This window comes from Benincasa hispida, chromosome 12, assembly GCF_027475165.1.
Source record: "Benincasa hispida cultivar pf3 chromosome 12, pf3_genome.v1.1, whole genome shotgun sequence".
NCBI lineage: Eukaryota > Viridiplantae > Streptophyta > Magnoliopsida > Cucurbitales > Cucurbitaceae > Benincasa > Benincasa hispida.
Window position 1 is genome coordinate 86,667,148 of NC_143489.1, and position 121,622 is coordinate 86,788,769.

General features: G+C 33.2%; 5 protein-coding genes and 1 pseudogene across 13 annotated transcripts; 2 read left to right on the forward strand and 4 right to left on the reverse strand.

The window, feature by feature from the left end:
- Window positions 1-6,198: 6,198 nt before the first annotated feature.
- On the reverse strand, window positions 6,199-11,396 carry SSE1 (shrunken seed protein (SSE1)). Of its 2 annotated transcripts, none has more exons than XM_039020501.2 (8): window positions 10,665-11,396; window positions 8,626-8,683; window positions 7,743-7,959; window positions 7,340-7,644; window positions 6,988-7,256; window positions 6,790-6,857; window positions 6,633-6,694; window positions 6,199-6,556 (listed from the first exon to the last, which is right to left on the reverse strand). In XM_039020501.2, exons 1-8 carry the CDS (start codon window positions 10,731-10,733, stop codon window positions 6,495-6,497), a joined length of 1,110 nt encoding a protein of 369 aa, XP_038876429.1. In that variant the 5' UTR covers window positions 10,734-11,396; the 3' UTR covers window positions 6,199-6,494. The 2 variants fall into 2 exon arrangements, with proteins under 2 accessions (XP_038876429.1, XP_038876430.1); XM_039020502.2 differs by having other exon boundaries at window positions 8,610-8,683; window positions 10,665-11,322.
- A 25,193-nt stretch (window positions 11,397-36,589) lies between these two features.
- On the forward strand, window positions 36,590-38,823 carry LOC120068855 (ubiquitin-related modifier 1 homolog 2). Its single transcript, XM_039020495.2, has 4 exons — window positions 36,590-36,746; window positions 38,084-38,159; window positions 38,280-38,362; window positions 38,543-38,823. The coding sequence occupies exons 1-4, from the start codon at window positions 36,724-36,726 to the stop codon at window positions 38,658-38,660; spliced, it is 300 nt and encodes a 99-aa protein (XP_038876423.1). The 5' UTR covers window positions 36,590-36,723; the 3' UTR covers window positions 38,661-38,823.
- Window positions 38,824-39,942: 1,119 nt separating this feature from the next.
- Window positions 39,943-46,240, reverse strand: LOC120068869 (P-loop containing nucleoside triphosphate hydrolases superfamily protein). The gene is made up of 7 exons (XM_039020515.2): window positions 45,708-46,240; window positions 45,308-45,426; window positions 44,793-44,943; window positions 44,370-44,480; window positions 41,261-41,399; window positions 41,053-41,168; window positions 39,943-40,365 (listed from the first exon to the last, which is right to left on the reverse strand). Exons 1-7 carry the CDS (start codon window positions 45,960-45,962, stop codon window positions 40,189-40,191), a joined length of 1,068 nt encoding a protein of 355 aa, XP_038876443.1. The 5' UTR covers window positions 45,963-46,240; the 3' UTR covers window positions 39,943-40,188.
- Window positions 46,241-53,489: 7,249 nt separating this feature from the next.
- On the reverse strand, window positions 53,490-62,802 carry LOC120068851 (SPX domain-containing membrane protein At4g22990-like). 8 transcript variants are annotated; one of them, XM_090308706.1, is made up of 13 exons: window positions 62,622-62,759; window positions 60,670-60,860; window positions 60,346-60,592; window positions 60,060-60,113; window positions 59,309-59,429; window positions 58,322-58,633; window positions 58,038-58,142; window positions 57,055-57,506; window positions 56,247-56,533; window positions 55,613-55,800; window positions 54,787-54,977; window positions 53,978-54,111; window positions 53,490-53,908 (listed from the first exon to the last, which is right to left on the reverse strand). In XM_090308706.1, exons 4-13 carry the CDS (start codon window positions 60,110-60,112, stop codon window positions 53,670-53,672), a joined length of 2,082 nt encoding a protein of 693 aa, XP_090164832.1. In that variant the 5' UTR covers window position 60,113; window positions 60,346-60,592; window positions 60,670-60,860; window positions 62,622-62,759; the 3' UTR covers window positions 53,490-53,669. The 8 variants fall into 8 exon arrangements, with proteins under 8 accessions (XP_090164832.1, XP_090164834.1, XP_090164833.1 ...); XM_090308708.1 differs by having other exon boundaries at window positions 58,322-58,507; window positions 59,309-59,728; XM_090308707.1 differs by having other exon boundaries at window positions 58,322-58,507; window positions 60,346-60,860.
- A 19,692-nt stretch (window positions 62,803-82,494) lies between these two features.
- LOC120068867 (putative protein-S-isoprenylcysteine O-methyltransferase pseudogene) lies at window positions 82,495-83,247 on the forward strand (annotated as a pseudogene).
- Window positions 83,248-85,310: 2,063 nt separating this feature from the next.
- Window positions 85,311-86,679, reverse strand: LOC120068866 (uncharacterized). Its single transcript, XM_039020512.2, has 3 exons — window positions 86,483-86,679; window positions 85,921-86,132; window positions 85,311-85,844 (listed from the first exon to the last, which is right to left on the reverse strand). Exons 1-3 carry the CDS (start codon window positions 86,667-86,669, stop codon window positions 85,428-85,430), a joined length of 816 nt encoding a protein of 271 aa, XP_038876440.2. The 5' UTR covers window positions 86,670-86,679; the 3' UTR covers window positions 85,311-85,427.
- Window positions 86,680-121,622: the final 34,943 nt, after the last annotated feature.

Sequence of the window (121,622 nt, forward strand, 5' to 3'; positions counted from 1 at the left end):
TAAAATATAGTTCGAGAATGAAGTAGAAGAGAATTATTAACTATTTTATTGAAAAAAAAATTATAAAAAAATATATCTTTCTATGCATTATATAGTATTCGACTCGTGAAAATCTCATACTAACTATTAGCAAGGTTCTGCTTTGCTTATACGTCTAATAATAATTTTTTGTTTTGAATATTTTTTTTCTAATGTCATTTAGTATGTAATTAGAAAGAGTTCCAATAATCTCAAAATTTATAAATTAAGAAAAAGAAATTGTAATAGACCTTATTTATTCATTGATTGATTTGAATGTTGATGTTTAGAGATAAATATAAAAGGCAATGCACATAGGTTTTCCAGATACCAAGCACACAAACTTTATAAGTAAATAATATAAAATTATTTTATACATGTGTGTGTGGTTGATTAATATATTGATTTGTTAATCGCAAAAGACACTTTGCTCCTTTTTTTTATAATATTTCTGGCCATCTTATATTGATGTTGGCATCCAATGTTAATGCTTGGTCAGTGGTCACTCTTCATCAATCACATCAAACTACATAGTTATAGTATGCATTAATTCCCAAAAATAACCTTTATCTTCTTTCCAATCCTTCTTCAGTTTCTTTAAATTCAATGGTACATCACAATTTTCATATCCATTCAAGGAGGGCTCCTGATAGGTTAAGTTTCTGTAAACTTCAGTTAATAAGTTGAATTAATTTATATCCTTTTTCATTTTATTTTTTTTTTTTTCCTTTTTTCGCCCTTAAAATTTCAAATTTGTTCTATTTTAGTATCCCTGAAATGTTTTATCAAAGGGGTATGTCTCTAGCTTATTTCTCTTAAAATGATACTTGTATTAATATGCTAATACACTTTAAACGCTATACCATTAACTTAGTAAAATTAAAATAAAAGTGAGGATCTTAGCAATGATCTTTTTTATAATTAAAATAACTAATATAGATATTTGAAAAGTTTGGGGACCAAAATAGTAGTTGAAATCTTAAAAACTAAGATCCGTTTGGTAACCATTTAGTTTTTCTTTCTTGAAAATTAATTCTATAGACACCACATCCACTTTCAAATTTCTTCCTTTGTCATCTTCTTTTTACCAATAGTGGTTTAAAAACCAAACCAAATTTTAGAAACTAAGATCCCGTTTGGTAACCATTTCGTTTTTTGGTTTTGGTTTTTGAAATTTAACCTATGTCCTCCTCATTTCTTATAATAATTTGCATCTTTCTTAAGTACAATGATTGAATTCTTAGCCAAATTCCAAAAATAAGTTTTTAAAAACTAATTTTTTTAGTTTCCAAAATTTGACTTGGTTTTTTAAACCATTGGTAAAAACTAGATAGAAAAATTTAGAGGCATAAATAATGTTTATAGGGTTAATTTTCAAAAACCAAAAATAAAAAAAACTAAATTGTTACCCAACAGAGTCTAAAATAAAAATTTTAGAAAAACTAAAGTAGAATAAGTTTAAAAATTTAGAGCCATCCAAATAGGGTTTAAATCATTATATAAACAAATTTACGTATGGAAAACTTTTTTAGAGTACATACTAACTTTTACAAATATACATCTCTATAAGCCAAAATTCCCCACAAATAACCTAAAACCAACTTTTTAGTTATATTTCATTCATATGCACCATTCAAATTTGTTACATGAAAAATCAAGATTTTTATTATTCTTGAACATCATAAAACACTGCTACACGTAAGTTAACATTTCCTACTTCCAACAAATGTTACATTTGAAATAAAAGTGTGCAAATTTGAACCTATAATTTTTCACAAACATAATTAATTATGTTGTAGTTAAAATGACTAGGTATTCAGCTTAGAAGGTAATGATCTAAGGGATCATTTCAAGAGAAATGTTTATATGGTTAAATATGGTGGTTGATGAATGAATTCAACTATAAGAGCCACAAATATCAATTTCTATTATAAGATCAACGAGAACCATGAAGGCTAATTCTTAGAATCAATCATGGAAGTGAAGGAGGTTATAGAAGTCAATTTTGTAAACTTCATGACTCATAGGGTTGACCATGAGAGAAAATTAATGTCTAAGTATGGAGGTTGACCCATAGAGACGATCGTAGAGCTTGAGAAGGCCAACCCTATGAACGAAAAGATCATGTCTTAGTGTTTACTTTTATATATATTTGGATCACCAATCAAACAAATTCAACAATTCATAAGGGATAGTAATAGTTTGATTAATGACCAGAGAAGTTAATTAGTGAAATACCATTACAAAATCTATTTCTATATAATCAAAAGGAGCTTGTGACGTTTGAGGTACGCCGAATAACCTCTTCAATTCTCTACTCTCTAGCTCTCTCTCTCTAATCGATTACTAACTTGATTGTCGAAGTGTTGGTGGTCAAGCATCACACCAGTGTAACTTTTCTCTATTGTGTAAGACAAGAATTTAATTCTTCTAAAAAAAATTATAAATTTACAATTGATACCAAACTAAAGTATCTAACAAATTATTTTCACCCATGTAAGAAAGATTATGTTCCTCATTATGCATTAGCTTTTAAGTCTAGAGTCTATAGCATAACAATTGAGTCTCTAAAAAAAAAAAAGTTTATGAGAAGAAACAGAAAAGAAAGTTGGGAAAAGAAGATGGGAAGGGAGATGGGAGGGTGGGGGGAATGGTTAAATGCATTGTAAAAGTGGACAAAATGGAGTGGGCCATTAATGTTATGCTGCACAACAAATAGGCATAGGGCATTAAGGCATTAGGGCATTAGGGCATTAGGGCACTATGGCATTAGGGCATTAGGGCATTAGGGCATGGCCCCCTTCCCTTTTCAGTTTTCCCCCACAAAACACAATCCCCTTTTTCCTATTGTCCCTCTCCCTTTAACTGCACTTTTGGCCCCCTCCCTCCCTCATTATAACTTTATATTGTTATTACGCACATCATACAACTAACATACTAATATGTCCTTGTTAATATCAATATAAAGTAGTTCGATTTTCATTTTCAAGGATTTCCACCTTTTTTTTTCTAATATGTCCTTGTTAATATCACAACCTAATTCAACTAATTATTCCTAATTTTGCATCACGTTACATTAAAGGTCAAAATAAAGTGTGGGTGAGCTATAATATTTTTATTTCAACATGCATTCAAAATTTAAAATTTGAAGATAGATCCATAATTTCCTTATACTAGCTTGTATTAGTACAAAAATAGTCCTGATTTTTTTTTTTTTTGCGGGGGGTTTAAATCCCATTTTAATTCAAACCAAGGGTAAATGGCATGTAATAGCTAAACATTTATTATAGTAATATATAAAATGAAAACTAAGAAATAAAAGAGGAAAGAAATGGAAAAGTTGAAGAACAATATTTAATTTAATTGAAAATTAATGTTAAATAGATATGAAAGGGAGGTAGGGAGGTGGCGTCAAAACGTGGATGGGCTTTTCACGTAGCCCACTAAGAATCTCGTTGGTGGGGAATGTGGGGGTGACTCTCATGTGACGCACCCTACCAAGCTTCCTGTGTACGTCACTTTGTGTTTCCGTGGGCCCCAGCAAAATTGCTGGATCTGACCGTTCAACCATATCCTCTGGGCCCATTAGATAAGGCCATCATCATCATCATCTTTTTAGTTTTAGATTCTTTATTATTATTATTATTATTCTTTCTATAATTGTTAAATTAAGTAGCCTCTAATTCGTCTTCCAACTATAAACGTGTGCAGTCAATCATTTTTTTTTTCTTAATACACTCATATAGTAAAGTTAAAACAAAAACAAGACCTACTAGACTATATAGATAGGGCCGGGGTGATATAACCTTTTGTCTGTTTCTAATGAATTTATGAAATTAATAAATCTAATATATTAGACATTCTTAAAAAATAAAATTACAACTTGTGTAAAACTCGGAATTGAAAAAATGCATGAATTTAAAAAGTCATAAAATACCACTAAAAAATAAGAAGGAAAAAAAAAAAAAAAGGAGGTGGGGGAATTCACTCACGGGTGGTGGGACCCACCAGCACTAATCAGTAATCAGAGTGATGAAAAATGGAGGGCCCCACGCGTAGGAAAATACAATGGGCAATGGGCATGGCCCCTCCTTGCAATGGGGTCCACGTGCTGCTTCAGTGTGGTCCACGTCGGTTCTTTTTACTAATGGGGACCCTGCCCAATGGCCCTACCCTACCTCTGTTATTAAATTTATTTTAACTGTATTTTTAATAATTAATTAGTGGACGTTGACTTCACTTCACAACTCATATTATAATTCAGAGTTTTTAATTCCATTTGCCTTCTTCCTCTAGTTTCATTAGCAATAAATATAATCTGTATGCCAAACCCTAACTCAGTCTCTTTGACCATTTTTTAATTCAAATCTATTTGCTTACTAAACATAAATATTCACAATACTCCATAATCCAACTAGTTAAAATATATAATTACACTAAACAAGATATTAATAATTCAAATCATTTCATCTTATTTTTGTTAATTTTTTTTTTTAAAAAAAAGTTAAATTATCAAAAATACCTTTACACTACAGGATTTGGGTCAATTATACTCTTGAACTATTAAAAAATTCATTTTCAATTCTTGAAGTTTGAAATTTATTTCGAAGCAACCTTATAGATTTTTGCCATTAAGATTCATAGACATACAATTTTGCAGTTACTTACATGAAAAACCAAAAAAAAAAAAAAAAAAAAAAAAAAAACACCTGGGACAATTGTGAATCATATTTGGTGTCCCCCAATTTTATATCAGTTCATTTGTTTTTTTTTTTTTTTCCATTAATCCTAACCCTTAAATATACTTCTAGTATGTTTTTAGACTTGTTCACTTAAGCAACACGTAAGTAAAGATAAATTTTTCCATCTATAAAGTTAAAGGGCAAAAGCCTCCAAATGTTGTTTTGACCAAAAAAAAATAATCAAACTTTAACGATTAAAATGAAACTTTTAATAGTTCAGGGATATATAATTGAAATCAACCATAGTTCAAGGGTGTTTTTGCTAATTTAACCAAGAAATGATAAGAAGAAGAATGGTTCTTCTTGTACTCTTCTATTACAAATAAATTAGAATATCACCTTAAAAATAGATATATAATGTCTTTAACACATAGAGTTACGCTCAAATTAGTAGTTCTAGTTGTGAATTTGGTTTTAAAATGTTTATGTCATTTAAAAATAATATACAATTTATTTTATTTTATTTATTATTATTACTTTAATTCAAGAACATATAGAAGGGAGGAATTCAAACCTCTAACTACCTAATTTTTTATTTTTAAAAATAAAATATGTTTTATTATAATGTAGATGTAACATTTAAACTTTTAACCAAGTACGAAAAGAAAAGGTAAGTTTCGAGGTAATAAATAATATTTTATATATTTGAAAAAATCGTTCCAAGAAATGCTATCAACTTTTGACGTTAAAAATGCTTTAGATTTGTTCTAGAATTGCTCAAACTGTTTTTTTTATTGTTATAAAGGTATGTTTAAAAAGTGCTTTTAATAAGTTCAAACACTTTTTATCAATCTTAAAAGAATTTATTTTATCCAACATTATTATTTTCTTTTAAGAACAAAACACTTGGGTGATTGACTCATTCGTATCTATTTTAAAAGATTTGTCGAACACATATTAATTATTATTAATTTTTTTTGTTTATTTATTATTATTTTTATAAATAGAGGTGTGATAACTAATTTCGTTTTTTTATATTCTGTTTTTTAGAAACCTTTTTTTTTTCTTAATTATGAGTAAGTTTCAAAAGAAATATAATCTTCAAAAACAGATCCTATGTTTTTAAAAATATTGTTTTTTTAACACTAATTTTCTTCCTCTTCGTCATCTCTCTAGAAAATTTCTTTATTTCTAACTCTTCTCTCTCTAAAAAATTTTATCTTTTTTTTTTCTGTTATATATTACTCAAATATTATTTTTTTAACACTAATTTTCTTCCTCTTCGTCATCTCTCTAGAAAATTTCTTTATTTCTAACTCTTCTCTCTCTAAAAAATTTTATCTTTTTTTTTTCTGTTATATATTACTCTTATTTCTCTCTAAAATGTCACTTCTCCACCTCCACATCTATTTTATTTTCTCCAACATTTCCCATTAATCTCTCAACTTTTCAAAACTAGAACATATATATATATATATATAAATGTAAATCACTAACATAGATAATGAACGGGTCAATTAGTGATTTAAATATAATCCAAAGTCCACTATAACTTAATTACATATTTTGAAATATAGAAAATAAATAAATAAGGCTACCACTACAAAATTTCCAAACTTAAAAGACAATTTATTTCACCAGGAATTATACATAACTATATTATAATTCAAAATAGATAGATGCAAAAAGAAACATCACCAAACACTTCTATGAAGAGTAGAAAGAAGAAATCAGGAGGGAGGACTTTGAATCTTCAAGGACCAGTAAGTATAAAACTCCAATTTCCCTCCCATCTCATGAGGCTGACATGTAAGTATATCTTGTCTGAGCTCCAACAATAAGCTCCACAATTTTTGCTGCACATCAACACAGTCAAAATCAGACATTATAAATTTACTAAAACAGTAAAACAATCTCAAATGCATTTAGAACCTGTGAGGAATCCAACGAAAGGTACAGGTTCCAAAACTTTTTCAGCCCCTTCGAGTTTTCGCCTGAAGAAAATTCAACAAAAATGATTTTAATTCAAGATTATAAGTTTGGAGACGAGAGATGCTAAAAGTTTAAATCTTGAAACATCCATATGCACCTTGTATATCTCTCAAAGAATGGGTCTCTCATGAGATAAAATGCCCAAAGCATCTTCCGTCTTCTCAGCTGAACCAAATCAAACATGCTGAAGTTAATATGGGAATGATAATTTAGAGGCTACACACCCGTCTTTTAACCCAACAAAGTTACTTTGTTTGACAGACAAATTCAAGAATAATGAATGGGAGAACCCAACCTCGTCCTTCTCAGAGTCAGAAAGGCATGATCTTCGGCCTTTTCTACTTGCTGATGCTGAGGTAGCATATGATAGAAAGCTTGTCCCAAGGAGGTCCACAGCCAGAGAAAGAAACCAAGGAGTCCACGACCGACTACCATATTTGCGGATTAGAAGAACGTAAATAAGCGGTCTTGTTATAAAAAGTACTTCTCCAGTCACGAAAAGAGCCCCATGATGACCCTGCTCAGACAAAATAGTGGAGAGTGTAGGCCTCTCAGGTATTGTAGCTGTAGAGGCACATTTAATTGTCAGTGGACATTCCCAACAAAACTCTATCAAGTTGGGATCATAATCAAACAAACTTAGGGACCTGGAGGATTCAATATTGCATGCTGGTGTTGAACTCGGTACGACCATGCTGGTGGTGAAATCATCCGAGCATTTTCCCCAAACCTGCTTAATGCAGATAATGCCCTCCCTTCTAGATTCCATTGATTATGTCCATTAAGATATCCTGAAAAACCAGAAGCATGATGCCCACCATGCTTTGTAAAAGCATTAGCTCTGTGCTGAGAGGTTGAAGTTTCCAGATGCCTTTCATTATTTGTCGTTTCACCTCCTTCTAGAAGTATCTTGTACCCACTATTCTTGAACAGAGCTAATCTAAATAGTACCCTGAAATCCAGCATCTACAAATGAAAAGGCAAATAATACACAACAAAAATGTATCTGAAGATACAAAGATGGCACTCCCACACTCAAATGTGTCTTACTTCATAGCCTCTGTAACAGCAATGAAGTTCCATCGTTTATCATCACCATAATATTGTTGTGCAGCAACTTCAATCAATGTTTCCAAGTTTTTCAGAGCAGATATGCACAATGAATAAGGAAATGAAGATGGCACGGTTGCGTTTACATGCATCTGGGTTGGAGTTGTTTCAATAATGTGTTCATTGACTGCAGTGATAATGCCTACAGCAGCAGAAACTGCAGAAATCCCTAAACTAGTTAATAATAGCTTGAAAGTTGCAAATGATCCACTTAGCGCAAGGAAAAAACTTAAAACGAAGAAGCCAGTAACCAGTGTTCATTTCACAAGAAAATGGCAGAAAACAACCAATATAGTAGTTACAAGTTTACACATTCGTTGGTACCAACTTGGAATGTAGGGAGAACGGGAGATACCTTTCAAAGTTCCTAAGCTCAAACCCCTAGGAGGCTAGGATGAAAACAGAATAACTTATTATTTATATATATATATATATATATTAAAAAAAACTTGCTGGTTATCAGAATTGGAGGGTGAAACCTCCACAAACATTAGATGAGGAAGGCTATGAGCATAATGCAAGAAGTAGGCCTGCACCCCAGTTATCAAAATATATAGATCGTTAAACAATGTTAAAGTCAAAAAGAATTGAAAGTCGGTTCTATGTTTTCATTTTTAGGGAATAAAATTGATTTTTATTATACAATTTTTTTTTTTATCAAAGTAAAAAAAAAAAGGGTTTTGATATATAGGCTACCATAAATTTATAGCTTTTGCAATTGAGAAAAAAATAAGGACGTGCATTTTCATCAACGGGGACCCAAGGACACCACAAATTCCAAGCTAAGAAGAAGCAGTCAAGTGTTACCAAAGTTTCACAAAACCTGCTTCTGGTCCAATTTCTGAATCAGAAAAGCGTTCTGGAAGAAGCCACGTCAGGCCCTGCACAGTATTAAGAACCATATAAGAGGCAGAAGTTCACACACTTATACCAGTTATTGTTACTCTCAGATCTACAAACAGTTGACTTTAATCATGGTAATATAACAGTTTTGAAAAACTACGGAGTAGCGTCCAACAAACATGAAATGACAAAATACATCATGCATCATTGTATAATGGCACTGTTTCTTTTCTAAGAAAACAACTTTCGCTTGAAGGAATGAAAGAAAAATCGGGCCTTAATCAGGCAGCATAAGATAAAAAAGCTCTTATCCATTCATCGCTCACCAAAATAGGGCACACACACATAAATATACAAGAAAACGAGTCCCTTCTAAAAAAGGAAATCTATACACCATAAAGAATAATTAATTACTCTTAACAAACTCAAATAATCAGTTAGACTTTCCTCCTCAAGTAATCAAACTTTTCCCCTCAAGTTATGAAAATAGTTCATCTGAGCTGCATTTGGAGCTTTCGTGGACATAACTCCTAGTTATTCGCCAATAGTCGCAAAGAGAAATCAAGACTTGTGTTTTCTCATAAACAAATGGTAATCAACTTTTATATGTTTGGTTTCATTTATATAAATACTAGATGCACCAGTCGAGTTGGCCCTTTTATATGGTTTTGGTTTTATGGATTGCTGGTTTTCCCATCCGTCTGTCAAAGTTGGAGTTGGTTCTCCCTCCCTTGGCTTGTCTCGCATTATTTGTCCTTATCACATGGACGTTTGTTCTCATAGTTTCAGATCCAGTGGGTATTTGGAGTTCTGTTCAAAGCCAATTTGTTCTGTTATGGGTTGTATTTGGCTGTATTTGCTTTACTTTTCTTGATTAGTTATGCTATGGTTTACATTTGGTTATATTTGCTTTATTTTGCTTACTGTATTTTGAGCATTAATCTCTTTTTATTGCATTAATGAAAAGCCTCATTTCCTGTTCAAAAATAATAATACTAAATAAATAAATGAAATAAAAACATAGATTGGAAGTAATATGAAACAACTTAACTGGCTTAGCACAATTTGCCTAGAATGAATATCTAGTAGAACCCTAGTTTAATCATAGGATTATGTATCCATACAAGAGTTAAATCCTCCAACAAGTTGAATGATCTTCCTTTAATCCTGCCCAATTAGCAAATGAAAACTCATCCAACCTTGAAATTTCCATAATCTTTGAACAGATTCCACCATCCCAGTTCTATTTTCAAATGGCTCATATGATTAACCTCTAGAGAAGATCAACATCGATTGAATATTCCATGTCCGACAAAGCAAGGTGATTCATCTTTTCAGCCATTCTATTCTATTTCTCTCATTGAAAGTTAATTTCAATAGGTTGCTTTGAACTATAACGAGGCCAAAACCAAGCAATTTGATCAATTACAGGGCATCCAAAATATAACTAAGATCCATATAAACTCAATGACGATTTGGTTTTTGTTTTAACAAGAAAGTTCGTGGGTTCGTACAGGAACATAATTATAGAAATGAAGAAATGTTAATTACAAGAAACGCACTTAGGTGCAGTTTCCCTTAAATTTTTTCAATTCAAAACTGAAATAACATCCAAAACTCATAAAATTGACCATCTTCATTAGTTCATTTACAAGGAATTAACAATTGAAGAAGACTAAAGTAATTTAATGTTCTTTATGCTCATGACTATCAGATATGTAGATAGGATACCATCTGCTGGCAATAACTCTTATTTGTCACAAAAAAAAAAAAAAAAGTCAAATCAAATCAAATCCACATCATGACATACATGCCAACATGCCATCTTGAATTTCCAGAAAAATGAAGTAGGTAATGATGATTGAAGTAAACTAGTTGCAAAACTACAATACCCTAAAACGATGGTAATAGTACTTAATAGAGAATGTCATAAAAGCTTTATGAAGAGATTAAAGAAGAAAGAAGTGAAGCAAATCAAAACCCAGATGAAATCAAAAAGAGCAAACAGAGAGTTCTCACATTTGCAAGAGACTCAAAAGAGTGAAGATAGTCTCTGTTATCCCTAACCCACTTCTTGTAAGCTTCCATGAGTTGAAAAAATCAGAACGCAGCGGCAAGAAAAGAAAGAAACACTTGAATCGTCCAAGCACCTGGAAAAGACTAAAACCCTAGGATGCAAGGAGGGAAAACTCCCTCATAGGCAGCCGAAAGAAAATTTCCGTCTTAGTTGGGAAGCTATTGAGGAGGAGATGGGAAGGAAGTTAATAAAACAATAAAGGAAGTGTTGGGGTTGGTAATGGGAGGTTCCGAGTTTGCGAAAGAGGAGTTTCGAGTGCAAAATTGGAATTTTCAGGTGGTGGCAGAGGAAAGAAGATTAGAATTCTGAGGGGAAGACGGGTTACAATTAGAACAATTCAATTTCTTTCTTCTGTGAAGGTTTGATTGAGATCGAAAAGGAGGAACCAAATTGGAATATGTAATTTGGATGAGACCCACAATCGAATCCCAATTACCGCTCCCAATCTGGAAAAATCTCCATAATCGCTCTACAAATTTGGTTTCACTTGCTCATTCTCACACAAACTAAAGTAAACGTCAATATCCTCACGAACGAACAAAAAAATTACTGCAAATATCTATAATTCTTCTACATTGGGACTTGGGACTACAAAATATAAATTTATTTGTTCTTTTTTCCTTCCTTTATATGCATCTTATTTCCATTTTTTATGAACTATTTTCGAATGCCCAAATAAAATCTGGCTGATATTTTAAAAAGTTCTTTTTTTCATTTTGCTTACACTTAAAAGGTCAAATAATCTAGATGAAAGATTGTGGCTAGTATTGCCATTGATGTCCTAAATTTCTCTTATATTTTCATAATTTGTAAACAAATTGTTACTAATAAAATAATTGTTATTTTATATGTGCATTAACTCAATCAAATAAACTAAGATCCTACGTTATTTTATGTAACTTAAACATGTATGTGGAGACATATAGGTAGATCATGTTTAAATGATAACCTGAACGGTATGTAGTAGATAGATAAAATTGAGTACCTTATCCTATTGACACTATGAATACAATCTACTTTCTAATTATGACAATTGTTGTGAAGTGTTTACAAATAATCTGATCCTGATCATTCATTTGGAAACATGTGAGCGGGATATCCTATACGAAGAGTTTGTATAAGATTAGACCACAAAATGATTAGTCTCTCTTTCTAACATCATTACTAAAAGAGACTTACATTTTACTAGAATGACCATAGTTGACTTGACATTAATCTTGAGTGAGTTGCGAACTCCTGCAAATAAAGGCGGTTCTTTGATTGTATAGATGAGAGTGGTTAGATTCGCCGACTCAATATGCCTATCATTTTGGGGTTCCATTTGAGTGGAGAGTTGTGAGTAACATCCAAACCCTCTCATGATTCCTTGAATAGAGAGAAAAAGAACTCATAATTAAAGCCTCGAAGGGGCAAAGTTTAACTACGTACCTAAACTATGCATCGGAGGGGCGAAAATTTATAAGGGTTAGGGGCATAGTGGTTTGGAGTAAAAAATTTGACTAAGTGTCCAAACTATGCTACGAGAATAAGAGTTGGATTCATGGCATATGAGAGAATGGAGAATCTTGATTAAGTTCAACTCATAGTGTAGTTAAAGAAGTGGGTCATAGCATAGTTGACCAAGTTATAGCATAGATAAGAAAGTACAATTCATAACATAGCTGAGGAAATCCTAAAGATTGGAGTGATGAGCGCATAAATGGTGGAATAGACGCATAAATGGCCATGTGGATGCATACCTTGAGGTGAAGTGAGACAAAGATGACACATGGTTATGCCTTGAGCTTGAAGGAGGAAACTATGCTTTGAGAAGAAGATAGAAACCAAAGAAGAAGGAAGCAAGGGAAGGTTGGATGCACAGGGTTAAGATCAGATGTATAGGGGACTTTGTGGATTCCATATTTGAGTCTATATCGAACAAGATGGAAGCACAAGACAACCTCTTGAGAAAGAGTTACACCAAAGAAGCCATATTTGTTGAATTTTATGTCCTAAAACTCGTGATTTATAAACAATAAACTCATTCTGTTAATCAATAAAGTTGTTATTGAATATATGAATTGCTTATTTCGTTTTAGAAATAAATCCAATAAACTAAAAAGATCCATGACTATTACATGAGTACTTTACTTTATGTGGAAACATAAGAGTGGATCAGGTTCGAGTAAATATTCAAAATAATCTATAGTATACGAATAAGGTTGGATGCCTTATTCTGGTAATACTGTTGGACGCGGCCCACTCTGTAGTTGTTACAAAAAGTTGTAAAGTGCTATAGACGAAGTGATCATGATTCATACATGTAGTGACATGAGGAGTGGGGGCATCCTGTGCAATGAGTTTGTGCAAGATCGGATCAAGAAATAAGTCACTCTTACTTTATAATGTTGTTTACTGTTTAAGACTGGCTATTTCAAAACGATGACCTAGGTAACTTGACCTTAATCCTGTGTTAACTATGAACTCTTGTTTATTTAAGATTATTCTTAGATTTGCATAGGTGAGGGTTGGCTCAACAGCGCCGACTCAATAGGTCTCCTATTTCAGGGGTAAGACTAGGTAGATAGTTGGAAACATAAGGTGCAAGATGGAATTCACTCCTATCCACTTTTAGGGATAGTAGAGAGGTTGTTCCCTTAAGTACTTATTCTTGATCTTGAACAAGGGACCACACCCTCTAATTGGCCCGAGAAGGACTCGGTTTGATGATCGGGTCACAAACCAATTGTTCATTAGAGGATCAATGGAACTTAAGGAACAAGAGGTAGTGGGACTTAAGAAACAAGAGGTAATCTTGGGGGTAAAACAGTCTTTTGACCTAGCCGTTATTACGAATAACCTGTGAAGGGTTAACTTACTAATCATGGTTATATTGAGTGGACACAATATATCTACAGTGAGGGGAGTGCAACTCTAGGCTTTAATGGAGTGACTCGGTAATTAATGAATGGGAGTTAATTCAGTGTAAAGAGTTTAATAAATTAATCTCGGATCGTTGGAGCCCATGATCTATAGGTTCATTAGGTCCCCCTACTAGCTCACAAACGGATAAGCCTTAAAATAGCATGATAAGTTGATTTGAAACGTTCAAATTCGAATTAAGGGAATTAATAATTATATGTGATATAATTATACATTTAATTTTGGAATTAAATAGAATTGGAGAATCAATTAATATTTAAATATGATTTAAATATTAATTTCATGAATAGGGATTTTTGATACTGGAATTAGTGATTAATTAATTTAATATTTGATATTAAATTAATTGAAATTAATTAAATTGTTTGATTAATAATTAATAATTAATAATTAATTTTATTAGAAAAATTAATTTTGAATTAAATTTTGTAAGATTAATAAATTTTCAGTTTTAATTATAATTTTTTTAAAAAAATCTAAAAAGGATATTTGATTTTGAAAATGTATTCAAAATTTGAAAAATTGGAAAATGGAAAAACCCAACAAACGTGGGATATCTCCACTTTCTAACCAAACACCTTATTCGCTCCTCACTACCAAAAATTGGAGTTGGAACTGGCAGAATTTAATGCAATTGAATTGCATGATATTCCAGGATATATCACATAAGCTTCAGTCGAAAGACTCCCATGCAAATTACTAAATTTTCTGAGAAATTCTAGAGGTTGAAGAAGGGAAGACATTGTTATGGTAAACCAGTGACCTTCTCTCCATTTCCCCCTAATTCAAGCTTGTTCTGAGTTCCACAACTCAATCTAAAGCTCCAAGAAAATAGTTGGGAAAACCTTGTTGTGGTTCACAACCAAAGGAAAAGGAGTTGCAGCTAAAGATCAAGATTCAAAAGGTTCTTCAAAGGTATGTGTTGAAACCCTCTTAATTCTCTATGAACATGCTTATTTTGATATCAAAATCAAGAAATTAGAATGTTTAATGATTTTGTTTTCTTCCGCTGCATGTTTCTGTTTTCAACCACTATTGCCCTAGTTGGACGCATAACCTAGCTATGAGCCAAAGAAAGAAGTTATGCTATGAGTGAGAGACAAGTTGGTAGCATACTTAAGGAACCATACATCCAAACCTAGTGAACCGTGCGTTGGAAACACTATGTGGACACATAGTAAGAGATGTTGGACACATCTAAGGAGGTTGGTGAAGCAACCATGTGCCCAACATAAGCAACCATGAATTGGAACCCTCATATAGACGCATAATAGGTGTTGTTGGACACATATAGAGTTGCTAGTGAGGCAACCATACGCCGATATAAGGTTCTATGCGTTGACTTGAGCATATTTAGGGAACAATGTCGAATTGACAGCAAAATGAGGTGTGTGGCTCAACCAAATAAAGTCTTGGTCAAGCCAAGGATGAGGTGGGTGCATGTGAAGACATGCAAAAGGTTGAAATGCCACCTCAAGGTTAGCTATGCATTGACCTATGCACGGTGAGGACACTTAAGCTTCTCATGCAAGTAGAAGGGGTTAAGGGTGTTACGTTGGGATTTGCATGGTGCAAACACATAAGTTTCTCATGCAACCAGGTGTCATGCGTTGAAGGCATAAAAAAGGTGACAAGGACATTTCTGAAGGCCTATAAATACCTTGGAAAGGTTTCATCTCATCTCACAACTCAAATTCTCTCAAAATGAGACTTAAAAGAAGAGAATTGGTGAGACTTAGGGTTTTCGGGAGTAGCCTATGCGTTGAAAGAAAGAGGCCATACGTTGAATCTAATGAATATGCGCCCAACTTAATGCCTATGCGTTGATAAAAGAATCCTTGTGTCCTAAAGTGCTGTCATGCGCCTAACTGCCTAGGGAAAGCCTACCCTACACCCAACTGTTGTTCAGAAGCGTTTAAGGGCCTAGTTCTTGATCGTTGGAGTTGGTCCGGGATTCCAGAAGGAGACAAAAAACAAGAAGGTTTGAAAAAAGGGGGAAAACACTGTTGGCAAACTGTGAGTGACTAGTTTTACTAGCATTAAAGTATTTCAATACATATTTAGCTTTGGTCACAAATGAGTTTTCGATTTGTCTCTAAAAGGTTAAGAGGTTTTATGCAAACTTTATGAGTCTATTATAAGTTTCACAATATGTTTTCCTTAGTCTTGAAGACATAATTTATGAGAATTATGGAGTCGTTTTAATAACCATTCCCTGCATGAGCATTTCCTAAATGACTTTACTATTTATATGTTTTAATGGAATGCTTTTGATGAAATTTCTGAGTTATGTGAAAAATTTTATAACGATGATGTTATCGATAAAGGAAATCGAATCCGAGATTTCCATGAGCAACGAAAATAAGATTATTCCAAATACAATTATGAATGAATATCACATATTACAGTCGTTTAGAAACAAGTGGCTATACAATTAATATAGAAATTACAGCATGAAAACTCAAATGAACAAAGAGAATACTCTACGAACATTTGAAGATGTGTCTTCACGCTCATTTTCGCACGACCGCTCGAACAATAGCAACCTCGAACGATTGATCTACACGACCGAAACACAACATGAACACTTCACGCTCGTCCTTAACGATCGCCTCGGCCACGAACTCCTCAACAATAGCATGAACGACCTCCATAGCACCTCGACGGTGTCGAGTTGAGTATGACACCAGCAACAAGGCTACCTTGGTATTCTCGGTGTGAGAATCCAGAGGGTGGGCTCTGTTCGGACTTGGTATGAGGAAAACAAAGGAGGAAACACCGATCGTGTACACGACTGGGCAAGTGGGAGATGGTGGAGACCTATCGTATAGGTCGATACCCAATCGTTTAGCTAAAGCTATGTGATCGTCTAGCAAAAGCTATGCGATTATTTAGCTAATTGGTTAGCTCGGTTTGTCACCTACAAACACTACACGATTGTTTACTTTGGGCAAGCGATCGTTTAGCAAAAGCTATGCGATCGTTTAGTAAATACTATATGATCGTTTAGCTTGCCACTGCATGATTGTTTAGCTCACCTAAGCTATCGTTTAATAAATCTATGTTTACTTGACAACTCCGTGAGATCCTTCTTGTCGAGAGAAATCTCAAAAAACTTTTTATGAAAACTTTTCAACAGTTACTAAAATTAAAAAAAACCATTTTCCTTATCTCACGGTTACCATGAAAAACAAATAACCACTCACTCAATAGGTTATTAAAGAAAAAGAATTAATTATCCAATAATTAATATTATTATAAATATAAATGATAACTAACTTATCATACTATATTTATAACCTATAGTTTTAATATTTCATCTAATGAAACATATAAACTACAGTTCTTTTTCTATTCCATGGTACTTTATGTAAATCTCAATTACATCAATCCTCCACTAGATGTATCTCATACATTATACCGATTATATCATATATAATCAAAATACCTCTTGTCAATTTGAACATTTCAAATCAACACCAAGAACTGATCCTCAACTGAATCCATTGAGCTACCAAGGGGACCTTATGGACCTGTAGCTCGAAGCTCCAACAGTACGTGAATAACTGACTAAACTCTTAGTCATGGGATCCACCATCCGTTAACTGTCTGACACTCCACTAAAGATCGACAGCTGAACTCTCTTTAGCACAGATATATTATGTGTCCATCTTAACCAATCACCAGTGCGATAACCCTTCATAGATCACTCGTAATTACAGTTGGGCCAATAACCGTTATGCCCATGTAGTTACATTTGTCTCATTAAGTACCACTAATCCCTTTAATGAACATAAGTCATAGTCCTACTATGACTGAGTCTTCTCTTCTGAAGAGAAGTTGTGTCCATTATGTTCAAGTCCTGGAATCAGCCCTTAAGAGAGCAATCTCTCTACTTATTTCTGCTTCGGGAAAGGAGTGAATTCCATCTTGTGGATTGAGTTCCCAACTCCCAAATCAAACAAGTCCCCAAAAAGGTAGGCATATTGAGTTAGCAATCTGGCCACTCTCACCCATACTAATCAAAGGACCACCCTCAAAGGCAGGAGTTCCCAAAACATTCAGGATTGAGATCGTGTCACCTATGGTCGTTTAGGTAAGATGTAAGTCTCTAGTATCAATGACTTTATATATAGAGTCTAGTCATCTCGTGGTCCAGGTCTTATACAAACTCTTTGTATAGGACACCCCCGCTCGCACGTCTCAACATGAATAGTCAGGATCTACTATCTGTAGCAGTTTACAACATTTGTAAATCTCTACAAAGGAGTCGTATCCGTAATGTCACCAGAATCAAGTATCCCACCTTAATCCTTATGATACAGACCTATTTAGGTTATTACTTAAGGCATGATCCAATCACATATACATGCTTAAGTTCATATAAGATAACCAATGAGCTTTATTTATTGGATATGAGTAAATACCATAATTAAATAACACTTATTTTATTCATTAAACAATGTGTATCTTTACAAAACAACGAGACTCTGGGAGAATTAGGACACCATTTCCAAAAATCTCCCACTTGTTTTAATGACTCGGGAGACTAATGTACAATATACAATAAACTAGGACATACTCCAGTATTATCTCCCACTTGTCCTAGACAAGATGTCGCATGTCCCGCAGACCCAGACTCTTCAAGTGACCCTCGAACACTTTAGCCGTGAGGGCCTTTGTAAATAGATCAGCAACGTTGTGCTCCGATATGATCTTTGTAACTATCACATCACCGTGATGCACAATCTCCCTGAGCAGGTGATATTTTTGTTCTATGTGCTTACCCTGACGATGACTCCAAGGTTCCTTCGAATTTTCCACAGCCCTACTGTTATCATAATAAAGAGTGCTAGGCAAATCCATATTTGGAACAACTTCCAAATCTGAAAGGAACTTCCTCAGCCAAGCAGCCTCTTTAGTTGCTTCACAAGCTGCTACATATTTGACTTCCATAGTGGAGTCTGCGATGCACCCTTGCTTGATGCTTCGCTAGACTACAGCCCCTCCATTCAGAGTAAATACTGACCCCGGTGTCGATTTGCGAGAATCTCGATCGGATTGAAAGTCAGAGTCCGTGTATCTTATAAGGATCAGATTCTTATCTCCATACACAAGCATGTAGTCCCTCATTCTCCGAAGATACTTGAGGATTGTCTTGACTGCCGTCTAGTGATCAAATCCTAGATTGAACTGATACCGACTAACAATCCCTACTGCATAACAAATGTCGGGTCGAGTACACAACATTGCATACATCAAGCTTCTTATAGCAGAAGCATAGGGAATTCGTCTCATTTCCTCAATCTCTTGAGGTGTCTTAGGACATTGTTCCTTAGACAGAACGATTTCATGCCTGAAGGGTAACAAACCCCTCTTGGAATCCTGCATCCTGTACCTGATCAACATGATGTACTATGCCTGAGACAAGGATAACCGTTTGTTCTTGCGATCCCGAAAAATCTGGATCCCTAGAACATACTGTGCCTCACCCAAATCTTTCATTTGGAACTGGGTAGCTAGCCACTTCTTAATGTCAGTCAGATACCCTACATCATTCCCAGTGAGTAGGATATCATCTACATACAGTACTAGGAAAGCTACTGAGCTGTTAATGATCTTCTTGTAAACACAAGGCTCGTCAACGTTCTGGTCAAAGCCAAACGACTTGACAGCAGTGTCAAATCTGATGTTCCAAGATCTAGATGCTTGTTTCAGCCTATAAATGAACCTATTAAGCTTGCAAACTTTTTGCTCTTGATCTAGAACTACGAACCCCTCTGGTTGAGTCATATAGATGGTCTTCTCAAAATTACCATTAAGAAAGGCAGTCTTGACTTCTATTTGTCATATTTCATAATCATAAAATGTAGCTATGGACAGGAGAATCCTGATAGACTTCAGCATGACAACAAGTGAGAAAGTTTCCTCATAGTCAACTCCCTCAACTTGGGTATAACCCTTTACCACGAGTCTAGCCTTAAAGGTTTGCACCTTTCCATCTACACCTCTCTTTCGCTTATAGATCCACTTACACCTAATAGGTCTTACCCTATCAGGGGATCAACAAGCTCCCAGAAGCTATTGAAGTACATAGACTCCATTTCCTAGTTCATGGCCTTAACCCATACATCTTTGTCAGCATCCTCTATTGCTTTTTTAAAAGACAACGGATCCTCGACCCCATCATTCGTAATGATGTTTCGGGCTTTAGTCAAACCCATGTAGCAATCCGGTGGATTCATACCCATCCCACTACGTCGAGGCAGTCTCAACTCTTGAGCTGGTTGACTAGACGTCCCGACCTTAATAACTCTTGTTGATCTGTCGGCCTGTTTAACAACTCTTGTTGAACCCTTAGTAGTCTCAGTCTCACTAGAGATCTCATGTAAAACAAGCTTACTTTGTGGCTTATGATCCCTCATGTAATCTTCTTCCAAGAAGATAGCATTTGTGGAAATAAACACTTTGTTCTCACTCGGATCATAGAAGTATCCTCCTCTCGTTTCCTTGGGGTAGCCTACAAAGAGGCAAACCTTTGAACGCGGTTCCAACTTCTTTGGGTTAGTCGCTAGCACATGTGCCGGACAGCCCCAAATCCTGAAGTGGCGTAAACTACCTTTACGGCCTTTCCATAACTCAAAAGGTATTTCAGAAACACTTTTCGAGGAAACATTGTTTAGGATATAACATGCAGTCTCCACTGCATAACTCCAAAATGAGTCTGGAAGATGAGCATAACTCATCATAGACTGAACCATGTCTAACAAGATTTTGTTTTTCCTTTCTGTCTGATACACCATTTTGCTACCAGGGGTCGAGAGTTGGGATGCAATCCCATGCTCTATCATATAGTTTTGGAATTGGAAGTCCATATACTCTTCACCACGATCAGATCGTATTGTTTTTATCTTCTCACCTAACAAGTTTTCAACTTCAGCCTTATACTCCTTGAACTTGTCAAGGGCTTCAGACTTATGTTGCATTAGGAAGAGATACTCAAACCTTGAATAATCATCTATGAAAGAGATGAAATATTCATACCCACCTCGAGCTCTAACATTCATCGAACCACAGAGGTCTGAATGTACAAGCTTCAAGGCTTCCTTGGCTCTGTGACCTTTTCCAGTAAAAGATCATTTGGTCATCTTGCCTTAAAGGCATGACTCACATATCGGCAAAGAGTTTTCTTCTATACACTTTAGAAGTCCACTTTGCACCAACTTCTCAATCCTATTGAGGTTGATGTGACCTAACCTAAAATGCCAAAGATGGGCGTTTTCTTTAGGAGAAACCTTTGGTCTTTTAGCTGTTATTGTCATACTGAACATTTTAGTGGTAAACAAAGCTTTTATGACTAACGACCTTAGTACATATAAGTTATTTTCTATTGAATCATAACCAATCTCCATTTCATTCTTGAAAATAAACACTTTATCATCAGAAAAGGAGACGGTATAGCCTTGTTCAATGAGACAAGAAATTGAGATTAAATTCCTCTTAATATGAGGAACTACAAAAACATTATCCAGTAACAGATAACTTTTCTTGTCAACAAATAACTTCAGCCTGCCTATAGCAATAGCTGAAACAACCTCACCAGTACCGACTTGAAGAGCCATCTCTCCCTGTGGCAACGTTTGCCAAGAACTGAATCCTTGGTAAGAGGAACTGACATGATTGGTAGCACTTGAATTGAGGATCCAGGCATAATCATCATTCTCTACCAAACATGTCTCCAAGACCAATAAATCATATTTGCTATCTTGTCTCCTCTTTTGGAGAGTAATGGGATTGAGGTCGTTTACCACGAAATTCGTTTCACACGATTCTTTCCACTGTAAGTAATCGGTCATTTTAAAAGCTTTAAACGAAAATACTAATGAGTTGCTAAAAAGAAAAAACACATTGACCTACGTTAGGTTTTAAGCAAATACCCATTGTAAAACAAAAACAACATCCAATAAGGTTTTAGCAAAACTAACATGAACCCCGTGTGACATCTAGTTTCGCAATGACGCTTTAAAGGTTTAGGAAAAAAACCGTCGAAGGGAGGTCAGTTATCCCTCCTCTGAATTGAGAAGTTCTCAACTAGTCATTAATACCAGAACAACTCTTGCTCCTATAATGACTAGCCATCATTAATTTGGCCAAGAGTTCATTAACTTGCTTAACAATCTCCTGTAAGTGTGACCCTCCATTTTAAGCCCTAGAGGTCCGTCCCAAAAGGCCAATCCAAAGGGAAAAATCTGATTGGGGCAAAACCTAAAGCGACCCTATCCATTTTTGGAGTTCACCTTGATATTGACCAACTGCACAAAATCTATCCGAAGGGGGAAGCACAAAAGCGACAGGAGGGAGTACAGAATGATCTCACGGTGTGAACCAATGACAGAGACCATAGGACATGTTGGCACACACCCTTCACCCACTTACTATAAACACTCTCTCTGTCCACCTTGATATTGACTCATGCAAAAACCATTCGAAGGGGGATGCTCCCAAGGCACCATGAGGCCAACTATGAATCTCACAGTGTGAACATACAGAGAGAAACGTGAGTGGAATAATAGACATATCTGATACGCCTCTTCCTCCCACTGAGTATTTTATAACCTAGTGTTTAGCTTACTTAGAAAAAACACGGCTAAAGATTTTAACTAAGTGACTTTTAGGTTTTCCCAAGAGTAACATTTACCTTGGATAGTTGAACAAATTTTGATCATCATCCATTAAACTCTTTAACAGAGTATTTGACCAAAACATCACATGCTTGTTGAAAAACTATCTAATTCACCTTTCCAGGTAGGTTTCCAAGTGGGGGTGTTATGTTTCCGTCAACTTAAGAACCCCAGTCTAGCCAAAACCCACCTTAGACAAAAGGTCCTTTATAGATAGGTTTAAAAAAAATTTAATCTTTTATTCAACCAATTTAATCCCATTAAACCGATTTTAAAAGATTAATCTAGGTTACTAAACTCTTTAGAACCACATGAACTTAGGTCTATCTCAATCCAATTTTAAAACCTTTTTAAAAAACTTGAGTTCACCCTAAGTCCGCATGCAACTCTGAATTATTGATTTTAGGTCTAATTTCCTTTATAACACTTATAAATGGAAACAATCACCACAATGCGAAGCTAACACATGCAAGGCATTCATAACGCTTATAAACAGCCTACGTGTCAAGCTCAATGCATTGTCCATTCATTGCTACTTCTTTTATATAATATTTATACAAAACAGCAATGAAACAAGCAAAACATACTTCCATTCACCCTTAGACTATAACATTTATAATAAAAGGATGATGCATGATAATGCTCATTGTATGCAAAATATAACTCTTATATTTCATGATGCATGCGCATGCTTTCAAGTAATTTCTTCATGCAATATTATAACATTTATAATATACGATGCATGAATAATTGCATAACCTAAGGTGGGTTTTAACTATATAACAAACACTTTGACATACAAGTACTATACGTCACATGTATAAACAACCAATGTTGATGAACCAGGTAAAATTGCCTTAAAATCACAAAAATAAAGCCAACTATTACAAAGACAAGGAGTCTCTAGTTCAAACAAGCGAACCGGGTCTTAAACCGCTCGGGCAAAGCATCGCTTCTCCAACCATCGTGTACTAAGCACCCCGCGATCGTCTACACGATAAAACAAATGCTTTGCTCTATCACTTACTAGCGCTCTTAAAGCTAAACGATCGTTTAGCATTTAACATACGCGGGATCACATAGGTAGTAACTAAGCGATGAAGCTTGCTAACTACACGATCGTCTAGCGCGCGCCTTCTACTAAACGACGAGCATCGCATGCTCCCACTACGATCGTCTACCTCCAGCGCCTATGTGATCGCGTAACCAATGCTACGCGATATGGTAAACGATTTACCTCATCGCTTAGCATTAGGTAAACGATCGTTTAGAAAATACTATATGATCGTCTAGAAAAATCTAAACGATCGTTTTGTTAAATCCCAACGATCGTTTACCTGAGGCTACACGATCCGACCAACGCTTGGTCTTCTTCTTCGTTGAGAACCGCATCGCCATGCGTCGAAGCTTCATCACGAACGACTCGACGAACTCAAACCTTTTGAATTACAGACTCGATTGCAAAGTTAATTACACCCAAAAACATAAGGACCCTTACAAATTAACACTTTGTAATACCGAAAGATTTAACAAAAAGCAATTTAAACCCAAAACATTCATCAACACAACCACAGATGCAGAAAACAATTAATCGCAAATGCAGAAACCCACCGTGACTGTAAAATGAGGTTCAAATCAGAGTTGTAATTTGGAATATTAGAGAACCTGGCTCTGATACCAATTGAAGGAAATCGAATCCGAGATTTCCATGAGCAACAAAAATAAGATTATTCCAAATTATAATCATGAATGAATATCACATATTACAATCGTCTAGAAACAAGCGGTTATACAATCAATATAGCAATTACAGCATGAAAATTCAAATGAACAAAAAGAATACTCTATGAACATTTGAAGATGTGTCTCCACGCTCCTTTGCGCACGATCGCTCCAACAACAGCAACCTCGAACGCTTGATCTACACGACCGCAACACAACACGAACACTTCGCGCTCGTCCTCAACGATTGCCTCGGCCACGAACTCCTCAGCAATAGCACGAACGACCTCCACAGCATCTCGACGGTGTCTAGTTGAGTATGACACCAACAAGGCTACCTTGGTATTCATGGTGTGAGAATCCAGAGGGTGGGCTCTGTTCGGACTTGGTATGAGGCAGATGAAGGAGGAAACATCGGTCGTGTACACGACTGGGCAAGTGGGAGATGGTGGAGATCTATCATATAGGTCGATGCCCAATCGTTTAGCTAAAGCTATGCGATCGTCTAGCAAAAGCTATACGATCGTTTAGCTCGGTCTGTTGCCTACAGACACTACACGATCGTTTACTTTGGCCAAGCGATCGTCTAGCAAAAGCTATGGGATCGTTTAGTAAATACTGTACGATCGTTTAGTTTATCACTGCAATATCGTTTAGCTCGCCCAAGCTGTCGACTAGTAAATCTATATTTACTTGACAACTCCGTGAGATCATTTTTTATGAGAGAAATCTAAAAAAACTTTTTATGAAAACTTTTCAGCAGTTACTAAAATTAGGAAAACCATTTTCCTTTTTTCTCACAGTTACCATGAAAAACCAATAACCATCCACTCAATTGGTTATTAAAGAAAAAAAATTAATTATCCAATAATTAATATTATTATAAATATAAATGATAACCAATTTATCATACTTATTTATAACCTAAATATTTCACCTCATGAAACATATAAACCATAGTTCGTTTTCTATTCCATGGTATTTAATGTGAATCTCATTTACATCAATCCTCCACCAGATGTATCTCATACATTATACCGATTATATCATATATAATCAAAATACCTCTTGTCAATTTGAACATTTCAAATCAACACCAAGAACTGATCCTCAACTGAATCCATTGAGCTACCAAGGGAACCTTATGGACCTGTAGCTCGAAGCTCCAACGATACGTGAATAACTGACTAAACTCTTTAGTCAGGGATCCACCATCCGTTAACTGTCAGACACTCCACTAAAGACCGACAACTGAACTCTCCTTACCACAGATATATTATGTGTCCATCTTAATCAATCAACAGTGCGACAATACTTCACAGATTGCTCGTAATTACAGTTGGGCCAATAACCGTTATGTCCCTGTAGTTACATCTATCTCTTTAAGTACCATTAATCCCTCTAATGAACATAAGTCATAGTTCTACTATGACCGAATCTTCTCTTCTAAAGAGAAGTTGTGTCCATTATGTTCAAGCCTCGGAATCAGCCCTTAAGGGAGCAATATCTCTACTTATCTCTGCTTCCTGAAAGAAGTGAATTCCATCTTATGGATTGAGTTCCCAACTCCCAAATCAGACAAGTCCCCAAAAAAGTAGGCATATTGAGTTGGCAATCTGGCCACTCTCACCCATACTAATTTACGGACCGCCCTCAAAGGCAGGAGTTCCCAAAACACTCAGGATTAAGGTCATGTCACCTATGGTCGTTTAGGTAAGATGTAAGTCTCTAGTATCAACGACGTTATATATAGAGTCTAGTCATCTCGTGGTCCAGGTCTTATAAAAACTCTTTGTATAGGACACCCCCACTCGCACGTCTCCATATGAATGGTCAAGATCTACCATCTGTTGTAGTTTACAACACTTGAAAACCTCTACAAAGCGAGTCGTATCCGTAATGTCACCATAATTAGGTATCCCACCTTAATCCTTATACTACATACCTATTTAGGTTATCACTTAAGGCATGATCCACTTGTATATCTTATATACATGCTTAAATTCACATAAGATAACCAAGGAGTTTTGTTTATTGAATATGAGTAAATGCCAAAATTAAATAACACTTATTTTATTCATTAAACAATGTGTATCTTTACAAAACAACGAGACTCTGGGAGAATTAGGACACCAATCCCAACAATTAAGGAGACCTGATACTAAAGGATTAAGAGAAGGTAACCGGTTCCCTTGATACCTAAGTATGAAGGTATCTAGGGTATATAAGTAACCACGTGCACGTAGGTATATTAATGTTGGTTTTGTTGAGATTACTCTACACCAACTAAGAAATTTTGACGTTGAGTGATCGAGCAAAAGGGCTTTCCTCAACTAAGGATTGATGGATGAATGAGGTTTTCTTGAAATGAGAACATGGTTTCTAAGGTTTTTATGATCTATATGTTTTATGATGTAATCATTTCTAAACCCTGAGCTTTTAAAGAATTATATGTCTTTTTATAAGGAAAATTATGCTTTGATTTATTTGTATGTTTGAGTTCTAGTTTTAGAAAGTAAATTTTATAACCATTAGACCTAGTACCAAGCCGAGAGCTCTACAAGTGCTATACGTTGAGATGATTTCACATTAGCAAAAACTGAGTGTGTTGAGTTGATTCTACCTTAGTGCCTAGGAGTATTGAGTTAGTCTTGTTGGGTTATATGTCCTAAAACTCGCAGTTTGTAAACTTTAAACATATTTCTATTTACAATAAAGATGTTGTTTAGAGTATTTCAATAAGTTGTTATTGAATATATAAATTGCATTTATAGATTCATAAATCCAATAAACTAATGAACCCTTGGCTATAACATAAATACTTAAACTTTATGTAGAGACATAAAAGTGGATCAAGTTTTAGTATATAGCCAAAACGATCTATAAGTATATGGATAAGGTTGGGTACCTTAACCAGGAGACATTATGGATGCGGCCCACTTTGTATATTGATACAAACGATGTGATCCCAAAGTCGTTCATGTGAAGACATGCGAGTAAAGGCATCCTATATAAAAGATGTTTGCATAAGATCGGACCACAAAATAGTCACTTTTCTTTATAACGACATTTTACTGTTAAAATCGATTACTTCGATTTGATGACCTAAGGTAACTTGATCTCAATCTTGAGCTAATTATGAACTCCTATTTTTTTGGGATTATCCTTTAATCTTCATGAGTGAGAGTAGCTCAACATCGTCTCTCAATAAGCATCCTATTTTAAGGGTAAGACCAGATAAAGCTGGGGACATAGTCATGCAAGACAAAATTCACTTCTACCCGTTTTAGGGTTAGTAGATAGGTTGTTCCCTTAAGTACTGACTTCTGGTTTTGAACAAAGGAGCCTCGTCCTCTCTGTGATTGAGAGAGACTCGGTTTATTGTAGGACCATAAACCAATTGTTTATTAGGGGATCAGTGGAGACTTAAGGAGCAAGATGTATTGCAATAAAACGGTAATTTTGACTTAGTTGTAAATACGAACAACTTATGAAGGAACGACTTACTTTTTATGGTTAAATCAAGTAGACAAAAATATATCTACAGTGAGGAGAGTGCAACTACTGAGTTATAGTGGAATGTCTCGGTAGTTAACAAATATTGATTAATTCGATTTAAAGAGTTTGGAATAATTATATACGACATAATTAGACGTTTAATTAACGAATTAAACGTGTCGGAGAGTTGAAAAATACTAAAATAATAAATATTGTACACATGAATAAGGATTCATGTTTTGGATTAATTTTTTAAATAATTTAATATGTGATATCAAATTATTTTTAATTAATTATTTTAAAAAATTAATAATTTTTTTTATTAATTTTATTGAAATTTGAATTTAAGAATTCAAATTCAAATTTTAGTTATTTTCCTATTAATTTTAATTTATGTGTTTAAATTAAATTAAATTAGAAATTAAGGGGAAAGTGGGATTTTCCCACATTTCCCACTCAATCCAATTTCTCTAGTGCTTTGTTAAGTGTCAAATTATCATGCAATTCAATTGCATATAGATCTTCTATAAGATAAAAGATTATTCAACTAAAATTTGACTGGAAAAATTCTAAATTTTCGTGGAAAATAAATTTCTCTTTCATTTTGACACCAAAAGCTAAAACTCTCTCATTTTATTCTTTAAATTCTACTCAATTTGGATCTCACAATCCAATCTAAGGCCTGAGATTAGTAGAGAAACATTTGTGGTGGTACACTACATGTTAGAGAGGAGAAATCACCGGTTGATTGGAGGAATTTTGTGGATTCTACAAAGGTATACTTTTGAAACCCTAAATTATGGAAAAACTATGAACATGCATGTTTCTTTGCTAAAATTAATGTTATTAGAGTGTTTGAGATCCTAATTGCTTCCTTTGGTTGAATATCATCTCCATCAAGTCTACCCCAGGGAGGCTTTAGTACAGGTTTGATATATGTTTTATTATGTGCTCAGTAAGTTTATCGAAATGCTTTGTTATATAGTTTTACGCAGCGTAAATTAAAAAGTTTCTTTATAAAATGTCACTCACTGGGCTTCCCAACCCATGTTTCCAAAATATTTTTTCCCATGTAGTGAAAGAGAAGAGTTCCAGGGTGCTGTTGAGGTCAAGGTCTGCCACACTACAACCACACTTTCGAACTTCAGTTTGTGACTATGAGTTTCTGTAATTAAGAGTTGGAGTTGTATAAACATTAGATTGATTGTAATAAAATATGTTAAGCCAAAAGCTATTGTTATATTTTCCTTGGCTGTAAGTTTAATGAGCAAAACAGGTAAGAGCGGGCAGTAGGTATCGCCAAAGGATGGTATCTTTCGTCCTCACACCTCCTTTCGGATTCGAGAGATGAGCTTGGGAGGGGGTGTGACATGGGAACTCAACTACACGAGATGGAATTCACTCATTCCCTTTATTAGGGTAACTAGATGAATTGCTCCCTTAAGGACTAATTTCGGGTCTTAAACAATGAGGGCCCTCACCTTCTTACTAGCTAGAGAGAGGTCTAGTTATAGTGATATTATGACTAATTGTTCATTAGAGAGACCAGTGATACTTAAGGAGTTAGATGTAATTACAAGGGTAAAACGTTAATTTTGACCCATCTGTACTTATGAGCATTTTGTGAAGGGTCAACACACTATTAATTGGTTATATCTAATCGACATAGAAATATATCTACAGTGCGAAGAGTGCAGTTGTCGGTCTTTAGTGGAGTGACCGGCAATCAACGAATGTTCATTGATTTGATTAAAGAGTTTAATCAATTAATCTCATATCATTGGAACTTTAATCTGTAAGTCCAAAGTCTCATTGTTAGCTCAATAAAGACTAATGAGAATCAAATTAATTTTGGTTTAATTTAAATTGTTTAAATTAATTAAAGGGAATTAATTGTATAAGATACAATTAATATAATGTATATGTTGATACATTATAAAGTATAATGTATGTTAATACATTATATAATTTAATGAGAGAGATAAATATTTGAATATGATTCAAGTATTTATTATATGAATGAGATTCATATAAAAACTAGATGTTAAAATTAATGTGAATATAATTCATATTAAATATATATAGTTTGATGAGATAAATAAATATTAGAATATGATTCAAATATTAACTATACGGATATGATTCATATAGAAATTATAGATTAAAATTAATTTGGATATGATTCATATTAATACTATAGTTATATGAGAATTATAAACTACATGTGATATAATGAACTTTAGGTTATATATTATATAAGATATAATATATGGTGTTTAATATAATTAAATTTTGAAAATTTGAAATTTAAATTAAATATAACTCCTTGGGAGTTATTGAAGGAATTATTTTTTAATTCACTTTTGTCAAAAATTGAATAATACAGAGAAATTGGTGGAGGATATGAAATTTTAACGTAAATGAGAGAAAGGTTCCCTCAATCATCTTCTTCCTCTTCTCCTCTATGTTTTCTCTCACTCTATAGAACACTCTCAATTTCTTTACCAATAGGAAGTCCACAAACTCTCTTATGATTCTCTCCTTCGGGATAACAAGGAAGACTCATTGTGATGGTGTTCTTACCACATTTGTTGGGTTGCTGTGTTCGTGGTGTTGAGATTGGAAGAAGAAGACGTTCATGATCTTCAAGAGTTAGTGTTCTTATCCATTTTCCTCTATGTAATTCCATTATAAGCATGCTTAAGATGGATGTTTATCATTGTTTCCGTTATTTCTTGGTTGAATTAAGTTCTGTAAAACGATTTCAAAGACACAAGCGATCATTCGCTTCTGCTGCGGGAAATCGATTCCCTTCAGTTACAAGTTGAAATCTTACTCTCACTCTCGCCTTTCGCTCTTTAGTATTAAATGATATAATTAAGTTCATCTTCATCCATTGACTCAAGCTTTTGGGTCAATCAGTGATTTAAGATGGTATCAGAACAGGTGGTCAATTTTTGTTTTGTAAGAATATTTTTACAGAGATCTAGATATATTTTGATAACTGTGTTTATTTTGTATAATTTCTACTCGAAAATGTCTTAAATTTACATGATGTTCCAAAAATGTACTTACAACTATTTATTAAGTTATAATTAATTTAATATAATTTGAACTTATATAACATATTTATTTTTATCAATTTAAATTAACACAATATATAATATTTTTATATACTATTTTTCTCAACAAAGTAATATTTAATAGTTTAAGATTTTTTATAAAATAATATTACTTTAAATTTGAATTCAAATATCTTGCTAAAAAGTTAATAATTAATAACAACTATGATATAATAAAAGATGAGTGATATATATGGTTGATAGTATTTATTTTAATTATATAATGCACATGAAGAAGAGTGAACATATATGTAAAGAAAATAAAAAGGAATGACAGAAAACTAAAATAGGGAAGCTTTCACTAGGGATGTACATGGATTGGGTTAAGGTGTTTTTTTGGACCAACCCGAAAATTTGGGTTGGTTTGATTGGCAACCCAAATGACCCAAATAAAGCTTCCACCTCAACCCTTAAAATTCGATTGGGTTGGATTGGGTTATCGGGTTATAATTTTTTTTTAATGAAAAATATGTAAATTTATATACAACACATGACTAATAACTAAGATCTCATAATATTAAAATGCTAAATACCAAATATCTATGATATTTATTGTAAACTTTAAACAAAGACAAATATTATAACAATTTAAAAAATATATTAACAAATTAATCAATATAAAATAATCAAACTTTAAACAAGGAAGAATATATATATATATATAATCATCACTTCCCCATACCCGGAGTAGTACTCTATAAAGCTGTTGTTGTTGCTTATTACTTTTTAGCCTACTACAATCCTTCTTTCCTTCTTTCTTTATTCACACTCACAAAAATTGCTTACGAAAATATTTTCTCCAAACCCGTTTTCTAAAACCGTTTTCCCTAAAATGAGGGTGGAGGTTACGAGAGGCACTCGGTGTGCCACCGACAGTCCGTATTCAAGTTGGCTGACTTGTTCGTGAGCAAGAACAAGTGCCGCACAATCGCTAAGAGAAGCTCCGAAAAGAACGATTGTGACAGTTGGTATCAGTGACAAATTAATCAATACAAAATAATCAAACTTTAAACAAGGAAGAATATATATATATTTCGTGTTGGGTTGAGTCAACCCAATTTTTTTTTAGTCAATCCACAACTCAACCCAATTTTTTTTTAGCCAACCCACAATTCAACCCAATTTTTTTTTAACCAACCCACAACTCAACCTAATTTTTTTTAGCCAACCCAAGAACAAAACTAACCTAATCCAACATTTACATTTTGGGTTGGGTAGTCCAGGTTGTCAGATTATTTGAATACTCCTAGCTTCCACCATGAGAATCTGAAAACCCCATGTTTAAGAAGGACATCCAAAACTCTCAAAATGTCTTTCGTAAGGGCATTCTATGATGCCCAAAAATCTCCAGATGACATGATATCTTACAATATCTAGATGTCTAATCTATAGGAATCTAAGATGCCTGCGAAACAAACGACCCCTTAGAGTTTAGAGATTTCAATTTCTTGCTTTTTGCTTTTTCCATTTTCTCTCACTCTCCCTTAATTTATTAAAAGGGAGTGAATAACAAAAGTAGCAATAATCAAGACTATAGATCGAAAGGGGGAACATGTAGTAGGGAGAGTGAAAGTCAAGACCATATGCAAGAATTAAGAGTTGAGGCCATCATGCATGCATAAGAAGTCGTTTTGGTAATTTTCACTGCTGATGATGCAAGCAGACGTCAAAAAGTTGAGTTTCAAAACGTAGGAGCATATTCTATTATGTGACTAAATTTTGGGCCAACTTATAGTAGATAGAAAGTTAAAAAGGAGAAATTTGGATGGTTGATCCAAAAATTGGAACTAAAATGTCAAATGATTCTTTTTTTGAAAAAAAATGTCAAATAACCTTCTACTGACGTAACAGATGAGTAAAGTTATAAAATTTCCATTTCCTTTCCCTTTTCTCCGATGCAATTTCCTTTTCTTCTCTGATTCCAACATGATTTCCTTCTTCTTCTCTGGCGCATTTCCACCCTTCGACTAGCTCGAGATCGAGCACAATCTTCGTTCCATTGTTCTGGTGACCGTCATTCGTTCATTCCTCAACTAGATGTGACTAAAATGACGATCCTCCTCTGATTTGGCCAAAATTGACGACCCTCTTCCATTCCATTCCTCAATGAGAGTGTGAGCAAGAGCGAGAGCGGGAGAGAGATCGAGAGCGAGAGAGAGAAAGAGAGTGAGAGACGAAAATTAGACAACCCATTTTACGATGGTGTGTGGCTCCGCAGTGGATGTTTGCAGATTATTTGATTGATAAAATATTGGCTGGATACTTGTAAATGGATCGTCATCGAGAGTAAAAGTGAGATGGGTTTTTTCGTGTACGTAAGTTTATTTTGGTAACTTTATCTGAATTTGACGTCAGCAAAAAGTAAATTTGACATTTAAAAAAAAAATCAGGTCATTTAACATTTTGAACCCAATTTATTGGTCATTCGTACAAATTTCTCAGTTGAAAGTTCAAAAATTAAACTTGTAATTTATTCAATTTTTGCCATTAAATCTTTATTATTAGTAAATGGTATAAAAACTTTGAGAAAATTACTTTTTTGATCCTAAACTTTTAGTTATATGTTTATTTGGTCCTTAAAAAAGAATGGACTTTTTTAGTACCTAAGTATTGATAAATGGTTTAAATGATCTTAGGATTAATTTTTTCATTTGTAACCGTACGTGGCGAGTTCAGGTTCTGCCTTACCTTGGTTGAAAAAAATATGCCGACCTTTATTGAAATCCCCTATGTTTATTATTTTTGTATTTTATTCAAACAATTGAAAAGCATAAAAGTTCCCTTTTTATGTGTTACAATAAAATGATGAGTACACAGAGTACTTTTATTGTGAGTTTCCAAAAAAAAAAAAAAAAAAAAAAAAAAAAAAAAAAAAACTTAGGATACGTTTGGTTTGTAATCCAAATTTTATTTATGTTTTCAGATTTATCGAGTTAAATGAATATGTATTTAATAGACAACTCGAATTTTGTTTCTAAAAATTATTTTTAGATTCTATGATCCGAACAGTTTAAATTTTGGAAACAATGTTTTTATATTTTATTGTATCCAGAATTTGAATTTTAAAATGTAAAATTATATTAAATAAAGATAAAAACGTTTAAAAATATAGTATGTTATGTTATAAATTTAATTCAATCTTTTAAAAAATTAAAATAAGTATTATGTAGTGTATTATAAATTAAGTTTGAATTTCAAATTTGGTCTCTATGATTTTGATAAAATTAAAAATTAGTCCATATGATTCTAATTTTTTTTCTTTTACCAAATATGGTTTTAAAATTTAGAATTTAGTTCCTATGGATTGTTAAATCCTCTTAAATAGTCCTTACCATAGGAATTATTATGAAACTTTTATCAAACTATGGGAGGTAAATCCTAATTATAAACTATAAGACCTGAATTTGAATTTCTTCCAAACTATTGGGATAAAAATTTTAATTCATCCTATTTAATTCATACATTTTTTTTGTAACATAAAACCATGTTTATAAGTAAATTAATAATAGTCTATTGTCAACTACTATTTAGTAGGAAATTATAACTAATTTGCAATTGTTTAAATTAGAATTCGATTGATGAATTATGCTATTAAACACATATCTAAAAATATAAAATAGAACTTCATTTTAATATAATATCTTGTTTTTAAATTTTCGTTTTCAGATTCTCTATCAAATAGATCCATAATTTCTATAAATTTTCTCAGCCACATTTTAAATGTAAAACAATTCAATTGGATTAAAAAAAAAGGAAGACTCCAATTTCTCTATGCTTCGATTTAATGGAGTTTTTTTTTTCCAATTGATTTCATCTAGAAAACTCCAAAAAAGTTGAACGCCTCCGATCGGACAAACAGTATGAAAAGTCCGACCCAAAAACAACCAAAAGCAGTTCGGACGAGGAACGCATCTTTCGTAAGACTTTTTCATTGGGTTCCGTAAATAAATCAATATATTGTGAATTCACAAGTTTGCCCTTCCTTATTTAACATCAACCATCTCAAGGAGCTGATTGCAACGTGTTTTTAATTTAACAAAACTGTGTTTAGAATACATGTTTTACAAATATGGGTTTAAGAAGTCTTCTGAGGCTGAAGTATAGTTTGTAAATATTCAATTTATGATTTTTTTTTTTTATATTTAATCGTTGGTTGGATTTTATATTAATTTAAATTTGTTATCTTAATTCTTGTAATATAGTTAATTTAATTAATCTAAAAAATTTAGAATAATATATATATATATTAAAATTTTGAAATATAGATTGGACTAAAATTATAATTTTAGTTAATTTATTGTTTAAATAATTTGATATTTTGATCTTACTAGATTTTGAAATAGAATGTTATATAAAGAATTAGAAGAAAGAGAATGTGTATTCTAAAAAAATATTATTGTTAGGGCCTATTTGGAATGACTTAGAAAAAATTGTTTTTCGAAATTCGTTTTTATTTAAATACTTTTCATTAAAAAAAAAACTCCTTAAAATAATAATACGTATGTTTGATAATTCTTTCTTAAAAGTATTTTTATAACAGTTTGTTTAGTTTGTTATATACTAAAAGTGTTTTTATTAGTGTTTTCCAAAGTTGGCCGGTGCAGTCAAAGATTGGCAAGAGTTAGTGGTCGGAAGTTCGTCGACAGGGTCGTGGAAGGTGGCTATGAGGGTTTTCAGAGATGGCAGTTGGAGTTGGTTAGAAATAGTCACCAAAGGTGGTGGTTGAAGTTGGTCGACAACGGTCGAAGTTTGGCCAAAGTCGTGGCCAAAAGTTCATTGACAGGGTCGCCAGACGTTGAGACTAAAGGTGGCTAGTGATGGTCGTCGAATGTGGCCGATGGTTGCCAAAGGCGATGTTTGAAAATTGGTCAACAAACTTCCTAAAATAAATTAGAAAAAAAGTGTAATTATTCAAACCCATGAGAAATAGTGTAGGGCTTCCTAAATCCTTGTCACAAACAAGATTTGGGCTTAGAATACCCAAACCATCCCCATATCAACCCTTGAAACAAACACCCCTTAGGGGTTAGATTGATGAAATTAAAAGTTTAAGAGTGTGATTGTAACAAATCCTATAGTATAGGGGTGGATTGTGCAATTTTCTTTAAATTTAATAATAAAAATAATAATTCCTCTCTCTCTCATCATCTCACTCCTCTTCTTCCATAAACCCTTTTCTCCCTCATTGTCATCTTCCTCATCTTCCATTTTTCTTAAAGGGAGTATTTGGAGAGTTGAGTTGATAGTTATTGTAGTGCGTGAGTTATAATAATTTATGTTTATTTGATGTATGAATTTGTTTAGTACCTCTAGAAAGTAGAAACTTTTAAATGCGTCTATAATAAGACTCTAAATTATCATTTTTGGAAAAATTCTTATAAGTAGTGATAACTTTTTGCTATAAATGTAGGTATTTTTTGGATTTTTCTATATTTCAAAAGACTTATCACTATGTGAATTCTCACACACATGTAGACTTTGTTCAAATATCATATATATAACGAATTGGCAATATATTATTGTAAATAAATAAACAAGTTAATTAATTTTAATATATAAAAATATTGAAGATTAGTTAAGAAGCTATTTTATTAAGTTTCCATTTGGTTTTGGGTTTTTGTTTTTGAAAACAAAGTCTATTTCATCCATATTTTTTATTCTTATTTGTATATTTCTTAATTATTATGATTGAATTTTTTGTCAAATTCTAAAAAAAAAAAAACTTTTTGAAAGCTACTATTCTTAGTTCTCAAAATTTAATTTAATTTTTTAAATCATAGATAAAAAGTAGAAAACAAATGAGATAGTAATATTTATGGATTTTTATTTTTAAAAACAAAAACAAAAAACAAAATGGTTAGCAAAGAAGAAAATTTGACAATTAACAATGAAGTTTACTTTTAAGATTCCATTTTTTTTATTTAAGGGAAAAAAAATCATTTTTACAAAGAGTGTACAATTTTCAAATTTTGTTCTCCAGATAAGTGCATTTAACCCAAAGATCTGATCTCTGTCTTCTCTCTGGGTTTTTAGGGTTCCGCGGAAAGAAATTGAAAATGCAGCTGACACTTGAATTTGGGTAATTATCTCTCTCCTTGAATTTAATATTCACGTCGCCTGTCGAATCTTACTTGGAAGAAAAATTTCCCAGTTGTTTGTTTAGTGAGATACAGGGCAAAAATTTGTGATCCTCGAACACAGATTTTCAATGGCTTTTGTTTCCGGGGAGGTTGGAAATCAGAAGAGACATTGCATTCTATCGTGTTTTTATCTATTTTCGAAGCTCACAAACTTGAATTGCTCTAACAATGGTCATCCGTATAAGATTGGCTTTTTTTTCTGAATTTGAGCCAACTCTTAAGCTCATAAACCTTGTGATTAATGAGGTATCATGATATTGATGTAGGGGAATATTTTTCTAGGGCTGGCTCCAGGGAAGAAAAGATCGACTATTGGATCTAATTGTTTGTGTTTAGTTATCAATAATTCAAATTTTGCACGCATTCTGGAGGATGTTGGAATCAAAAGATAATTTTGTTTGAATATCCAGTTACTTCATTGCCTCCATGTTGTGGTCATTCCGGTTTTGTTCGTTCGATTAACTTTTTTTTCCCTTATTTGGAAGCATGCTGCAGGTTTAAACTACGCTCAGTTCTTATTTCATTGTTTATATATAGATTGGAAAGCTACTATCTGTGTTTGGTGAAGCTTGTTGGATGAATTGTATTGTTTGCTATAACCATTATGTATATCAGATGTAATTGCATATGTTGCAGCAATTCATCAGTGTCTGGTGGTGGTGGCTACTTTTTGTTTCGTGCATTTTTTACAGTGCTTGCATTTTTTGACTCCATCAGTGCCCTCTCTTTCCTCCTCCCCCACCAAAACCGAAAAAAGAAGGAAAGTAAATAAATAGTATAGCAGTGTCTTCACTATTGAGTAGCCTCTTCTGCAATATTAGAAGTGAGCCATTCCATATGCTTCTAGATTGCATTTTAATAGAATCTTTTATGAATGTTGTTAAAGTGTTGATATAATATAAAATTTACCTTCACTCGTCCGTTTAAGCTTTTGACTCAATTGATAATTTAACATAGTATTAGAACAGGAGGTCTAAGAGATCTTGTGTTCAAATTATATCCTCTCCGGTCAGTATTGATTTTCATTTATTGAGTTTTCTACAAATTTCCAAGCATACTAGTGAGGGGGAATGTTTAGTATTGATATAATATTAAATTTATCTTCCCCCATTAATTTAAGCTGTTGAGTCCGTCGGTGATTTAACAAAGGTAAAGGGTGAAGATAGGTGAAAGGATAAATATATTGATCAAGGCGCATTTACAAAAGAATGTTATTTACTGTTTCAGCTAGTATTGATATGATGGACATGACAGTAATATTAACGTTTAAATGCAGTGGGGGATTGGAGTTACTATGTGACTCTGTGAAGATCCATAATGTCAGCATTGATCCTGAAAATGGAGTGGGAAAGGTAAATGATATTTTTCAACTAGTTAATGAAAGATCCTAGTCAATATCAGATTCATATTTGTGTGTTTCATCCCTCTGTTTATCGAGCAAGTTTAATGTTTTCTTTTAACACCGTTCTCAGTTAATTATGAAAGATTTACTCTCTTGGGTTCGTACTAACCTGATCAAGGAGCGGCCAGAAATGTTTATGAAAGGCGACACTGTGTAAGTTGTGAAAGAAACATCTCGTTGATTTATCATTTTATATTGTTAGACAGGTTTAATAATATGCAAATACTAATGAATGAGAGGAGAACGTGAAAGTGGGAAGCAGAAATTTTGTGAAGAATTGTGAGTTGTAATAAATTTGTAGCTGATTGTGTGATGGTTTCAAATGTCCTGCAGAAGACCTGGTGTTCTGGTGCTTGTAAATGATTGTGATTGGGAGCTTAGTGGGCAGCTTGACACAACATTGGAAGAGAAAGACGTGGTAGTGTTCATATCCACCTTGCATGGAGGCTAGCTTTATCAGGAATTTGTCCTTTTCAGATTGTATCTACTAAATAGTTGTCTGACATAATATAGTACTTGGGCATTTTAATCTTAAAAATCTGTATTTTTCTGGACATTCGTCCCACCGATATGGACATTATTATCTTGAAATATATACATGGTAATCCTGGTCAGATTTTGCTCTGAGGTTTGTGAAATCATCTATTTAGGTGAATATTCATGTTGAATACTGAATAGATTAGAAGGAAGGCTATATTATTGGAAATGACTCTTTAATCTTAGGGTTTTTTTTTTTTTTTTTTTTAAATTTTTTTTTATTAAGGCAATGTTCTCTCATTTACCATTAGGTCAATTCATAATGGTTAATTTATTTTATTATTTTTTTTTCCAGAAGCTCAATTTTATATTAATCTTTAAAATCTATCATGTTCTAGTTCACGAGTCTGCTTATGTCTGCATTCTTCTACAGTAACACATTTTTCATTCTTGATGGATATCTTAGGTGGGGTTGTTGCTTATCTTTAAAATCTTTTAGCCAAGTCTTAATTTTTGTTTGTGGAATGTGTGTAAGAAGGTTCTTTATTTTTGTTTGTAGATCACAATGGGAGTAAAGTACAAATAAAAATAGTCAACAAACAACCATCTTAGTATTCTGATTTCAATGAAAAGGTTAATGAAATGGTGTTTAAGAATGGTTAAAATGAAAGTTATGAAATCGAAACGATAGAAATATGATTGAAAGTAATTATATAATTTTCAAGTAGAGAGGGAAATTCCTTTTCCACCGGGATGAGCCTCATTTAAATGATGGGATTAACACTCATGGGAACAATGAATTTTGAATGTTGCTCATCATCAGTGGACATATTTAAGTTAAATTATATGTGTAGTGAATTATTAAAAATTCTTTAATAGAAAATCTTTTTAATATTTTCAGAAACTATTAGATACAAAATTTAGAGACCAATTAGATATTTTAAATATTTAAAGACCGACTAGATATTAAAAATTTTTAATCTATTAACACAATAAAAAGTTCTAAAAACGTCCGTAGGTGCATATTTTGTTGCATAAAAGTCGTAAAAAGACATTATACATATTTACTTTTAAAAACAAATTTGACAGGAAAAAAAAACCAAAGTTTGATTCAGAAACAATTTATCGAAGAAGCATTTAATTTTTTGCTAGCATTTGGTTCTCACAATTTTGGAATGATTTTAATGAATTGTCTCTCGTAATGTCAGCCAAACCATCATTAGGACATAAAACTAGAAAATAAATGATCAAGTAAATGAAATAATGAATGAACAACTATATTGACCAGAAAATGGATACAGCAAAAATACTCCAAAAGTAAATAGGCTAAATAAAAGGCTAATGCAGCAACATTTGTCCTTATAAACCAACACGGGATGCCACTTTAGTGATTATAATTCTCGAAAAATAAATTAAAAAAATAAAGAAAAACATATGGAAAAAAAAAAAAAAAAAAAAAGAGAGAGAGTTGGGAGTTGGTTAAAAGAAAGGCTGTGGGGGGCTTAGGCCTTTTGCTTTCCTTTTCTAATTCTATCAAGCTCAGTTTCAGCATCGTTCAACTGCTGCTTCAACGTTGATATTTTCCTCTCCAATTCTTCTACTGAGTCTCTGCAGGTCGTTGGTTCATATGGGCTCAAAAAATTACCTGAGAAGTCCTTCAGAGCTTCAACCCCAGTCACCTATAGTACAATTCACAACAAGTTTAGAAATCATAGCTCTTGACAATCTTTTTTTATCTTTCCAGTTTCTGTTTTCTAAACGGGTTTTAATATAGTTCAGGAGTGAGATTGATACAACAGAAATCTCAGGTAAAATTGGTCAAGATACTTCTGTTGCATCAGCAACTTGTCCATCAGCAAAACGGCTTATTTTCTAAATGAATAAAAATATTTTTAAGTGGAAAAAAAAAGATTTTTAAATGCTTAGAAAAGTTATTATAAACAGGCCAGACCTGTTCAACGAAGTCGGAGATTACCACTATATAATATAGGGCAATGTGAACTAAAGGGCGCCAATGGCATTTCTGCCTTCCTTTTTTCAAGGTGTACCAAACTTCAATCATTATATATGAGAGAGTGACAGGTTTAGAAAACAAAATATAACGGTACTATTTTTTTTGTGCTAAAAGAGCATCAAGCAATTTTTCAAGACTATTCTTGAACTGCCCCCAAGTGCCTTGTACATTGAAAACTTAAAACTAAACCCAATGCCAGACATGAAAGAATAAAGCCCTTTATTTTCATTTGAGAACCATCAATCAAATATTACCACAGGCTTTTATGGTCTACTTGCTTAAAGAATAGAAAACAGATTGAATCTCGATATATAGAGACAATATATCCAAAGAAAGCACATTTTAATTGTACCTCTTGAGGCAGCAATGGCAACTTGGTGATGTGGAAGTCATCGTACAACATGTAAAATTGGTCAAGATACTTCTGTTGCATCCGCATTCTTGCTTTCAGTAACTTGGATTCAACATCTAAAAAGGCAGGCACATTACGGTTAAGAAACTGGGAAGATGCAAAATCATTTTAGAAAATATAAATGTATGGATCCAATTAACTGTTGAACCTTCGTCATCAAAAAGTACTTGGTTAATGATAATATTATGAGTATCAATCTCGAACTTGGTGAGCTCTTGAACTAATCTCTCTGTTTCGTAAAGAGAAAGGAACTCGGGAATGCAGACACAGACAAATGTAGTCAAATCCTGCAAACCGAGAATGTTTAGGTTAAAACACGAAACTTTCATGGAGAAAAAGGAAAGAATGTATAAGGGCAAAAACATGCCACAAATGGAGTCTCAACATTAACCAGACTGACGAATACATAAGCACCTAACATATGTGAGGAAATGGGTATTTGAACCTCCGACAACCTCAAGAGGAGTATGTGCCAATTATCATTGACTATTGAGCTATGTTCATGGTCGCTATAAAACCTCAAACTTTAATCCTCACTCTTATTAAATTCCACATGTGTTTTCTTTTCTGTCATTTTGTTAGGATCCAAGGTAGTATGGGATGCCTATGTCCCACATTGGTTAGAATGGGATGACCAATGTGGTACTTAAGTGGCTTGGCTCTCCCACCCCAATCGCTTTTGAGGTGTGGTTCTCCAAGGTGCTTAAGTACCTAACACATTTATATACCTTTACCATGTAGACTACAAAATTGAATCTTATCAAAACATATATATATATATATATAGACTACAAAATTGAAGAAAATAATTGAGCTTTAAGAGGTTAAAGCTAAAATAGAAGATGAGAATTTTAATGACCAAAACTCAAACTTTCAAAAGTCATGCAGCAATTCTTTGCCCAAAAAAAAAAAAAAGAATAAGTCATGCAGCAAAATAACAACCACACTAGACCCAAAGATGTGGAACCCTTCTTCCAAAATCCATGTAATTTTAATTATATTACTAAAGTAATTCTCATATAGAGTTTTCAAAGTTAAAATTATATTATACTTTGGAGGTGCTTGAATAAGAATGGATCCCTGTGGTGCAGAATTAATAGAGAAGAATACGGGACTTTCTCCACAGACTCTTGGCCAAAGCAAGCTATAATATCGTCCACAAGAGCTCCTTTGGCATCACATCATCAAGCTGAAGGCCCATTGAACAAAATACTAGCAGAAAAATTGGGATGGAGCAAATACCTTCTTTTGGTGGCTAAACTATGAGATTCTCCATGTTAGCTACGCAAGACTCTTCCGCATCACTAACCCTACAGCTACTGTCAAAGAATTATGAAATCCATCCACAAGTTCACAGAACCTAACCCTTAAAACGAACCTGAATGACAACGAAATTGAAGAATGAGCTGCTTTAACTCACAAACTTTCACTTACAAAACAGCAAAGACAAGCGGATCTGGACCTTGGATAAAAGTTATTGTGTTCAATCTCTCTGTGCCTCCCTTCCAAATCAAGGTTCATCTCCACTATACACATCAATCTGAAAAGGACACTATCCTAGACAAATTAATATTCGTTTTCTGGGAACTTGCCCATGGTGCAATCAACACACAAGATCGTCTGAAAGAAGGCTCCTTACCACACACACACCCAATTTGTGTCTGTTATACCACAAAAAGTCTAAATCAAATCATCGTTTATTCATCTTGTCCCTTCGCTCAAAATTTTTGGTCCTATATGCAGCAAAATTTCAGCTAACCCGTGGTTATAATAGGGCACCCATCCTTTCAAGAATGAAAAGAAAACCCTTTGGTTCAACATTGTGAAGCTTTCCAATGAAATTTAGCTTGAGAAGAACATAGACTTTAAATGGGACCAAATCAACCCATAAGTCTTCCTTAAGCAACATCCTTTAACTGGCTGTGTTTTGGTGTAAATCTATACCGACCTTTCTAATTATAGTCTTACCATACTTTTGGTCAGATGGATGTCCTTTCTGTAAATCCATTTTTGGGCTCTTGGGTTTATACCCCTTCTCTTTAAAGAACTAAATTTCATGGATGGTATGAAATATTACAAAAGGGGAATCCCTATACAAGACATCCTGTCAAAGAGATGGAAAAAAGCCCACCAAATGATCCTTAATCATCGAGGTTGTAGTTTGTGAGGGGATAGTATTTCCACTAAAAAAGAGCCAATTTTCAAATAGATCATAAGTCTATATTTTATTTTATTTTTGATAAAATGACCACTTTAATTGAAAAAAAAAAATGAAAGAATACAAAGGCATAAAAAAACTGAGCCCACAAAGAATCAAAGGGACCCCACTAATGAAAAGGAGACCAACCAATCAAGAGAGTGCCTATAGAATAATTTTTTATTAAAAGAAATCCTTCGAAGTTGAAACCCACAAAGAAACATGAAACCTAATAAGGTCTCAAACATCGCAAGTCTCCTTGTGCATCCCTTTAAACATTCTATTATTCCTTTCACCCCAAAGATTACACATGATAGGACACACTCCCGCTATCCTAAAGAAATACAACCCTTCTAATGAAAAATATAAAATATAGAATATAAGTCTATGGTTCCTCCCATTTAATAGGAATTAATAGGTAGGAATGGTTGTTTCACTCTCATTTTGTCATTTTTTTAATTAAGGAATGACTTAACTTCATTGATTTTTCCGTGAAAGCAGAAAACCTTACAATAGGTAGTTTTTTCTGGTCGTCACTTGATGTAAATTATCTCCCATTTTTAAGCTCTATAGTTTTTCTACACTTCTGCCCAATAGTTAGTTTTTCTACAATAGGTAGGATTGGAATTTGTCCAACTGTAATGCTTTCAATTATAAGGATAGATACTCCAATCAGTTCAGAATGGTAATTGCACCTAGCAAGTAGCAACTACATGCATACTGATATTTTTAATTTCATAAACTATGCATGGGGAGAAAAACAATGCAGGGCATCTATCAACTATACCCAACATAATTTCTGTCCACTCAAACCTGCTCTACACTAGTTTCTACTCTGAGAATTTTGAGAACATTGTCGGAAATTTAAGAGAGGTTACAGAGTGTGTTTGAATGTTTCTATTTGAACTTCTAATACGTAAGAGTTCTTTCAGTTTCTTCTAATACTTGTTCTTGGTTAGACAAAAGCTACTAGGCAATAATCAGAAAAAGGGTGCAAATAATTAAGATAGAAATTATAATAATATTATAAATAAACTAGTACGAAACGAGATGCTCTTACAGGATCTTTGAATTGTCTATTAACTTGTTCAATAACATCTTTCATGCCTTCCAATTTTCCCAGAATTGCATCCTCGCCAAACTCATCATCAACTCCAAACATCCGGGTCATCTGTTGTAGAAAGTTTCAGATTAGCTAATTACCTATATATTGTAACTTCTGTAGTTCTGGAAACCTAAAGATGTCAAGAAAAATAATTTCAAGGTATTTCTAAGGAAGCTACTTGTCTAAATCTAACCAGAAAAAAGAATTAAAAAAGTATTAATAAGAATACTGAAATTGCACATAGTCGAACAAGTTGAAGAACAAAAGTTACTTGAGATTCTCCAAATGAAACTAATATAGCAAAACCCTTACTTCTCGAGAAAAAGTTGTGAAAAATCAAACGCCCATGTCTAAAATGCATAATAATAGCACTGATACCTGACCGAATAAGCCTCCAAATTTACTTTTCAAAGACATTATCTTTGAAAGCCCTTTCTCTAAGGTTGATGGAAATTGCAACAGCCGAAGAGTGTGGCCAGTTGGAGCCGTGTCAAATACAATTACAGAATAATCCATTGTTTGTACTAATCTGGAGACAAACAGTTTGTTAAACATAACCATGTTAATAAACATAAACCTGATATTGATTTGATGGCAAGAAAATTAACATAAACATAATTGTAAAGAGCTTCCAACCCCAACCCAGCCCTCCCAAAAAGTTATCTTGCAAAGGAAGTTCAGTCATGACAAGTGATCACTTATGAGTAATTTTGCCAGTTTCCAAGTCTTAAGCCTAGCAAATGGTAGATGATCAACTGAGAACCACATATTCAGATAAAACCATAACCAGTACTCAAACTTATAGTCCTAGACTGTCATTTAAACTTCATTTGAAAACCGTACATTAAATCTCAAGATTGTACGGATCAGAGATCAAGAAAAATGTTTCTTACTTGAGCATCTCTGCAAAGCTCATTGCCTCATCAATTCCAGGAATAGCATTAGCTAGCTCAGAAAATAAGCCATCCATCCCCTCGCCGACTTCTTCATTTTCCACAGTAGGATCCACCTCCTGCATACCAATGTTGCCCAGAGTCATCAACAACAATCTACAGCAGGAAATCAGCAAGCAAAATCGTCGAATTGGAACACTAACATAAAGATATATAATTTTAGGCTTTTGTTCCCACAAAATTCTCCAGAAAAACTTCTAGAAAACCCGCCATATAAAAAGAAAATCGATACTAAATCAAGATTCAAACGAAACAACATAAAACTGTAAATCGAAAACCATGTGCGTGGAAATGAAAATCAAAAGAGAAAAAGAAAAAAAAAAAAAAAAAAGAGAGAGACCATGGCATAGAGATTGGAGAAGCCATTAACCAAGGTGGGTGCCTTGGTGAATCTCTGCTGAAAGGCATCGCTGAGATTGTGAGCAGGGTCGGTAGAGATAATCAAAACAGAGGATCTGACACGGGAGAGAAGAATGGAGAGGATGGAGCTGCAGGTGGTTTTTCCGACACCGCCTTTGCCACCAACAAAAACCCATTTAAGAGTCTCTTGATCCAGTAGATTCTGAACCGTTCCTTCAGGTAATTCTTCAGCCATTTTTGGGGCTCCCAAGATAACCTCTCTTCTCTCCCTCTCTAGAAGAGAGACTGGAGTGGGCTCTGATTGAACGTGATCACGGATTTGGGAATTGGAAGCGAAGGAATGCAGTGGCCGATCTTCTTCTAAGGGGAATGAATGAATTTACACGACCAGTTTCGAGTCCGATTTGAGACGAAACAGCGATTACCGATTATCTCCGCTTCCTTTTATTTATTTATTTATTTATTTTTCTTTTTAGTACAACTTCTCTTTTTCTCTAATAGACTTCAAATCCTATATAAAAGAAAAGCCGAGCATATTAATAATAAATAAACATTAGAATTAGATTTTGTCTCGCGATATATTGTAGATTTTCGTGTTATCTATATTATATTATAGATTTGATTTTATATTTATGTCGTATCGTATGTAGAACAGATTTTATAAGCTTCTATTTATTTATTTATTTATTTTTTAGCAAATAAGCTTCTAATTACATCATTAGTTTCCTATATATGTGTATCATTTGACATTAAAGTGAGAGAAAATTGGCATGACCTAAGGTAAAAGATTCATATCCTCCCACACCCATTTATCCTACTAAGAAATTAGGGTAATTGTAATGAATAATACTTTTATAGATAATAATTAAGCGTATAACAACCATTTTAAAAATTACAAATATAGAAAAATCTATTATTGACTTGCTCTATCAAAGATATAGTATGTCAATGATAGTTTCTGAAAGTTGGATCTAGTATCTAATTCTTTTGTATTGTGCTACTACTTTAAGATTGATTATTATATTTGCAACTCCAAAAAATTACATATTTAAATATCAAATTAGAAATCGCCACTTAGAGCTCTTGGGTGAGTGAAACATAGGGTTTTTAATTTGCAATTGGTGGATTTTAGTTTTTATTGAAAGAAAAGAGAATTAAAAGAAATTGATTTTGTAAAAAAAAAAATGATTTTATTAAATTAAAAAAATTCACATTATTTTATGTTTGTGTCTAACAACTAGTTCTGGATAAATGAGGGACTCTTCTTCTTTGTTGGATTTTAAAAGAAATGATTTAAATATATATATATATTTTGTGTGCTAGTTGAGCTTAAATCTTTACTATTTAATTTAACTTTTTGAACAATCCAATGACCAAAATTAAAATCCACTTTTTACACTGCTTCCCTTTTTTTTTTATACTTCATCTTCCAAAAAATTGTTTCAACTTTTCACATTTTACAATTCTCAAAATTAGCAAAAATAGCCACCATTGTTACTCTCTCAACAAGCTTCCAATTTTTTTTTTTTTCTTTTCATCTTATTCTTAAGAGAATTTTCTATAATATTGTGAGGATTAAAGTGTATGAGCTCAAACTTGTATACCACTCTTTTTAGAGAACTTTATTGTGTAATTTAAAGCTTCAAAAACATTGTAACTGTTGGATCTTAACCCGTGGAAATGATCGAGTTTGCTTTTGAACTCGTAAAAGAAGCAAGGTAGCGGTTCGACTCTCATCCGTGGAAAGAGTCAAAGGGGATTTTTTAATCGAAATCCTAAGAGACGATTAGGAAAGCTAGTGTAGGTCGAATTTGACCAAACCACTATAAAAATTATAGTGTCTTATCCTCTAACTCTTTACTAATTATTTTGCATTCAATTTTAATTGCATATTTTTGTTGATTGAGATTGATTGAGTATATTGTTACATAATTTTTATCAACCTTGTCATTTAGCATAAATTAGAGTTCTTATTAATTTAATTTAAAAAATATCTAATAGAATCAAATTAAGCGCACTTAAAAAAAAGTTTAATTAAACCCTATTCATCCCCATCTAGGGGTGTCATATCGGTCCACAATTGGTATTAGAGTAAGGTTGCTCTCTTGAAATTTAATTTTCTTGATAAACTTTATTGTTAGAGCATTATGACAAACCTAGTAGCAAATGGAATTGTTGAAGGCCAATCTACTTTTAGACCTTCTTATTTTGATGGTTCAAATTATGCATATTGAAAAGCTAGAATGAAAATTTATTTGCAATCTATTGACTATAATTTTGGTTAATTGTTACTAAAGGTCCTTATGTACCCATGAAAAAGGTTGAAATGTTGATAAGTCTAAATTAGAAGAAGAGTATGATGAAAATGAAATGAAAAAAATGTTCTTTTAATGCTAAGGCTAAATTGTTTGTTTGTACTTTGAGCAAAGATGAATTTAATAGAATATCTATGTGTTCTTCCACTCAAGAAATTTGGAATACTCTTGAAATTACTTAGGAAGGAACAAATCAAGTTATAGAGTCTAAAATTAACATGTTTGTTCATAATTATGAATTATTTAAGATGGATGCTAATGAGTCTATAACGGATATGTTTACTAGATTTACTAACATTATCGATGCTTTGAAGGGACTTAGTAAAGTCTATACAACATCCGAAAATATTAGGAGAATTCTTAGATCTCTACCTAAGACTTGGGAAGCAAAGGTGAAGGCAATCCAAGAAGCAAAATATCTCACCCAACTTCCATGGGAGGAACTCATTGACTCATTCATGACCCATGAGATTACTATGAAGGAATACTTGGAGGATGAGTCCAAGAAGAAAAAGAGCATTGCATTAAAGATCATTTCCTTGGAAGTTGGTTTCGAAGATGAGGATACCCTTGATGAAGATGATGTTGTCTACATTTCATGTAAGTACAAGAATTTCATCAAGAGGAAGAAGTAATTCAAGAAACACCTATCAACTCAAAGAGAGTCAGAAGGTGAGAAGAGCAAAAAGAATAAGGTGATGTGTTATGAATGCAAAAAGCTGGATCATATAAGAATGGATTGTCCACTCCTCAAATCATCTAAGAAATCCAAGAATAAGGCAATGAAGACTACTTGGGATGATATTAGTGAAAGTGAAAATGGAAATGATGGTGAAAAAGTAGCACAGCTTGGCCTTATGGCTCATAGTGAAAAAGATGATGAACTTGATGATGAGGTAACTCTAGAACTCCCTTCTTATGATGAATTGTTTGAAGCTTTTGAAAGTATGCAAAATGACTTAGAAAAATTTAGTTCAAAATATGTTGTGCTTAAGAAGAAATACAATGTTTTGACTAGTGAAAATAAGTCTTTACTTACAGAAATTGTCTGCTTTAAAGAGAATGAGCATGTTGTGCAAATTGATGGAATAAATGTCTCTTGTGATAAGCATGTTTCTGATTGTGATGAGCAAAATGCATTGCTTGATGAAGTTAGATTTATTGAGCATGATGGTTGTGAAAAGGATATTGATTAAATCACTTAAAGAAAAAGAATTAAATATCTTGCAAGAACTTGATAAAGCTAAAGAGTTTATTAAAAAGTTGACAATAGGTGCTAAAAAATTGGACAAAATAATTGAAGTAGGCAAGCCTTTTGGTGATAAGAGAGGTTTAGGCTATATTGATGAATGTTCTCTCCTATTGTGCCTAATATGCCTAATGTTCTGTCTAATAATGCTAAATCTAGTTTCGTGCCTACATGTCATAATTATGGTGGTGAAGGTCATATTAGACCTAAGTGCTTTAAGTTGAAGTATGGTTGCACTACTTCTTCAAGAAATTTTTTTTCTCAAAGAGCAAAGTTTTACAATGCTCCAAGAAGAGTAAAGTGCATAAATTTGTTGTTAGAGATAAATCCTTGCATAATGTTGTTTGTTTTTCTTGTGGCAAGTATGGACATAAAGCTTATTCTTGTTACTTGTCTAGTTCCAATGCTTTTAATGCTAATACAAAAATGAAATGGATCCCTAAGTTTGTAAATGCTGACTTTGTCGAACCCAAACAAGTATGAGTACCAAAGAATAAAACTTAAACTTTTGTTTGTAAGTTTGTTTGTAAGCCTCCAAGAAAAATAAGTTGTATTTGGATAGTAGTTGCTCAAGGCACATGACCGGAGACCAATCCAAATTTATTTCTTTCTGCAAAAGGATGGAGGTATGGTAACTTTTGGTGATAACAAGAAACATAAAATTATTGACAAGGGTAATATAGGTAATGAATCTTCTATTTTGATTGAAAATGTGCTTTTAGTTGATGGTTTAAAGCATGATTTACTTAGTATTAGTCAATTGTGTGATAAAGGATTTAGAATTGTGTTTGATAAAAAGAATTGCATCATTAAAAATGCTTGTGATAAAAAAGTCATGTTTGTTGGAAACAGAGATGAAAATGTGCATACCCTTGATTTGAATGATTGTCCTATTATTCATAAATGTCTTTCCGTGTTGCAAGATGATTCTTGATTATGACATAGAAGACTAAGACATGCTAGCATGCACTTAATTTCAAATGTTTAAAAAAAATTATTTGGTTAGAGATCTTCCTAAATTTAAATTTGAAAAAGATAAAGTTTGTGATGATTGTCAAATGGGTAAGCAAACTAAGTCTTCTCTCAAATCTAAAAATGTGATCTCTACTACTAGACCCCTACAACTATTACACTTGGACTTATTTGGCCCACCTAAAATTGCTAGTCATGGAGGAAACTATTATGCTCTGAAAAGTTTAATTATTGCTAAAAGAATTCAAAAAGAAAAAAGATTTTTATTTCTAAAATTAGGAGTGATTATGGAGGAGAATTTGATAATGATACTTTTAAAGCTTTTTGTGAAGAAAATGGTTTTTCTCATAATTTTTCGTCTCCGAGAACTCCTCAACAGAATGATGTGGTTGAAAGGAAGAATTTTCTAGGTCAATGTTGAATGAATATGGTCTACCTAAATATTTTTGGCAGAAGCCATTAATACTGTTTGCTATATTTCAAACAGAGTTTTAATTAGACCTTCTTTAGATAAAATTTCCTGTGAGTTTTGGCGTGGAAAAATTCCAAATATTGAGTATTTCAAAGTTTTTTGTTGTAGATATTTTATTTTGAATAACAAAGAAAAACTTGAAAATTTCGATTCTAAGACGGATGTTGGTATTTTCCTGGGATATTCCTCTACTAGTAAATCTTATAGAGTTTTTAATAAAAGAACTTTAGTTATTGAGGAATCTATACATGTTGTGTTTGATGAATCATGTAATAATGTCTCTAATGAGTCTATTTGTAGTGATGATTTAAGATTTACTTCTTAGTGACAAAGCCAAAGAAATTGTCTCAAGTATGGAAGAAGTGAGCATCAATGAAAAGAAGAAAGATGATTCTTCATCCATGCCTAAAGAGTAGAGATATGCTCCATCTCATCCCAAGGATTTGATTCTTGGTGATCCCGAACAAAGTGTGAAAACTCGTTCGTCTCTTAATTTATTTAGTAATCTTGTTTTTGTTTTTAAATTGAACCTAAAAGTTTTAAACATGCCGAATGTGATGATTTAAATTTTAGCTATGGAAGAAGAATTAAATCAATTTGAAAGAAACAAAGTTTGGGAATTAGTCCCTAAGCCTTCTAATGTAATTGGAACTAAATGGGTATTTAGGAATAAAATGGATGAAGATGGAAATATCATTAGAAATAAAGCTAGACTTGTAGCTCAAAGTTATTGTCAAGAAGAAGGTATAGATTATGATGAAACTTTTACGCCGGTTGCTAGATTAGAAACTATTAGAATGTTGCTTGTTTTTGCCTCTTATAAGAATTTCATTTTGTATCAAATGAATGTGAATAATGCCTTTTTAAATGGTTATATTGTGGAGGAAGTTTATATAGAACAACCTTCACGTTTTGAAAGTTTTGATTTATCTAATCATGTTTATAAGTTGAAATTATGGGTTAAAACAAGTCCCAAGAGCTTGATATGATAGGCTTAACAACTTTTACTTGAGAATAGATTTAAATTGGAAAAAAAAATGATATTACTCTCTTTATTAAGGTTAAGGATAATGGTATGCTTATAGTGCAAATATATGTGTATGATATTATATTTGGTTCTACTAATCTATCTTTGTGTGAAGAATTTTATAAGTGTATGCATAGTGAGCTTGAGATGAGTATGATGGAAGAACTTAGTTTCTTTCTTGGACTCCAAATCAAACAACTCAAGGATAGTATCTTCCTAAGTCAAGAAAAATACATAAGGGATTTGCTCAAGACGTTCAAATTCAATGAAGGTAAAATTGCAAAACTCTTATGAGCACTACCACTAAGCATGACAAAGATGAAAAAGGTAAATGTGTGGACATAAAGACTTATCGAGGCATGATCGGATCTTTACTTTAGTTGACCGCTAGTAGACCTGATATCATGTTTAGTGTATGTTTATGTGCTAGATTTCAATCTTGTCCTAAGAAATCACATTTGCATGCCATTAAAAGAATATTTACATATTTGTTTGAAACTATTGATATAAGCTTGTGGTATCCTAGAAATGTTGAATTTAATTTGGTTGGATATTTCGATACAAATTTTCCCAATAGTTTACTTGACTGTAAGAGTACTAGTGGGACTTGCCAGTTTTTTAGTATCTTGGTTTAGTAAAAAAATCAAAATGTAATTGCTTTATCCACTACCGAAGTAGAATTTATTGCGGTTGCTAGTTGCTAGTTGCTGTGCACAAATTCTTTGGATGAAACAAACTCTTTGTGATTTTGGATTAAAGTTTGATAGTGTGCCCATATTTTGTGATAATACTAGTGCTATTAATTTGACCAAAAATCATATACATCATTTTAGGACTAAGTATATTAGGATTAGGCATCACTTTATTAGAGAGCATGTACAAAATGGTAATATTACTCTTGAGTGAGCATTAATAATTGATTAGCGAATATTTTTATCAAGTCTTTGAATGAAGAAAGTTTTTGCAAAAATAGGCTTGAACTTGGTATTATTTGTTACGATACAACTTGATATTATTATATAATATGCATATTGATAGGGGGAGAATTGAAATCTTTGTATATGTTATATTTTTAGGAGAAAAATGTGTTATGATTGTTTCTATTGAATGTATTATTTAGGGGGAGAATTAATTAAAGGGAAAAAGTTAAACCCTATTCATTTCTTATAGGTTGCCATGCTGGTCCAATAAGAGATTCATTTCCATATCCTATTTGTTGTATTGCATCATTCTCCTAGAATAATAATAATAATAAAAAATATATGGAATGTTACCAATTAGATTTCGCAGGGTCAAATATGTTAATGTTTTGTTTAAAGTTAGGTCATTAATTCATTCAGTGCTCATCTAAATTGAGCAGAGAAAAAAAATGTTTTTAAACAAATCATTTATTATTATTATTTTTTTTATGAAAGTGTTTCCAAATCTATTTTAGGTGATTTTCAAACATCAAATTTTTTCAAAATTAAGAAACTAATTGTGTTACAAATTAACCCCTACTTGTCTGTAGAATACTACCGGATAAAAATGGTTTCATATTTGAAAAGTTTTAGTTCATTAGTACGTACTCCATGTGTTCAGACTAAGTAATTTTTTTAATAAATAATTACTAAATTCTACTTCTGAGTTCCACATAAATATAGAAAATTTTCGTAAGTCACGTCAGTACATGTTACGTAGATGCAGGCAAGCAAATGATGATATCCACCCTTGATGATAATTAAGGAGAGCTTGAAGGGCCAAACTTGGCGGCATTAAAATTTATATGAACCCATATAAGAGTTTGGAAAATAGTTTCATCAATACCAAGAGACTTGGTAGCTTTCTTCCCGATCCAAGCTTATGTACATCATTTACACATTTTTATATATGATAACAGGTGGAAGATAAATAAGAAGAAAATAATATTAGTAAAGAGAGTTGTAGGTAAAACATGTTGCTATAATGGCATAAACACAAATAAAAAGTGAAGGAAGTAAGGTAATATTCAAGAGCTTACTCTCACCCAAGTACCCTGACAATGTTATCGTGCCGTCGGCAATCACTCGAGCTATAGTTCCAGCTTCGGTGGAAAGTAAGCCACCATTAAAAGTCCCACGTGAAAGTCTCGACGACATGACTCGAGAGAGAAGGGACAAATTTACACCTGCATCAGTTTAACACTAAGATCCGTTGTTCTAGTAATCTGGTTGATGATTTAAGAGTACATTATTACCTTCAAGGATTTCAGCAGAGAGAAATGTGATTAGAGCTGAGCACACATATTGAGGTACTGAGTAAGGAATCAAAGTATGGAAGCTCAAAATTATGCCTATGCAAACCATAATTTCAGATGCAAGAAGAAGTTGCCTGCAAGAAAATCAACGTCGGACGAAAGTAAAAATAAATAATGCAGATCACACAAATTTGTGAGAACATGAGAAAACTACAGCAACATAGGTAGCAAATAAATGGTTTTTACTTGACAAAACAATCAAAACAGATTTTTATAACATGGCCACCATATATGCTACCATAACTGAAACTTTTTATTCTTGTTGTGAGATTTCACCAGTCAACAATATACTACCACCACTGAAAATTATTGGTGCTGCCACAATAATGTTTTTATACATATTAATGTCGTGGGATCAATGTAATGAATAGACTAAAGTGGTTGGTATGTAAGTCTGAGTCAATGAGCCACTTTAGTCTCTTGAGTTATCCACTTATTTCTGTCATGTCTATCACGTCATACCAGATCAATCGATATTTATTTCATTAAGCATATCACACCAACATTTCGTTGTGTTAAAGGCAACCTATGGAAAATCATGATTCGATGTTTAGGATGTCATCAAAACTTTTTGAAATTTAGGCATTAAATAGATGCCTATACTAAATTATATTAACATCTTCCTATAATATTTAACAAAAATATTTGTTCACAAATAACAAATCTTTTAGTCAGAGCAAAGAACAACAAATAAAAGAAGGTAATATAAAGTAAATTCAAGTAATAAGTTAGGTCAAGTTTTGGGCTACCTCTCTTCAAATAAGTTACTAAGGTAGCTCCCAACAATGATGTTTACAGGGAGCACTGTCAAGCCAAGGCATGCGAGAAAGACTGCAACATTGGTGGTCGACCATACAAAGTAGTAGCCCGTGATTATACTTGATTCAGCAAGTACGATTTCCATTGCATATTTTAGCATAAAATATACAAATAGTTGCACCTGAAAGTATACAACATTGTGTCGATGGAAGTTTTAGTATCATATGTAATCATTTTAGCTCAAGCATTTGAATTGACTTGACACTCTCAGGGGAAGAAACTAAAAAGGAAATGGACGTCCATATGATATACCATTGACCATACAGATGGCTAAATAAGATATAAAGATTTCATAGCATCCATAAACCTAGAAACTTAAATAAAGTAATTTCTCATATTATCCATTTGTCACAATAGATCAAATTATTAGACAGTGAGCTGATCTATTTGCCACTCAAGGGCTCCATCCACCTGATTTTTCAACATGTATAGATTAGAGAGTGAGTTTTCATGACTTTTGAAACAATTGCAAATATTTTTGGAAAATTTCCATGGTGTTTGATTACATAGTAAAAAAATGCTTTCTAAAATAAATACCAGGTTAATGTTTATTTTCTTTCCAAAAATGATTACGAGGGACATTTCAATTGAAAAATAATACTTTCAAAATATAAAATACAAAAAAATCATAATAAAACAGTGATATTGCAACTACCATGACTAGAGCTCAGCACTTTACCGAGGGATTAAAAACTCAAGGAATGGAATACATGAAAAATACATCAAAGCAGGAAGGGTAGGAATGTACAACAAGACCTTGACAGATGGTGTAAGTAACTTATAAGCTGATATTATTGAATTGACTGGTTTGCGATTTTTTTTAGAATGTCCATCGTTGTCATCGTCGTCGTCACATTCTTGATCTGCACATTCTTGCTTAGCATCTTTGTTTAAAAGTAGTGGTTGTGTACAACCATTCTCCAAAATAAGTATTGCAGTTTTCCCTATGTCAGATAAATAATCCATTCGTTAATAAATTCAATATATTAGATAAATAGCTAAGTAATATAGTAACAAGTTAATCCATTAATATGCACAAACATATCTAATGATATAATGGATGCATTATATTATTAGAATAATTATGATTATAATTGAAGAGATCAATAAATGTAAAGATTCTTAGATTTTGAGGATTATATGAATGTCACCATTTTCTCAAATTAAAGATCGATATGATCATATGTCTGAACTTCAAAATTGGTGTGTAATTATAAGACCACAATATGTTTGGGAGTAACTTCAGAAATAATGACTTTAGCAAAAATGATTCTTGTGGTTACAGCTACAAAGTAAGAGATTATGTAATTGGAAAGTCATACAATGTAATAAAAATAGCCCCTGATGAAAAATAGAGAAAAAAGCTAAATGAGAAGTTTAGTTGACAAACCCCTATTAGCTTCCGATGGCATGAATGAAAGAGGCTCTTTGAAACAAATGCACAACCATACGAGGAAAATGAGCCATGCAAGAGCCATGGCCCAACCAGGCAAAGTGTCCTCATTAAATGTAATGGATGATATCTTGAAATTTCTTCGAAAAATACAAGCAAGAGCTGGACCACATGCCATTCCCAGTGCGCTTGCACTAACAAATCCAGCAGAAGCTTTCATTCGTAATTTCAATGGCACACAGTCGGTAATATAGCGCCGGTTAACTGCTCTTGCAGAACCCAACCTAGAATATTACAAAAATAGATTCCTGAAGTTCTGAAAAAATAAATAATAGACAATCATCTATACAGGTTAGATTACAGATTTTTCAATGGATTGTATCTATTTAATTTCTGACTTCGAAATTTTAAATTACATCTATAAACTTCATATTGTAGCATAGTTGTTAATTATATGACGTGGTATGCCTATTACACAAATGTTGGTTGATTGTACTTACGTTGGAAGAAAAGAGTGAACAACCAGACAAAAATAAAGCACCACAGATAACTTGCCCTCCTTTTGAAGCAAGAGTATCAAATAATATAGATAATGGTGCTTAACTTTGCCTGTTGTCCACTCCTTTTTTTCATTTTTTTGTTACATTATGCCAAAATAAGCATGTTACATCACCATTTAATTAATAAGTATTACATTTAAAATAAATTGAGATTTTAGAAATGTAATTGAGGCTTTTATAAAGTGTAGAAATTAAATAACCACAACCAATGACAAAATTTAAATGCTTGATTTGCAGTGACTTACCCACAGAACAGACGGCCAATGAGAAGAATGGTGATCGACTTGAGATCATATGCCAGTGCATACAATGTGTTTCCCAATACAAGAATAATGCTACTAAAAACCAGTGGCTGCATGTATGATCTGTTTGACCAGGAACTGAAATAAACGGAAGAAAACACCTGCGCCACAGGCATTGCCCCAATCACAATGCCACAGACAGTAGCGGCAGCTCCCAGGCTGATGGTGTAGTTATCAGCTGTTGGGACAATGATATATGTATTTACCATATACAAAAATGTGTTTACTAAGTTCAAAAGAAGTGACATAAAATGATATCTTTGATCAACGTAATTCTCAGCAGGATCGGATAACCCATCTTCCAAAAGCATGGCATGTTTTCCCAAAAATTGAAGAAAATTTGTTGAGTTTGATAATCTGTTTAGAGCTGCTTTGATGGAATCAATTACAGGGTCCTGCAATTAATATTGATAGAGAAAAGCTCCACTTATAAAACAAAGTAAAAAAATAAGAAGTAGACTACTAAGAAGTGGGTGGACAAGGATGAAAATTTCAGAACGATTGAAAAATTTATAGGTCCCTTCTTACCTTGAGACAAAATTTATAGCATGAATCCTGATTCCATGACATGTCATCAGTAAATCTTAAGAACTATTTACATGAAACGTGGTATGCTTAAAAATTCTTCTTCCTTTCCTTTTTTTTATTTTTTATTTTTTATTTTTAGGGAAACTGAGCTTTCATTAAGAAAAGTGAAAGAATGTACAGACAAAAAATAAGCCCAGAAAAAGGGCCACTATAGGGGGAAATGAAGGGTCCCAAATAATTAACTTCTTTAAATTTTGATATTGATCTTCCATCTGAAATATGATTACAAAAATATGTTTAGCAAACTGAGAATGAACATTATCACGTTAGCATGTGAGTTCTATTCTAATAACTGTCAGAAAATACCTGATTTTTTTTCAGATAGGACAAGAAAATACCTGATATGAAAGGTCAAGTTGATCATACATTGAGATGTAATTCCCTTTATGATCTTCAAGCTCTGCAAGATTACGAAATATGGCACCAGCAACAGCAACTATACCCTGAGCAATTACCTTCAAGCTATCAATGCTTGGATGCTCCCATCATTATTATTACCTCCTACTGAAAAGCTCAAAGCTATGACTAAAACGAAAATCAAAGAGACTTATAATTCTAAGGAACCTGTAAATCAGAATGTTACAAGAGGAAAAATGAAAGAAAAGTAAATTGGGCATGTTACCACTTGCTTAAAAACTTGTTTCAGTTGAGAATGAGGATGGTTAGCACGAGTTTTGACGTAATAATCGGTAAACTTGTAGCCAAACCGTTTATCAAACTTCTTTAATATCTTGCGTAGACCAATTGCATTTATCTCCACAAAAGCGAGAAGCCTCAAAAGATCTTGTCCAGCTGCTCTATATTGTTCCTGTAGTTCAACAACTTTTGTTTCTGTAAGCTGTTGGGAAAGGGCATCTTGCTCTTCACCAAGACTAGATAACCTCATTGCAAGTAGTCCTTGTTGCTCCAACAAAAATAAAACAATCTTTTCAATCTGGAATAGTAATTAATATGCCATTATTAAAAATGCTTAGACTTGAATAAAATTCTAGTTTAATTTTTAGGTCAAATAATTAGCTATTTGCCTCCATCTAAAAGCATACAAAATAAGTTACCCTCTTCTAACATAAGGGACCCTTCATTTCAGCAGAGTCCCCTCCAGGATGGTCTACCAGGTTCCTAACTACTACTCTCAATATGCATTTTCCCTATTGTTTAGCTACTGCCAGGGAAATTTTAAGATATTAAACAGACTCATTCATAAGATAATTTTAATGTGGCTGATTTCTTCTATTTTGCAATCACTTTTGCTATTGCACTGGACTCTAGCTGATTGTCCACCTTTCTCGACTGTTATGTCTATGTAACATATGGTTGGGCCTAAGGACATTCCCATGACAAAAGATGTGTGCATTAAGCAATCTGCAAACAAACCAATTGCAACTAACCAACTAGCAAAATTTGTTGCTTGTGGTATTTGGGGAGCGTATAAAGCTTAAATTCCAGCAATATTATATGGTTACTTAGGAAATAATAATCAAGCCAAACCAATTATGAAATGTAGTTGAGATGTTGACCATGGTAAAGTCTCTGTATTTCTGAATATATACCCAAAGTGGTTGACGTAGAAGCGCTGTCGATGCAAACATTGATGCATGTACATGCTTACCTGAATATCTAATAATCTTGAGAAGTCCCTAAGCACATAGTAGTCATTTTGTGTTCCAATCTCAATTTGTTGAGTGTATCTGTTAACTTTCTTCTTCATTAACTTATAATTAATATAGTGCCTGTCATAACAAAAATGAACATGTCGATATATATTGATGTATTTGCACCTTTAATCATATGAACAGGTGATTTCATATGAAAGAAATGTGCCACGAAATATGTACAAAAATAGTGAATTTTCAATGCACGAGATGATTCTATACCCATTCTTGTAGTCATAAACTAACTACACTAACATTGATAATACATACATATGAGAAAAGATATCAAAAGGGAAAGTTAGACCGAGTTCAGAAAAGTTAACGTTCTTTATTGACTCGGTCGAATGCAATGAGACTTTTCCATTGGAACATGTAGCCTGTAAAAAATTGCCTCAGTTACATGAGCACAAGTTTTGTATGCACAAGACTATCAGTTGATGAGTGGTCAAACCAATGCAGAGTTGAGTCTTCAGAAAAAAATTATCGAAATATTATTTAGTTTTAACATAAGATCTATCCATAGTATAATTTTTAGAACGGTGATAAGCGTTTTTAGCCAATTAAAGGTACTTGGAAAAGTGCTTCACTTGACAAAACTACTTTCAAAATCATCCAAACTCGGTATAAATCAAATCATGCACCGTAAAAACGATATACAAATGCTAGTATCAATCAAGTCGTGAATATAGTAGTTGAGCTTAGACATACTCTCGCCATTCTGGAATCTGCGATTCTCTCAACTTCTTGCCGAATGCGACCATCCTTCAGAGAGAGAAAAAAAACTCAGCATTAAACATAGTCACAAGAAACGGGACGGCACAATTGATAGAACAAAAACTAATCGTCTTGAATTTACGACGTATTAAATGTCAATGATCTAGTATATAATCATATGAAAACGAATTTTACTTCCAATAAAATGTTAGTCCTATGTTCTACAGAGTGTGGGGATCATAATCTGCAAGAAATCAAGATGAAAAAGAAAACCCATTACCAGATTGAGTATCGAAGACCCGTTTCACAAATGTCCAACGGGAAACCAGAAGAGAGAGAAAAAACTAGAACGGTTAAGAAACTTCGACGAATTGCTTTGCGTGAAAAACATGATGAAACGAAAAAAATTCTTCATTCTGCAGTCGCCCCAATTTGTTGTTCGTGGCATTGCCCTAACTGGTATAGAGGATCTTTGAATCCTCAGTTATTTTTCTGCGACCATATCGAAATTCTTTTTCCCCTTCAATCTACATTTACGTGATATCTGGATTCGATTACAATATGTGTTCTGTTTTGATAAACTTTTTCTTCATCTATTCCATACCTCGAATTTTTACCATCTGAATCTGCAATCCAGTTTTTCTTTCGTTACTAGGACATTTCTCATTGCATGCTTCTGTTCTTCTTCTACTCACCATTACAAATTGTTTCCGTGGAAGTGGACAATCGAACAGTTCACAACTTAGTTGTTAAGTTAGTGACGATTCTTTCAGGTAGTCATGTCAATGCGTTCCCCTGTTTTCCAACGTTTAACACTTTTATTTGAGCTCAACTCAACTGGAATTGCGGCTTGCTAAAAAGTTTGTGTTTTAAATCTTCTCACTGTCATTTATATTAAATAAACCATTTATTTATGGCTTAAAAAAAACAATTTATTTATTTTGAGTTGTTGCAACCTGTTTAATACTTGCACTCTTAAAATGAGTATCATTGAACTGGAATCTTATTTATCTTTATCAATTTTAAAGTTAGAGCTTAGATTCTTCCGCTAAAAACAAAAAACAAAAGAAAAAGAAAACTATTTTCTCTACCAAAGATGGAAATTGGAATGTCAATCAATTGTTCTCTACTAAAATGTAACTATCAAATGTTTAAATTCTTACTCCATATTGAACTAAAAGCAGAAAGAACGAAAGGGAGAAAAAGCTACTCAATAAAAATAAAAATAAAAATTGACACCTTGCTTTAGTGGAATTTTTCTTAATATTGATTAAATCATTAGAAATTTGAATCTACGGGAACAAAATAATTAATCGAGCATCAAAGCGAATATAGATTATCTAGCATTTGAGTGTGTTAGTAACCGCGAGGTCATTGGTTTTAATCCCCTAAATTTCAATTGTACTAAAAAAAATTTAATTGAGTTAAAGTTTAGGATTAAAATGTATTTTTTTAAACAACCTTTTCTTTAACCATTTTTTAAACAACTTTTAATAAAGTAGAAGTTGAAGGTTAGATAATCATTGAGATTGCAACTTATTTTATAGAAAAATTATTTGAAATGATAAAATTGCTGAAAATATTTATAAATAATAACAAAACATCACAGTTTATTTACAATAGATTGCGGTAGACCATAATAGATTATTATATTTGTGGTAGACCGCAATAGACTACTATTTTTATCTATCATGACATAGATAGTAACCTGTTGCAGTGTATTTCAGATATATAATAAAATTGTGATATATTTATTAATATTTGAGTTTTTTTTTTTTTTTTTTTAATTTGAAAATAACCCTATTTTATACTTTCATTTAATTTAATTGATTCGAACCATTTTAACTTTTAGCTGATCTCCAATAACTCATTTCTTTTTCTTAATTAAAAGTACTATTCAAAGTTTAAGACGGACGTATTACTATTTAAAGTGAGGATAAACACTAACCACGGTTCTATGCTATATGTATGATTGTATGATTAAGATATTAACAAACTATTAAAATTACTACATCGTAAAAATGAATAATTCAATAGATGTAAAGTTTATACTCTCAAACATGTTTAGAATTTTAATAGTTTACGTCCTATTTGATAACAATTAATTTTTTATTTTTTACTTTTTAAAAATTAAATCGAATCATTCTTACTTCTTATAATGATTTACATCTTTTTAAATATAAAGGTTGAATTCTTAGTTAAATTTTAAAAATAAAAATAAATTTTTAAAGGCTACTTTATTTTTAATTTGAAGTGGAAGTAGTATCTAAAAGGTTAATTTTAAAATTTTCACCAATTATTTAGAAATTTCAGTTAAGGAGTCAAAGAGACCTTAAGCTGTCTGTAGAGAGACATTTCTGTTTCCACCCAAAATAAAGAGAAAAAAATCATATGTGAGGATGGTGGTCCTTTAATGGAGGAAGAAACCTCCTATACACAATCATTATGATCTAAATTTGGATGAAAATCTCATAAATGAAAGCACAATGAATAAAAGTAACAGGAAGCTTTTGTGTATATAAAAAAAATAAATACATGGAAAAAAATAGAAAGTACCTTTAAATTAATCTCTCTCTTCTGCAAAAACTTGATGAGTATATATTAATGGAGGACTTGCAATTGCAGTTTGTAAAATTCCTGCTCTCTCTTCTTCCAACAATTGCTTTTGTAGAGAGGAGAGAGTGAAAGTGGAAGTTGGAGTGCTTATTCTAGGTCCACACACTTTTTCCCTTTCTTTATTTCTTTTTTCTTTTTCACCTAAATAAATAATTATATTAATTTAAATTTTAAATTTTCGTAATTTTTCTTTAAAATACATCAAGGGAAACTTAGCTAATTAAACTTCTAAATTATCATAAGTGAATTAATCTAGACCTTTTACTAAGGTTACTTCTGAAAATTGTCCATGCATGTATTTTTTATACATATACAAACTTCTTCATATATCAGATTAATACAATAGATTATTAGAATTGATGCATGAACGATTTCCAAATAAAATCCTGTAGAGAGTCTAAATTAATTTATTCATGAAAATTTTAAGATTTAATAGATATTTATAGGTATTACACGATATTTATCCAAACAAAATGTAATGAACTGTATAAATTAATTCACATACAAAATTCAGAGTTCTAATGGATAACAACTTAAAGTTAAGGATATAAATTGATTTTTTCTACCAATAAATAAATTTATTTAATAACTGTTTTATGTTTTTTTTTTTTTTTTTTTTAAGATTATTCTAAGATCTAAACCAGTTTGAAAAATAAATAAATAAATAGGTAACGAAATATGAAAAAATTGATGAAGATTTCAATAACATTTTAAATTTAATGCGTTAATTTTAATTTAACAAAAATAATAGAATACCCTTTTTAAGTATCAACTAAAATTTAAAATTATATAAAGATTTAATATAGTAAAGATAATTAAAGGATAAACCTTTGGAAAAAAGAAAAAAGAAAACATAAATTATATAATCAATTAATGAATTTTGTAGCAATTATACCAATTACATTATTTTAATTATAAATTAAGAGCAACAAAACTGTCAACGTGAGTCCTACTGACATAAACTTACACTATCAACATCAAAGTCAGAAGTTTGATCTCCCACTTCACATAATGTTAAAAAAAACAATTGATCTATTAGATAGGAAATTAAACTAATGTCTAATTTGTCTAATTAAATTAAAATTAAATTTTTATGTTCAATAGATCCATGAAACAATTTACTGCACATTTAGGGGTTGTTTGGGGCTGATTTGAGATAGAATGTCTGAAGTTCATATGTCTGCAGAGTTTATATATCCGTGTTTGGGTGTAGAATTATTTAGTCTGAGTTCATATGTCTGCGTTTGGGGTACAAAGTTGAGTTTATATGTCTGGATATCTGATGCAGATTTTTTGAACTCTAAATAATATGCTTTTATGATTATTATTTTTGTTTTGAAATTTTTTTATTCAATAATTCTATCAATCTTTGTTTGAATAAAATATGGATTGTAATTTTTTTTTTTTTTAATTTTTAGAACTTTTCTTTCTTTCTTTTTTTTTTTTTTTTTTTGGCAATGAATAAGAATTAACACGTTATATTTCTGGTAGAAATATGGTTAAATAAAATGAGAAACAAAAGCGAAATCAAAACTTCCTAGCCAATTTTTCTCTATGAATTTCATTATCATCTTCTTCTTCCTATTTTTGCTCTATATTTTTACTATGTCATGTATTTTTTTTTAATTAAATCTCCCTCATCATCGTAACAACCAATGAAATGTCACCACATTTTTTCTACCGTTTCACTTTCAGCTCTAAATTTGGAAGATCATCAGAGAACAAATTTCTATTTTTCACTAATTCTTGTTGGAAAATGTTTCAGAATTTCATTTTATGGTTTTTTTTTTGTTATATGTTACATATTTTTCAACTACATATATACTTTTCGTCTAAATATTTTATATATGAATTCATTACGTATAAATATTACACTTAATGTAGACAAAATAATATTTTTTATATAATTAACAACCTTACAACATACTTTAACAGACATCAATCTTATATTAGGCAAAAGTGGTTGTCGAAGTTGATTATCGTAGATGATTTTTGCTGGAGTTTGTAGTCGAAGGTGGTTGTTGAAATCTGAAGTTGGTTACATGAAGGTATATTGGAGTTGGTTGTCGAAGTTTGTCATTAGAGGTGGTTTTCGAATCCCGGAGTTGAACAGACGAAAGTGGTTGTTGAAGTTGATCATCAAATATGATTTTCGCTGGAGATTGTAGTCGGAGGTGACTGTAGAAGCCCAAAGTTAGTTGCATGAAGGTGGTATTAGAGTTGGTTGTCAGAGTTTGTCGTCGAAAGTGGTTGTTGAAGCCTCGAGTTGGTCGTCAGAGTTGCTCGCTCAAAGATGATCATCGAAGATGATTTTCATCGGAGTTTGTTGTCGGAGTCTGAATTTCATCCCCAAAATTTTCATCGAAGGTGGTTGTTGGAGCCTGGAGTTAGTCGTCGGAGTTACTATAGTAGGCAGTTGTCGGAATTTGGAGTTGTTCGCCGGAGTTGTCATCAAAGGTGGTTGTTGGAGTCCGGAGTTAGTACTCGGAGTGTGACAATGGCTGAAGAGTGAAGCCATTGAAAACATGGTAAGAAGGGAGAGTTGGTAAAATATACCAACACAACTCCACAAATATTCAAAGTTAGTGGGCCAAATAATGAGTTGATATATTATATCAACTCAATTCAACTCATGTTGATGAGCCAAACACCTTCTTAAAATGTCATGCTCAATCAAATAGTACTATGTATAAAAGGATTCAAACTTGGGTTAATTGAGAAGGCTGGAGCATTCTACCAAATGTACTAGATAACCATTTTGATAACTAAAATTGCTTTGGTTTATACTAGTATAAGAATGCATTAAAGTTGAGGAAGACTCTCACTCCTAGGCCTCCAAACACCTCCATGTTTATGATTTTCTGTAATTTTAATTCTCAAAATTACTTCATGAGTGTGTAGATTTATCCACATTTAACAGAAAAAACATATAACAGTTAGTTTGGAAACAAACTTCAAATTTTATAGGATAAAACAAAAAATATCAGGCGCGTTCGGTAACCATTAAGTTTTTTTTTTTATGTTTTAAAAAATGAAGTCGGTAAATACTACTTTTATCTACAAAATTTTTCTTTTGTTATCTACTTGTTACCAATGGTTTAAAAAACTAAGCCAAATTTTGAAAACTAAAAAAAGTAATTATTAAAAATTTGTTTTTGTTTTTAAAATTTGGGTAAGAATTCAACTCTTGTCCTTCAAAAGGATGCAAACCATTTGTAAAAAATGGGAAAAATTGATTTAATTCTCAAAACTAAAAAACAAAAACAAAATAACTATCAAACCGACCAAATTTAGAGTGAAATGGAAATCAACTTTTGGGATTTTTTTAATATAATTTAATAAAACAAATCGTGGAGAATAACCATGGCCATCGCCATTACAACTCTTACAACTCATCCAATTACTATTCTTAAAGTGAATGTGTTTTAGTCATATTGTCAATGAGTTATAATCATTCGGATCCTAACCATATCTTTTCTAACTTTTATTTATCAAATGGGAATTTTAGAATCCCATTAGGAGGGGAAAAAAAAGAGTAAACTTTCTCCAACTTTAAATATAACTATTTTGGATTTGTACTTTTAATATTGGTTTTTTTAATTTTTTAGGTAAATATCATTTTATATCCTTAAACTTTAGAATTTGTATCTATTATCATCCTAATCTTATAATTGTATCAATAAACTTTTGATTTAAATCCTCCTATAAATTTTGTTTGACCTTATCATGTGGAACTTAGAATTTGAATCAATGAATTTAGATCATTCATGATGATTTACAATTCATAATCATCCATGCATTAATTTTCAAATATATGTAGACTTCTTAAAATACTGGTTTTACAAAAAAGACAATTAGAATAAATTTATGAACAATTCTACAAAAATGAAACTAAAAGTCTAAATTTGATTAATTTATGAAAGTCTAAAGGTTCAAGTAATACAATTATAAGTTTTACACGATATTTCCTCAAAGAAAATATAACGAGTAATGTAAATTGATTAATTCAGAGTTTGAATTTATAGAATTATTAGTAAGGTTTAAATTGATACTATCCCTATAATTTAGGGATATAAATAGATATTTTTTCATTAAGTTTAAGGAAGTAAGTTGCTTTTACAATATATATACATGCACATGTGTGTATACATATGTGCGTATATTTTTGCATTTTACTTTAAACTTTTTGTTTATTTTTGTTACCATACTTTAAAATGTTCGTTTATGCTCTGTATATTTGAAAAATAACTATTTTTATTCTTATTTATAAAATTCTAATAGTAATTCAATACACAATAAAAACATTTTAAATGAAGTATATCATCGATTTAAATTTTGGAGGTGAGGAATTTAAATTTTCATGGGTGGTTGAAAAAAATAAAAATGAATGTTTTCTTTTTTTTTTAATAGTAAAAAGGAGTGTTTTGAAAATAAAAAAAGTAAAGTGTGAATTAAAAGGGAAGATAGATGTGAATGTAGGGGCATATTATGTGTCGACGAATTTAAAAGAGGAAAGGAACAAAAGTGGGGCAAAGTTTGGGGGTTGGAAATGGTAGGCTTGTATCATTCTGGGGTTCACTATCCCAAATTCTCTATGGGCTTCGCATGTGCCTCTCCCATCAACTTCAATCCAATGCCTATACCACTTATAACCCCTCCGGATAAACTTTTGGATCCAATTTCAATTATATTTCTTTCACTATATTATATATACAATATCTTTTGAGCTATTTTGTTTCAAAAACATCCATCAAGTTCAATAACACTCTCTAAAAAGTTAAAACATACCACAAAAAAAAAAAAAAAATGCTATTTTATATATGTTGGGATATATGCCCTAAAGTCTCATAGCTAATAAATTATTATAAATAATGGCTGATTATTTTATATATGCAATTATCCATTAAAGAAATATCTAAGGTTATTTTATGAAACTTGAACAGTATGTGGTAGACATATAGGTAAACCATGTTCAAGTAATAATCTAAATGGTCAAGAACATTTGGGTTTGCACCTAGTTCAATTTGTGGCTCGCCCAGTTCTTGTCCGGTTCGGTTGGTTCGAATGATTCTTGGTTGGTTCGAGCGCTAAGCCATCCGGTTCGTGCAGTTCAAGGCCTAGTTCTCTTGTTTTGAACTGGTTGACTATTTATTTATGTAATAGATAATTATTTTTTTAAACTAAATTAATATAAGTGTTATATTAATTTAATTAATAGTTTAAGAGTCAAATCCTGGTCCAATAATTATTTTATTACTTATGCATTAATAACATCACCATGCATCATTTATATTATAGTTTTATGTATGTATGGATGAATTTTATTAATTATTTCATTACCTTATTATATATATGTTATATATAGTTAGTAATGAAATGGAATTGCATGAAACACATGACACTACCTCAGGTAATTTTATTATAATTTACTAAGTATGTCAATGAATGCAATTAAATTATTTTAATTTATTTCATTTGTTTATAAAAATTATAATTAAATGAAACTAGAAATTAAAATCAAGAATTGCGTGCAAACCTTAGGTTAAAATCATTTTTTAAAAATAGTTTTAAAATATGATTCACATAGACCTAAGATCATATTTTTAATAAGATTAGAAATTAAATTTAATCTTTTAATCAATTTAATAGGATTAAATTGATTCTTAATTAAAAGATCAAATTTGTAACAAATATATCTATAAGGGATCTTTTTAATTCTGTCTAGGCTGGGGTATTTAAGTTAACGGAAACGTAACACCCTATTGGACTACTCTCACTTATATAGATCAAAGGATAATCCCGAATAAACAGAAATTCATAGTTAGCTCAGGAATAAGATCGAGTTACCCTAGGTCATTGAGTATGAAATAGTCAGTTTTAACAGTAAACGATTGTTATAAAGAAAAGTGATTATTTCGAGATCCGATCTTATGCAAACTCATTGCATAGGATGCCTCCACTCACGTGTCTCCACATGAATGATTTTGGGATCACATCATTTGTATCAGTATACAAAATGGGCCGCATCCAATAGTGTCACCAGGATGAGATACTGAATCTCATCAATCTACTTATAGACCATTTTGGCTATACACTAAAACTTGATCCTCTTTTATGTCGTCATATAAAGTTAAAGTATTCATATTATAGCTACATTATTGGATGCTAGCACTAGTCGAGGTGGACGTGAGCCTGAGCCTGTATACAAACACTCTAGATTTAGTTCCCAAGGGGCCATGGATAAATATCATTATATAGTTTCCTTTAGGAAACTAGTCCCCCAGAGAGCCTTAACTTTAGAGGCCGATTTCTATCCCCATATCTCTGCTGAGTTACAACAGCGTGGTTGGGAAGCCTTGGCTAACCGTCCTGGCGAAGCGGTTGTTTCTATTGTTAGGGAGTTTTATGCCAATATAGACGAGGATAGAGATTTCTCATTAGTTGAGGCATTAGAGTACCCTTTTTATCTCTTCATATCAATGAGTTCTATGGGTTGACCGACTTCAATGACAAGTATGGTAGATTCTACTCCCAACAGTTCCCTGAGATGAAAGTTATAGAAGCTTTGTGTGGACCTGTGGTAGAATGGGTTTGGTCGAAAGGCATTGTAGTTAGCTTTAAGAGGACGGAGATGTCCATTTCTGGTTAGATTTGGCATGCATTTGTTGTTTGGGTTGATGCCCTAAAGTCTCGTGCTCTGTAGTTTGTAAACAGTTTGTACAAATTCTTACGTTGTAAAATATATGATATTTACTTCACATCTTGTATTTTGCTCAGTTTTTTGTTTTATTTGCTTTACCACAAACCAATAAACATAAAATCCCTGGTCATCTATATGTGACTCAAGCATGTATGTGGTGACATACAAGTGGATCATGTCTTGAGTGATAACCAAAATGGTATGTAGTATATAGATATAGGAGGGAAACCTTATCCTAGTAACGCTACGGATGCGGCCCGCTTGGTGGAATGGTTACAAGTGTTGTGACTTGTCATAGATGGTCTGATCCTGATCATTCGTGTTGGGGACATGCGAGCGGGGGCGTCCTATACAAAGAGTTTGTATAAGACCTGACCACGAAGTGTTAACGTCTCGTTATATAACACCGTTCATTACAGAGACTTCACTTCACTAGGATGACCATAGGTAACATGACCTCAATCCTGAGTGAGTTGAGAACTCCTGCCATTGAGGGTGGTTCTTTGATTTGTATGGGTGCGAGTGGCTAGGTCATCGATTCAAACCTACCATTTTGGGGATCCGTCTGATTTGGGAGCTGGGAACTTAGCTACACAAGATGGAATTCATTCCTTCCCCAAGGTAGGGGTAAGTAGATAGATAGCTCCCTTAAGGGCTGATTTCAGGACTTGAACGATGTGGCGCCACACACCTTCTCTTGGCCCGAGAGGTGTTCAGACATAGTTGAACTATGTTGTATTGTTCATTAGAGGAATTAGTGGTACTTAAGGAGTGAGATGTAACTACAGGGGCAAAATGATAATTTGGCCCAGCTGTACTTACGAGCATCTGTGAAGGGTCATTGCACTCATGATTGGTTATATCTAATGGACACAGAAATATATCTGTGGTAAGAAGAGTTCAGCTGTTGGTCTTTAGTGGAATGCCTGACAGTTAACGAATGATGGATCTCGTGGCTAAAGAGTTTATTCAGCTATTCACGGACCATTGAAGCTTCGAGCCACAGGTCCATTAGGTCCCCTGGGTAGCTTGGATAAAGTCAAGAATCAGTGTTTGGGTTAATTTGAAATGTTCAAATTCACAAGAGGAAGTTCGATTATATATGATATAATTGGACTGGTTAATTATATATGATATGATTGGCTAAATGTATGAGATACATTATTTTGTAGGAGATTAGATATAAATATGATTTATATCAAGTAGAAGAGAAAATACTATAGTAGATATGTGATGTCAAACTATAGGTTAAAAATATAATATGATTATATTTATTATTAATTAATTGGTTAATTATATGATAATTAAGCCAATTTTTCACGTTCGGACGTGGGTTAGTGGGGCAGCATCGATTGTTGTAACCGATGAATTAAAATGAAAATAGTTTTCATTTTTGAATCGTCCGTCCAAAAGAAAAAGAGAGAGCGCGTTGGTGAATCGTAAACGACTGCTTAAGCATTTCGAGAGCCTATACGGTAGTCACTCTCTGCCTAAACGATCGTCCACCTCGCGCCTAAACAATTGCACACTAGTTTCTACACGATCGAATAGCTTTTCTAAACAATTGTAGTGTGTCCCGAGTTTGCTAAACGATCGTATACCATTTCCTAAACGATCGTTTAGTAAAACCAACACGATCGTGTAGCTTCTCCTAAATGATAAGCTTCGTGTTATACGATAGCGCCTTTTTTCCTCCCACTTGCTTATCACCAACACGATTCGTGCTTCCTCCTTCCTCTACCAAATTCACCAAAGACCACGCTTTGGGTTCTCACTCCGAAAATACCCGAGGCTTTTTTCTGGTGGTGTCGTCCTCGTTGCGATCGTGAGTTTACGGTTGTGCGTGTTGCTGCGTTGACGATCGGGTGGAGGTTTCCGCTGCATTAAGTTTCGAAGTTTGAAGACTGTCTTCAACTGGTATAGAAACTCTCTCCCTTATTATATCTTGTTCATAGCATGCCGATAATTATTGGTTGTTTGCATAAATGTACGTTTGAATGTATATTGTTGTATTTCGGTCACTGTGAAATTGGAGCGATCCGAACGCACTCATGGAAATCTTCGGTAAGAGATTCTTAATTTGTATGTTCCATACTGATGTCCGTACTGCGCCTTACTGATGTTACCAAGGATAGGGCCAAACTCTTATAGTGTCTAGTTTAAGGGATGTTCGTCAACGCGGGATGGGTCATTAAAGCCTCGATTTACTGTTGTGGACATTGTTCCACCATAGGTAGCCTTGGGCACCCGAGCTTGATTACTGAGTCTGTCGAAGGTCAAGGATGGAAACCTCTGATGATAAGAAGAGGATGGGATGTGAGGCCCCCATTTGTAGATTGTCAGTTGCTTCATTCCGCGAGCGTGGAGTGGAGGAACTAAACGAGGACAATCAGGAAGACGAGGACATTCCCGTAATAGAAGAGTTTCCTCGTTCTCATCCCTAGGATCAGTATGATGTGCTAGTGGTGGAGGAGTCGTTTGGAGAGCAAGCTTTGAGGATGTCTACTGAAGCCCTTAGGATAGCCACTAAGTTCCTGAGGGTGCGTTAGGATATTACATGTCGTGCTAGGCACATGGAGAGGATGATGAACTACATTTATGAGCAGAACCGTCTTTACTATGCCAACATAGGTTTTCAGAGCGATCGTCAGAGGGAGCTGGACTCATCAGACTTTGATTGAGGCTAGCCTGCCTTCCTTTTTATGCCCTCGGTATATTTTTCTTTTCCTTCCTTTATTTTATTTTTTGTTGTTTTTGTAGTTTGTAGTTTTTCTTTCTTTTAGTTTTTGCTAACTTCTTTTCTGTTTGTAGGATTCTTTTGCTTTTCTTTTTCTTTTCTTTTCTTTTTCTTTTTTTGTTTTTGTAGACTTAGGAGTAACCACACTTGTTGTAGAGAAAAACTAGACAAAGAGGATAAAATAGGGTCTACATAAATAAAAAAAAGAAAGAAAAACAAATTAATTGTTTAAAAAAAATAAGGCAATAGCTAGCTTGTCTGCAAAAAAATAGTGTGTGTGTGAATGGATAGAGGTGAAAAGAGCTACCTCCGTCGTGTCTAGTTAGAGCCCCGTGAGAAAAGAGTGGATAGGTTTTCGGCGATTGAGTGTTAAAGCTAGCCCTCTAAGTAAAAGAAATTCCTTTTTATGTTTTGTGTGCGTGAGTTTAGGCACCATTGTCTTAGTGTTGCCTTTTTGCAAGTTAGGTATGTTCAAGGTTGATAACCGAGCCAGAGTAGAGAAAAAATGGGATGAGGACCTTATAAAACTTTTTCGGGCTGTGCAAACTTAACTAGCAAGATCCTAGGCTCACTCCTACTTGGCTAGATTAAGAATCATTCTTAAAATTGTGCTTCATTGATTAATTGTAATTGAATTTCGTTCTTGATTGCAATCTTTAGGATGCAAGTTAGGGTATGGCCTTTCCAACCTTAATTAATAGGACGCTTGATTGATTTTGATTTGTTGGTTTTTGTAGAAGCTAGTTAATTCACATCAATTTGGTAGTTATGCATGCATAATTCGAACGCATAGTCAATTGGCAGAAAACAATGGTCGAAATTACATTGAATGCCTAACTTGATCTAAGAACTAGATGAACCAATTTTTGTTTACGTTTATCTCTTGCAATATTTTTCTGCATGTTTTCAAACTAATCAAAATCCAAAACCCCATTTTTACTGTTTTTTCCACAGCCAAATTTAACTTAAGAGAGAATTAATTTTGTGTCTCCCTATGGTTCGACCCCGTACTTACCACTGTTTCTATGCTTTTGTAGTAATATGAGTAGTTCGGTAATATAGATTTTCTTTTGATTCGTAGCTTTTTTAGGGGCGACACTAAAAAGGCCTTGAATATCCACTTACTATGAATACTTTCTCCATTCACCTTATTATTGACCCATACAAACACTCTCCAAAGGGAGGCCACTCCCAGGACAACGTGAAGTCGAGTATGAATCTCATGGTATGAACTTTTGGGGACGTGAGAGCTGAAATTTGATATATCACATATACCAATATCCTCTCACTAAAGTATTCCAATATTTTTATTAGGATTTTATTATACTTAGTTAGCAAAACACTGGCCAAAGAATTTATCTAAATTCTTTAATTTTTCTCAATATAACATTTGTATTAAATAATCTAACAATACTTGATTTCATTTATTATACTCTTTTAATAAAATCAATCAGCTATTGCATGCTTATAAAATATTTGCCCAATTCATCTTCCAGGTTAGTTCCGAGGTAGAGGTGTTCCATTTCCGTAAACTTAAATACCCCTTCCGAGACAGAACCTTCATTAGACAAAGGTCCTTTATGGCTATAAATTTAATCTTTTATTGAAATTCATTTTAATTCTTTTAAAACAAATTAAAAAGATTAACCTATTCCAAATCTCATTAGAAATAATATAAGTAATTTTAAACAATTAAAAAATGGACCTATGTTTGCATACAATCTAGATTATAGATTTTAATCAATTTCATTAATATTATAACTCTTTATAAATTAATAAATTATGAAATCTATAAACACATCAAACATTCACATATATCATTCTACTATTTATTAATTTTTTTTAATATGTAGTATGATGTATGGACATGCTTAAGTTAATCATACATCACTAACATAATACTTATATTATAGCATTCTAATTTAATCATGCATCTATAACATATAATCCTTTATATTTAATTATGATGCATGTACATATTTATCCTTAAGGTGAATATTTTTTGAATCTATATGACATACAATATCTGATATGAATTCAAAAAATAATTTAAAACATCCATCAAATGCATAATTAAATTAAACAACAAAAATTGGACTGATTTTGGCATCCTAAGACAAAATTAATTGATTAAATTAATATAACTGTTATATTAATTTAATAATTAATTAATTAAATAAAAAAATTAAAAAGGCAATTTAAGTTAAAAGCAGACGATCTTCAACCTTGCACGCGCGCCATCACGCTTCGTCCAAATTCAGAGCGTTGCAACATTGCGACCGCTGTTCAACACGTCTGCCTTTCAACCCAAGAAAACACAAGTTTAAAAATAAGGTCTTGCCTGTGCAGCAAGTGGACTGGACACTCACAACAATCTTTCCCTTCAGCCGAACATGAGGAAGATTCAATCACATCCATGATCACTTGAACCTCATCCGAGTAAGCTTACTACAAAGCTTAATCTTGCTTTTGGGAACTACCTTAGTTAATATATCTGCACTATTATTGTCAGCATGTACTTTCTTCAGATTCAGTCTTTTCTCTTCAATTACATCTTGTAGCCAATGATATCTAATGTCAATGTGTTTAGTACTATTGGGGATAATGCTCTAAACTCTCGTTGGGTCTTGTAGTTTGCAAACACTGTACTGAACAAACGTTTGTGATGTAATAATATTCACACAATGGATTTGAGCAAGAAACCAATGTATCATGCTCATACAATAGTGAAGAAAATATGATATACTCACCTTGCTTTAAACCCAATTCTTGAAGGAACCTTTTAAGCCATAACATCTCATTGTTTGTTTCCACTGCTGTAATATACTCCGCCTTAGTTGTGGACAATGCTACACATTTTTGTAACTTGGATTTCCATGAGATGACTCCTCCTGAAAATGTAAGCACATAACCTGAAGTAGATTTTCTGTTAACAAGATCACCTGCCATGTATGCATCAGTATAGCCTTCAAGTATGGGTTTGCCACTTCCATAACATAAACTTAATTTGGAGGTGCCGTGCAAGTATGTGAAGATCCACTTCACTGCTTTCCAGTGAGTCTTACCTGGATTGGACAGAAAACGACTCACTATACTAACTGCATATGTAATATTAGGTCTAGTACACACCATCGCATACATCAAAGAATCAACAACAAAAGAGTAAGGAATGGATGACATAACTTCTTTTTCTTTCTCTATTATAGGGCAAGCTCTCTTACTTAGCTTAAAATGAGTTGCTAGCGGGGTACTAATAGGCTTAGCATGCTTCATATTGAACCTTTCCAACACTCGTGGATAACCATAATTTCCCAGCTTTCCTATCGCGAGCAATCTCCATATATAGATTTGATTTGTAGGACCCAAATCTTTCATGTCAAATGGCTTGGACCAGTCTTTCTTTAAATTTTGAATAACTATCAACATATCATCTACATATAAAAGAAGAATGATGAAGTTTCCTATAGGGAACTTTCTAAAATACACACAAGAATCAACTGTAGTTCGTTTATAATCATTTCTTATTATAAACGAATCAAATTTTTTGTACCATTGCTTTGGTGCCTGTCTAAGCCCATAAAGACTCTTCTTTAACTTGCAAACAAGTTTATCTTTCCCCTTTTCTTCAAATCCTTCAAATTTCTCTATGTAGATCTCTTAATGTAAGTCACCATGTAAAAAAGTAGTTTTTACATTAAGTTGCTCTATCTCAAGATCAAGACTTGCTGCTAATCTCAACACTGTTATGATAGATGTCATTTTGACCATTGGAGAGAAGATCTCATCAAAGTTAATACCCTTTTTCTGGTTGTATCCCTTAATCACTAATCTGGCTTTGTACCTCACTATCTTCTCACCATCCTTCTTGTACTTGAAAACCCATATGTTTTTCAATACTTTCTTGCCCTTTGGAGGCTTCACTAGCTCATAGGTTCCATTCTTTTCTAGGGAATTTATCTCCTCCTTCATTACATCGACCCACTGGTCATTTTCATCATGAGACAAAACCTCTTGATAGTTTTCTGGCTCTCCATCTTCACTAGCTAGAATGAACTTTGAGCTTGAATACCTTGTTGAAGGTTTTTGCACTCTAGTAGACTTTCGAGCCTGAGTATCCTCCACTTGGGGAATAGATTGCTCCCCCTTCTCATGAACTTCTCTATGAATCTCTTCCTTATATGCATCTTCCTCATGAATTTCTTCATCAAATGAAGACTCATCAAGATCATCATCGTTAACATGATCTGGTACATTACCATCAGGTTGTATCTCACCAACATCATCATGTACATCATCAACATTCTCATTTTTTGGCTGACTAACAAAAAGAGTAGAAGTAGAATAATTAATAGTATCAAAACACAACTCTAAAGTAAAAGTGTACTTCGTACTAAGAAGATTAGCACTTTTCTCGTGCTCAAAGAATACTACATCTCTGCTTCTTACTAGTTTTTTATTTTCTGGATTATAGAGCCTATAACCATACTCTTCATCCCCATACCCAACAAAAACACATGGATTGGTCTTCAAATCAAGCTTTGATCTCTGTTCCTTAGGCACATGCTTGTATGTCTTGCTACCAAAGACCCTGAGATGCAAATAAGTAGGATCATGTCTCTTCTATGCTCTCTTTGGAATGTCTAGACCAAGAGGAATTGATGGAGATCGATTAATCAAATACATGGCATATTGCACTGCTTCACCCCAAAATGTCTTAGGAAGATCAGACATTCTAAGCATACTTCTCATCTTCTCCATAATGCTTCTATTCATCCTCTTAGCAACTCTATTGTGTTGTGGTGTGTCAAGCTCTGTCTTCTCATGTCTAATACCATGTTGTGAACAATAAAACTTGAAATCATTCGAAGTATACTCACCACCATTATTGGATCGAAGACACTTTAATTTTCTTCCAGTCTCCCTTTCTACCATGACATGAAACTTCCTAAAAATCTCAAACACTTGCCTTTTGTCTTCAACATATACACCCAATTCTTCGAGTAGCATCATCAATAAAAGTGAAAATATTTATTGCCACCAAGTGACTCCACCTCAGTAGGCCTACAAATATCAGAATGTATTAACTCCAATTTTCCTTGCCTTCTGGTGGACTTCCCAAAAAAAGATATTCTATGTTGCTTACCTGCCAAACAATGATCACAAGAGTCAAGAGAAAATGTTTTATCAATAAGGATAAGAGATTTACCTGCCAACAATTTAATCCCCTTATCACTTATATGCCCTAGCCTTTGATGCCGCAAATTTGGAGAATTCTTTGTTTCTACTGCATTCAACTCAGAAGAACATAAGCTCAAGTTTGTTTTAAGAGCAACATAACTCACCTCGAGTAACTATTACTGAACCCTTAGACAATTTTCACTTACCATCATAAAAGGTATGTCGAAATTCTTCTTGATCAAGGGCATTTGCAGACAACAATTTAAGGCGTAAATCATAAATATGGCCCACATTATTTAATGTAAGCGTGCACCCAACACTTGTCTTCACACGAATATCACCTAACCCAACTATGCTAGTTGAGGTCATGTTTTCCATCTTCACACTACCAAAATCACAAGATTAATAGTTCATGAAATACTCTCTTTTGGAAACCCAATGGTATGAAGCACCTGAATCTACCACCCACTTTGTGTTTGAACTCTCTACATGATGACACTCACTGGTTGCACAAATCAAGGTGACAACATTATCACTCTGAGAAATAATTATTGCAATATTTTTATCATTTTCCTCTTCTTGTGAATCTTGCTTTTTTACTTTGTCCTTTCTTCCAATGTTAGCAAAACTTTTTTATATGATCAGGCTTGTTATAGTAATAACATGTCCTAGTCTCTTTGTCTCTAAACTTGGACCTCCCTTTTGAGTTACCACGATCTTTAGGTCCCTTACTCTTGTTTCTTTCATGATTCTCAGCAACAAGAGCATGTGAATTATCAACTCCCATCTCCTTTCTTCTTACCTCTCCTTTGAACATGCTTTGTTTGATAATATCCAAAGACAAAACACCTTCTGGAGCAGACACTAGAAGAATTTCAGGCTTTAATATCGGTTGCAACCGACATTAAAGCGGTTGCAACTGACATTAAAGCCCTTTAATGAAATTTACAACCGACATTAAAGTCCTTTAATCCCTTTTAAACCGACATTGAAGCCCAGAATCTATCCATTTTATCAATTATTGTCCGTTTTTTTAAAATTCCGTTGCCGAATCCATTTTTTGGTCAAAAAGTATAACATGACACATCATCATCGAACACTGTGACTATGACATATTATTTATGTAGGATTGCAAATCTATTACATTTAATCTTCTACTATAAAATTATAATTTAAAAGGCTGTACAATAATTCAGCCCTTGAAAACATAAATTACAAGTAATACAAACATTATGTTTTTACAAACATTATGAGTTTACTATCCCTCTCCACTTAGTAAGTATGGATCCCTTCATAATTCTTCTTGAACAGACCCCTCCCAGCTTCAGCAGTGTCTGGTTATAGGCATCTTTGTTTAACCACTGTTGTTCAAAGGATCACAAACGAAAAAGGTTTAAGACAAAGGATTGAAAGTGAAAATGTTATCAGAATTCATATTCAACTAACCGTGTTTATTGGGAATGTATATAAATGGTACATCCAAGGCAAAATTCTTTACTAGAGTTCTCCAAGAAAAAGCATAAAAAGGCTGCGATACCAAATCTTTACTCCTTTGTTGCACCTGCAAAACAAGAAAACTCAATAGTTGAATAAATGAAAGAATCTTTTTTTTCAAGATCTTGAAGAAGAGAAGCTTGGTTACCTAGATATGAGATACGAAGACGATGGAAAATTTTTGGCAACATAATGATGAAGTTGGACTCTCAACTAAAACTTATTAAAACTAAGAGTCAAACATTCTTTTAGAGTATTTAATTAGCATAATGCACATGTTCTCAAACCAATCAATCGTTTAATTCTTGCATCTATCGCTTAGCTCTAGTGGCCCATCGTGTAGCTCAATCGTTTAGTAAACGACTCACTCTCAACGATCTTGCGCATAGGCTATCGTTTAGCTACCGCGACCATCATTTACCTCCTCGTTTAGCGCTGACGCCTTATCGTCTAACTCATCCGCCTATCGCTTAACGTCATCGCCTATCGCTTAGCATTCCGCCTATCGTGTAGCGCGTCTGCTCATCGTCTAGTGCAGCACGGATATCGTCTAGCACTCACGCCCATCGCGTAGCGCCACCGTGTAGTCTATCGCTTAGCACCCGCACATCGCTTTAACGCTCAACGCTATCGTCTAGTGCTATCGTCTAACGCAATCGTCCAGCTTCTACGCTTATCGTCTAGAGCTTACACTGATCGTGCAGTACTTTGCCTATCGTATAGCTCGATCATCTAGCGCGTCACTCCTCATCATTTAACGTCGCGTGCATATCTACACGATCGTCTAGCGCATCGCTTAGCTCCGCGCATCTGCTATACGATCGTCTACTCATCATTTAGCTCCTCGCATTACTACACGATCGTCCAACGCCTGCCTACATGATCGTCCAGCGCCCGCCTACACGATTGCCTACTTCATCGTTTAGCTCCCTGCATTGCTACATGATCATCTAGCGACTGCCTACACGATCACCTACTTCATTGTTTAGCTCCCTACATTGCTACACGATCGTCCAACGCCCGCCTACACGATCGCCTACCTCATCGTGTAGTGCCGCTCACTTACTAGACGATCGTCTACCTCATCATGTAGCGCTGCTCATTTGCTACACGATCGTCTACCCAGCGCCTTGCGCTCAACATTTCGCTTTCACTGCTCTTGCTCACGCATACCCAACACAAAAGCAACTCTTGGCAACGCCTCTTGCCAATACTTCAATAAATGTATCATATACAACAAAAGCATTAATCAAATTGAATTTCAAAGGCCATAGACACATAAAAAGACCCAAATCTAGGAGTAGAGAGACATATTGGAGTGAAACCGCAACTGGCTTTCATCGAGACATTTACACAAACAGTTGAGAGGCGTAAACATAAAAACAAAAATTGTTGTGAGTTTAAGAGAGGAAAGAGAAGAAGAGCATACTGATCTGGATGGCAGCGCGGTGGACAAAGATGAACGGTGACAGATCTGGAGACACACAGTGAGGGAAAATTGGACGACGAACGGCGGCGAGGGAAAATTAAATGACGAATGGCGACACACACCACGTGGGAATATGAAATTCAGATTCGGAGACACATGATTAGCGTATCAAGTTTGGGTGCTTATTTATCAAACCGAAAGTATAAGACACAAAAAAATAACTGAAGAGGGAGCAACAGATCGGGTTGTGGCGCTTCGATAGAACGAGCTTCACCCACGATTAGATCCGGGTTGGTTGTGGCGCTTCAACAGAATGAGCAGCAGATCCGGGTGACTGGTCGCGGCGGCGCGGGTTGCATGAAGAACAAACCTGCATGAAAGCCAGATTTACACCACGACATACTCTTCACCCACACTATCGACGAACGAATGGCAAGGGTTTGGAAGAGAGAAGTGAGAAAGAAAGAGGGTCTGAAGAAGGAAGTGTAAGAATAAGAGGAAAAAGAAAATAGGGGGAGAGTGAAGAGGGAAAAATGAAAAAAAAAAGGGGGGTGGGGGGGGAATAGAAAATAGAGGGAGAGTGAAGAGAGAAAAATTAAGTGAGTCTTTAATGTCGGTTTAAAACCGACATTAAAGGAACCCCTACAATGTCGGTTTAAAACCAACATTAAAGATCCGCTTTTTAAAAAAAACAAAACCGACATTATTCATCTGATTTCACTTTTTTCAACCGATATTAAAACCCAAAATTCTTGTAGTGAGAGTTACTAATAGTCACAACCAAGGTTTTCTAACTGCCCGACAAAGAACTCAACAAGAACAAAGCCTGCAATTCATCATTAAAATCAATCTTCATAGTAGTTAACTTATTAATAATATCCTGAAAGTCACTCAAATGCTCAGAAACAGACTTCCTGCCCTTCAATTTTAAATTAACAAGTTGCCTTGGTTAAAGAAGCTTTGTTATGTGTGGTTGTATTCCTTTCATAAAGGCCTTCTAATTTCTTCCACAACTCATATGAGTCAGACTCCTTAGACACATGGTTGAAAATACTAATATCAACCCACTGCTTAATGGTTGCCAAAGTTTTTCTCTTTAACTTTCTCCAATATTTTTCTTCCATTTTCTTTGATTTTGCAAATTTTGAAATTGTGTCATCTACTTTTGTAATTATTTCAATTGGATCAAACAAATCTTTGTAATATAACAAATCTTCCATCATCGGTCTCTAGATGGAATAATTAGTTTATATCAATTTTATCACTAAACTACCTCCACCATTACTAGTAGACTCCATAATAATAATTAAATTAAAACCCGCTCTGATATGAACTGATAGGACCAAAACAAAATAACAACAACCCACTAGGATCTCCAAAACAATAAACCAAATAATTGTTCTCCAAAACACCATAAATAAATCACCAAATAATCACCAAGTAGTCAATCAACAATGGACAATAATAAACCACTAAATTCTGGAAGACTAAAAAGCAAAGAACACACGAATTATATATGGAAAACCCCTTTTGATGTGAAAAGTAAAAAATCACGGAACTTGTGAGGAGCCCATCCTTGTCAAATTTTCTTATTATGATAAAATTGAGGGGAAAAAGCCCAAAGCAGTCAGACAAAAGTTTACTACCCACCAATGCTTTCATACATAAAAGATGAAAGCTTGAGAGATAAAAAGAATGAAAATCACCCAGTTTTATAGATTCTGTTCGACAATGATTATGGAAAAACCAGAGCTCCAAGCAACAATCCAATCGTTAAAAACGAAACCCTATTTATCCCGAACAAGTTGACCAAATTTCAGCACGAACCAACAGTTCAAATTCTGGCAACTGACAACTTTGTGAAAGTTGTCGCTGAAAAGACAAACTACTATCTTTCTCTCTGATTTTTTTTTTCTTTTTCACTGTCTTCCCCGTAGGTCATCCCTATATAAAAACCTGAGACTTACAAGATGGGCCAACCTAAAAAATTAGGTTCAGTTGGGCTTAGAAAACACAAATTTAAAAATAAGATTGTACTTGTACAACAAGTGGACTATACACTCACAACATTGGAAGGGAGGAAAGCAAAGCAAAGCAGGGGTTTGTATACCGGCGTTAAGTATGAGTCAGAATACTCAAGAGGGGAGTTATTGTCTTCCTATACTTTTCATCTTTCAATACTATTTTAGCTATCTGGCTTCCATGATAATTTTTCCAAGAGGCTGCAAAACTTTTCTTTTCATATTTTTACTTTCCCTCGCTACAATGTAAAGAACGTCCAGGTATGTGACACTCAGTAACGTTTACAAGAAAACTAGAATGCATAGTGTATAAATTTCTAGTGATTTATCAAATTCATCCCTGATATTCAGTTACACAAACCTAGTTTAATTGTTCATATTTTTCCTAATTTCCAGATGTTGTGATACTTTGGGTTCACAAAACATGACAGAAATATCAGTTACACAGCATGCAGACAGTTGTGTCAATTCTGAATATATTTTAGCAGTTGGGATTCATGGGAGGTGGAATGTTACTTTAACGTCCCTTCTGATTAGCAAAAACTATTTGTTGGCAATGATCCTATCTTTCTTAGAGTACTTTCTTGAAATTATGTTGTGTCCCAGTCTGAAGGAATACTGGTGGGTTAGTCAGACAGGCCTTACAATGGTTATAGTGGGAGAAATCATCCGTAAACTGGCGATCATAACTGCAGGTCGGTGTTTTATTCAGGACCGTCACAAGCTAGCTACTCATGGAGTCTATAGTTTTGTTCGTCATCCTGGATACAGTGGTTTCCTCGTGTGGGCAGTTGGCACTCAAATCATGGTCTGTAATCCCCTTTCAACCATTGCATTTGCTGTTGTCGTTTCGCACTTCTTTGCCGAACGGATTCCATATGAAGAGTACTTCTTGAGACAGTTTTTTGGTCATGAGTATGAGAAATACACGAATCGGGTGTCCTCTGGAGTGCCATTTGTGAAATGAAGTTGGACTGATGATTCAGATGCTTCATCAACAGATGTCATGTTTCTGCTGTTGAGGTATTTGTAACTTCTTAGTGGGAGTAGTTATTGTGTTGTATATTAAGGCTTCTGATTGATGATTTTTGGGATTGCATTTTTGGTCAAGCCCTTGGATCTACTTGTAACATTTTTGTCAATTATGAAGGAAATATATATGATTAAAACTCCCTCGAGGGATATGAAGTCCCTTGGGTAAGGATTTTAGATCCTTCTTATGTGTTTGAAATGCTGAAGAGACATAAGTTATCATTTCTAATCCTTGTTATGTTTCTAAAGGATATCGTGAATCAATTTTAGAGCATCATAATGAATAGGTCAATCATAATTCTAGTGTAAACATAGGGTAAGAAGTTGGTTAGTTTTGAAATTTTGTTTGAAAAGGATTAGAGGTTAATTAGTTGTTAAAAGAGAAAAGTATAAAGTTAGTGTTGGGTTGTGAAGTTTGTGTCATTCGAATTAGTTAGTCCACCTTCTTTCTTCCTTTTTCATAACCAACATTTAATATCTCTTTCTTTGACTATTGAAAGAAAGAAAGACACCACTCATATTGTAGGTGAGACTTGTGGTCGGTTTTGGATGAACTTGAGAAAAAAATGTTTTTCCCTTCATCATTCATTACTTGGTATACATGTATGAATAACAATAAAAAACAGAGAATTAAAGATGATGATTACAGTAACAATAATTCCAAAAAAATGAGAAAAATATAGGAGAAGATGAAGAATGGAGGGCAGGGTGAGGATTGCGAATGAATTTACAGAAAGTGAAAGGGGGTTATATTGGGGTGAAAAGCAACTTCCTGGAGTTGATTGGGATAGGGGTAATTTGGATGAGGAGTCCTGGGAAAACATCATCGGAGTCTTGGATGTGGGGATTGTGGTCAACAATGAAGGGATCGCCGCACTTGGCGCTGATTGTGTGCAGCGTCTCACCTTCCTTCACAACGTAGATCTCATCGCAGGGCTTGGATTCTGCAGAGGACACTAGTATGATCAGCGCCATCACACTTATTATGAAAACACAATTGCAGGAAGCCATGGGAGACACCAAACTTACCAGAATAATTTTTCATTTTGGTCTATCTAGTCTCTCTCTATATATATACATATCATAAAGTTAAACTAAGGTGGATAAAAGAGGTCAGTTATGGCGGTTTCCACAAAGTACGTGAAGCAATTGCACGCCACCTCCGTTAGGGGATGCTTCCTCATTTATATTTTTCTTTTTCAACATTTCCATTTTGACTTTTCGTTTTTAGCATCCATTTAGAATTGCATTCATCAAAAATATTCATTTTAACTTTTGATTTTATATTCTCCAATGTGATTTTCATACTTTTATTTTGTGATTTTCCTACTACTATAATTGGTTTGAAGTGATTATGAGTATTTTGTGACGAAATATTTAGAAAGTAAAAAAAGAAAAACATAATATCGACATAAATGCCATTGATTCATATTCCCGTCAAAGTTGGGCAAGCTTGAATTAATTACGAAATTCAAACTTACAGTGGAGGCGGCTGCTTTGAAGGAAAAATCTTTGGATCATTTATATATAACTAATCCAATAATAAACAAAACTTAATATAGTTGTCACACATATTCTACCCAGTCAACTTTGTATAGCATAATTCAATATTCTAAAATTAGGTCTATTTATTTGATGATATTAAAGTAAGATATAGTTGTTTTCTAAGGACGTGACTTCATTACAAAAACCTTCACTTTTTCAATTCACTTCAACCACAAAATAGAAGACTTTTAAAAGTATTTTTTTTTTAAAAAAAAAAAAAATGAAGAAAGTTTAACCCCCATAACAACGGTCTATAACACATTCAAACACTCAAACTACCCTCTATGTAAAAATTTGAATTAAACAAATCTTTCAAATTTAAAGATCCTTGTGGCCATATTTATGCTCTCAAATCAATATACAGAAAACAGCCCAATCCTAAATAAACCAACATGTTTCTCTTATACATATTTGAAGTTTTGAAAGCAAAAGAACTTGTCAACCACATTATTGGAGATTAGTTTTATAGAATAATGTTTGGAAAATAGGGTGACATACATCAGTGATATACACAGTGCATGTAGCACATAACATACACAATCTACGTATAATAATAATGATTAAACTGTATTTGTAAACGCACACATACACCGATATACATCAGCTCATGTTAAACTCCACTAATTTTGTAAAGCTCGATGTGTGTGTCGTCGTCTTCAACTCCACCAACATTCCTCAAAGCCCATCCAAGAGTGTACGCGGCTGCTGCCGCAATGGCACCGTTTAGCACGGTTAAGGCAATGGAGAATCCATAGTTTGTGGCAGCAATCTTTGCTCGGGCGATACCTAGAAGCACAAGTGCAAGCAAGGCTAGAATGCAAGCTCCCCCAAACTTAACGGACTCGTTATCGGTGAAAGGAATGAGAATGATGAAGGAGAGCAAAGGGATGCATCCGAACAATAGAAAGGACCCGAACGTCGCCACACCATTCTTCCATGGCCGGTGTTCGCTCTCGTTCGGTGGCCCCGCCATGCCCTTCTTCTCCTCCACCATAATGCGTTTGTACTTCGACATTATGTTCACAACCTGATCATGAGTTTGTTGTTCGTTTAAAAGAAAAAGGGGGACAAAATAATAGGAGTGAAAAGAAGGAGAGTCCTACTGTAGAAGCATCGTGAAAGTCCATTCCAAGGGATTGGTAGTGTTGGAGGAGGAGGTCGCGGTGATGTTGAGGGAGATTGTCCACATCCCATTCCGTCGCGGCTCTCTCCTCGGCAGAAATAGTCCTCTCAGTGGTGGTGGCCACATAATCTCCAAACCCCATTGATATCCCATCCGCTATTAAGTTTGCAAATCCCAGCACCAACACGTCCACTATAGTTTATTTATGAAAACAATTAATTAAGGTTATCCTCCTCCTAATTTAACTGTCCAACAAAGAAGTAGGGTTTAAAGGTAAATTTTCAAAGATGGTTGCTTCACCTAGGTTTAAGTAAATCTTTTACATAATAAAAAACAATTGTTTTGTTGGGTGCTGCAGTGTTTTTTTTTTAAAAAAAAAAAAAAAAAAATTGAAGGCAACAACATGGATGAAACTGGGGTCGTGTGTGTTTTTTTGAATACTATAGGACCAATAATATTTGAAATTGGGTTTGTGTAGAAGAAAAGAACAAAAATTGAAAGGTACAGAAGTAGAAATTGTATAGTATTAAGCGTAAGCTAACCAGCAGTGTGGCGGGTAGCGGAAATAGAAGCAATGAGAGAGAAACATGTGACAATGGCGTCCAGTCCTCCATACACAACACTTTTCGCCACCTCTCCACTCCACCTCGTTTCATTTGGTCTTTTCTTCTTTCCCTTCTCCTCCTTTTCTCTGCCGCCGATCACTACCTCCGTCGATGATGCTGCCATTTCCCTTCCTTTTTTTTTTCACCGCTTGATTCGTGATGGTGGGAGGTTCGGTGGAGGGTAAATAAGGGATTTTCAAACTAGGTGGGCAGGTGTTTACGTGTTAAATTGCATGAAAACCACTTGACGTATGGCACAATCATGTGATAATTGTTTTTAACATTAAAAACATAACAAAATACTTCTTTACTCGGGAAAGTTGCATGAATATTAATCAACACAATAATATAGCAAATATAAATACTTGCATCTTGTCTACCCAAAATCAGTTACCCAATTGAACATATATATATATATTTTTTAACAATGAATTTACTTTGTGAAAAGAGCTTTACTTTGGGGTTGGAAGTTTAGCTGTTTTTTTTTTTTTAAAACTGGAGTGTGTATTTTAAAGAGACACAGGAATGTACATGATAGACCGAAAAATTTAGTCGATCTATCGAATTGAATTTGATCGAAAAAGAAGAGGAGTCGATCGGTATCAGTTTCAAAAAATTCCAAAGAATAAAATCGATCGAAAATTTCACTACTCGATGGTCGAGGTCGATTTGAATATTTACAAAACCAACTATAGTGTAGCAATTTGGTCAAAAAACTAATTCCGACTACACACCTCTAAACATACTATTGATTTTTTTTTTTTTTTAATAATTTTTTTACTGGCGCCGTTAAAGGAGATTTATAATTTTTTTTTCTCATATCCATTCTTTCTTTTAACATTTTATTTTATTTTCTTTTTTAGTCTTATTGCCAAACCATCTTTCTTACTTCTTCTCCCTCTTTCTTTTAATGTTTTCTCTTTTTTTCTTTATTTGTATATTTTTCAACCAATTTTTTTTTCTATTTAAGAAAAACTAAATTTAGAATTAATGCTTTTCTTTAAAGAAAACAACGTTTTTAATTGTTTCTAATGTAATTTTTTCCTTTTTTTTTTGTCCGCATTTTTTCTTCAGTTCGAATTTTGAATTTAGGTAACACTTTATGTGTTAAATTAAATTATTTTTCTTATTTTTTAATTTGTTTGATTATTATTAACTTTTAGGTGTGGAATATGCTTTTTTTTTTCCCATAAATGAGTAAAATCAAGTCGATTTGAAAAAGTTTTGAAATCATTTTCTTTCTTTTTTTTTCTAAGATGTTTCATGCTATATTTATTATTCTGAGATTACTTACTTTATATTATTCTGATTAGTTAATTTATTTCATGATTTAATGGCTAAATGGTTAATCAATTTTAATTAATTCAAATATAAAGTACAAACTTCTACAACTTAAAACTAAAACTACAATGTTTTTATCCGTGATATATTAAATTAATTGAAATATAAATTGAATTAATTGACTATAATACAATTAGTTGACTGAAACTAATTATAATTGTAGTTTAGTTAATTACAACGCCAAAGTTTACAAGTCGATTAATACGAATACAAATACTAGATATGGATACGGTAGTATACGATGATACACCAATTTCTAAAAAAACTAAGATACTTATATGTTGAAGATACGTTTTCTTTTTCTTAAAAAAAAAACTAGGATATAGATAAATTTAGCATACCAAGTTAATGACAATAGTACAAAATACAATACAAATACTGAAATACGATACAAAAAGCAACATCTAAGATGTTGAAGTAAAATAGTCAAGAAAAATGCAATAGAAAATTGACTCATATTGATTAGAGAAGAAGAAGAATATTAGAGGAAGAAATATGAATATAAACGAAGAACTTCTTCATTGAATTGTTAAAAAAATTCAAATGTGTTATATTTTGGTGGATTTCGTGGGGACTCAAATGTAAAGATGAAGATTAGATTTATAGGATTCAATCTCTTATTATTTTTTTCCCTTTTAATTTTGGACTCGAGTAGTGAGATTTTTTTAATAGGCTACCTAATTTTAGATTGGAAAAGATTAGATGACTTGTTTATCTTTTTTTCTTTAAAAAAGCTAAGTGTAAAAATAGATACATCAAATCACGTATCAGATATGTATCTGAGAAGTATCGGTATACAGATTCTTTGTCTCACATGAAGTATCTGTGTTTCATAGCAGACCGACTTCATAGGGCAAGAGCGTGACTTAGATAATCCAATTTGTCACTCGGGGGAATAAATCCGGAATTTACTGTTTTCCTTCTCCCTCTAACGTCTTGTTATTGGATCAACATAAAATAAATAAACTAACATAAATTATCATGAAAAATTAGAAAAAAAATAAAGAAAATGATTTCGAATTTTGTCAAATTGACTCGATTTTATTAATTTATAGTTAAAAAATATATTTTTTTAAATAATGTTTTTTTAATATATAATGACAAAAATAGGGTAAGATGGAAACTTTTTCTAAGAATAGGTGTTTGGGGAAACTATTGACAAAATTGGGGTAGTGAAATCGTGTACGGGATATACGATTGCCATGTGGCAAACGTACATGAGTATCGTTTAATCCAGTCAGCACCATATCGGCTGACTGGTTGACCGGTCAGATGCAAACTCATAGACCTGATCCACGATTTGCTTATTTTTTTTCTTTAAAAATGTGTTGACTATTTTTTTTTTAATTGTAGATGTACAACAATATTAAAATTTTAGGAATGGGTTCATAAATTCTTTCATTATTAAACTTAATTATATATTTAATCTACAATGAAAACATCTTGCACTCATATTAAAAAAAATGTTATGATATTAAAGAATATTTACAATTTGAAAATGAAAGTTTACATGAAATTTAAAAACGATCCCCTAGCCCTTACCCCTCATGGGGTTGTCTTCATGTCCCTCTAAATTAGGTTCACCCTGTTGTCGCTGTCGTCTACGACGAATACGTCTTCGATCGATGTTAGCAACATTGAGTCGTCTTGTTTGTTGAATAATACCTTCTACGTTGACCAATGTTTGCTGACACATTGAACCCAAAAAATTATTCTGTACAATAAAAAAAATAAATATTAAACAATATTCATATCATATATATGGAAAATGTATAATTTTAAATCTCTTACCATAGAGTAATAGTAAGCGCCGTCAGGTGTGATAAATCGCCTCGTGATTGAATTGTACTTGATATAGCTGACCCATTTGTTAATTCTCCCTGTGCACAACGATCATGTTGTCTATGCCAGTAGTAAATATTTTGCATAGATTCGACGCCAGTCTTGGTCGTACTTACCTCTCAAATCAATCTGGTGTAATGTTGGGAGTGTATAGGACAATGAAGGTATCGTTTGTCGCAGACTGAACTGTCTCAACACACGATTTGGATGATGCCACTCTACTATATGGAAGCATATAAGAGGGCTAACGGACAATAATCAGGTAAGGATGACTAAATATGTTGTGTGTATGACGTCCAAATAATCTGACAAAAAAATAATAATAAGTATACATCTAAAATGTTTTAAATATTCATTTATATATACATTTGCTACCTGATTGTGCATCAGCATATCAACTATTTTTATGTACACAAGCAACATATTTGCTGACTGTTCAGTGGCAGCTAATACACCACTCCATCTAAAATTATAAAAAAAAAATTAATTTATATTCTTACATAAAATGGTAACGAAATAAATATATAAATGAAATAATACCTTATACTAAGTGGACGATGATCTGGGGCTTGTAGTGGACTTGTGGTGCTATAATTGGAAATCTGTCATAAGTCCATACTTGTAGTAATATCAGTGGCCCCGCTATTTCCAATGCTTGTGCATTGGAAGCCCGACAAAGTTCTCTATACAACCATGCAAGACATGCACCACCCCACGAGTACGTACCAGCGTGCTCGAAATCAGAAAATAGTGGGAGGAACATGAGATGCACTAGAGTATTTGACTTGTAAGCAAACAAAAATCCTCCAATAAGCTACATGATGTATGCTCGTGCATACCTACGTTGTAACATCCCGAATTTTAGTAAAATTTAAGTTAATTATCTAAAATTATTGAGTTTAAATTTCCCTTTCATTTGGAAAATTGAGATTAAATTAAAATAATTGAAAAAATTTTATTGGTTAAATTGAATTTAATTGATTAGATATTCGAACTGATTATCTTGAAAATATTGAATTTTGCTTCTCTTTGATTTTGGATTTTAGGGCCAACTTAAAAAAGAAAGATTAAAAGAAATAATTAATTTCATTTGATTTTGAATTGATTTAAATATTTGGAAGGATTTAATTTGTATCAAATTGATGGATCTGCCCAAGTGAAAAGAGGCCAAAAATTGAGGAGAGAGCAATTTGGTTTTTCAGCGGCTTTCACAAAATTATCAATTGCCAGAGTTTGAACCGTTGGATCGTGCTTTAATTTGGTCATTCTGTTTGAGACATATAGAGTTTCATTTTGAACGGTTGGATCGTTTTTTGAAGCTCTGCTTTGTTTGTAATCGCTGCTGAATTAAATCATTAAAACTAGAAATTCCCCTTCTCTCTCACTCTTGCAAACCCTCCTCATGCAAAACCCTCACTACTAGTCGCAAGCCTAAATAATTTATGCCATCTGACAGCAACACCCGCTGCCTATCTATGGTAGCCACAGCCGACGCACCATCAGCCGCCATTGCCCGATCTTTGCCGTAATCTTGAGAAAAATCTTGGATTCCAGATTTGAAAGTTTTGAGGCATTGACGATCAAACTAGAGAACATTTTTTGTTTTGTAGAAAATTGGTAAAGATCAGTAAGTTTTGAGTAAGTTGTTGGTTGGTTATTCTTTTTTATTGAGAATAATAGTGGAAAATTAAGTTATTGATTTTGGATTTAATTCTTGATCAGATTGACTAATTGAATCAAGTTTTGGAATTTATCTTGGACCAAGCCACAACTTTAGGTTGATTAAGTGTGCTAAAGAAGTTCTAAGGAGATTTTGTTTTGCGTTTTTTACCAAGTTGAGGTAAGTGATACTATTACTGGTGCCTTCGTGCCATGCGACCTAGATTAGACCTATAAAGTTACTTGGTGAACTCTGGAGTATGATTTTTTTGTTTGTCGTTATGTTTTACTTGTTGCATGGCAGTTACAAGTATTATGAGCATGTTCAAATTTCTAATCAGTACTGATATTATGTATGTGATGCATGAATAGACCAGGAGAGCGGTTTATTGTCTCGCCTTGACGCATGTTATTATTATGTTTGACGGTGTGCTTACGGGCCGCTAGACATGCGTGAACCGACAGGTTTACGTTCATGTTATTATCATGTTTGACGGTGTGCCTATGGGCTACTAGACATGCGTGAGCCGACAGGTTTACGTTCATGTTACTTTTATTTTCATGTTTCATGTTTTAAAGGTGTGCCTACGGGCCGCTAGACATGCGTGAATCGACAGGTTTACATTTATGTTATTATCATGTTTGATGATGTGCTTACGGGCCGTTAGACATGCGTGAACCGACAGGTTTACATTCATATTATTATTATGTTTGACGGTGTGCCTATGGGCCACTAGACGTGCGTAGGTTGACGGGTTCACATTCATATTATTATCATATTTGACGGTGTGCTTGCGGGCCGCTAGACATACGTTTCAAGGCAAGATAGTACGTCTTTTGGTTTTCCTTTCATCATAAAAAACTGATGCAGCTGTATGAGCCACGGGCTATCTTTTTTTTTTTTTTTGCTTGTGGATGCATAGTCTGATCCTGGTAATGGGATCACTTACTGAGTATTTTATACTCGACCTTTTTTAATTTATGTTTTTCAGGTAATGATAGGAACAGACCGGTGGGTGACGAGAGGGACCTGTGATCGTGCCATATGGGACATGTAAATCGCTTCCGCTCAGTTTACATTTTCAAGCTATTTAAAAGTTTTGATTTGAAACTCAATGTTGGTCAAAATTTTATTTGTTTAAGTTATTTTTTTTCATTATTTTCAGGGCTCCGAACAAAGGTTTTACTTATTTATTAATTATTTTGAAAAATTTTCTTTATTATTTTAATGAAATTTATTTTCCTTAATGGTCAAAATGTTTTGAATGTAAGTGTGTAATTATGAGTAACGACCCTGATCAGAGTACTCAAAAATTTGGATCGTTACAGTTGGTATCAGAGCCTAAGTTTTAGGTTCTGTAGATTGACTTACGATGTAAGTCTTTGTTTTGTGTCCCTTATGGCTATTCACAGATCATTCGTCCTCACCAGGTATGGTCTTTCATTAAATGTTTTATGGAAGATGTGTTTAAAAGCCTTCATGTCTAAGCTTTATGGATTGACTGATTGTTATTTCTAGTTTAACAACCTAAAAGAAGTTAGTATGAGATGGCTATTTTTTTTTTGTGTTATAGAAAGAAAGAAGGATCATAATAAGGCCATTTGGCATCAGTTTAATTCTTGGAGGGATTGTTAGAAACGAAAATATGTTTCGGTTCAGGGATATTGAAACATGATAGAACTATGAAGTATTATGCACTTATGACATGAAAGAAAGAAATGGATGTATTTTGTTAAGCTATAGAATAAGGTAGGTGAATTGGAAATTCATTAAGGAAGAATATTAAGTTTTACATTACGAGAATAAAACTAGTGGTGCTACAAGGAACTTTGTCACAAAGCACACGTTCTTAGTTACGAGATTAAAGTTTCTTTATAAGATAAGAAAGAGGTGAAGAAGAGGCTATAAATTCTATTAAGAATTACTAGATGTTAAAGTCAAAATGTTCCAAGAAAATTTTTGAAAGGATTAATAGATCATGATCACTTTCATGGTATTGAAGTTGGTGGAGCGAGTAATATATGATGTTTTGGTTCTTTATGTAGCGTGCCTAAAAGAAAGAAGAATTACTAAAAGGAGCATAAAGCGATAGCATGAGGAACTGTATACAAGACCTAGGTAAGATGAATTGGTCAAGGAATGCCAAGATGGTCGAAATTATAGTTGCCTTTAGATGGGAGAAAACGAGTTATTGGATTGAAAATTCTTAAGGTGCTTGGGTTTGAACTATGTGTTTGTCGCAATGAAAAGGTTCAAGTTTAATTAACCATACCAAGAGGAAGGATAAACGTTTTGAAGTTTAAAAGCAATGTTATCTTGTGGGGATACCCTACTAAAGTTCCAAGTTTGGAATGGAATTTTAGATTTATGGAAAAGATTGTAAAGGGTCATATGTCTTGGTTTAGAGATTATGTTTCACTCTTGAAGTGAAAAGTGCACCTTCAAGTTGTTGGGTTAAGCAACGATAAATGTGAAGAAAATAATAGTATTTAAGGAAAGGTTTTATTCATCTGGGGAGATAAATGGAAATTAATGTGTTCAAGATTCTAAAATAGTTAAGGTTTGAATTTTAAAACATGATATGGGTGGATACAAGGTATGGTTTGGTATAAAATAGGAATCTCTCATTACCATTTGGAACTTTGTACTGCAATATGCAGTGTTCGAAAAAAATATAGCTTGCTTAAGTTGTTGAATTGTAGACTGTGGAAAGGGATTCGAACAGTCACATGTTTTGATATAGATATATTTTACTAGGAAAGTAAAATAGAGCATCTTTGATTTATTAGTCTTGGAAAAGATAAGGGAAGATGAAAGGATTTGAGAAATTTTTGTTGTTTTAAGAAGGTAACGGGAATTACTGTTTTGAGATTAAGAACAAAGGCTTGGTTTGGTTTCCAAGATAGGAAATATGTGTTTACGAACCTTTAGAGTTGGTATGAACATCTCGTTACTATTTGGAACTATGGATCTTAGTATTTGTTGGTTGAATGGATATCCTGCCTAAGCTATTGGTCATGGAACATAGTTTTAGCACGAGAATTTGATTAAGTTAGACTATCATGCGTTGGAAGAGTGCTTAGCAATCTTCTTCAAATTATAGTGGAGTCGAAGGAAATAACGTTTTATGAAAGGATGTTTAGTAGAAATAGTTGCTAGAAACTATGAAAATGGAAAGAGTAAGGCCTCGTTAAAGAGGAGAAAGACATTGAAAGGTATTAGCAAGGTTTAGAGGTTTTGATTGTGGACATGAATATCTAGAACAAGGAATTAATGAAGCCATCGATTTGATTTAAAGGTGCAAGTAATCTAGCTCCAAGTAAAAAAACAAGTTATATGAGTATTAAGGTTGAGTAAATTTGATCTCCCAGAATGACCCCTAGCACTAGAGATGAACTTGAGTTGAGAGCAACTCCTATCCTTAAGGCTCCTCATAGAAGGACTCTAGTAGAGTTGGAATAGCCTAAGTCATTGATACAAGAACCATTTAGCAAAGTGTTTCATATGTACCTTACTGTTTTGCCTTGGAGCACATCAACCTTGTTTATTAGGAAAGAAAGATGATTCACGCGACTTTGTACCAACTATTACGGATTGAATATGATAGCGTATCTCGATTGCAGGGGATTGTCAGGGCAATTAGGTGCCGAATCCGAATTCTGAATCTTGGACTTGAGATGCCATGAGAGATATGTTTTCTATTGCATGGACAGTGAGGTGACCACTCTATGGAGTGTGAACATTCTCAATATAGATGTATGCAATCATGAAGGTCTTTATCTTAGAAACTGGCATCAGGTAATGGTTACAACTATTATAAAGTTATGGTGATGTATTTTGGAATGACAAATGCTCTACAGTATATGGGGATTTCAAAAGCTTCATTAAGTAAGATTTTCAGACTCGTGCATAGGAGGGTCTAAATGATGATATGTGTTTGTTTTAAGATTAAAGAGTAATATGATATTGTCTCAGATAAATCATACAATTCATGGTAGGAGGTGAAGTCTTTCTGAAACGTGGAGTTAGTGCTAATTAAAAGTTCTTTGGCAGTATTATCAATTTGAAGAAGCGATTTGGAAACATGAAGATGAGACAAGAACTAAGTATCACGAGCCTTAAGGACTTGAACTTTTGAGGACGAAAGTTTCTTAAGAAAGGAAGAATGTAACATCCCGAATTTTAGGAAAATTTAAGTTAATTATCTAAAATTATTGAGTTTAAATTTCCCTTTCATTTTGAAAATTGAGATTAAATTGAAATAATTGAAAAACTTTTATTGGTTAAATTGAATTTAATTGATTAGATATTCGAACTGATTATCTTGAAAATATTGAATTTTGCTTCTCTTTGATTTTGGATTTTAGGGACAACTTAAAAAAAATTAAAAGAGATAATTAATTTCATGTGATTTTGAATTGATTTAAATATTTGGAAGGATTTAATTTGTATCAAATTGATGGATCTGCCCAAGTGAAAAGAGGCCAAAAATTGGGGAGAGAGCAATTCGGTTTTTCAGCGGCAGCTTTCACAAAATTATCAATTTCTAGAATTTGAACCGTTGGATCGTGCTCAAATTTAGTCATTATGTTCAAGACATATAGATTTTCATTTTTAACGGTTGGATCGATGTTTGAAGCTCTACTTAGTTCGTAATCGCTGTTGAATTAAATCATTAAAACTAGAAATTCTCCTTCTCTCCCACTCGCAAACCCTCCTCATGCAAGACCCTCACTACTAGTCGCAAGTCTAAACAATTTATGCCATCTGACAGCAATACCCGCTGCCTATCTATGGTAGCCACAAGCTGAGCACCATCAGCCGCCACTGCCCGATCTTTGCCGGAATCTTGAGAAAAATCTTGGATTCAGATTTGGAAGTTTTGAGGCATTGACTATCAAGCCCAAGACCATTTTTCGTTTTGCAGAAAATTGGTAAAGATTAGTAAGTTTTGGGTAAGTTATTGGTTGGTTATTCTTTTGGATTAAGAGTAATAGTGGAAAATTAGGTTATTAATTTTGGATTTAATTCTTGATTAGATTGGCTAATTGAATCAAGTTTTGGAATTTGTCTTGGACCAAGCCACAACTTTAGGTTGATTCAAGTGTGCCAAAGAAGTTCTAAGGAGATTTTGTTTTACGTTTATTACCAAGTTGAGGTAAGTGATACTATTATCGATGCCTTCGTGCCATGCGACCTAGATTAGACCTATAAAGTTACTTGGTGAACTCTGGAGTATGATTTTTTTGTTTGTCGTTATGTTTTACTTGTTGCATGGCAGTTACAAGTATTATGAGCATGTTCAAATTTCTATTCAGTACTGATATTATGTATGTGATGCATGAATAGACCAGGAGAGCGGTTTATTGTCTCGCCTTGACGCATGTTATTATTATGTTTGACGGTGTGCCTACGGGCCACTAGACATGCGTGAACCGACAGGTTTACGTTCATTTTATTATCATGTTTGACGGTGTGCCTACGGGCCGTTAGACATGCATGAGTCGACAGATTTACGTTCATGTTACTTTTATTTTCATGTTTCATGTTTTGACGGTGTGCCTATGGGCCGCTAGACATGCGTGAACCGACAGGTTTACATTCATGTTATTATCATGTTTGACGGTGTGCATACGGACCGCTAGACATACGTGAACCGACAAGTTTACGTTCATGTTATTATTATGTTTGACAGTGTGCCTATAGGCCGCTAGACATGCGTGGGTTGACGGGTACACGTTCATGTTATTATAATGTTTGACGGCGTGCTTGCGGACCACTAGACATGCGTTTCAAGGCAAGATAGTACGTCTTTTGGTTTTTCTTTCATCATCAAAAATCGATGCAGCTGTATGAGCCACGGGCTATCTATTTTTTTGCTCGTGGATGCATAGTCTGATCCTGGTAATGGGATCACTTACTGAATATTTTATACTCAACCTTTCTTAATTTATGTTTTTCAAGTAATGATAGGAACAGACTGGCAGGTGACGAGAGGAACCTGTGGTCGTGTCATATGGGACATGTAAATCGCTTTTGCTCAGTTTATGTTTTCAATTTATTTAAAATTTTTGATTTGAAACTCAATGTTGGTCAAAATTTTATTTGTTTAAGTTTTTTTTTTGTTCATTATTTTAGGGGCCCCGAACAAAGGTTTTACTTATTTGTTAATTATTTTGGAAAACTATCTTTATTATTTTAATGAAATTTATTTTCCTCAATGGTCAAACTGTTTTGAATGTAAGTGTGTAATTATGAGTAACGACCCTTATCAGAGTACTCAAAAGATCGGGTTGTTACATACGTACACTGATGTTGTCAACATCGGAAAGTAATTCTGGAAACTAGGATGCCAACCAGGTGATACTCAATCTTGATCCTTTCAGATCCTCTGGTAGAACGCCTAAGAGCTCTTCACAAACGTTCTTCCAGTCATACTGTAGTGAACCTATCAATGGTTGCCCGTCCACTCGTAACCCAAATTGTATGGCAACATCATGCAGCGTAATCGTACATTCCCCACAATGTAGGTGAAATGTGTGGGTTTTTGGTCTCCAACACTCAACTAGAGCAGTAATAAGGTGCCAATCAAGCTGAATAAAACCAATTTATGCAACCCCAAGAAAATCTGCCTACTGAACATAGGGAATAATGCGGTGATCAAATGGGATAATATGTTGTGCAGTCGCCTCCCTTCTCCAATAACTCAACCCTACAATGGAAGAACTATCCCATATTGATTATGAACGATCATATTTTGTTGGTATAATTGTATAGGATTAGAAGGACCAGACTCCATTACCTAAGAAGTTCAAATTACATTACATAATAAAATCCATGACATAAAAGATACATAAAAAATACATAAAAAGATACAATTACACAAAATAAATTCATTACATAAAAAATACAAGTACATAAAATATACCATTACATAAAATGAAACAATTTACATAAAAAGTATAAGTACATAAAAAATACAATTACATGAAAAATATAAGTACATAAAGAATACAAGTACATAAAATATACAAGTACATAAAATATACAATTACATGAAAATATAAGTAAATAAAAAATACAAGTATATAAAATATACAATTACATAAAAAATACAAGTGAAAAAAAAATACACCTAATGACCCGATGACGAAACACCTAATGTACGTTGTGGACAAGTGCGTCTGTTATGTTCTTCTCTCTTGCAAATTGTACATTGCATTTTTTGGCTTGCCTCTTTCCAATCCATTTCATTATGAATGCGCGTACTTTTTGGCCGACCTTGTTCTCTTAGTAAGTCCGCATTTGGATGAACTTCTATAAATGATAATTATGGCCAATAATCTGGGTGTTGAATTGGATGGAAGCGACCTTTATAACAACGCTTGAAATTGGATATTTTGTAGCATTCATCAATAAGTGGTATGTATGTCATATGCATGTAATTACAAACTGCAATTACATGAGAGCATGGAATCTTGAATGATTTCCACTTATTGCAAGAATGTGTTCTTTCTTTCAAGCTCAAAACTTGGGTGTTTTGTCCTTTATAGGGTGAAATCATACTTATGCTAGTTTGTAGTTCAAAAGTTTGACTTTCCCTATCAATGGATGTCAACATATGTGTAGATGCTCGTTTTTCCCACTTCTTAAGTTTTTTTAGCGCATATTCTGTATACACGTCTCTACAATCGAGTGCTTCACTGATTTCTTGTCTCCGGCGTTGTGCGATAGAATGTTAGCCTAACCAAAAAAGTAATTGGTAACATTCTAGCACCTTTGAATACACCATTCATGCATTCAGTTGCATTGCTTGTCATCCACCCATAGCGGTACCCACCGTTGTGTGACTGAGTACATTTTTCCAAGTCAATGTCTGAAAAATATTCAAGACATTCAGGGTGCAATTGTTTCAATTATTTCATGCACCGAATGAACTTACGCCTTCGGTGTTGATTTCCTACCTTAAACACCAAATTTTTTAGTTGCTTTGATTTGTATTTCGTATTGAAATTACTGGCAACATGGCGAAGACAATATCGATGGTACGCTCTAGGTTCACTCCAACCAATTTCTTCATTATTAATTGCAGTAAGAATGCCCTTATGTCTATTAAAAATCAAGCAAATACCTTCTCTTTGGGTAACATATTCACACAATGCCCACAAAAACTCTGACCAACTGGACGAATTTTCACCTTCGACAATAGCAAAAGAAAGGGGAAATATATGTCCGTTTGAATCAATAGATAAGGCGGTCAATAATTTCTCCTTACCGTAGAGATGAGTTCCATCGATCTGGATTAATAGCCTACAATGGTTGAAACCTTCTGACCAAAGGACCAAAAAATTTGTCCAAAAATAGTCGTACCTGGCACTTCAGAGTGAAGGAAAAACCAATCTGTTTGTGTTCCTGGATTGTAATGACCAAAAACACTCAACCAATACGAAAGCTCTAAATATGATTTCTCCCAATCACCAAACACAACAATCAATGCTTTTTTCTTGGCTTGCCACACCCGTCTATAATTAATATTATAGCCATATTGTTTTTTAATTGCTTCTTAGAGTAGGGCCACAGGTACTCCAAGATCAACTCTAACCAAAATTTTAATTTCAATACTCATAAAATTTGAATCAAGCTGTGAATGATCCTGTGTCAATTCTGAAAATGAACATGAGTCTTCCCCTTTTGTGATTTCGAACCTCCCATGAGTTTGACGCCGACATGCCCGTAACCTCTAAGCACAACCATCACTCTATGATTTACATCTAACATAGCAAAGATCTTGATTTGATTCCACTACAACAATTTCGTAGTGTTCTATCACATAATATTTTTTTACAGCAAGCTGTAAATCTTCTTTGGTATTAAACAATATTCTTTTTTGTATTAAACTACATTTATCTACACCTATATTCCTTTCTTCCAAAGTAGACCATAGTTCACACGCTGAATTTGTCATTTCTCAATCTATTTGGGCGAACATTTCTGATGGTACCAACTCAAGATCATGTTCCTTACAAACTGTCATTTTCAAATAAGTCATCAACTTCAACTTCAACTTCAATGTCACTATCTCCATCATTTCCAGGTTCAAGAATAACTAAATCTTCAGGACGTATCGACATATTTATTATGATTTTTTCAACTATTATAGTTGACAAAAAAATATGTTAATATGTCAATCCAACAAAATCTAATTTCTAAGTTCAACATATAAGATCTAAATATTATACCTTTAAATCAGCCCAAATCTAAGATTCATATACTATACATTTAAATCAGCCCAAATCTAAGATACATAAACTTTACATTTAAATTAGCCCAAATAAAAATAAAATAATATAGACAAACATAATCGTCCAGAAAAATAGCCCAACAAAATCTAATTTCTAAGTTCATAAACTACCTTAGACAAAATCAGCTCAACAAATAGACAAATATATACATATATTTCTAGATTCAACCCAACAAGTATAAATCATGGATTCATAAACTACATATTAAGTTCAGCCTAAATGCAAACAAAATGATATATATAGAAAGATTATATATTGGAAAACAACGTAGGGAAAGAATTTTACCACAGAAGCGTTCGGACGATTTCGGATGAACGAACAAATGAAGGACGATTTCGGACGATTTTGGACGGACGAACAAATGGAGGCGTTTGGATGCACTAATCAGAAGCAAAATGAGGAAGATTTCGGATGATTTTGGACGGAAAAATGAAACAAAAGAAGGAAAAACGTGATTTTGGACGGAAAAGGCAGAAGCTTGGATGAGGAAGAAGAAGGGGCGTGGCGCGATTTAATGGAGGAGGAAGTCATGTACCGAGTACACGACTTAAGGTAATCGTGTACCGAGTACACGACTTAAGGTAATCGTGTACCGGGTACACGATTATCTTACTCAACCCTACATGACTGCCACAACTGACTGCGCGTGCCAGATGGACAGGAACTCGTATACCCGGTACATGATTCAGTGCTAATCGTGTACTGGGTATACGATTAAGGTGTAATCGTATACTGGGTACATGATTTAAAAACCTATTTTTGAGAATACTTTCCCGGACCTTTAATATTAATATCGTTGTTTTTAAAACTTATTAGAAAAATATTATTGTTTTGAAACTTATTAGAGAAATATGTTGTTTTGGGAGTTCGAGGCTAGAGGCGAACGTTGAGAACTCGACTAATGTGGAGGTCGAACATTGAGAACTCGACGAACAAAGAAAAACTTGGAAACAATACATAGCCCGAAACTTCAACCCTCGACAAGGGAAATCTCGCGAATCTCGCTTAGGTTGTCGAAGGTTGAAGTTTCAACACACATCCACCCTCAAGATTGCAGGTTTATTACTTTTCTTTTTCCCTCATAGAGGAAATAAAATAATGAGATGGTATACTATATGTATCTATGTACTCAAGCTGCTTCTAACAACCTATGCATTTTGTTATCATTTCGAATTAGACGGAGGCTTGTGGGATTGACGTGAGGGGGTGGGGATGGCTATATTTCTGGGAGCAAACTTCAGGTGAATATGAAGCGCATGGATACAAGTTATGCCTTGGAATGAAAGACAATGCCGAATTAGCTTTGTCTACGAACAAAATTTTGTATATTAGATTGTCGAAGGTTACACACGTGTCGAAACTTCAAAGCGATTAAGGAGATAAGTGGGCTGAAGCAGATTAAGGAGAGAGCGAGATTCAAAGCGAGAATATTGGAGAGAGCGAGATTTAATTTATATTGACTAATCTGACTAACATTAAACTTGGTAAAATGAAATGGTTGAATAATTGAAAAATGAGATTATTCAGGAATACACATTGAATGCTAAGATTACGCATTGAGTTTCTGGTAGTAGATCCATAATAAAAAAAGTGGTTGTGATTGTTCCAGAAGAAATGAAAGCTAGTAATCATTAATGGAAAAATAACAACAATAACAGAGAGAGTGAGATATTGAGAGAAAGCGAGAGTGAGAGAGCGAGATCTTAGGAGAGAGTAAGAGCGAGATCTTAGGAGAGAGTGAGAGTGAGAGATCAAGATCTTAGGAGAGAGCGATACTGAGAGAGCGAGATCTTAGCAGAGAGCGATACTGAAAGAGCGGGATCTTAGGAGAGAGCAAGATCTTAGGAGAGATCGAGATTGAGACAGCGAGATCTTAGGAGAGAGCGAGATCTTAGAAGAGAGCGAGAGTCTTCACTTTATTTGAACTTTCCATAAAAATATATATAAAAAAAGAGAAAAAAGAGCTAATAATAATACTATAATTGAATAATCATTAGACTATAATTGAATATATTAGATTATTATACTATAATTGAATAATCATTAGACAATAAATTGAATATATTAGATTATTATACTATAATTGAATAATCATTAGACAACAAATTGAATATATTATATTATTATACTATAATTGAATAATCATTAGACAACAAATTGAATATATTAGATTATTATACTATAAATTGAATATATTAGATTATTATAATGTAAAAAAAAATTAAATATACAGTAGATTATTATAAAAAAAATTGAATATACAATAAATTATAATAAAAAAATTGAATATACAATAAAATGAATATATAATAAAAAAAATTATTTGTTATTCAATCCCTAACTATCTGGAGCCCGTCTTAGTAATGAAGGACACTCCTTCGATTATGTCCTAACTGGTTACAAAATCCACATCATTGTCGAGTGGCTGGTTCTATCCAATCCATCTCGTTGTGATAATGTGAACTTTTCGATCTACCAGGTCTTCTCAATAACGATGGATCAGGATGTAAGACGGGCATATTAAGGTGCGTGATCCAGTAATCTTCATGCGGTATAGGTTGAAATTGAGGAGAGTAACATTCAGCATACGTTGACAATTTGTAGTAGTCTTCAATAAAATCTTCGTAGTTCATGTTAAAATGTGAGCAAACGGCCATAAAATGCGAGCATGGAATGCCGAATGCTTGCCACTTGTTACATGAACAGTACCGCTCGGTATGATGGCTTGTTCGAGATCGCTAAGTATGAAACACCTGAGAGAAATTGCAACACACGAAGAGGTGTGTTTAATTTTAGATTGACATGCTGGTATAATTGCAGCGGTGAACAACTCAGCAAATGGTTGGATGGGACCGAAATGTCACCATCGTTTCTGCTTACGACATATCGTCAGCAACTTCAATAAAAAGTATAAATTTAATTCATTAAAAAATTATGTTTATCGTGTCGGGTGTCAGTTTCAAATTCGAAAGTTCAATAAAGAAATTGAAGATATCAAAGGAATAAATCGGAGCTGTCTGAGTTTTTTTGACAACATTAGTTTGGAGCAATGGACTCAAGCACATAATGGAGGATTCAGATATGGGTGGATGACGACAAATCTATGCATAAATGGAGTCCTCAAAGGCGCTCGAATGTTGCCTATAAATGCTCTTGCTCATATAACATTCTTCAAATGCATGAACTATTTCGAGAAAAGAAGAGAAGAAATAAGGGATGCATTGGAGCGTTAAGATAAATACACTCGGTAATATTATTTTATATATATATATATATATATATATATATATTATTAATAATTTATTTCAAACATATTTTATAATACTAAGTGGAGTAAAAATTCAGGTATGCACACAACAAAATAAATAAATGGGCTGCACGATCTAGTAAACATGAAGTATAATCATACAATCGGTATGAAGGTGTGTTTAATGTGAAGACCGGACGTCATAGTCTCAATGCCAAAGGAGGAAACGTTCAAATATTGAGGCTAAACAGGTCCGAGTGGTACTATTCAGGTAACAAGTGGCAAGCATTTGGCATTCCATGCTCGCATTTTATGGTCGTTTGCTCACATTTTAACTTGAATTATGAAGATTTTATTCAGGACTACTACAAATTGTCAACGTATGCTGAATGTTACTCTCCTCAATTTTAATCTATACCGCATGAAGATTACTGGATCACGCACCCTAATATGCCCGTCTTACATCCTGATCCATCGTTGTTGAGAAAACCTAGTAGATTGAAAAGTTAACGTTATCACAACGAGATGGATTGGACAGAACCAGACACTCAACAACGATGTGGATTTTGTAACCAGTTAGGACATAATTGAAGGAAGTGTCATTCGTTATTAAGACGGGCTCCAGATAGTTAGGGATTGAAAAATAAATAATTTTTTTTATTATATATTCATTTTAGTGTATAGTCAATTTTTTTATATATAATTTATTGTATATTCAATTTTTTTTTTATAATAATCTATTGTATATTCAATTTTTTTTTTATCGTAATCAATAAAGTTTTACATTATTCTTTACCCTCACACTTTTCTCTATTATTCAATTATAGTCAATTTTAATATATATATATATATATATATATATATATATTTAAGAGTTACTATTATTTTTTAATTTATTCTTTTTAGAGTTTAAATAAAATAATAAAATATTTTTAGAAATTATTTTTATAAAATGAAAATTTTTTTTTAAAAAAAAAAAGAAAAGAAGAAAGAAAGAATAAGGTGGAATGTGTAATAATGAAAAAAGAAAAAAAAGAGAAATTTGTACGGTATTATCGCTCTCGCTCAATATCTCGCTCTCTTAAACTCTCGCTCAAAATATTGCTCTCTTAAACTCTCGCTCTCTCTCATAATCTCGCTCTCGAACTTGATTGGGAAGTTCAGTAACAAAACGAAAGATATTCATTAACTCGTTATTTAGCTAGACTTGCTGAGATGACAGAATCCGTAAAAATTATTCAACAAGCTTTTAAAGGAATTCCAAGGGGACTTTATGAAAATTTAGAAATACGATCTTTTGATAGAGGAAGGTCTCCAGAATGATAATTAAACAGATTCAATAATAATGTTAGGAAGAGTAAGGTCGAGGGTTCAAAGTTCGACTGTACAAATGAAAGGAAGGTCGAGGGTTCAAAATTCGACCTATCTAGGTCGAATTTTCAACCCTCGACTTATTTAGGAAAAAAAAAATAATATTTTTACAAATAGTTTGAAAACAACAATATTTTCCTAAATAGTTTCTAAAAGGACAATATCCTTTTAATTTTCCCATACTTTCCGTCCTACCATTTTCCTTATATATTAAAAGAACATTAATTTGGAAAAAAAAATTCTTAAAAAAAGCATATTCCACATGTAAAAGTTAGACATAATCAAACAAAATAAAAAGCATAATTGAATTTAAAAAACAAAGTATTACCTAAATTCAAAATTCGAGTGGAAAAAAATACATATTGAAAAAAACGGAAAAATTACATTAAAAAAATATTTAAAAAAATACTTTTTTTTTATAAAAAAAACATTAATTCTAAAATTAGTTTTTAAAATAGAAATTAATTTGGTTGAAAAAAATATAAATAAAACTTAAATATATTATAAAAATAGATGTCCAATGCTTATTGTCCTAAAAACCATTTGTCACTCTTCCATTTCTTCATGTGTGATTCTTCATATTGTCCATATGTCTTGTAATTATACATCCTTATTGTTAATGTAATTCCACTACCTACTTGTCATTTTTCTTATAAATAGTGGCATTATGTGGATATTGAAAGTATGCACATCGATGAGAAAATCCATTTCATAATTTCACTTTAAATTTCTAAATTATCCTATTTATTTCTTCTCTAAATTTTGCGATTTTGAGTTTTCATGGGGCTCGTTTCGCTCCTCAATTTCACAAAAAAAATAACGAAATATTAAAAGGAGAAGAAGAAGTATATTCCACATGTATATATTGGAAATAAGACTAAAAAAGAAAAAAAAAAGTTTAAAAAAAGAACGGATATAATAAGATAACAATTAAAAAGAAGAATTTGAGTTCAAAATAGCAGTAGGGTACTTTTCTGTTATGATAACGGGACGGTTCTTTGGAGTAATATGCTATGTGCCACATTATGGGATGAGATCATTAGCTTGGTGGAGCATTAAATCTAGATTCTTTTGTAATAATGATGCTTCTATTATTGTCTTAAATTGGAAGCTTTTCTTTAGCATCCTCTTTTGTTGTACTTTATTCCCTTGAACTCTTCCCTTACTCTTGGAACAAACTCATTGTACCTATCTTTTTGGAAATGCATCACTTTTGATTTTGGTATATGATTAGGGTGTTATGAATGTTTCAACCTAGTCGAGATATTCCGGTGCACCTCCTGACCCATCTGCTATCTGTATTCTATTAAAAAAATAAAAGGACAAAATAAAGTACATTAATTAAGCCCATAGTCCAAATGTTTGGTGTTTGTAAAAATGACAAAAATAAAGCACAACCTACATATAAAAGAAGTAAAATGTTGCAAATGCCCGAACTACTGATATACACTTGATACACTACTGATATACACTTGATACACTCCTGAAATATACTTGATATGCTTGACTAATATATTTGATATACTTGATAATGATGTGCATGACTAATATCTTGATATACTTGTCAATTATGCACTCATTTATACTCCAGTTAAACTTGATACACTTGACTGATATATTGCTGATAAACTTGATAATGATGCATTCTTTTATAATGCTGATACACTTGATTGATATACTGCCGATACACTTAATAATGATGCACTCGTTTTTGTTGTCGATGCACTTGACTGAGTTCATATACTTTATAATGATACACGTTGTTAAAAGAAAAAAAAAAAGGAACTTCTTCCTCTTCGCACACAACAGACCGTCTTCCTCTCAACATCTCTCTTCCACCAACTAGCATTGCTTCACACCATCTATCTCTAGCCACCATTTTGCCTCCTTTGTCGCTTACCTCTATTGATCAGTGCATATCCAATTGCCACTTTTCTCTCTTTCTATCTTTCTTTCTCACCATCAGTTGATTGTTCAAAGAAATGTGGAATAAAACATAATTAGAAATTTAGATTTTAAGTTTTTTCATATTTGTGAAATATAAAATATGAGCGACACACTCACATAATATTTTATTCAAATTGTCACCATTGCAATTTCTTTAAATTTTAGGGCAAGTTGCAATTTTTTTTAGAGATTGTCAATTTGTTAATATACCAATATTTTAGATTTTTTTTTTAAATAATGTTTTTTTTAATAAATAATGATAAAAATAGGGTTGGGGGAAAGTATTCCCAAAAATAGGTGTTTAAATCGTGTACTGGGTACACGATTGCACCTTAATCGTGTACCCGGTACATGATAAGCCCTAAATCGTGTACCGGGTACACGAGTACCTGGCCACCTGGCACCCCAGTCTGGCGTGACAGTCATGCAGGTTTGACTGAAGGAATCGTGTATCGGGTACACGATTACCCTAAATAGGTGTTTAAATCGTGTACTGGGTACACGATTGCACCTTAATCGTGTACCCGGTACATGATAAGCCCTAAATCGTGTACCGGGTACACGAGTACCTGACCACTTGGCACCCCAGTCTGGCGTGACAGTCATGTAGGTTTGACTGAAGGAATCGTGTATCGGGTACACGATTACCCTAAGTCGTGTACCGGGTATACAACTTCCTCACATTAAAACCTCCGCCCGCCCATTTCTTTTTCCTCACCGAAATGCCCATTCTTCTTCCTCACCGAGACCGCCACTTATTCTTCCTCACCGAGACCAACGATTCCTTCCTGTCACCGATTTTTGCTTTCAATTTCTTCTTCTATTTTGCTTTCTACTTTCCAAAATCTCGTTGATTTTCCTCACCGAGGCCTCTATTTCACCGAAATCTTCCAAAAGTTTGATTTTGCTTGATTTTCAGTCCTCCATTTGATCCTCACCGAATCCTCTATTATAGCGGTCGTGTTGCTCGATTTTCATACCTTTTTGGCCACCGATTTTTGCTTGTTCCTGTGGTATATTTCTTTCTCTAGTTGGGCTGATCTGTATTTATATGTATGTTTTTGCATTTTTTAGGCTGAGTTTATTTTAAACTTAGTTTATGTATAGTTTAGTTTATGTATGATTTAGTTTATGTATAGTTTATGTATGATTTAGTTTATGTATTATTTAGTTTACGTATGATTTAGTTTATGTATGATTTAGTTTATGTATAGTTTATGTATGATTTTGGGCTAATCTTACATTTTTTTATTTGTTTGGATTGATTTAAACTTAGAAATCTTATATGTATTTGTTAGGCTGATTTTATATGTATATGTTTGTAGATCTTAAATCTTAGATCTTATATTTTTTTTATTTGTTTGGGATGATTTAAATATATAATTTATAAATCTTATATTTGGTCTGCTTTAAATATATAATATTTAGATTTTAGATGTTAAACTTAGAAACTAGAGTTTGTTGGGTTGACATATTAACATATTTTTTTTTGTCAACTATAACAGTTGAAAAAAACATAATAAATATGTCGATGCGTCCTGAAGATTTAGTAATGCATCCTAAATATATAATTTCATGTATTTGTATTCTTCATGTATTTTTATTTTTCATGTAATTGTATATTTCATGTATTTGTATTCTTTATGTATTTATATTTTTCATGTAATTGTATATTTCATGTATTTGTATTCTTTATGTATTTATAATGAATTTATGTAATAAACTTATTTTATGTAATTGTATTTTTTTATGTACTTTTTATGTATCTTTTATGTCATGGATTTTATTATGTAATATAATTTGAACTTTTTAGGTAATAGAGTCTGGTCCTTACAATTGTACTAACAAAACACGCATCGTTCACAGACAGTAGTTTTTCCACTATAGTATTGAGTTGTCAGAAGAGGGAGGTGACGCACAACATACTATCCCATTTGATCACTGCATTATTCCATACTGTGGGGAATGACGATTACGCTATAGGATGTTGCCATACAATTTGTTTTTCGAGTGGATGGGCAACCACTGACAGGCTCACTACAGTATGACTGGAACAACGTGAAGAGCTCTTAGGCGTTCTACCAGAGGATCTGAAGGGATTAAGATTGAGTAACCCTTGGTTAGCGTCCCAGTTTCCCAAATTACCTCCCGATACCAACGACATTAGCATACGTAGGTACGCACAAGCATACATCCTGTAGCTTATTGGAGGATTTTTATTTGCCGACAAGTCAAATACTCTGGTGCATCTCATGTTCCTCCTATTATTGTTTAATTTCGAGCACACTGGTATGTATACATGGGGTGGTGCATGTCTTGCATGGTTGTACAGAGAACTTTGTCGGGCTTCCAATGCACAAGCATTGGAAATAGCAAGGCCACCGATACCATTACAAATATGGGCTTATAATCGATTTCCAATTATAGCACCACAAGTCCAACTACAAGCCCCAGATCATCGTCCACTTAGTGCCAGGTATTATTTTATTTATATATTTATTTCGTTACCATTTTATGTAAGAATATAAATCAATTTTTTTTTTTTTATAATTTTAGATGGAGTGGTGTATTAGCTGCCTCTGAACAATCAGCAAATATGTTGCTATTTGACATGCTGACGTACAATCAGGTAGTAAATATGTATATAAATGAATATTTAAATTTTTTTATATGTATACTTATTATTTTTTTTATTAGGTTATTTGAACGCCATACACACAGATTTGGTCATCCTTACCTGATTATTGTCGTGATGGTAAAGATATCTAGTTGACTGTTAGCTCTCTTATATGCTTCCATATAGTAGAGTGGTATCATCCAGATCGTGTGCTGAGATAGTTCGGTATGCGACAAACGATACCTTCGTTGTCCTATACACTCCCAATACTACACTAGATCGATTTAAGAGATAAGCACGATCAAGACTGGTGTCAAATCCATACAGAATATTTATCCTACTGGCATGGACGACGTGATCATTGTGCATAGGGAGAATTAACAAATGAGCCAGTTATATCAGACGACAACTTTCCCTGGTACAATTCGATCACGAGGTGATTTATCTCACCTGACGGCGCTTACTATTACTGCATGGTAAGGAATTTAAAATCAGATATTTTCCATATATATAATATGAATATTGTTTAATATTTTTTTTATTGTACAGAATAATTTTGTCGGCGATGTTCAACAATATTCAGTGCAGAACAACTTACTAGAATTGGGTTCAATGTGTCAGCAAACATTGGTCAATATAGAAGGTATTATTCAACAAACAAGACGACTCAATGTTGTTAACACCAATCGAAGACGTATTCGTCATAGACGACAGCGACAACAAGGTGAACCTAATTTAGAGGGACACGAAAACAACCCCATAAGGTGTAAGGGCCAAGGGGGTTGTTTTTAAATCCCACATTGTATCATTTTCAAATTGTAAATTAAAGAACTAATTGTAAATATTCTTTAATATCATGGTTTTTTTTTTAATATGAGTGAAAGATGTTTTCCTTGTAGATTAAATATATAATTAAGTTTAATAATGAAAGAATTAAGTTTAATAATTAAATTTAACAATTAAAAAACAATTATAAACAATAATGAAGGAATTAAGTTATATAATTAAGTTTAACAATTAACTTTAAAAAGAAAAGAAGAAAAAAAATTTATAAGTGAATCGTGTACCGGATACACGAGTTCGCTTGACCGGTCAACCAGTTAGCTGATGTGGTTAGCTAACTGGATTAAATGGTACTCGTGTACTAGGTACACGAGTATGCCACATGGAAATCGCGTACCCGATACACGATTCCACTACCCTAATTTTGTCAATACTTTCCCAAAACACCTATTTTTTGGAATACTTTCCACCCAACCCAATTTTTGTCATTATTTATTAAAAAATATTATTTCAAAAATAAATTCTTATTTTCAAATAAAGAAAAATGAACCAATTTATTTACAATTATAGCAAAATGTCACTATCTATTAGTAATAGACCGTGATAAACTTCTATCGCTCAGTGAAGTCTATCGCAGTCTATTGCTCAATGATAGTGACATTTTGCTATATTTGAAAATATTTTCAGTAGTTTTACATTTAAAACAGTCACCTTAATAATTAATATGCTAAATTAAAATAAAATAAATGTGTTTTATTTATTTATTTATTTTGTAGGAGAATCGTATATCTACGGACTCTAGTCTATCTAATTTAAATCTAGAGTATTTAATTCTCAACTAAATTAATAAAGTGTATCCTATGTTAATAAAGACTATTTCAATCAAAACTTTTAAAAGAACTAGTTTTCTAGGCACGTAACATTTCATTTTATTTCATTAGATTAATAATATTTTCATTTTATTTAACGTGAAATATTATATTGGTTATACTTACAATAATATAATATAAGGTATCAATTAATACGTATTTTTCCCCAAACAAAACACCTTCACTATGCATATAAAATAGGGTAATATTTGCAGTTGATTGCATTTTTAGGAATAATAACCAATGTATAACCTGATTTTAAAAAAATTGCAAATATAGACAAGTCTATCAGCGATAGACTTCTATCGTTGATAGACTCTTACTAGTGATATGGTCTATCACTTATAGACTCCTACCAATAATATGGTCTATCACGAATAGACTATTTAAATTTGACCATATTTACAATTTTTTTACATTATGTTATATCTGCTAATACTTGGAGTCTGATATTTATATTTGCAACTATCCCTATAAAATACTTCCTTATACAATAGTACACAGTGTTATCATGATCGATTGCCATTATCCAAGCATCGACACACATGAAGCTTTTGGTATGAATTTCAATCAAAGACTTATTGTCAATATGGTTGGAAACATACTAGGTTGTTGTGTTCGAGTGGTTTCAATCCTACATTTATCCAAAGAAGAAAAAAGGACGAAATATAAGAAAAGAAAATATACAACCATGTTGAACTAGCATCCTCATAAATTTTGTATAATTGAAGTTTATCTTGTTTGATGTGTGCTTAATCTATTGCTTGAATCCATCTGACAAATTGATTTAAGTTGAAATAGCTGACTGCTCGAAAGGGCAAGTGGGTATGGAACTCTGTGAACAAAATAAAAAATAACTTTAGAGATATAGTTAACTCTCTTTTGTCGAAATAAACTTAAGCATGTGACCTAGATATAGGATAAATGTGGCTTGAAACATTGAGAGGTGAGTTTGTCATTTTATAAGTTAAGAAATGAACGGATACTTATGCATCACTTAATAGAATGTTAATGAACCTTCTCAACTTCATCAACTGATTTTCAACCCCTTTTAACGCATACTACTTCATTTGTATTGTATTTCTATCACCACCCTCACCATTTTTATCACTCAATGCATTACCATCACCATCACACACTCACACTCGCATTCAACGCATTATATCTCCACTTCCATTTTCTGGATAGAGACTTTGAAGGTTAGTTCTAGTCTTGGATCCGGAATAGAGACTATCCTGCTGGAAGTTTGAAAATTCTTATTGCCTATGGATTTCCTGTGAAAACTTATAAGAGTTGTTAGAAAGTTCCATAACTAATTCTTCTAAAGAACATACTGAGTGGGAAGAAAAAGCATGCACCAACATCGAGATCGGGCTAGGCATCTTCCAAGGGGAACAACTATTATGCACAGGGTCACGAGATTGATGGGGACATGCTTCAAATGGATGGCCTTGAAGCAAACATACTCGGCATGTCTCAAGCTCATGCAGTTGCCTAACAGACAAATCTCACACAAGAGAGGTTAGCCTAGCTCAGATAATTGAATTCTAAGTTCACTAATTTCTTTTACCTCTTCTTCTTTTTGTTGAGTTGCTTTCCTCACTAGAAGTGCAATAATAGATGCTTGGATTATCTGCCACGCAAAAACAAGTAGACATAAAAAAAAGGAAAATATTTTTGGGTTTTTTAAAGTTTACAAGACAAATTTAACAAAGAGAAATTAATTGGGTCCCCAACAATGGTGCCAATTTGAAGTGCCCAGAGAATGGGTGGCGTAAATCTCACCCCAACAATCAAATAATATTTATAATTCACTCAACCAACTACTTATACTACTAGGTAGCACAAGTGGCAAGTCCGGAGTCGAGCCATAGAGAGCCTAAGATAGAATCTCTTTTAAATTGGCCTTTGAAAAGCAATAAAAATGAGTTGTTTGGTTGATAGAGAAAACAAAATGTGGAAATTAAATTGCAGAAAAGTAAGATAGATTGAGAAAGAGAGAGATCGTGCACAAGATTACCTTCGTAAATTTAGAGATCGTTGGACTATCTATTAATCTAATCATTGATTAACTATGAAAACATTAAAGGATTATCTATTTCTCAAGCCTAAACAAATGTAGGGAAAGTCCATACAAACTTCCTATGGAAAATCAACATGTTGGCGATTCATAAATTAATGTTGTCACACAAGCTCTTTCATTTAGCTAATTGCATTACATTCTTGGATTTATTAGTACATTAAGCAAGAATGGCCAATTTTAACCTAATGCATTTCTAATCTTTAGGTTTCATTATCTCTTAGGTGATCCTAGAAGCCTAGCAATCAAGCCATAATTATAACAAAAAACTATTGCTACTTAATTAAGCATGCCTTCAACGCAATTATAGATATCAAAATCATGCATAGCTAGGGCAAACAAACATACAAGAGATTAATTCATCAATTCAATCAACCTATATGCACATTCTAGAAATTGAAACAAAGATAGGAAATCAATATGAAACAACATGATTCACGAAAAGTTCATAAGAAATCTCATTAAATTCAAAGAAAAGCCCTACAAACCTTAAAACCGACTAATGGCCTTTAATCTTTCGTCTTCTAAATCATATGCCAAGATTTACCATTAAAAATCAAAATAAAAAAAATCTCATGAGTTTGGACTAAAATGGCCAAAATCGAGCAAAATGCTCTCAAAGTCGACCTAACTCTCCTCTCTCTTTACTTGATTCGGAAAAAAACTAATTTATACTACAGGCGCAACATTGCAACACTGAGGACAGTGGTGTAACATTGCAACACTACTCCGCACGGACCTCGTATGTAAGACAAGCACTGCAATGTTGTTCATTATTTGTTAGGCGTGCATGCGCTCGGTGACTTCTCTTCAAAATCTATAGTGTTGCAACACTAATGGTAGCATTACGATGCTCTCTTCACTTTTCAACTTATAGCTTGTAGTATAACGCAAGGGAATAAGGTAGGTGATGCGACGCTCCAACGATGCATTCAATCAGTCCTTGAGCGTAGCTCTACACTTGGTAGAGGATTTCAATGCTCAACATAAGGGCATTTTGGTTATTTTTTCTTTGAAGCTCAAATGTTCAGATTAACTCCAAATTGCTTCAAACTAACCCTGAATGACTTCAAATGTTCAATTCTACCTCTTGAGAGCTCAATACCTATAAAATAGCATAATAAACATATAAAATTGATAAACAAACCTAAATTGAGCTAAGGAAAATAGCACTTTTATGGTGCTATCAATCAACACTTCTATTTTCATCATTCACATTGTGTAGGGCAAGTGGGAGATGTACAAGGGTATAATGTATGCCCTAGTTTATTGTATTTTACTTTTATGTATTGTATATCCCACTAGCTTTAGGACAAGTGGGAGATTGTTGAGATTTATGTCCTAAATCTCATAGTTTGTAAATTTTATAAACAAATTATATAAATAAAAGTCTTATTTATTCTTTCACAAATAAGTGTTATTTATTTATGCACATAACTTAAATCCAATAAACTAAGATCCAAGGTTATTTTATATAACTTCTTGATCAGTATGTGATTGACATACAAGTGGATCGTGTTCAAGCAATAACCTAGAAGGTCTATGATACATGGATAAGGTTGGGTGTCTTATCCTGGTAACACTATGGATAAAAATCCATTTTATAATTGTTACAAGAGTTGTAAATATTACAATCGATTTGATCCAATCGTAAAATGTGTAGACATGCAAGTGGAGGTATCCTATGTAACGGGATTGTATAAGACCGAACCATAAAATATATAATCTCTCTTTGTAACACCGTTAACTTAAGAGATTAATATTTCAAACAATGACCACGTAACTCAATCTCAATCCTCAGTGAGTTATGAACTTGTTTGGTGTGAAATAGGTATCATTAATTCTATCTTACCCAAAACAAATGAAATCTATAATACTCTAACTACAACTCGAACTAACACGTAGTAATAGTGGAGTAAGAGGTCGATCCCAAGAGAACTTCTATTAATTGACCTAAAATAGACTACTTGATTTTAAAAATGCAAAAGATTAAATGGGGGTTTGTTTGTTTTAAGAACGCTTTTAAAAATGCAAAAAATTAAATGGGGGTTTGTTTGTTTTAAGAACTAGAAACTAACTAAGTGAAAAAGACAAGAATTGATATAGAGAATTTATTGATGAGAGAAATAAGAGAGGTTGTGAGATAAGATTCAATTGAAATGAAATCTTGGAGATTTTATTGTAAATTAGACAATTGTATCATTGACTTAACAAAGAATCATACAGTTAAATTATTCAATAGTTCATTAAGAGTAGATTCCTAATGCTTCAATTAGCTAAATTGACAATTAACCCTAATCTAGGTCTTAATTGCTTCTTAAAGACATTTCAAAATGAATCCCTAAATTGCATTAACTCATGGGTTTTCTTAACTATTCCAATCTTGAAATTAAAAGACTGAAAATTCAAGATTGATTGCATGAATGTTCTGAATTAATAGATTCTTTAAAGAAATGAGTAAAAGAAGTCCACATTTTCTATCAAGACTACTAATTCTTGCAACCATAATTACAATTTTGTTATAGAACCATGTAATTTTTGCATAAAAAATGATTAATCTTAAGTCATCAATTAAATCTTAATCAATTTTATTCTAATCTCAGCAAGAACATTCAAAAGAAAGTAATTACATGAAAGAAAATTCAAGGAAAAGTCTCAAGAAAATACCAATCTACATAATTCCCCAAGAAAAAAGATTACCTACTCATAGATGATGAAATTCTTCAAGCAATCTATTGATAGTTGCATATTTGATATAAGGATTAGATACAAATTGATTGAATCTCTAAAAAAAAAAATTATAAGAATCCTTTTGTAAATTCGAAATCTCTCTCTAAAAAAATGGTTTTTTCTTATCTTCTCTTTCTCTCTCTCTTTAAAAATTTGTTTTCTCTTCTTCTCTTTTTATCTTAAAAAAAAATGTTTTGCTGAAGAACTGAACCAAAATTTATACTAGCAGCATAGCGTCATGAGGCATGAAGATGAATCGCGTCAAAATCCAAAAAAAAAAAAAAAAAACATTGTAACACATCGAGTTTTTTTGCAGTTAAAAAGTGAGCTTTCTATCATATACTCGATCCTCGATGCACGATGTTGCTTTACTCGATACACGGTGTTGGATGAACTTTACTTGATAGCTTTTACTTGATGAAAAATGAATAAGAAGAAACTCTATAGTTGATTACTCGATAGCCTTTATTCAATTATACACGATAGTATTCTACTAAATACTCGATACTCGATTACTCAACAACCTTATTCGATGACATTCTGGGTATTTACTCGATTCTCTACAATTTGTTGATTTTCTTGGTCATTTTTTTAAATCTTTTTGGCCTAATTTTCTTGTAATGACTTCTAAACACCTCGGGGACCGTTTTACCTACAAAATTAGTATTTAAAGCCAATAATCAACACGGTTTTGGAAAAACTAACATAGAAAATATACATCCTTTAAAGACCTAACAATAATCTTGCTCATGAGGGTCGTCATTTGATTTGTATGGGTGAGAGTGACTTTAGTCACCGATTCAATATGCCTACCATTTTGGGGACAATACCAACTGGAGAGCTGGGAACATAACTACACATGAAATTCACTCATTCTCATCTTTAGAGTAAGCAATAGGTTGTCCCCTTCATTGCTGACTCTGGGACTTGAATAATGAGGCCTCACCCTCTTACTGGCCCGAGAAAGACTTTGTTTATGGTTGGACTATAAACAGATTGTTTGTTAGAGGATCAATGCTACTTAAGGAACAAGAGATAATTACAGGGGTAAAACTATGATTTGACCCTACTGTAATTACGAACAACTTGTGAAAGATTGACTTACATATATTGGTTAAATCAATGGACATTGAAATATTATACAATTCATAAGGGCCCAACTGAGTCTTTAGTGGTATGCCCCATAGTTTATGAAGGTTGATTAATTTAATTAAAGAGTTTAATTGATTAATCTCAAATCATTGGAGCTTATAACTGTAGGTCCATTAGATCTCTCTGTTAGCTCACAACGTGTTAAACAAAGATATTTAGTGTTGAAAGAATATGAAATGTTCAAATTAATTAAAGGAATTAGTATAATGTATAAGATACATTATAATATAAAATTAATTTTTCTTTGAATAGATTCAAAAATTAAATTTTATAATATGAGAGCATTAATACTTGAATATGATTCAAATACTAAATTAATGTGAATTGTATTCATATTAAAGTTATAAGTTGTGAGAGAATATATGATTCATATATACATTAAATTAAATGTATGATATTTAATAAATTAAATTAATATTGAATTAAATAATTAAATTAATATTGAATTAAATAATTAAATTAGATTATTTAATTAATATTTAATAAATAAATTCATTAATTAAATTTTATTTAATTAAATATATTTATTATTTTATTTATAAATTAAAATAACTCCTCTGCATTGGGAGGAGATTGTAAACTCCCCTCACGTAGTATATTATGGGATGAGATCCCAAATGTTTAGTCAATTTTTACAAAAAGAAAGAAACCATTCACCAACTTCTCGTAGAAACACCCTCCATCTCTATAGAAGAAAATTCTCTCTGTTTACCCCTTTCTTTTTCAAGAGTTCCCACAAACTCTTATTTGTCCAAAAGAATAGTGGAGAAGTCCTCTTAGTGGTGTCTTGGTTGTGAAAAGAGTTCGTGATTCCAATAAGAGTTCATAATGTGTTTTATCGGGAAAAGAAACTGTGAATGTTCATCAAAGGTATTTTTTTCTCCTTTAAGAATCTTGTATAAGCATGCTTAAATCTTCGTCATATCTTTATTCTGTATGAAAGTCCTGTAAAAAAAAAAATTGGGGCAAAAGCGATCAATCGCATCCGCTTTAAGAACTCTATTCCTTCAATTGGTATCAAAGGCCAATTATTTTTTTTTCTTCCAATTTTTGTTATGGAATTTTTACAGAATAAAATGGTGGGTTCAATTTTTTCTGTGTATGTGTGAGGTATCATTTTAGAATTGGGTTTATATAATACATGTTTATGGATTTTAGCATTTAGATTTACAATTTACTTTGATTCGATCAATGTAAGGTTTGTTGTTTTGGACAAATTATTTGTAAATTGAGTCTTGTAAGTCCGTATCGTTTGTGGTATTTTTTTGCTATGAAAAAACAAAAAAAAAAAGGTTAAAATTGAAATATAGAGTGCAAACTCGAGAGATTTTCGTGCAGGGTCCTATCTGACCGTCATCTTTTGTACATCATAAAATGCTTGTGACTGTCTAATTGATATTGTTCGTTCGTCATAGATTCTCCGGGACAGTAGTTTTTTTTTTTTTTTTTTTTTTTTTTTTTTTTGACGTGATTGATGCAGAAGTTGGCCAAAAATTAGGGTTTTTGAGCCCTAATTTGAGAAGATCTTGACAAATTATATACCATGGAGTTAGAAATTTTAAAATTATTGTAATTTTTTTTTTCTAGGAATGCCAAAATCCAATCTATATTGCTATTTAGTTTAATAATGCATTAGATGTATGTTTTAAATTATTTTAATTTGTATGTTGCATATAGTATGCCATATAAATTAAAATCCCATCATAGGTTAAGTATGTCATGCATCATATTTAAATATAATTGTTATATTTAAAGTTTAGTTTTTTTCCCCTAAAGTATGTACATGCATGGTGTATATTATATAGTATGCATGATTATAATATAAGTGTTATGTTATATAGTTTAATGTGTGATTAAAGCATGTATACTATATAGTTTTATTTTCACTAAAAGTGTTATATTATGATTGTTAATAAAAATAAATGACGTTACATAGTTTAAATAAAATTTTTATATTAGTAATACCACTAGATGCATGTTATAGGTTTTAATAACTCATTAAAATATAATGGTTATATGTTTAATGATTTAGATATTAAAATCTATGATAAAGAGTTGCATGCAAACATAAGGTTTTAATTGACCCTTTATGAATTGCTCATAAGTACAACTAAACCAAAATTACCCTTTTTCCCATGTAGTTACCTCTACTCTTTAAGTTCCACCAATCCCTCTAATGAATAATTAGTTATAGTCCAACTATAACTAAACCTCTCTCTAATCAAGAAAGGGTGTGGCGCCACATTGTTCAAGCCCCGAAATCAGCCATTTGGGGAGCAATTTCTCCACTTACCCTATAAATTAGGAAAAAGTGAATTCTTTCTTATGTAGCAACATTCTTAGTGAAGGAACTCTTATCAAAGAGTACCTCTGAGCGGAAGCAAGATCGTTCCAAACTCATTGTGATAAAATTACCTCATTCACAATCAAACAGACTAGTTATGCACTTAACAAAAAATCCCGACATGCTTTGAACTTTAAACAATAAAGAGAATAAGATACATACTCGTTGAAGAACTCTTCTTCGCTTTACAATATCGTTCTTGTCAATGGACTGCACCTCTCACTCTCGTTGTACAAGCCAAGCTAGTAGTCCACCAAATCTCGCTGTCGTCTACCCACGAATGGACTCCTCATGAACAAGGCAGCAGGGAAGACACCACCACTCGGAACCTTCGGTATTCTTGGAGTGAGAAGCTAGGAGGTTTGGGCTCTGTTGGATTTGGTAGAGGGAAGGAGGAAAGAACAATCATTTACCATAATCAAGCAAGTGGGAGAAATCTGAGGTCTATTGTATAGACAGATGCCTGATCATTTAGGTAGAGGTACATGATCGTGTAGTAAACAGGGGCTGATCGTAAAACGATTGTTTAGTAAAACGCTCGGGCGCGCGGTCGCTTAGAAAAAACTAAACGATCATTTAGGTAATTTTATGCGATTGCTTAGGAAATGCGCGTCTACACGATCGTTTAGTAAACTTTGAGCTGTCGTGTATGCTCTCGGTTTGCTAGGCAATGGATAATGTACTCTATCAGTGAGCGAAGGTCTGATCACTTTATAAAATGAAAACCATTTTCATTTCATCCTTCAGTTACGAAAACTAAATGCAACCTCCCATTAACTCATTCGGTTACGGAGAAAAAACCAGCAAAAATTATCCCATAATTGTTTAAATTAAAAAATAAATATAATCTTATTATATTTATAACCTATGGTTTAATATTGCATCATATGTAACATATGAACCATAGTTCTTTTCTCTTCCACTAGATATAAATTATATTTATATCATTTTCCTCCAATTAATGTATCTCATACATCATGTCAACTATATCATATATAATTGACTAGTTCAATCATATCATATATAATCAAACTCCCTCTTGTCAATTTGAACACTTCAAATTGACCCAAAAATTGATTCTCAACTTGAATCCATTGAGCTACCAAGGGGACCTTATGGACCTATGGCTCGAAGCTCCAACGGTACGTGAATAGCTAACTAAACTCTTTAGCCACGAGATCCACCATCCGTTAACTGCCAGACATTCCATTAAAGACCGATAGTTGCACTCTTCTCACCACATATATATTTATGTATCCATTGGATATAACCAATCAACAGTACGATAACTCTTCACAGATGCTCGTAAGTATAGATGGGCCAATTTATCGTTTCGCTCCTGTAGTTACATCTAACTTCTTAAGTACCACAGATCCTTCTAATGAATAATACAACATAGTCGTACTATGTGTGACCTCTCGGGTCATGAGAAGGTGTGTGGCGCCACATCGTTCAAGCCCGGAATCAGCCCTTAAGGGAGTTTTCTATCTACTTACTCCTGCTTTAGGGAAGGAGTGAATTCCATCTTGTGTAGCTAAGTTCCCAGCTCCTAAATCAGACGAATCCCCAAAGTAGTAAGTTTGAGTCGGCGATCTAACCACTCGCACCCATGCAAATACGTAAACCATACATGCTTAAGTCACAACGACAACCAGGGATCTTAGTTTATTGGTTTGTGGTAAAACAATTAAAACATCCAATGTTCCATAAACAATAGTGAAGAAAAATATCATATATAATTACATCACAAGCATTTTTTCAATACAATGTTTACAAACTACAGGACCCAACA

Excerpts from the sequence above, each read along its gene's own strand:
- SSE1 (XM_039020501.2), bottom strand. The coding sequence starts at position 10,733 with ATGGAAGCTTACAAGAAGTGGGTTAGGGATAACAGAGACTATCTTCAC. Across the intron at positions 7,257-7,339 it reads TGCAATATTGAATCCTCCAG|CTACAATACCTGAGAGGCCT; the intron begins GTCCCTAAGTTT and ends GTGCCTCTACAG. Across the intron at positions 6,858-6,987 it reads CTGACTCTGAGAAGGACGAG|CTGAGAAGACGGAAGATGCT; the intron begins GTTGGGTTCTCC and ends GATTTGGTTCAG.
- LOC120068855 (XM_039020495.2), top strand. The coding sequence starts at position 36,724 with ATGCAGCTGACACTTGAATTTGG. Across the intron at positions 36,747-38,083 it reads CAGCTGACACTTGAATTTGG|TGGGGGATTGGAGTTACTAT; the intron begins GTAATTATCTCT and ends GTTTAAATGCAG. Across the intron at positions 38,363-38,542 it reads TTTATGAAAGGCGACACTGT|AAGACCTGGTGTTCTGGTGC; the intron begins GTAAGTTGTGAA and ends AATGTCCTGCAG.
- LOC120068869 (XM_039020515.2), bottom strand. The coding sequence starts at position 45,962 with ATGGCTGAAGAATTACCTGAAGGAACGGTTCAGAATCTACTGGATCAA. Across the intron at positions 45,427-45,707 it reads TCTCCAATCTCTATGCCATG|GAGGTGGATCCTACTGTGGA; the intron begins GTCTCTCTCTTT and ends ATTGGTATGCAG. Across the intron at positions 41,169-41,260 it reads AGTACTTTTTGATGACGAAG|ATGTTGAATCCAAGTTACTG; the intron begins GTTCAACAGTTA and ends CTGCCTTTTTAG.
- LOC120068851 (XM_039020486.2), bottom strand. The coding sequence starts at position 60,112 with ATGGTCGCATTCGGCAAGAAGTTGAGAGAATCGCAGATTCCAGAATGG. Across the intron at positions 58,634-59,308 it reads CAAGATTATTAGATATTCAG|ATTGAAAAGATTGTTTTATT; the intron begins GTAAGCATGTAC and ends TTACTATTCCAG. Across the intron at positions 58,143-58,321 it reads AACAAGTTTTTAAGCAAGTG|GGTATAGTTGCTGTTGCTGG; the intron begins GTAACATGCCCA and ends GTAATTGCTCAG.
- LOC120068866 (XM_039020512.2), bottom strand. The coding sequence starts at position 86,669 with ATGGCAGCATCATCGACGGAGGTAGTGATCGGCGGCAGAGAAAAGGAG. Across the intron at positions 86,133-86,482 it reads CGCTACCCGCCACACTGCTG|TGGACGTGTTGGTGCTGGGA; the intron begins GTTAGCTTACGC and ends AATAAACTATAG. Across the intron at positions 85,845-85,920 it reads ACTTTCACGATGCTTCTACA|GTTGTGAACATAATGTCGAA; the intron begins GTAGGACTCTCC and ends ACTCATGATCAG.